The sequence below is a fragment of the Aethalodelphis obliquidens genome, unplaced genomic scaffold, assembly GCF_003676395.1.
Source record: "Aethalodelphis obliquidens isolate GAN/ISIS:26980383/991018 unplaced genomic scaffold, ASM367639v1 scaffold23, whole genome shotgun sequence".
NCBI classification, from domain to species: Eukaryota; Metazoa; Chordata; class Mammalia; order Artiodactyla; family Delphinidae; genus Aethalodelphis; species Aethalodelphis obliquidens.
The window spans coordinates 7036240-7180418 of NW_020837967.1; the positions used below are offsets into that span (position 1 = coordinate 7036240).

At 39.4% G+C, this 144179-nt stretch overlaps 2 protein-coding genes across 6 annotated transcripts in view; one reads left to right on the forward strand and one right to left on the reverse strand.

The window, feature by feature from the left end:
• Positions 1-12479: 12479 nt before the first annotated feature.
• UPF2 (UPF2 regulator of nonsense mediated mRNA decay) lies at positions 12480-111082 on the reverse strand. 3 transcript variants are annotated; one of them, XM_027121616.1, is made up of 22 exons: positions 111061-111082; positions 105626-106002; positions 102356-103135; positions 91749-91909; positions 81987-82184; positions 81351-81500; positions 79991-80094; positions 74868-74953; positions 63124-63232; positions 54715-54828; positions 52518-52634; positions 47947-48132; positions 45623-45826; positions 44633-44908; positions 42057-42240; positions 36660-36799; positions 30630-30734; positions 30222-30320; positions 24476-24643; positions 20444-20585; positions 18997-19117; positions 12480-13760 (listed from the first exon to the last, which is right to left on the reverse strand). In XM_027121616.1, the coding sequence occupies exons 2-22, from the start codon at positions 105982-105984 to the stop codon at positions 13751-13753; spliced, it is 3813 nt and encodes a 1270-aa protein (XP_026977417.1). In that variant the 5' UTR covers positions 105985-106002; positions 111061-111082; the 3' UTR covers positions 12480-13750. The 3 variants fall into 3 exon arrangements, with proteins under 3 accessions (XP_026977417.1, XP_026977416.1, XP_026977418.1); XM_027121615.1 differs by lacking the exon at positions 111061-111082 and adding an exon at positions 110902-111013; XM_027121617.1 differs by lacking the exon at positions 111061-111082 and adding an exon at positions 110671-110691.
• A 21296-nt stretch (positions 111083-132378) lies between these two features.
• The window catches only part of DHTKD1 (dehydrogenase E1 and transketolase domain containing 1), a 52634-nt gene continuing 40833 nt past the window's right edge, over positions 132379-144179 (forward strand). For 2 of the 3 annotated variants that reach the window (XM_027121618.1, XM_027121619.1), the window contains exon 1: positions 132380-132615. In XM_027121618.1, the coding sequence (XP_026977419.1) occupies positions 132459-132615 (157 nt within the window). In that variant the 5' untranslated portion in view covers positions 132380-132458. Of the gene's footprint in view, positions 132616-144179 lie in introns of all 3 variants that reach the window. The other variant, XM_027121620.1, reaches the window with a different exon arrangement.

A 144179-nucleotide genomic window follows, 5' to 3' on the forward strand; every position in this document is an offset into this window, starting at 1 on the left:
GGAGAGAGGCCTCACCAGGGCCCGGCCCCGCCAACATCTTGACCCTAGACTTCCAGCCTCCAGAACTGTGAGAAACAAATGTCTGTGGGACTTGTTTATGGCAGCCCAGGCAGACAGGCCCTTCCCCTCTGCCATCCTGGAGTCAGTAAGATGGCTGGAACCCCAGTGGGAAACTCAGCAACTCCCAGTCCCTGCCTCTGGGGGTTACGGGGGCTCTGTCTTTGATGTCATCTCTGGCAGTGAGTTTCTGCTTCCACAGCGTTCTTTCAGGAGTAGATCTTTGCCATCTTTCACCTGCCCCCAGACACCACCCCAATCTCTTTGCTAGTAAAGGCCTCCAGACCTCAGAGGGCTCCTCAGAGCCCATGAGGGGCTGAAGGGATGGGGTATCAGAGAGAGAGGGGGAGAGAGAGAGAGTGCGTGTGTGTGTGTGCGTGTCTGTGTAGGGGTGGTGACTTCATTTGGCAGTATCCTTCTCCTGGTGTCTTTTCTATCCCTCATCCCCACCTCCAGGTCACCTCTATGCCGAGCACTACTGCCATGTCTGTTTGGTGACCTCCTTCCCAACCTTGCTGGTTGCGTCTTTTGGCCCAAAGAGGCAACCAAGGCCTTTGGCTAACAGACACCCATCCTCTGGTTACGACCTTAAGTAACACTCCCTTGGTCCACAGCCGGCCACAGTGCTCTAAAGCCAGGCCTCTGGCTCCCGCAGCCCTGAGACCTCTCTGTGAAACTGAGCAGGACCCTGTAGAGCCCTCCTGGGTACAAAAACCCCTCCATGTCCCCGTTTCTTGTTTGTAGAAAAAGGCTTTAGTCTCCTAGGCCTTCCCTGAGTTCCAAAGAGCAAACTCAAGCAGTTACTAATTAGGGAAGTGAGGGAATGCAGAAACAAAGGAAAAGCAGATAAGCAAGAAAAGTAATGACAAGAGTTCAGCTATGAAACAGAGTCCTAGTTCCTCCTCAAGGGATACACATAACAATCTGATGCACATCTTCAAGTTGTTCTGCAGAAACTAAGACACACCCAGCCCCCGCCCCCAAACATGCAGACCCCATACTGGCTGGAACCAGAAGGTTGATGATTAAGATTCCTGAACCATCACTCTGTTACCCCACCACCAACCAATCAGAAGAAAGTCTACAAGCCGCAACCCTTACCCCAAACGTCACCTTTAAAACCCCTCCCCTGAGAGCCATCAGGGAGTTCAGGTCTTCTGAGCGTGAGCTGCCTGTTCTCCATGTTTGGAGTCTTGACATAAAGGCTGTACTTTCCTTCACCACAACCCAGTGGTGAAGACTGGCTCTGCTGCACCCCAGGCAAGTGGACTACAGTTCAGTTTGGTGCCATCTGGAGCACCTCTCGCACCCCTGGAGCCCGAGCAGCCACTGCAGCATCTCCCCGCCTCCTGCAGGCCCCATTTAGCACCCTCTCCTCCAGCCCGTCACAGCGACACCCCCAGCACCCCCTCTTCTGCCTCCTGGTGGAGGTCATGGTCAGCCCCCCACATCACCAGAGCCCCGGGTGGTCCCCACTGGGCTGGCCCTTCCATTTCCCTCTCCTGCTCAGTGGGTTACAGCTCTGGGCTCTGGAGAGCAGCCGACTTGGCTTCATCCAGGCCCCATTAGCTGGGTGACCTCAGGCAAGCCACCAACCTCTTCAAGCCTTGTTTCCTTGTCCTTACAGAGGGGACCCCTCCCAGGGCTACTGGCCTGTGTAAAGAAAGCTCTGAGCACGGTGCCTGGGCACATAAGCATCCACAGACTCCAGTCACGGTTACGGCCTCCGAGAGTGGGCCCTGTGCTGTGGCTGACCACACCCTACCCATTGGGAGACAATCCTCAGAGAGGTGGGGAGACACAGCCTGACCTTGGGTACCTGCCTAAGCTGGTTCTTCAACCTTCCGATCAGTTCTGAGAGCCATCTCAGAACTAGTCCCATCATAACCAAAGCTAGTCCCTATTATTTGGTGGCCAGGGACCCCACTGCACCTCTGGAGCCTCCGCCGGCTGAAACCACACCCCATCAGCTGCAGGCTCACAGCCGTGAAACACAAGCACCACATGCTGCCCGCCTCCGGCTTTTGCTTGAGTGGCTCCCTCTAACCGGGAGAGTCCAACTGGACTCCTCTTTATCCAAGTAACTCCCACTGCTCTTCACAAGCTCTCAAGGGTCCCCTCCTCATGAAGCCCCTCACCCACCCACTTCTTCTGTGCTCCCATAGCACCTGCACACATAACACAGGTTCATCAATCCCACTGGGCTCTGGGATCCCTGCAGGGGAAAACTGGGCCTTCTCCATCCTTCCCCAGGGTCTGGAGAATAATATGCGTCTAACAAATGTAAGCAGATGGCAGACAGATGTTGGGTAGATGCGTAGATGGGTGGGTAGATGGACGGGTGGGTGGGTGGATGGATACATGGGCGTATGACAAATCACTGTCCCTCTAGTTGCCCCCGCTCCATCTCTCCACTGAGTAATTTCCGGGCTAATCTTCCTAACAGCCAGCTTGGTTCATTTCATGACCCAAATACCTTCAGAGGTTGTGCACTGCCTGCCAAATACAGTTCAAACTCCTCAGCCTGGAATCTGGCCCCCACCTACTTTTCCAGTTCTGCTCTCCTTCCCTCCCACTGTTCTCCAGCCAAATCATATCAGACGTTCTCTACACTCTTGCGACTCAGGGTGACCCTCTGACCCGCGCATCAGCCTCACCTGAGAGCTTGTCAGAACTCTCAAGTCTTTTCCCAGACCCATGGAATCAGAATCGGAATTTTCACAAGCCCTCAGGCAAGTCATGCGCATATGAGAGTTTTCAGCTCTAGGGTGTCCCCAAAGCTGCTGCCAGTCATCTGTCAAAATCCTTTACATCATTTAGGGTTCAGCTTGCCTATGCCCCCCCCTACTGGTAACAACCCCCATCCCACTTGCCCTAACCACACCTCCCAACACACACACACACACACACACACACACACACACACACACACAGTTTCCTTTCTCCGAAAGACCATAGCACTTGTTTATGCCTCTCCCGTCCCAGGGATCACATTGTTTCTAAAGTATAAGCATTTGAGACTCATCCCTCTGTTGTAAATTATAAGTCTGGTGAATAAGGATCTTGTTAGTCTATTTCATCCCATGCCACGACTCAAAAGATGCCTTGCACCTAGCAGGTATCAGACAAATGCATTAAATAAGTGAATGGATTAATGAAGGTCAGGTTCCTAATAGGGGAAGAAGGTCCACAGGATCCCCACTGGGGCAAGAGTTTCAGGTGCCTGGTCCTACCTTTCTTCCCTGGAACATTTGGGAGCCTCTCAGTTTGCCTGCCCCTGCCCCCTGGAGTGACGGGGAGTGAGATGCAGCCTGTGAGGGCACAGGACCCTTAGAGGCCGTCTGGCTGTCTCATTCCCGGGCGTGGTGGGGAGGGAGAGGAGGTCGACCTTGTCAGGGAAGCATAGCTAAGCCTGCAACAGCATCAGCAGTGCTGAGTCCGTCCTCTTCAGCTGTCAGTTCCCGTACTGGAATGTCGGGACAAACTCAGACTTCCTGACCTCGGTGAGCTCATCTTCCTCCCAACCCGTCTCCTCGGGAAGCAGATGTCCTCACCCACCCCCCACCCCCCCTTCTCAGGACTCTGGTACTTGGCCAGTATGTGGTGCTCTCTGTATTATATTACACGGTTAAAAACAGAATGCTTTCTCCTAAGACGAGGCAAGGATGTTCGCTCCCACCACTTCTACTGGTTACTGTATCGGAGATTCTAGACAGTGCAATCAGGTAAGAAAAAGAAAACACATCCAGATTGGAAAGCAAGAAGTCAAACTGTATTTGCAGATGACATGATCCTGTATAAGGAAAATCCTAAGGAATCCACTAAACAACTACTAGAACTAATTGGGTCAAACAACATCACAGGATACCAGACCAGTGTAAAAAAAATAGACTGCATTTCTAGATATTAGCAATAAACAATCTGAAAACGGTATTACGAAAACAATTCTATTCACAGTAGCTCAAAAATAATAATGCCAATTCCTATGGAAATCCCAGCAAGATATTTTTGTAGACAGAGACAAGCTTATTCTAAAATTTATATGCAGAGGAACTAGATTAGCTAACAAGCTTGACAAAGAATAAAGTGGGTGGAAATCACTCTACCTGATATCAAGGCTTACCACAGAGCTCACCAAACAGTAATACAGTGTGGTATTAGTGAAGCGACAGACCCAGAGATCAATGGAACAGAAGAGAGAACCCAGAAATAGACCCACGCGGTAGGTTCTGTGGTTTTCTTGACAAAGGTGCAAAAGCTACCCAACAGAGAATGACAGCCTCTCCAACAAACGGCACTGGAGCAATTGATCATGCATAGGCTAAAAAAAATCCTAAACCTCACACCTTACACCAAAATTAACTCAAAATGGATCATGGACCTAATGTAAAGCATACAACAATTAAACTTTTAGGAAAGAAGGACAACATAAAATCTTTGATATCTAGGGCTAGACAAAGAGTAATCAGACATGATAACAAAAGAATCATTTATGGAAAAAAAAGATAAGTTGGACTTCATCAAAATTTGAAACTTTTGCTGAGCAAAAGACCCCTTTAAAAGGATGGAAGGCATGCTACAGATTGGGAAAAATTATTTGGAAACCACATATCTGACTTATATCTGGAATCTGTAAAAGAATTTAAAAAATTCTCAAAACTCGAAAACACAAATGCAATAAATACACAAACGTTTGGTCCTGCTTCTAATTAAATTAGAAAGGCAGAAGACATGAACAGACATTTCACCAAAGAGGATCTATGAATGGCAAACAAGCACATAAAAAGGTGCTTACCATCATTAACCATTAGGGAAACGCAAATCGTAACAAGGAGATACCAGTACACACAGATTATAGCAGGTAAAATAAAAAAAAAAAAAAACAGTGATAAGACCAAATGCTGGCAGCAGTGTGGAGCAACTGGATCTCCCCTACACTGCTGGTGGGAACAGACAATCGTATAGTCACTCCAGAAAATAGTTCGGCAGTTGTTTCTTAAAAAACTAAACATGCACTTACCACATGATCCAGCAATTATACTCTTAGGCATTTATCCCAGAGAAGTGAAAACTTACATCCATACAAAAACCTATACACATGCTAAATTATACACTTAAAAATGGTTACAGTGGTAAATTTTATGTGTATTTTACCAAAATTTTTTTAAAACTTGTACAGAAGTATTCGTAGAAGATTTATTCAGAATAGCCTCAAACTGGGAACAACCCAAATGTCCTTCAGTGGGTAAGTGGTTAAACTCTGGGACATCCATACACTGGGGTACCATTCATCAATAAGAAGGAACCACATGCACCGACTTGGATGGATCTCAAGGGCATCATAAATCCATCATCGATCCATACTGTGCAGTTTCATTTACATAACACTCTCAAAATGACAAAACTATACAGATGAAACCAGGTTAGTTATTTCCAGGTATGATGACTAATTTTATGTGTCAACTTGACTGGGCTACGGGATGCCCAGGTTGTTGGTGTGACATTATTTCTGGGTGTGTCTGTGAGGGTGTCTCCAGAAGAGATGAACATTTGAATCAGTGGACTGAGTAAAGATCCTCCTCACGCATGTGGGTGGGCATCTGCCAGTCCACTGAGGGCGTGAAGAGAACAGGGTGGATGAAGGGGCGCCTGCTCTCTCTGCTCGAGCTGGGACGTCCATCTTCTCTTGACCCCAGACATGGGTGCCCCTAGTTCTCGCCTTCTGACTCAAGAGTGAGTCTCAGGGCTTCAGACTTGGGATGAACTGAAGAACTGACTTTCCTGCTTCTCCAGTTTGCAGATGGCAGACCGTGAGCTATCTTGGCCTCCATAATTACATGAGCCTACTCCTATTATAAAATATCCCCATATTCATCTCTTTTTATCCTTTTGGTTCTGTTTCTCTGAAGAACACTAATACACCAGGGGTCAAGGAGTAGCACACAGGAAGGAGTTCCTTTGTGGTCCTGGAACATTTCTGTATCTTGATGGTGGTGGAGTTACACAAATCTACACATGGAATCCCATTCTGTAGAAACACACACACACACACGTGCATGTGTAAAAACTTGTGGAAACTGAATGAGGTCTATAGTCTAGTTACCAGTATTGAACCAATGTCGGTTTCCTGGTTTTGATATTGTACTATCATCATATAAGATGTCACCCCTGGGGGAAGCTGGACCCAGGGTTTGCAGGGCTCGACTATTTTTGCAACCTCTGGTGAGTCTGTAATTATTTCTAGATAAAAAGTTTTTAAAAAGTAAAATGGGATTAGGGATTCTGTAGTTATTTTAGAATTCCTCTCCCCGTAACACCCAGGGTGACCTGGCTTTCATGCACTGGCTCTCTGTGCTTGTTTGCAGGTTAGAGCAGCAGGCGCGGAACACCACGGGAGCTGGTGCAGAAACCCCAGTGGACCATGGAAGGGGCGGGACACCAAAGTCACACGTTGCTGGCTCTAGGGACCTAAATACACAGATCTTCTCTCCCACCCTCCGCTGCTCCCGAGGGAGTGACCAGATGGCTTCCTCCTGAGGGGGGCCGTGTGGGCCAATGGCGCCTCCCAGTTCCTACAGCAGGGGGCAGTAAAGAGGAGGGAAAGAGAGGCCCCGGGTGGGTGAGGTCGGCCTGGTGCTGAGGCTTCGGGAAGCTGGGGGTTTGCAGAAGGAGGCCCGGGCCTCTGGGAGGGCCAAGGGGAGGCTGCGGCCGGCCAGCCCCAGCCTGATCTGGGTGTGCAGCCACCAGCCCGGGTGCCTTGGGTCTCTCTCTAGAGTCTCTCAGAAACAATGCAAAGCAAACTAACAAAAGTCAGATTTAAAAAAAAAAAGGAAAGGAAAATCCAGGTCAGGCAGAACAGAGAGGCAACCATTTACAGTCGGCCCCGTCCCACCAGTGTGCACGGGGCCGGTGGGAGGGTCCCCTTGCTCCTCACCCGGCCCAGGCCCAGGGCCTGCGCTCCAAAAGCACAGCTGGACAGCACTCCTGGAAAAGAGGCCCCGGAGCCCCCCTCCACTTGCCCTGGGCAACGTCACGGTCTCAGCTCTCTGGCCGAGACCTTTGCCTGCCCACCTGCAGACGAGGAAGTCTCCAGAAACCAGGTGCATTTGGCAGTGGCCGTTTTCCCTGGCAGCCTGTGAAAACATCATGCAAACCCTCGAAGGGAGACGGGTGGGAGCCTGCCGGCAGCTCCGCTCCGTGAATGACAGCACCTGGGGACGGGCTGCACCCACTCCCTCCCTCCCTCCCTCCCAGGCCCCACCACCACAACCGTGCAGGCCAGGACATCCTACCCTCTCCCACATCTACCCATCATGCAGCCCTCTCCCCTCTACTTGGGAAATCTGCCCCCTCTTTCTGCCACCACCCCATCGTCTCTTGGCCAGGCCCTGGCCATACCCTGCTCCCAGGTCCCCCCAGTTCTACTTTAGCCCCTACAATCTGACCTCCACTCAGCAGCCAGATGATCCCCTACAGTCAGAGCAAATCAATCGTATCACACCCAGAAGAAAATCCACGTGTCCCTCTGGCTTACAAGTCCTCTCTGATACGGGCCCTGCCTTTCAAAGCTCTGCGTCCACCTCTCACTGGTTTTTCCTTCCGTTCCTCAAGCAGGCCATGCTCGTCCCTCCCTCTCTGACCTCTTGTCTGGAATGTGTATCTTCCAGGGGCTGATCCTTGCCATCTGGGGGGGTCAATCTCGAGGGGCCACCAGTCACGGCACCTCTCCCTGCACAGCACTTGGGCTGCAGTCAGGTCTCAGGAAAGCAGAGCCTGGGAAGGAGGTTAAAGCACGCGATGTTCATTAGGGAGCACGCTTGGGACCAACTGCCGTGGAGGGGAGCCGGCAAGACGGGCAGAGGGGCAAGGCGGCTGTGATGTGGGCTTAACGACAGCTGGACTGGCCCTTGGGTTGTCCTGACTTGGGCCGAGGATGCCAGGCCTTCCTGCTCCTGCTGCATCAGCCCTTTCACGTGGGCTTCCGCAGGCCCCCTCCTGCGCCTACAGCTAAGCCCATCCCAGAAAAGGGCCTTCGGCATTGCAGTATCCATCTCAGCTTCTCTCATTTTGATATTTTTCTTAATTTTTCATTCCTATGTGTCTCTCCCTCCAAGAACGGAAACTCCATAGAAGCAGGATTTGCCTTGTGTGTCACGGGGACGTCAGCCTAAGCACGTGGTAGGTGTTGAGTGAATGCTTTACATTCACGACCACCCTGGAAAATTCATCATTTGATTCTCATTGCACAAATGACATCAGTGAGGCTTCGGTTAAGAAACTTACCCAAGAAGTGGCAGGAGCAGAACCCCGGGTCGCTCTGTGTGGCTCCCCCGCCAGCGCCCCCCACCTCACCAGAATCAAGGCAGGGGCAGTGCCATGATGGCCCCGGGCCGACATGGGAGGCTGCACATTCTGTGCGTGGCTTAGAACAAGATTATAAATTACTGGGGGATTTGGGCCATTCCTTACAATCCTTCCTAGGCTCGGTGTTCAGTCAGTGGCCCCCATGTACACAGAAGTCATAGTGAACCAGCCCTAAGTGCCCTTCTGCTACACGCACAAGCAGGTGGTCCACCTGATTAAGCTGAGGACAACTCTGCTTTCTCTTTTCAAATCCGCTGCCTGTTCTGCTCTGTCTGCTTCTTCTCCATTGCCGATGCCCCCTCAGAGAAACCTGGCAAAAAATCCCACCTTCGAGCACGGAAGTCCTGTTGCAGACATGGCAGGGGAGGTGTTTGGGAACGTGGCCACACACACTTCCTGAGGTGGAGCAGATTCCCTGAGAATTCCCATAGTTCGGGGGAAGCACATGTTGAGCACCGCACAGGGTCCCCCAGTCCTAGCCTGGTACTCCTATCAAGGGGCTCTGCATGCCTCTTGCAGAACAGTCGCTGAGCACCACCCTCCAATTAACCTCATCCCCCTGCCAGGGGCAGGTGGGCAGGCAGAGGTCCCTTTGATGAAGCTCAAGGAAAGCATCTAAATTAAATCAGGGATGAGGGGACAGCAAGGTTTCCTAGAGGAGGCGAAGCTTGAACTACATCTTGGAAGGCCAGTAGCACAGCCAGGCAGTAAGGAGAGGACATTTCTGGCAAAGGAAACGGCATATGCAAAGGTGTCATAGTAACACTAGCCACCATCAGATGGACCCTTCCTATATGCCACGTGACGAGCTAAGCACTTTACAGATACCATCACTTAATTTCACGGAATTTTTCACATTTCTTGTCTGTCTCCTCTACTAGAACATCAGTCCCATGGGCGCAGTGATTCTTTCCCCACCTCTGTATCCCCAGTGCCTGGTATACAGAATGGGGTCAATCAATCTTTCCCTTCTCATGGTCACCAAGTATTCATCTAAATGTTTAAATCCATGAATCTAATCAGACTGACTATACAGTATCAATAGGAAACCAAAGACAGGGTAATAGCATGAGCACCTGTACACCATACACACACACACTCAGCAGAATTTGAAATGCTTTCCCCAATAACTATAAAACTAGAACCGCTTCCAAGGAAACAAACATTTGAGCAATAATCCAACAATTTCCAAAGTTACTCCTCCGGAAAGAAGAATTTCTACTGAGATAACAGAAGATGGCTGACTGTCCCTTGTACTTTGTCCAAAGGTTTAAAAAAAAAATTCCATTTAAATAAGAATGCCAAAAACATGATTTTACTTATATAGCATGCTAAATATTTTAAAATTGATTCCACCTCCATTCTGTTTTCATTCAAAGCAAGTCTAGGGAAGAGCACTAGACAGAGGTGGGGCAGCTATACCCTGGTGCCAGCCACACAGAGGGAATGAGATGTTTTAATGAGAGGTTGTACAGATAAAACATTTGGAGTTCTTTAAAATCCAAACTTTAGAAATAAATGTATAGCTATGTGGAAAACCTCATGTTTAAAATCTGAGAACCCCAATTATGGATAACTGAGTGTAGGAAGCGCCCGCCCCCCCCAGGTAATTCTTAAGGCTCCTGCTTGAGCGGCTATGGCTTCACAGAACCTGCCTCCTTGACCACAGATCCAAGGATGGACCAGCAGATCTGTGGGTATGCAGACTTGGCTGCACTGTCCATCAAGTTGTTTCTGTAGCTGCAAGATTTAAAACTCAGGAGCTGTTGGCAGCCAAGTTTACAATGAGTGTTATGGACTGAATATGTGCCCCCCCTCAAAATTCATAGGTTGAAGGCCCAAGCCCCCATGTAACTGTATTTGAAGATGGAGCCTTCAAGGAGGTAACTAAGGTTAAATGGGGTCAGAAGGGTGGGGCCCTAACCCAATAAGACTGGTGTCCTTATGAGGAAGAGACACCAGGGATGCAGAATAAAGGCCATGTGAGGGTGCCGGCTACAAGCCAAAGAACAGAATCCTCACCAGAAGCCGTGCTTGGGCTTCCAGCCTCCACAACTGTGAGGAATAAGTGTCTGCTGTTTAAGCTGCTGCTTTGTGGTATTCTGTTATGGCACACCTGAGCAGACTACAAGGAGCAGAAAGCACACACACTGGAGGATTCTGGTTGCATTTAGGTATCTTTAAAGCCCAACAATATTCTCATGTTGGTTTCAAACTTTAGGATCCTTACAATAATCTCCTGTGAGTTTAAGTGAATTCAAATTGGGTCTCTTTCATTTGCAACTAAATGAAAGAGCTTCTGAATAGCTGGAGGTTTACCCCCCACCCCGGTCCAAGCACACAAAATTTTAAAACCATTTTAGAAGGGAACCTGAGATACATTTCATCTCTGCCTTTTATAAGAAGATATTTTGTCTTAAAAAAAAATTATCCCAGGTTTTCCATTATGAGTATTCCAAAGATATTCTATGATATGGCTGGAGTTATTAGGAAATCTGAGGTCTACACCTCTCTTTGCTGTTGGCCTCACCACTCTGGGCCTATTTCCTTTCTACAACAAGTTATTTCTGCTAATCACAAAAATTCTGATACCGCCAATGACTGATCTCACTACGCTGAAAGTTAAGTCACCTCACTGCTCAGGATGACTCCCCATCTGCAAAATGAGTGTTTCTTCCAGGACTAACATTCTACGTGTTCCAGGATTACTACCTAACCAGGTCTCTCGGGGTCCTGTGCCATGCTCTCTCCCCTTTGGTATTGCCGTGTCCTGCTTATGTGGTTTGCCTTTTCTAGTCTGGCTCCTTGTTGGGCTCTTTCAGCTGCTGTGTGCTATCTGTCCAGCCCCCGAGTCTCACACAGGTCAGGTACTCTATGGGGTATGAGCTCACAGGGCCTGGGCAGCTCTCGTAGGCAAGTGCAGAGACTCACTGGGAGAGTGACCCTTGGGCTGCCCAGAGGCCTTCTCAGCTTATTTGTTCCCCCAAAAGGCATCAAAGGATCAAAGGGAGAAGTCTGACAGCAAACATCAGGTTTTTTCACATCTTTGCTTACCTTTGGTGGATCACAAGGTGGGGGAAAGAGGCCAAAAGACTGACCAGCTATGAGAATCAGTCTTCTCCAAAATCCAGCAGGCTTTCCCCCTTATTTATGTTTTTAAATATAAGCAAGCTCCTTGGTGGTTAAAACAGAACCTATCTTACGTGTCACTAATCTTTTGGTCACCAGTAACCGATCTCTGCTACAGAAATCTAACGGAATAAAGCGCAGTGCTGCACCCCATCTTATTTGGTCTACTTCCTTTATGGTTACACCTGCTAGTGACCTTGTTTATTCCAGATGAAAGATGAAAAGTGAATGAAGGTGAATTATCACAGCTGATTTTCAGATATTCTCTGCCTTGTGCATGATACACAACAGAATTACCCCTGGTTCCCTCTAACAATTTAAACTTGGAAACAATATAAACATGACAAAACTTGGAAACCATTCTCCTCAACACCGAATAGCAAGAAATAGGACACAGGTCAGCAAGGAAGATGGCGATGAGGGTTGGAAAATAGGGTTAAGAGAATTAAGTCGAGTTTTGAAACTTCCTTCATGCCTTCTGGATTTGTCTCAGCCAGCCTTGGAATAAACACCTGGAAAGAAATTGAAAACGACGGTTCTCGCAATTCCCTTCCGAACCACATGCCTTACAGAGGCATTTATCAGCCCTGCGGCACACACGTGGGTAAGATCATAAACACCACCCCAGGCTAGACTGCGCTGTACCAGCATTTTCCATCATAACCAGCTTCAAGCCTGTTCTAAAAATGTTTATTCTATTGGACTCCACTGGCTACTTTTTGTACTGACCCCAAAGGTAACTAACTCAGGAACCCAGGAAAACAATGCAAGTAACAGATGCTAAAGGGAGAGCAACAATACTAGTGAAATGCTAAAGAAATCGTCTCTGAGACTATTTTATAAAGAATAGTGATGACCGTGGAAGATACTGATTTACCCATTTAATAGGTTTCCAAAACCCAAACCAAATAAAACACAACCACACCAAATCTAAATTACAACACTTTATTGCAGCATCGGCAAAGGTCAGATTTCTGAAGCTGGTGAAGATCGGGCAGCATTTCCATGTGAAATGTTACAACTTTACAAGTTTTGTTTCTTATTTAATTCTACATGCAGAAACTGAAACATGGTAAAAGAAAAAATGCAAAATAGCTAGAAAAAAAGATGTAATCAAGTTGTAGCATACAGATGTGCTCTTCAACTAAATTTACTATGCCTATCGGAAAGCAAACGAAAGACAACTATCCTAATAAATTAACAGATTGCCAGAAACAGACTAAGAATGCTCATTTCTACTTAGTGGGGGGAAAACAAAACAAAACAAAAGAAAAACAAAAGCAAAATAAAAGCTCTACTGTTTCCATACTTTGTTTAGAGACAGAGGCTGTAAACCCATGAAGGTCAACAAAATCTCCGGATCCCCTTCTCGCTGTCCTTCGTCCATCTTCTGTGACATCTGCCTGGTACGCTGTCTGTTTTCAATGATACTTACAATGGGCTCAACTATCCCTGTTCTTAGGCTGGTGTCAGACTCCCCTAAGCCATCTGGGTACATGCTTTGTACACTAATCATCTTCACATTTTCTTTTTACCCTAGTAGGCAATGTTACATTACTGACTCTGATGGGTAAAACTGATTTTTCTCCCTCATCCCTTGTTCCTCTTGAAACAAATTCCTAAACAAAAGCCTTCCTGGTGGATTATCTGGTATTTGGATATCTTTCATCATTTTGTTGTCCTGCATGTAAGTTTTCACTAGAAGATTTTACTGCTTGCTCTATACTTTGCTACTATAGTCCTGGAGCCCCCAAATGTATCTTCTTCCAACTTGGGATGTTCAATTCAGAGACACTGTAACTCAAATCAAGTTTAAACTCAAGTTCATTTCCCCCATACCATTACCATTACAATCGTTTCTTCTTCGGCTCAATCATCTCACTGACGCTCTTCTTGGTGTAACTGCTCAGGAATCAAGTCAACCATCTCATTTCTTGACTGCATTCTCAAGAGAAGATGAACCCTCGCGTGATTTCCATTACAAAAGGCCTTTTCTGCCTTATCTGGAAGCGTCGGCTTGTTCCGGTGTTGGCAGAGGCTGCTGTTTCTGCCTCATGGCCCCAGCCTGTCCCAGGTTTAGATTCGCAACTCTCTAGACCGACATGCTGAGATGTGTCCACTGCTCTCATTCAATTGCTGGAGGACTCCACTATCCACAACATCAGATACAGGACCTAATGAAATGACACGTGCTGCTGGATCAACGTCTCCTAGAGGCACAAACAGGGCAATGTTAAAGAACCAGGACTGAGGACGACCCTCCAGCAAGAAAAGGCCCCTAAAAAAGGCCCCAGCCACTATTCTCTGATGTCTGCAGACAAGTCAGTGCTTTTTAAAGAGCACACAAACTCCTACTGAACTAAGAAACAACAGGGGGCGGAGGGGCAATAAAAAGAGCAATTCTGATGCTGATCAGAAGGGGGTGGTCCCAGTAGCTCTCCTGTTAACTACTTTCTAAGATGCTGAAAATTCATGGTTTGTGTCATGGCTGAACGGTGTACCCTCCAAATTCACATGTTGAAGTCTAACCGCAGTACCTCAGAATGTGACCTTATTTGAAGACAGGGTCACTGCAGATATAATTTGTTAAGATGAGGCCAGACTGGTGTAGGATGGGCCCCTGATCCAGTGTGACTGTGTCCTCGTAACAGGAGGAAACCCAGACACAAACACCCTGGGAGAACGCCACGTGACGATGAAGACATGGGTCAGACGGTGCTGTGGAAGCCAGGGGATGCCAAAGATTGCTGGCAAAGCACAGAAGCCAGGAGGGAGCCTGGAGCAGATTCTCCTCTCAGCCTCAGAAGGAACCAACCCGGCCCTGACCCTGGATTTCGGCCTCCAGAAGTGTGAGGCAAACCGTTCTGTTGTTTAAGTCACAAAGTTTATCATGCTTTCTTTTGGCAGCTCTAGCAAACTCATACAGGTTGTCTCTCACAAGGCAAGTTGCATTAGCAAGAAACTTTCAAAGAATAAAATGCAAATACGGAAAAGTCTATCTTCAGCTGGATACATCCGTTAAGTCGTGCAGAACTGAACTGAATGGGAAAAGGTCATTAGAAGTATTCTGAGAGAAAGAAACAGTCTCTCCCCTGATGTCAAGACAAAACAATGGTCTAAAACAGAATACTTTAGATAAACGCAATGAATGACAGGAAAAGCGTTCACAGTCTTTGATAAATAAGACACACTTATTATAACCCCTTGCTACTCAGAGTGTGGTCCACACTCCAGCAGCTTTGACATCGCCTGGGAGCTTGTTAGAAACTAATCAGAACCAGCAGTTTAACAAGAGTCAGGATGGTTAAAATAGGTATTTTAAAGTTTGAGGAGCGCTGGTATAATCCACACAAATTTATAGCATATAAACCATATTAGTATTAACACTTGCCAAAGATGCTGAGTTTCACAGTTTATTCAACACTCACAGGGTAGAAAGCAACCCTGTCCTGCACTACAGAACACCTTGGTAATTGTATTACTTAGAGTGCTACTGCCATTTTAACTCATTATAAGCAAATGCTTACTCCTTCTTAGAGCATTCCTGCCCAGGGAGAAGGACTGAAATTTTAACTTACAGCCCTATTTCAATCCTGATTATAAAATATAAAAATCATTATAATTAATGTCTGGGAGCCTTATCAAAATCTACAAGTAATAAAAACTTAAAACTGCTTTAATAACCAGTTTCCAAGTAAATTTCCCTTTATCTGACATATAATGTCAACAATTTAATAACTTTTTAAAAAAAGTACTAGCCAAGTTAAGAGTCAAATTGAAAACAGTTTCTCAGACCTCACTCACAGAACCCCCCTCTGCCTCTTCCTACAGGACTTCAGCACGCAGACACCCAAGGACCACGGCTCTAGACGCACAGGTTCCTATTGAGTCTGGCCCAGCGTTAAAAATAGAAGAAAATAAAGAGGAGCCAAACTACCAAAAGACACCACCCATCACCTAACGTTCTTCCACGTGACTACATTTCTTCACTTAAGTTTAAAAAATAGCAAAGAACATTTGGTACTTGAAAGGCTTCAAAAACTCACTTTTACACATTTGCTTGTTCCTCTACAATGTTCATCTGAACCTGCATTTTAAGAGCACTGGCTTTGAGAAGACTATAAAACCATAAGACTTTACAGAGGGCCATTTTCAAGAGTGTTGGACAAGTTAGGATTTCTTTTTCCCAAGTCATTATTTGAGGAAGAGATTTAAAATAGGTAAAGCCAAGTAGCTCAAGAGGTGGGAGTCTCACAAAATCAGGAAAACAAAAGGGAATGAGGGTGCTAGGGAGCATAACACAGGGAGAAAGTTTGTTAAATGACTAAGCATAGATTTTTTTGAAGTCCCTCTGTCCATTCAACAAATATTTACTGGGCATCTACTATGTGCCAGGCACCAAGAGATATAACGGAAAGCAAGACAAGGCTTCATGTCTGCCCTGAGTCTTCAATCTCCTGGGGGATGGAGACAAGCTAGCAGGTGACGAAGCACAACAAGGTCTGGGAAAGCACAGTGAGTCAAGGCAGCAAGGTCAGGCTCCCGAGTTTCAAGGGGAGACCTGACGGAGGAGCAGGAGTCATCCGGGGAAGAGCCCGAAAGGGTTCCAAACAGAGGGAGGCAAAAAAGGGCATAACTATTAGAGTTAAAAGGCCAGCTGGGTGGAAGTAGGGGAAAAAATAGCAAGAGGTAAAGCCAGTAAGGGGAGTGCACCCCCATCATGCAGGGTCGTGTTAACCAAGTGAGGAGCTGGGACTTTTATCCCACAAGCCACGAGGAGCCACTGAAGGGTTTAAGCACAAGAGCTCACTCCTGGTCAGACGGCAGGTTTGCACTTGAGAAAAAACACTGTGGGGAGAGCAGAGAGGATGCATTGGAAGGGGTTGAAATTGGAGACTGAGAAGCATATCTGGAGGCTGCAGGCAGTAATCCAGATGAGAGGTGACAGTAGCTTGATCTAGGATCTCCATGGCGGAGATGGAATAAACAGGGCCAGTGTGAGAAAGCCATTTACCAGTAAAATCAGGGTATTTGTTAATTAACTACACAGAGAGACTGATGCAGAGGAAGAGTCAAAAACAAAACCTCCTTTTCTAGTTTGGACAACTGCGAGGGCAGAGCTTCCGTTCACTGGGCTAGAGAACAGAGGAGGGGAGAGGATGGGGCGGGGATACGCTGAAGTTGAAGTTCCCGGGAGATGTCTAGGTGGTTGTTCAGAAGACAGCAGGTGCACGGTCAGAAACCAGAGTGGAGGCTTGGGCTGGAGACCTGGCTGGTAATGGAGCCACGAGAGGGGACACCTGCGAGAGCGCTCGGCGTAAGCGAGGAGGGGCCAAGGACCAGCCTGAGGGGCACGGGTGTTTCCAGGAGGAGGCAAGGCCACCCCGGAATCAGGAGACAAGCAGAGGAGGCAGACAGTGAAGAAGACCAGAAAGGGCAGCAGAGCCGCAGAGGTCACGGGAAGAGAGTGTGCTGACAGAAGAGGGGGGCCCATGTGCAGAGCGCTCCAAGACAGCCACCCAGATGGCTGAACGGAGCACTGAGGCGGCCGGGCCAAGGCCAAGGTGTCAGGGAAGGGGCAGGGAGGCAGATGCACAGTGAGTGCGAGGTGAGAGAGAGCCAGCGTGGCCAGTTCCAAGTCTGGCTGCCTGCAGGGCTGGAGGGAGGGAAGGAAATCAGAAAGGTAACAAAGAACTTTGAAAAACGACTGAGTAACTGGTAGCAAACTAAGAAAGGCACATCTCTGTGTTCATATACACAACTACAGCAGCATGTTTAAGCTGATACACCTGCTTTCCCATATTTTATTCCACACTCCTTGAGAAATGCTTGGTGCTTAGACTCTCCATCAATGATTTTTTAAATAAATACATGACTAGGGAAGAATTAACTGTCAAGTACCTGGACCTGGTTTCTCAACTGGACTATAAACCTTAGAGTAAAGGCTCTGTCTTCTACTTCTGAATTTTCCATAGTGCAGGACTGAACCCATGGAAGGTGCTGGATGAAATGTAAGCTGAGGGGAGCAAATCCTACTGCAAATAGTAATTATGTAGCAAATGTCACATTTATTGATTCTGTAAAGTCACCCAAACATTGAAAAATTAGGAAACGATGCTACTGTTACAATACCTAAACTGAGAAAGGATTAGGGATTAATAGAAACAATGCTGTTCAGAGATGTTAGGCTGCAATATGGCCGGTGAAGTTGATGAAAAATGTCAAGATAAGAAAGAGGAAGCAAACATTACCAAGAACACAATGGTATATATTTAAAGCTACTCTAAGAAAATGTAAAAGGAGAAAACTAAAATTTCCATGGCCTCTTTCTTAACTTAGCCGGTTCCACGTCTTAGCACAATAAAAGGTATTATTAAAGGACTTTAATGAAGGTTGGGTAATTTAAAATAACCTAATATCTTATGCCTATTTTACATCATTTGTAACGTACATTTCTAAAAAAAAAATTACACGCAATAGCTGTTAAAAAACAGATCCCTAAACTGTCAATGACAAACCAATTTCCTAAATTGCAATTTGATTAGAGTTGTCTGAACATATAGTTCAAAGAAAAATGTTACCAGGAACACGAATATACTTAGTGAGTGAAGACACAGGCTGGAACATCTGTGCTTTCTCCAATGCTACTACTCTCCTCAGTGGACCATTTCTCTACCCCAGCACTCTTTTCTACACCTGCTCGCCTGTCTCCAACAACAAGGTGACAACATTTGAGGGTTGCTGTAGAGCCTCAGTCTAAATACCCCAAGGAAGACCAGTAAGAGCACAAAGCCTATGTCACTTTTGATAATAACCCAAACACAAGACAGAAAACAAAGTTGATAGGTACGGGTCTTTAGATCAGATCCCAGCAAAACTTTCAACAACTTTAAAAACAAGATGAGTGAGGTCTTAGGCAATATCTTCTACATGAAATACCTTCCAGAGTTTTAATTATTTCACATTAAGCAACTCAAGTTTAAGAAGAACTGGCATAGATCCCAGCAGGATATTTTATAATTTAAAAACAAACAAACAAAATACCTCAAAACAAACTCAATCTGCATGACTGAAAGTCTAGTAACAGGTTTTGAGTTTTTGTAAACACTATGATTACATAACACTGGCTTGAGAGATTCTAACAAAAAGCCTGTGACTTCTCTCAAACTAATCTGTAACTAGTCCTCAAAAGAGGAAACTAAAAAATCCGAAGAAGCCCACTCAGAAAAAGTGAAAGCCAAGGTTGGTGTGGCTGAAATTAAGATTAAAAAACAAACAAACAATTTTATAAATAGGTTTTCTTTACTCAAATATCTACAACTCAAACACTTTTCTATTTTGCCAGTCATTGGGCCTTGATCATTAGGTATAATCCAGAACTATCTAATTTGCTCACATGGACACCATGAAAAATAGCTAAGGCAGAAATAAGAGAGACCGTCCTACCTCCCACCAGTCTTAAAGATTAGATCTGCATTAGGCGCTCCCTTTGGATGTTGGTAACGAGGCCGCCGCTCCCGATTGGTGTTTGCTGGAGCCGGCCGCTGGGCAAGAGACTGCAGCATTTCTGGAATTAGGAGCAAAACAGAAAAGGCATTTAACGTTGGTAAATGTACTCCCAAGAAGCAAATAAAACCCTACGGAGATCAAGTTTATTAGTCCTGTCAGGTAGCTGACTAAAGAAAAATAACCATTATATGGACTAAAATGATTAATAAGTACAAGAAGAGCAATCAAGAGAGGAGACATGCTCTTGAGTATCATTTAACATCCAACGCTCCCTTTACAGTCAATGTGGCCACGACGTTAAGTGTCCTGAGGCAGTGAAACAGCGTAAGAAGCAGTTTAGTACAACAGCTATCAGCACGGCGTTTGGAGCCAGATAATATTAGCTCAAATCCCAGCTCTGCCACATACTAGCTATGCGACTTTTGGTTCAGTTTCCCTAAATGTAAAATGGGAATAATAATAAGCACTTATCTCATAGAACTGTTGTGAGGATTAAGTGATTTGATAAAGTACATAAGTGTCCGGCCACAGTAAGCACTTACACTGAGTGTTACCTACCATTATTTATTATTAAGAACATTGGATATCAACTGAACTGGAAGAGAAGATTCTAGAAGTGGGATTTAAAGATAGAAACCTGGGACTTCCCTGGCGGTCCAGTGGTTAAGACTCCACGCTTCCACTGTAGGAGGCACGGGTTTGATCCCTGGTCGGGGAACTAAGACTCCACATGCCACGAAGCGTGGCCAAAAAAAAAAATTAATTGATAACAAAAAAAGATAGAAAACCAACTATTTATTTATACAACAATCTCTTGCACAAAAAGCAGTCAGTGAGTATAGCACTATACAGACAGCCATGTTATGGCTCTAAAATCTGGATGCCAGGGGAATGACAAAAGGCTGACTTATGAAGTGTCAGTGGACTCTATATGTAAAGTTCCAGTTAATCCAAGTGTGCTGGGTATGTCTCTATAAAACTGGAATCCTAACTTGATGCCCGCAAATCTGAAGGAATAGAGGGTCCTCGAGACCAGAATTCTCAAGTAGACAAAAGAAATGACATTTTTTGAATAATAATTTGCTCACAGTTGACTGGCAGCATGAGGCAATTAAAACTTGGTACTATATCACTTGCAAACATAGCTCTAATAGTATAGAACCTAACTGAATTATGGGGGAAGCAAAATATGACGAAAATTACATTAGTGTTACTTTACAAAATAAGTGAGAGAAAAATGAAGACAGAATGGAATATAAAAAACAATCAACTTCTCAGGCTAAATATATACAAACATGACATGAAAAGGTGCAGAATAAAAGCTTTGATGTTCTGTACTTTAAAAGCCCAAATTTCCACTTCCATCCTGAAAAAGATTTGATACCTTGATAATCTTCTTGTTCTTGCCGTTCATTGATATCTAGTGTGAGCTTTTTCATTCTCATCCTCTCTTCCTGTTCTGCCTGTTGCTGGTTCCAATGATTTGCAGCAAGTTGGGAAGACATGGGTACATTAAGGATCTTAAACTGAGAAAAAAAAATAATAAAGAAATCACAAATGGCTTGAGAAAATCAAAGAAAAAAAAGATTTCAAATAAATTAGTAAGTAGAATTAAATGAGTTTAGAAAAATAATAATGTTTCCTTCCTTAATAAGTCAATAAAGACAGCATCATCTAAGAACGTAAACAGACAACAGTGTTACTCTACTAGAAACAAACCCATTAGGGCTGGATGGAAAGTGGAAGGCCATCAAGTTCAACCTCCATCAAGTTCAACCTTTTCTGCACCCTGTTTGGGAGCACACATCTAAGCAACAGGGGATCATTTTCCACTGTACAGACCCTATTACATATGGCTAACTATCAGAAAGGGTTTTATACAGAAAGCTGTAATCTGCACCCTTTTCATTTCTACCCTCTGGAATCAGTTCTGCCCTCCTGAACTATACAGTCTAGTACGCGTTCAGGCTTAACAGACCTTCATATTCCAAAGATAGCTGTGACACCGGAAAAGAGAAAAAGTTAATCAACTGACCAATAAGATCTATTTCTCTATTATGGGGGAGAGTTCTTATCTACGGAATGGTTTGTTTTTAGCAGGATGTCCCTGTTTCAGGACTGTTAACAAGGACTAAACTATAATAAATATATTGTGCATTTGTTTAAAACAATCAAAAAGTTCTTTAAAACATTACATAATGGCTCTATTACATTAAAACTTTTGCTTTAATGATCAAAACATTTTATTTCATTATTCTAATTCACAGACATTTAGATATAGAAAGAAACTATCAACAGTATTATCCTTTCTTTTCAACTACTTACTTCATTGGTGCAAATTTTTCTTTTCCTACTGACTACAGAAGAAAGTTATTTCTGGGCACAAATCTGGTGCACAAAGAGATCTTTCACTTAAAAACTAAAGATTCCTATAAAGCTACACATTTCACATTTCTAAAAAAACCATTGCACCAGAAGGGCCAACACCCAAAAGTCAAATAAAGAAATAAAAATCAGAACAAAATATACTTTCTTTTTCAGACCACAAAATAACAGTGATGTTTCTTCAAATAATGTTCCTAAAATTGAACATTTTCCAAAATTCCAAATAATGTTTATGAGTTGAAAATTTACTTAATAACCAAGTACTCTGAGCTCTCATTTCATATTTGCTAACATTTTAAAAATAAAGTTCAATAAAAATGTTTCCTTAAACAAAATTTCACATTTTAAGAAATAAGGACTTCACTCCTCATTCTGAAGCTATATAGGTTACACACTATATAATCTATCCACTTTGAACCAAAAATATTTCTTCTAAAACACAGACATATGGTCCTATGTTGACCCATACAATTTAGAATTCAGGACAGCTGAAATGAATTTACCTTTCAAAGCTCCAAAGTTTCTGAAGGTAGGTTTTAATTTTATGCCTACACGTTCTGAAAAGATCAAATGGGGTGTGCAAATTCACAGGTATACTGAATTTTCATGTGTGCCTCAGAAAAGGGAGGGACGAATGAAGAAAACTGATTATTTACTGTTGTGTAATTTGATCTTCACAGAAAGATATTCCTAAGGCTCCTTTTAAATAAGAAAAATCAAGGCTCAAGAAGTGTGCCAATGTAGTACAAATGTTCAGGAGCTGTACGGGAATAGGAACCAAGGCCTACCGAACTGATGTTGCCACGTACTGCCCTTCACAATTTAAAAAAAAAAAAAACTTCCTTTTTGTGCCAAGAAATCTGGTGATGAGGGGAGAGCGAGGGAGTGGAAAGGGGAAGCTGAGAGGTTTTAAAGAAAAAGAATCAGACCTAAAATGTGATGACTGAAATAGAAAAGTCTACTCAGAGTACTAAGTCATTCCTAGAAAAGAAAAGAAAAGCAAAAACTCTGGGCTTTGAAAATCCTGGTAACCATGGTGAACTAGCAGTTCCAAGTGCTGAGAAGAGCAATTTTACAAAGATCTCACTCCAACACCAAGTTTAGGGTCTTGATCAAAAACAAACCCTTATTTTTCTAGGGACTGGGTGGAGGATGAGGGAAAGGGGAAATGTGAGGGCTCATCTCTGGCCTGAGGGTGAGAAAGGGGGGGAAATTTCCTAAAAACTTGATAACCCTAGAACCTGCGACGGAGGGAAGTCCTATTGACTAGAAAGGAATTAGGAAGACAGTGTCTGAAAAAGATACAGCAGTGCTCGGAATCGAAGTCAAAGTTAACTATTTAAACATGACTCATGATGGAACCCTGTTCCCAGCCCTCCATTCTGTGATCCTAACTGGTATTCAGTTTTCATATCTCAAGATTTATTTGCAGTATAGCAAAATAATGGTATACTGTACAACTTTGATCTTTTGAGTAACAAGAAATTACCTGACCAAAGCAGAGATAAAAAATTAAGGTAGGCATCATCTCCTGGAGGCTGTGCTGGGAGGGAGGAAACAGAACATCCCTGCCCTCACAGAGAACACCTCATTCCAGGTCTTCTCCGGTCACCCCCGCAGCAGCTGTCTCCCTCTCGTAGCCTCCTCCCCACCCGGTCTCTTCTATCCTCTTATCTTGCTTTATCTTCCAACACAGCACTGTCTCCAACCTGACATTACTTCTTTATTGCTGCCTCTCAATACTGGAATGAAAGCTCCCAAGAGAGGAGGGACTTGGTTGACTCCTGCATTTCTGCACATGGAACAGTACCTGGTATGTGGCAAGTCAACAATAAGTATCTGTTAAATTACTATTTAAATGAATGGGGGGGCCAGGTGCTGAACTTGTCTGTGATAAGCTGTGGCAGCCACTGTATTTCATAGACACTTCCATTAATTATAAGATGTACCATTATTTTACATACCACTAAAACAGAAAAAAATGCTGTCAATTACCCCAAGAGTGCACCAACTCTAAGAGGTGGCTTGCCTTCAGAAATATTAAAGTGTGGAATTTTTTTTTACAGAACTGGTAATATATGATGTATCCTAGAGTTGTGTCTGAGAGCCAGGCTCTATTTTCTTCAGGGCACTTTTCACTATCTGCAAATATATTATGCTGTCTCTCTCCCTCATCTGGGTTGTGCATTCACAAGGCCAAGGGCTGCATCTTGTTCATCACTGTAGCCTCACACTTAGGATGGTATTTGGCACATAGTAGACAATATTTGATGAGTGAATGTATGAATCAAAGTGATAGCTTAGTAGTTGGGGAAATGATTTTGAGGGCCATCTGTGAGATAAGGGAAAGAAGGAAGAGGTAATTTAAGGAGAATGGAGAAGGATTAGGGGTCAGAAAACAATGATTTTTGTTTTTTTCCCAAGAGAAATCTTGGCAAGTGAGCATTTTCTTGAGATTATCTGCCCTCACCCTCCTTTCCTTTCCCACCCTGAGCTTACACATGAAACCCTTCTACTAAAGGCAAGGTATTTATATCTTCTAACAAATACATATGATTTAAATTTTATTTTATTTATCTGGCTGCGTCGGGTCTTCGTTGCGGCATGCAGGATCTTCGTTGCGGCACACAGGCTTCTCTCTAGTCGTGGCATACGGATTTTTTCTCTTCTCTAGTTGTGGTGCACAGGCTCCAGGGCTCGTGGGCTCTGTAGTTGTGGCGTGAGGGCTCCAGAGCACATGGGCTCTGTAGTTTGCAGCACGCAGGCTCTCTAGTCGAGGCACTCGGGCTTAGTTGCTCCGCAGCATGTGGGATCTTAGTTCCCCGACCAGGGATCGAACACGCGTCCCCTGCACTGCAAGGCAGATTCTTTACCTCTGGACCACCAGGGAAGTCCCTATCACTGAATACTTTAAATGTTTCCAGTCTTTCCCCTTGTAAGCAAAAGATAATTTAGAACCTATAAAACAAAGTTACTGCTTACACTTGATAACTAACAACCAACTGTGAATACAGGGTGGACAGATTCTTACCTGCTGTTTATTGCCTTTTCTGGTTAACATGACAAATGGCATCGTATCTGCAGACTCTGTCTCTCCCTCCCCACCACCGAGTGGGGGCCCTTTCCTCAGCTGGCTTTTGAGATGCAAGGGAATGGCAACATCAAGTTGGTGCACTTTAACAGATTCGCCACTTCGTTGCTTAAAGACAGAAATGAAAAAATGTAAATAACCCAATACATTGCAAACAATTCCTTCAGTGCTATATTTCTTAGAGCAAACACTAGGGCCAAGTCGTCCTTCTGAAACCACAGAGCCATCCCCCACCTCCAAACCCTTACACACGCCTTGGAAGAACCATATGATTTGGCTCCTACTGATGGTTCCAGCCTCTCCCAAGCTCAAACAATGCTGTAGGTTCTACTGTTTCCCTGTTCCTTGAGTGCACTTGTCCTCTCATTCACACTCATGGCACACATGTTCCTCTGTAGTTATCATAGGCCATAACTGCCTGCTTATCCATGAGACGTCCCACCTGACTGATGGGGTTCATCACTGAACCCTTTCCCTGGCATTCTGTGGTGGTGCTTTACACACAGCAGGTGCCCAATTAATATTTAAGAGTGAATGGAATCAATTAATGTTCAGATTAACTTCTTGCTCATTAATATCAATTACTTTTAGCATTCACACTGGATTTATCAACCAATTATTTAAACAAACCTTCACCAATGACTTACATGTTAGGCTTGGAGATACTAATATTAAAAAGATAGTCTCTACCCTCAAAGAGCTCATAAACTTGTTAAGTAAGAGAGAGAAATAAATTAATTACGATTCATCTGGGTTGTATATAATGTGTGTTGGGGATGGAGTGACCACACAGGCCTAGCTGAGAGTGGGTGGGTGCTGAGATTTCACAAAAGGTCGAACGAAAATGGGACATTTGAGAACGTTAAGACTTCACATGACTTCTTCCAAGCAGATGGTAAAAGAGCAATTTGGGGGATATGGAGGGAATTTAGGCAGGGGAAGAATAGGTGCAAAAGCAAGGATGTGAAACAGCAGGTGCATTTAGGGAACTGCAAATAATTTTCTAAGTCTGATGAATGGAGCACAAATGAGAAAAGAGCGGAACATGACTCTTCAAAGCTAAGAAGGTAATGCCGAAAGGCCATGAAGGTGTTAAAACTGCTTAACTGCTATGTAAATAGTCTCTTGATATAGGTGCCATATATGCAAGAGACTTGCAAATCAAGCAAAATGGTAATAAAGGTGTAAGGTTTTATTGTTTTGTTTTGTTTTGTTTCTTTGCGGTACGCGGGCCTCTCACTGTTGCGGCCTCTCCCGTTGCGGAGCACAGGCTCCGGATGCGCAGGCTCAGCGGCCACGGCTCACGGACCTAGCCGCTCCGCGACATGTGGGATCTTCCCGGACCGGGGCACGAACCCGTGTCCCCTGCATCAGCAGGCGGACTCTCAACCACTGCGCCACCAGGGAAGCCTGGTTTTATTGTTTTGATTTCTAAGTTCCAATTTCTTAGAATTTGCTTAAAGTTCTCCCAGGTTCATAAGATTTATCAAGACTTTTTATCAATACTTAAAATTTGAAAGAATCATGTTAGATGAATCTTGATTTGTAAATTACCTTTCTTTCCTGATTACAAAATTAACATGCTCTTTTCATAAACTATTTCAATACAAAAACATATTACCGGGCTTCCCTGGTGGCGCAGTGGTTAAGAATCCACCTGCCAGGCAGGGAAAAATGGGTTCGAGCCCTGGTCTGGGAAGATCGCACATGCCGCAGAGCAAATAAGCCTGTGCACCACAACTACAGAGCCTGCGCTCTAGAGCCCGCAAGCCACAGCTACTGAGCCTGCGTGCCGAAACTACTGAAGCCCGCACGCCTACAGCCAGTGCTCCACAACGAGAAGCCACTGCAATGAGAAGCCCACGCACCGCAACGAAGAGTAGCCCCCGCTCACTGCAACTAAAGAAAGCCTGTGCACAGCAAAGACCTAACGCAGCGAAAACTAAATTAATTAATTAAAAAAATATATATATATATTACCAAGTACGTCTATACCAATCCCTCCAGTTACCTCCCTCAGCCCGACTCCTATTAACAATGGGTCATGTCCTTCCAGATTTTTTTCTTGCATATATATACATATATAAACATATACTACATACACATATAAACAGGAGCAACCATGATGCATATTATTCTATACTAAACATACATGTTTTTCTTCTTTTTGATTCAATATCTTGGGCATCTAGTTGAATATATACAGAGCTAATTATAGGGGTGTGTCTTATTTATTTTATTGGTCCTCTATTGATAGACAGCTTAGACTTTTTTTTCTATTACAATGTCACATCTTTGTGACATTATATTTAACTTCATGCACTTGAGAGACTATTATTAAGGGTACATTTTTAGATCAAATGGCATGCCCATCTGACAGGTTTACCAAATTTTCTCTAAAAAACAATGGACTCATTTACCCTTACCACATATAGATGTTTGCCCACACTTAACCACAATAGATACGGTCACTTTTTAAATCTTAATATCTGATGATCTGATAAAAAGGCCCTTCTTAGTTTGCTTATCTTTTGATTGTCAGTGAGCTTTAGCACGATTTTGCATATTCTTTTCAACAACAACAAAATGAGTCATTCATCTTTTCTCATTAGTTTGTACGATCTCTTTGGTATAGTAGAGATACTGACTTGTGTTGTGTCGGCTATAGACTCCCCCCCCCCCACCCCCGCCCCGGTTTGTTATTTCTTAAAGGTTTTTATGGCATTCTGTGCTGGAAAGTAATGCAACAAATGGTTGATAAGAGACTACACCACTCACTACCCTTTCACCTTAAGCAAGTTTTTTTGTCTTTCCAAGCCTATTTCTTTAAGTGAAACATGGGAATATGAACAGCATCAACAGCACTGTATGAAGAATAAATGTAAAGTCTTAATGCAGTGCTCAACAGTCTTCACAATGATTAAGATTTTTTGAGAGATTTGCAATTAATTCCGGTGTGGAAATAAAACAGAAATCCAGCTTTATCTTTATTGACCATTTGTTGAATACACCATTTTCCCTCAACTGATGTGAAATGTTAACTTCATCATGATTAAACTGCCATGTTCTGAGGTCTATTCTGGACTCTCCTCTGTTTGATTAATCTATCTATTCCTGCAACAACCTATAACTGTATGTATATCTTGTATCTCAACTCACCCTTCATTTTCTACAAGTCTCCTAGCTTTTCTGTTTGTTCTTACAGATGCTTTTAGGAATAATTTTGTTAAGTTCACGCTGCATTCATGTCCCTGTTCTTCTCTCCCCCAACCCCTACCCCATCCCCAAATGCCCCCCGTGGGACAGAATTAGGACTGCATGAAATTTAAGGATCTGATTCATGAAGAGTCAATGTCTTCACGATACTGCATCTTCCTATGATTTTTAGCAAAAGGAAGACATCTGTATAACTGTTTGTTTGGGGTATTTGATAATGATTTAAAATCAGTGCCTAACAGAGGATGAAGTTTTCTCCAGTACATAAACACAAATGCAAAAATGTGAATTCAAAGTTTCCTCCTCTCTGATCACATCCTCACATCCTTCCAGATCACTTCTTCAAGAGTGCTCAATAAGCAACGATCACTGGACCACATCAAAAGCTCCCATTCCTCTGACTTCCTCAGCTTTTCTACCTTATTTCTAAATGTTGGGCTCCTCAGGGAGGAGGAGGGAGCTGAACCTGAACCTGCTCCTCTTCTGTCTCCACACTCTACATCTGGGTGAGTCAGTTATTGCCATGGCTTTAAATATGCTCTAACAACCGCTCCGTTTGTGTTTCTCTTCTGATTTCCAGACATTCCCACCGACACCTCACAGGCTCCTCAAACTTAACAAGTGGAACTTGGGCTCACTCTCCCGTTTCCTGTCAGAGACCAGCCAGTGGCCTCAAAGCTAAAAGACTTGAGTGTCGTCTTTGACTCCTTGGGCCCCACACACCGCTTATCTAATCAAGCACCAAATAAATCCAGTTCATTCTACCTCCTAAACAGCTTTCAAATCCAGACTTCTGTCCGTGTGCCCTGCCACTCCCCTAGACAGATGGCCATCATCTCTCACCTGGGTTACCACCACAGCCTTCTAACCACCCCCCTGGTTAGTCTCCCTGCTTTCAGTCCTATTCCAGTCTGAACCAGCTCCTTAAAGGACCAGGCCACTCCCAATTACCTGTTCTCATGCTGTGATCCACCCACAGACCGTGTTCTATTAATACTGGCCTTTTTTAAGTTTTTCAAACACAAGTTCTTTTCTGCTTCAGGACCTCTGACACACTGTTTTCACGTTACCCTAATTTTTCACCCAGATGACTCCTCTGTACCTGTCTTGTCTAAAAGTCATGCTCTCAGAGACGCTTTCTCTGATCATCTTATCTAAAGAAGGCCCTTCCTTTACTCTCTACCAAAGCGTCCTTTTAGTTCCTTAGCACTTATAATTTGAAATTACATATTTGTGGTTAAGTATCTACCTCCCCCATAAAAGTACATTCCCTGAGAGCAGGAACCAGGTCTGTTTTTATTTACTACTTTATACTAAGCCTGAACAGTGCTAGTCACACAGTAGGCCCAATAAATACTTGCTAGACGAATGAATGAGTAAATCGCTACTGACTCATGTAAGATAGGAAAAACTTCTTTAAGAAGTAAACTGTTTACTACCTCGTCAAAGGGATTGTAATGATTATGTTTTATTTGATGATATGTGCTCCTAAATGACATGAATATGAGGTTTGTTTCATAAAGTAAGAGTTTTCTAGATGTATGAAGAAATCTTAATATACGTAGGAAGAAGCAAATTGGCCTGTACTGCTAATTTATACATTATCATAGCTTCTGACCTTACTATCATCAATGAAAGTAAAATCCAGTATTTCTTCTCTAAAGGATTATTCCATCGGCATCTACTCCATAACATCCTCTATCTTAAAAATAACCCTCCTCTTTTAACTCTGACCTTCTCTAGCTACATCCCCATTTCTTTTCCCTTTCTAGAAAACGTCTCAAGTCAGCTCTACCTGTATCCAGTATTTTCACTTCCTCCTTTTCCGTTTCCCACTGAGCCCACACTCCATGGGGCTTTCACCTACCATTCCAACAAAAGCCCTCTTCTTAAGTCACCAAAGGTTGAAACAATAGCTATATATAGGGCTGAAGTAAACAGTCCATGGGATTTTCCCTCTAACTACAGAAAAACATAATTACCTAAATCACTGGGAAGATGGAGCTTTTTATAAAATCTAGTATCTTAATATCATGAATACATTAAATAATGAACATTTCTTTAAATATCAAATGACCAATTTCCTCTAGATATTTATATACAAGTTATTCAAATTATAAATCAAAGTTAAGAATTTACTAAATTAAATTTCCCCAAATATTTATCTTCTGCAGTTTGACTCCTAAACAAACTGCAAGTGAAGTGTTTTAGAAATAGAGATATGACTTCAGAGAGAAAAGGCAGAGGGTGATACAATGAAGTCACTCTGTTCCAAGTATTATTACATTTTTTCCATCTATTTTCAAAGAAATGTGGCAAATCAGGATGTGGGATGCCAGAAGTATTGGCAGCTTCAAACTGTCTAACTTAGAAAGAGCTGCTGCAGAAGTAAATGTTTAGGTAGGAAACACAATCAAATGTGCTGCAGTATTTTGTACTGAATACTTTGGATAAGAGCAACAGTTAATACCTGAAGATTTTCTAGCATCATTTTATCCAGAGCTTGAATGAAGTCCTCATCTTCTACACAAGGTACATGTTTGAGTCCACCTCCTTTAATCATTACCTCCTTATAAAAACAGAATAGAAGCAAGAATTCAGATCAGAAATTCTAACTGTAATGTTTTGTATGGCAGAACCTTTTGTATTGATAACTTTTTCAACATAACTCAAGGAATGAGTGAGCAATATAACATTATTATATATTCAAAGAACTTGTTAATAAAGAAAAGTATTTAGATAGGAAAACAACTTAAAAATAAATTTCCAAAGAAACATTATCTCAATTATCACAAAAAACTAAAACTTCAGTGGCTAAAATTGAAATACTATGAAAATAATGCACAATTTCAAAAAGTGAATTTTCAGCCATACGTACAGTATTTTCTTCATCAGTTTCATTCTCCTTATTTGAATCCGTGAGGTAATCTGTATTCTCTTCTTCTTCTTCCTCCCCTTCATCGTCATCATTATCAGAACCCTCCTGAAATTAACATTTGTAGAAGATTAAACATTTTGAAAAACATTACTACTTTTACATGCCTTAAAAAGATGTTAAAATTTCTGTATAATTGTTTATTATTCTCTGGTTTCAGTCTTTTATGCAGTCTGCCTAGAATGGTAGGGCGAAGTCAGCTGGCAACATGTACTACATACCAGTAGCTGAAAACCCATTTCACATTTTCCACTGATCTAGTAATACAAAGATCCTTTGTAGAAACTCTTCCTTGAATTCCACAAGGAACGAGTTTCCTGAACCTTTTGTTATTTTTCTCCTCCCTAACTTGAGACTGATTTTCTCATAGTAGTTCTTTAATACCCATCTAACTCTGCAATGAAAACTGACAATTCAAATTTAACATTGTTACCATTTGAAAGCAATGACACTACATTTTATAAAGCACCTCACTGTATAAAGCACCTCAGTTTAGAAAGTGCTCTCACAGCATTTTGTTTGCTCTACCTAATTCTGAAGAAGAATGGATAAGCTTTATGGTCCTCATTTTTATATGTGAAAAAACTAAGGCTCAGAAAAGTTAAGTGGCTTGCCCAAGGACACGTGCTTTATTAAGCAGAGGAGATAGACATTCTGACTCCCCTTGCTGGTGGCTTTCAAGTACTACATCTCTCCATCCTCTCCTGTCAGTCCCCCCAGCATCCTTTTCTCTCAGCCAAAATTCCTTTCAAACGGAAGACTGGGCAGAACTCCAGTGAATTTTCAAAGAGGCACAAAAAAACCAAAACTATAACCATAACCAAAACCAAAAAAACCCCAACCACACAGGGGCAGCATTCCATCTGAGTATCCTTCCAACACAATTCACTCCCACTCTGTTCCATAAAAGTTTTTTTTAAAAGACTACACTAAACCCAGCTGCTTCTCGTTGTGCCAAGAGAAATAAAGTGAATGAGAAATAATTCCTAAGAGAAAACAAATGATTTAAATTTGTTATAACACTTCTAGTATACACAGAAATTGATTTTAAAAATCCAAACAGTGCATTATTACTTATATAGAAACATTTGAAAACTTTTAGAATTTCTGAAGTGCAAATAGTTGAGGAAAATACAGAAAGGCATTAACTTTTTTTTCAAATGCATTAACCTTTTTTGACATAATTCTATAATTCAAATTTAAATTTGCAATAGAAATGCTCTTAAATTGGCCCTTGGAAAAAATTAATCATTTCTTAACACTTGAAAGATGCTTCCTATTCAAAAACTAAGCTAAAACGCATTAACTCTTTTCTTTCACCATTTTTTATATTGCTCAGGCAAAATAAAACCGATTAACTTTTGAAATTAAAATGCTGAACAAGAAATCTCCCTGTCCTAATCCCATGGTCATAATAATCTGTGAGGTGAGGAAGTCAACAGATCACATGAGCTGGTAAGGAAAGCAGGTGGTCAGCACAGCACAAGTCAAACTGTCCAAGTTCAAATGCTGGCTTGCTAGGACCTGGGGCAAATAATAAACGTATCTGTGCCTTATTTATCACCTAATTCATAGGGTGCCAAGAGAAATGGTAATATGAACACAATGACCATGCTCAATAAATATTATTGCTATTACAATAATAAATCTTGTACTTTCTCTAAAATGCTGCAGAAAATTAGAATTTTAGCAGCAGAACATTTACTTCATCTTTAAAGTTACTTTTAATTTACCCAGCTGATACTGAGAAGAAAATATTCTGGTTGTTACGTGCTAAGAATAACTTCAAAAGGCCATATGGAGCTTGGAAGAGTTGTGGACCAAGATGGAAAGGAAGAGTACAACTTTCCTGAAGAGTTCCACTCCAGCCCTGTTCTTTCTCAGTCGAGGCAAATATTTACAGAATATCCTACATTGTTCTTACTACTTTATAATCGACCCATCTTCTCTCTTTAAAAATGTGGGCTTCCCTGGTGGCGCAGTGGTTGAGAGTCCGCCTGCCGATGCAGGGGACACGGGTTTGTGTCCCGGTCCAGGAAGATCCCACATGCCGCGGAGCGGCTGGGCCCATGAGCCATGGCCGCTGAGCCTGCGCGTCCGGAGCCTGTGCTCCGCAACGGGAGAGGCCACAACAGTGAGAGGCCCGCATACCACAAAAAAAAAAAAAAAAATGTTCTCCTCCCTATGTTTGGAGGGTACTGGTGGGAAAGGATGGTCTCGGGTGGGAGAGCAAACAATTCCAACTCCATTTCCTTAAAGTAAACCAACCATTTCTTTCAATTCTCCTCCCAGACAAGGCTCATGAGTCATCCTATTGAACATTTTGTTTTTCCACTTAGGAAACACACATATATTATGTATAATATCCACTTTGCAACTGGAAAAGAAATAGTTAAAATGATACAATTTTAAAAATTATAAAGTTCACTCCTGAAAAGGAGAAAATGCGTTTAGAGGAGAAAATATAATACAACTATTCAAATGAGAAATTTATAGGAAAATGAGTCACTCTTCAATGTCATATTTACTGAGGATGTTTAATTTATTAGATTCTTTATCTGATTAGTGCAGTAGCAAAATGCAAAGACAGCCATAAGATTAGTCTAAAAACACAAAATGGAAATACTCTCTCATTTCCTTTTGTTGTTATAAAGTACTTAATAAGCCAATTTAAATTATATAATTGAATGTTTCTACAACAAACTCATTTTTTAAAAAAGCAATATAGGGACTTCCCTGGTGGTGCAGTGGTTAAGAATCTGCCTGCCAGCGCAGGGACACGGGTTCGAGCCCTGGTCCGGGAAGATCCCACGTGCCGCAGAGCAACTAAGCCCATGTGTCACAACTACTGAGCCCGTGTGCCACAACTACTGAAGCCCACATGCCTACAGCCCATGCTCCACAAGAGAAGCCACTGTAATGAGAAGCCCACACACCGCAACAAAGAGTAGCCCTCGCTCGCCACAACTAGAGAAAGCCTGCATGTAGCAACGAAGATGCAACAAGGCCAAGAATTAATTAATTAATTATTTTTCTTTTTTTAAAAAAAGGAATATAGCAATGTCCATCTCTTACACAGAAATCAATTATAGAAACATATTCCAGTTCTAAATTTTTATCAATTTATTTATATCTGCTTTAGGGGAGTGGTCAGGTTGGAAAGAGAAAGTGCTGGCAATACTGTATTGTATATTTGAAATTTGCTAAGAGTAAATCTTAAAAGTTCTCATCACACACACAAAAGAAACATTTATAACTATGTGAGGTGATGGATGTTAACTAAGCTTATTATGGTAATCATTTCTCTCTCTCTCTCTCTCTCTATATATATATATATCAAATCATTATGTTATATGTACACCTTAAACTAATACAATGTTATATCAATTATATCTCAATAAAACTGGGGGAAAAAGTGGTAGCAAAATAACAACACAAAGGTGTATTTCTACTGCCTATAAATGCTGACCAATTATAAAAACCATACATTATTATTTATGCTGCCTTTTACACAATAATTCATTTTTAACTAACAGCAAAGCTACTTGCTATGCAGTCAAATCATATGAAATGTTCATTAATAGTTACAGACCTTCAGGGCTAAAAAAAAAAAAAAAAAGACAGGGATTTCTACTTCTAACTATAGAAAATCTTAATTACCTTAAATTATTGGTCATTTTTCAAAATTAATTAATTTATTTATTTTTGGCTGTGTTGGGGCTTCATTGCTGCACGTGGACTTTCACTAGTTGCAGTGAGCGTTATGGTGCACAGGCTTCTCATTGCAGTAGCGTCTCTTGTTGCAGAGCACAGGCTCTAGGCACATGGGCTTCAGTAGTTGTGGCATGCGGCTCAGCAGTTCTGGCTCGCGGGCTCTAGAGCACGGGCTCAGCAGTTCCGGCTCGTGGGCTCTAGAGCACAGGCTCAGTAGTTGGGGCGCGTGGGCTTAGCTGCTCCTCGGCATGTGGGATCTTCCCGGACCAGGGCTCAAACCCATGTCCCCTGCACTGGCATGCGGATTCTTAACCACTGCGCCACTAGGGAAGTCCCTATGGGTCATTTTTCTTTCACACTAAATGAAGCTTTTTAAAAATCCAGTTTATGAATCTCTCTTATGAATGCCTTAAATAATTTACATTCCTTTATACATTAAACAACCCATATCCTCTAAACATTTGTATTCTATTTACTCAAGTAAATAAAAACTTAAAAATTTAATAAATCCAATTTCCACAAAACATTTAAATATTGATTATAAATTTAAACTTTTAAAATATTTAATTAAAATCACACTTCTAAATTATCACACTCTCCTAAATGCTTTTAGAACCCAAGAGTCACAAAGAAACCATACACATGATATCATAATTATAAGCTTACAAAGTGAAAAAGTGCTAATTCCATGGTTTAAATTTTATATTCATCAGTATTTTATTGTTATTCTTATTCATCCTGCTTTTCATTTTCTTAACTTTCTAATTTAAATATATATTAAGGTAGACAGAATAGCATAAGGAACCCTTACCCATTACACAACTGAACAATTATTAACTAATGGTCAGGTTATAGCTTCTTGTATATCCCTAACTCATTGCCCAGTCTACTTCCAGGTTATGAAGCAAACCCCAGATACTCTATTGTTTTAGGTGGAATTTTTAAAACTTAAGCAGCTTTAGAAGAAAAAAGGAACGAATTAAGACTATTAGGTTGAATCATATGCGAAAATGACATTTTGGTAGGTCCGAAATGGTAGAACAGTCATTTCATATGGTTTGGCCTAACAGAGTTGTAAAAACAAAAGGGCACGCTGATGATTATGGTACATGATGATTTTCAGATTTCCTATACTATCAGATCTGGGAAAAAGCAAGGTTATTAACATCTAGTCCATAATTTTTTCATAAAATCTATAGGTTAAAAAGTCCACACTCAAAAGTGAGATTAAGGGTACTTCCTGGTGACCCAGTGGTTAAGACTCTGTGCTCCCACCACAGGGGGCACAGGTTCAATCCCTGGTTGGGGAATTTAGATCTCACGTGCTGCACGGTGTGGCCAAAAAAACAAAAGTGAGATTAAGATGCATAGCAGATCGGGACTTTCCCAGTGGCGCAGTGGTTAAGAATCTGTCTGCCAATGCAGGGGACACAGGTTCGAGCCCTGGTCCAGGAAGATCCCACATGCCACGGAGCAACTAAGCCCGTGCGCCACAACTACTGGGCCTGCGCCCTAGAGTCCGCAAGCCACAACTACTGAAGCCCGTGTGCCTAGAGCCCATGCTCCACAACAAGAGAAGCCACCGCAACGAGAAGCCCGCGCACCGCAACAAAGAGTAGCCCCCGCTCGCTGCAACTAGAGAAAACCTGCGCACAGCAACAAAGACCCAATGCAGCCATAATTAAATAAATAAAATTTTTTAAAAAGAAAAAAGATACATAGCAGATCAAACAATTTTTTGTCTTCAAATTGCTTATTAAATAAAAATCCTAACCATAATGATGGATACATGTCATTATACTTTTACCTAAACCCATACAAAGTACAACACCAAGAGTCAACTGTAATGTAAATAATGGACTTAGGGTGATCACGATGTGTTGCTATAAGGTTCATCAGTTGTAACAAATGTACCACTTTGGTGGGGGATGTTGACAATGGGGGAAGGTTGTGTGAGTAGGTACGAGCAGGTGACATATGGGAAATCTCTGTATCTTCCCCTTAATTTTGCTGTGAACCTAAAACTGCTCTAAAAAAATGGTAATTTTTTAAAATCCTATGATCAGTATTTTCTTACTTGTAAAAAAAAAAACCTCTTAATTAATCCAGCAGTTTTATAATAGACATATACTACTAGTTACATGTACTCTAATAAAACTAAAGAGGAGATCTTATTTTATACATTAAAGAAAATATTGGCTCATATAATCAAAATACTCTTACAAATGTACCTATTTTGCTATAAATAAAAGTCATCACCTCTTCCTCTGGCTCATTCACTTCACTTTCATTTCCAGATTGTTCCTCTGTTTCAGCTCCTCCTTCTTCTTCTTCTTCATCCTCTTCAAGATTTTCTCCTTCTGTCATAGAATCTTTTGAGTCTTTGTCATTTACTAGGCCTTGAAGTGAGGAGAAAGTAGAAAAAGACATAAAAAAAAAAAAGATAAAGGCAAGTTTTCGACAGTGAGTATTACACCACTTAAAGTATGTATTAAGATAATTCAATAGCCATGTTCTCAGAATAAAATAAGAACAGAATTTAAAACTATTTTGAGAACCATTTAAAAAACTTAATTAGATCTTTATTTCAACAAAGGAGCACTGATACATTTCTTAACCACTAGCCAAAAAAAAAAATTTTTTTTTCCCTTTCTCAGAGCTTCAAACTGTTTATCTCAGTCTCAGATGAACAAAGGCAAACAGTAGCAGCACATAAGGTGCAGCTTCAGCCACATACAATGCAACCTTGGTCACACTTTTTATCAAATGATATTTCAAGAATCTCTAAAAACTCAATGATATAATAAAATTACATCGCTTTAATGGAGAAGTCACATTTGACTATCAATTTGAATGTCTGCAAATTAAGACTGAGGGAAAGAGGCAAAGCTGTATGGTGACACATCTAACAGCTGTGTCACCAAAGAGCTTGTTTTTTCCTTCAGTAACAGCGTGTTCCTCCAAAGGGAATTCCCTGGCTTGAATCTCCTTCCTCCTCCTCATGTTCATCCACATTTTGCTGCCTAGTCAATTCTTTTTTGTTGTCATTTGAGTTCCAAACTACTCTCTACTTTCAAGATGCACATACCATGGTCTCATCTGATCCGACTTTTCCCCACGCTCCCTAGTCCTAAACAAGCCTTTTCCTGTAGCTGGGGTAGACTCTTCCATGTCACAAAGTACACTACCTTGCGTTCGTGATCATCAAATTGCTTCTCCATAGAGAATATCGTTCAATATGCACTTTCAAATCCTATACATTCTTCAAATTCAGTCTAAGTTTCACTTCCTGCATAAACTCACTGAGTACTACTTTTCCTCCTACTTACTCTAAAGCACTTGGAGAATTGATCACAGCACTTTACATTTAAAGATACACCATGAAATGGTTTTTCTAATGATTTCAATACATGTTACATCAGATTATAAGAGCCTTGAGAACAAAAAACTTTTTTTATATATTCAAAACTCATTAGAGGCCATATATTGATAAATACACAGTAGGTGTTTAGTAAATACTTGTTTATTCACAGAATCTTAGACAATTAGAGCAGACAGAAACTTTAGTGACGATGTGATTTAACCCTTTCATTTTATGAGGTATACTGAAGCCCAGAAAGTTTGAATAACTAACACAACCAACAAAAACAAAAAATTACTCCAGTGTCTTAAGTCTAACCAATTAAGAACTGACAAAAACACAGATGTACAGAGTGATGAAAGTAGGTACATTCAAGTTTGGAAATTAAAAAAAAAAAAAATTGAGAAAAGATGGATAAAGCTCAGAGAGATCTGTTTTAAAAGAAAAATAATACTGAGGGAAAAACTGCTATCTCAGATTGAGATACCATTAACTTACTATTTTATTTATTTATTTATTTGGAATTTCAGAAGCAATATATTGGGCTTTTATGTTATCAAACGCAAAAAATTAAAAGTCAGGACTATATAAATCTAAGCACTCTCAATAAAAATATCACAGTGCTGATAAACTCACATGGCCTAATATACCATTATACCTTTTTTATAGCCACTTTAAAATACGTGTCATGGGAAGAACTCTAATGGATAAGTAGCTTTGTTTTGATAGCCGTACATCTAATTTGTAAGGAAAATCCTACTATTTCTAACATATTTTCATTTGCATTGCAAGTTAGTTTCAAAAGCAGTTTATAAATATATTTTGCATTTGCTAAGCTGTATAATAAACCGTTCAGTTGCTGACCTCTAGGACACTGTCAATCTAAAATAAACAATGCAGATAAAAATGTACAAAGGACATACGGTTAATAAAATGTAAAATCTAGACAGTAAAATATTTAAAATGTGGGTCAGAATTAAGTGTACTTGGGGACCAAAATCAAATACTGTTCTCTTGAATTTGAGCTGCTTGGTGCCTCAGTTTTCCTGCTCATAACAGACAGAGTAATAATTGTGATACTCCCTTTCAAATGGTTTTCATTTGTATTTCTCTGCTCACTAGACATGCTGAGCATTTTCCCCACATACTTAATATGTCAGAAAGAGCAGTCTTTGAATTCTGGCTCGATTGTTAACCTAGTATTTTGATTTGGGCTTTACATAACTCACTTGTCAAATATGAACAACATTACCTTCCACTTTAATTTTGGCAAACTGGAAGTACTCAATAAAAATACCAACTCTTCCCTACCCTCCCTCATTTGATTATGTTATGTTCATCTATCTGTTGTGTATCAATTTGCCTGTGTTCTTTATGTAAGTGATAATAACCTGGCACAGAAACTATTTTCACTTCAATCTTAGTTATTTCTTTCATCGCACAAAAGTTTTAAACACCCAAATCTGCCAACATATGTGTGCTTTCTTGCATCATTTTAAAATTTAGGAAAATTACCACCTCTCCAAATATCTGATGATCAGATCTATTTTTAACTTTTAGAAAATAAATATTTAACTCCTCAATCCATCTGGAGTTTGATGACATAAGATGTGGCTTTATATCAATTTTCCCCCTAAATGCTCACCTGTTGTTCTTATCCTATTTTTAAGATTCCTATTTCGTCATACACTAAATTGTTTTGTATTTAATTGGGGCAACTTCTGGGCTTTTATTTTATTCTACTGATTTTATTTTTAATTTATGAAATACACTCTTCTGTTTTATAAGTAATTTATTCATATGACTTTTCTTTTTTCACTTTTATTCTTCCCATTTCTGTTCCTTTTATAGTATTATAATATAATCTAGAACTTCCAAACCAGAATTAAATTACATTGCCTATTACCATTTTGGTTTTGTTCTCAAAGTGTGTCTTACTAGAGAATGGACTTGAGGAAATGGGGAGGGGGAAGGGTAAGCTATGACAAAGTGAGAGAGTGGCATGGACATATATACACTACCAAACGTAAAATAGATAGCTAGTGGGAAGCAGCCACATAGCACAGGGAGATCAGCTCCGTGCTTTGTGACCACCGAGAGGGGTGGGATAGGGAGGGTGGGAGGGAGGGAGATGCAAGAGGGAAGAGATATGGGAACATATGTATATGTATAACTGATTCACTTTGTTATAAAGCAGAAACTAACACACCATTGTAAAGCAATTATACTCCAATGAAGATGTTTAAAAAAAAAAAAGTGTGTCTTAGAGCCAATAATTCTCTCTATCCTGAGAAAACCAAGATACACACAAAAGTAACATAATAATGTTATTTACAGGGGTGCAAGATTAGAAATAATGTGTCAAACAACAGAATTAACATATTCATACAAAGGAAAATAGCCAGTTTTGTAAAAAATTAAATATTTAGAAAAGTATTTCATGTCAGGAAGAAATTTCATAATATATTAGAAAAAAATTTCAGTTATAAAACTGCAAACACGTGAATAAATATTTTTTAAATAGAAGAACATATATTAAGATGTTAACACATGATTCTCCGTGCATATGAAATATCAGTGATTTCTGTCTTCTTGGCATTTTTCAAAATTTCTGCCATGAACACTTCATTACTTTTAATAATATTAAAATGGTTTTTAAAATATAAGAAAATGCTAACTATTAAGTTAGCATTGGGTAGCTATAAGATTGAAATGATAATGAATTTGCAAGTGCTTGAAAACAAAAAACTACCAAAAGCAAGATGCTATATTATCTTATGGTTTACCAACAAGAAACAGATTTAATATAGATTTATTCATGTATATCTTCTCTATGATATTTAGACTCTAAAACAGAAGGAAAATGGGATGACTTGGGAGCATATTGATTCTAGTTGCCACCATCCTTAGAGTTGCACTGGCAAATGGTGACCTATTTTTTTCCTTTCCGTATTCTAAACAAGGACAGACTCCTCAAAAGAAGCCCGAAGTCCTTTAATTTAACTCTTTGCTCGATAAAGGATAAAGCATACTGCTTTCTTTACTGCTACCAAACTGGGTATCCAACTAGTATTTCCTCATGCCCACTATACAGAGAGAGCCATTCATGAAAGTCTTTGGGAAACAAGGCTAAGACGATTTCAAAGCATATAAAATAAATGAAATAAGTACGTAGATAAATAAACACTCTACTTGAAACGATCATTTTATACAATTAGAAATCTGAAAAGGAAAAGAAAGTAGATAACTTGGGACAAAGTTCAAAGAACAAAAAGAATCACATACGCCTTTATGGGTTGAGAATTAGGAAAAGTGAATAGTTGCATAATCAGTAGCACCTTTCAAATAATGCTCAAATAGATAACAGCAATCAAATTCTCCAAAACAGGATTTACCTTGGAGAAAGAAACCCTATTAATATGCTGGATGTAATATGAAAAAATAGTCTTAAAGGAAAAGGATCACCAATGCCTTTGCCATGAAAAGTGGTTTTTCAGATATGCAACATAGTAAATGTATACAATTAGTATAACTGGTCAAGGTAAGGGTCTCCTAATAAATAATCTCCTAATAAAATACTAGCTTCATAGGCTGAAACTATATGTCACTTTGAAATGACTACAATACAACATGCTAAGAACTATCAGCAAGCATACCAGACTGGTAAGGCCCCACCCTGTTCCAGTTATTTCCACTGGCAAGGCTGGTCGGCTCCTACAGTCCTTTAGGGGAGCCATTCAAATGCTACCTCTTCTTCCAGAACAATCGCAGAAGAATACTGAGAAAGTAAAGTGACCAATCCTCCTGTAGCACGTTTCTCACATGTTCTCTAGTCTTTAGAAACAGAGACAACTCCCCCAGTGACTAGGATCTAAAATTTGGTAGGATAGTTTCAAACTTCTAACTGGCACTCCCCTTATATAGTGTCAAGCCTGCACTGTCTTAGGAAATAGTGTTATTGAAAATATATACTGTATATGAGATGCTTTAATCAAAAGTAGGTTTTAAATTAGCAACCAAAAATTCTAAAATTAAGAGAGGCTGACAGGATTATATTTTTTCCATCATTATTATTTGCTTCAAGTTTTACATGACTGTTTTCCTCCAATTTGGGAATATTTAATGAAATCAAGAAATAAGTCAGCCAGGTCTTACCTAACACTATTATGTAACACTCAACATCAAAAAACAGAAAGTATACAAAAGTAAACGCTAACTGAAAACATTATAAAGCAAATTCTAGAAACGATCTGCCAAATACCATCTTTATTTTCTCTCTGTAATTAATTGCTTACCTAGTTTTATTAAGAATTCTCGTTCCAAGTCGTGTACCTGCCTGATGGATTCTTCCAGAGAATTACAGAGTTTGATCTTTGGTCTTAGCAGTTCTAGTGTGTCACTGATCATGTAATCTATGTCAATGGGAAATGGATGGTCTTTTGTCCAAACCTCCAAACTTTTCTTCCACCAAACATAACGCTGATAACAAATGAAAAATAAATTTAGCTATAAGAAATTAATAACAAAATATTTAAAATAATCTGTATCGTGACATCACCTAGTTATAACAACTAAAGAGTTGTACAAGACACCTACCATTTTTATTAATGGTCAACAGCAATGATCCTAGCACATTTATTTCCCTCCATGTATATAGTTCCTAAGCCATCTGGTGACTTTAATTTAAATATATTTTTTATTGTAACTGTCATAATCTTTTTTTAAAGGCAAGGAAAAATTATAAATAAATAAAACAGCAAATAAATTTTCAGGTACTGAAACCAGGCAGAAACTCCACTCCCAAATCCCAAATAGGGCTTAAATATTTAATTTTACAAAAACAACCAAATTCAAGGCAACGGTTTTGATAAATTATAATTATTTTCTCTATACTACCTGCTTTGATTTTTTTTAAAGAGTCAAAGTATCTGAAGATAGGGTTTTTGAATATATAAAAATCAGTAATCAACAAGCATTTATTGAACATCTACTGTGTATATGGCACCATTTAGATATTTTCCCTCGTCTCCTGGCTTGGCTCCTTCATTCTATTTTGTACTTGTAATTCTCAAGTTTAACTAAAAAGCACAACCCATGAATTTACTTGTATATAAACAGGTGTTCCTCTGGGTGTTTAATCTTCCTGTCCAGTTTCTTCTAGGTCTTCGCTACTCAAAGTGTGGGAACTCAGAGCTTATTAGACATACAGAATCTGAGACGTCCCCTACCCTAGGCCAACTGAATCACAGTGTGCATCTTAACAATATAGCCAGGTGATGTGTGTACACACTGAAGTTTAGAAGCACTGCTGCAAGTGAGCCTTTCTATCTGCCTTCCAATATGTAACTGGACACTGTGTTACAGGCAGCACACACTGGCTGCATCTCCCAGGCCTCACTCACTTCTTACTCCCGTGCCCTAAGTATATCCCTGCTACACATTCCTGCTATTAATCAATGTGGAAAATACTTTTGTCTCTTTCTACTCCTGAATATTTCTGAGTGGCTCTTTTCTCTCTGCCAGTGATGTTAGAGTGAGTGCAAATAATAACACTCTTCTGAAAGGGATCCTGCTTTGGACACTGATAGTGATCACTGATATTCTGCAGCAAAACTTTGGTTTTAAATACAGGCAGTCTCCAACTTAAGGCATTTCTTACATGGAACAGAGAATCTGAGTCTCAAATCTTCAACACACCTTCCCCATTTTTGGCTCATCAATTCAGAAAACAAGAGAGTAACAAGTTACCCTCTAATGCAAAGATAAAGTAATAGGAGAAAGTTACAAACAGCTCTTCCCCAAGAGTAGTTACCCCCACTTAACATCAGCTACTATGTGGATGTATTTTTGACACCTCAAATTTGTAGTTTTAAATTTATTTTCTTTGTCAATGGGTAAACAAAAACAACATAACAGATTAGATAGAAAGGAATGATCAAATAGAACTGAATGGTACCATTGGTACTTTATTTCAGTAACGTCTGGAGAATTCGATAGTGAGCTATTCCCCCTAATCAGTACTTATAACATTGTATTTGATGGGAAATAATGATTAGGTTCCAGACAACCAAGCTACAGCTAACTTCTGGAACATGAACTGTATAGAAGCTGCAGAACTGTCTCTGTATTTGTATCTGAATTTAATTTATACTGTACTTGCTCTAAATCACCAGTTTACATAAGTAACTTAAGATATGGAAAGCACAACCCAAGAGTTTAGCAATGAATGAACAAATATTTCTTTCAATGTTAATGATGGGTTTTTTTTTAAATTTAGAAACAAGAATTTTAGATATAAAACCAGAACACAGATGAGTGAGAATATTATCAAATGCATAAATATTACAAGTAATTTGATTCATGAATTACGTACCAAATACAAAATAAACCATACTACACCAAATTTATAAACTTATTAAACTTACTAAACCAAACTTATTAAACTTACTAAACCAAATTTATAAAAGCACCAAAATAATTCCCAAAATTAATGATCAATCATCAATTATAAAACTTAAAATGTAATCAGAATATTTATGATAGAATTCATCATATATATATTTTTAAAATTTTTCTTTCTTTTTTTTGGCCATGCCGTGTGGCATGCAGGATCTTAGTTCCCTGACCAGGGATCGAACCTGTGCCCTCTGCAGGAAGCACAGAGTCTTAACCACTGGACCGCCAGGGAACTCCCCATCATGTTATTTTAAAACGTCTAAAGCTAAGCATACTTGCAAGAAGAATAAATCTCACCTAACTATGAATATATCTTATACATCATATATGAATGCTACAGGGTTTCTTCTCTAATATTTTTATAACACAAGCAATGCATTAAATGATGCCAAACTGCTTATTTCAATTTATGTACCTGAAAATACACAAGGAAGCAATCGAGTTTTCGTTTACTAGAACCTCTGTCAAAGTACTGGCCACAGGTATCCAAAATAGTGCACACTAGTCTAATCCTGAAAAGGTGCTCGGGAGGGTCCAGTGAACTTGGAGAGCCATCAGGGTTAACACCAAATGAAGTAAAAGAATAAAGAGTTCTAAAAATAACAGCGGATTCCACCATTCGGTAATTATAAAGTTCCCCTAAGAACTTGGCACTGCTGATACGTCTCTGATTAAATTTAGGTTGATTAACCTAAAGGGGGAAGAAAAAAAAAAGCAGATTTCCATTAAAGAATAGCAATGTGTTTGAGAAGAGGTAAAATTCCCCTATGTCACTTGACAACATCACTCACTGAACAGAGAATAAATAATGGGTTCTTTTCTAATCGGTAGTCACTTCTGGGCGTCCTTTATCTCTCTCTAAGAAATGTCTACCTTTAAAATGTTTTAATAAAAAGAACATGTTAAGTATTAAATTTAATATTAAGCTATTGTTAAATGAATTAATAGTTTATGAAACAGTTAAAATGTAATTCTCCCTATCAGCCCTCTGTGACTTATTTTCTCTGAAATCGTGAATTAAGGAAACAACAAGCATATAGAAAGAGGGAAATTCTTACAGAAATTCTTATCAAATGATTACCAGTTCTCCTAATTAATAAATTTATGAATTCCTATAACGTGAATGCCAATAGTAACCAGGAAATAATAAAAATTTACTATACTCTTCTAAAATAAGCTTAACTGGACTTGAAGAAAAGGCAAAAAATACTTCAGCATTAGCCTGAGAGAAGACTAGGAAATCTAACACAACAGGGTTTATTAAGAAATCATTATCTTCAAAAAAGTAATAGTAAATGACACCATATGGGGAAAAGAGGGTTTTCAAATCCTTATTTTTCAATAATAGGACTTAAAGGCTGTCTAAATTGTCCACAGATTCCAATTTGCTGCAGGTCTTTGTTACCTCCATTCCTAATCGAATATCTTCTAAAACTCCATCCACAACATGGATTCCAACATCCTCCTGGTAGAGCACTAGTCCTGCTAAGAGGTTGGCTACACAATGAATGCTGTTATATTTCACATTCCAGATGTTTATCATACAACAAATCACATAGTCTTTCACTTCTTGGTCCTGCCAAGGCAACTTTCGCATCTGTCTCAAAACCTAAATGAAGAGAATTTTGTTTAAATTACTAAGATAAGCACTAAGTAGTCCAAAATACCCTATAATACAAATATTTTATTATGATTGTACAGTCACAGAACTTTTGAAACGGAAAATACTCTAGAGATTCTCTACCAGCCTCTTCAACTTTAGAGATAGGAAAAATAAGATTTTTCTAATTATTGGTAAAATTTATTCACATTTTCCCTTTATCTTTCCATAACGCCCTTAAATTTCCTAGAGTTTCCAGGACTTCAATCAAGCTAACAGTATACACTCATACTCAGGTCACTGAAAGAAATACCCAAGATTTAACAAAAATAATGTTTTCTTTTGTGCATCATTTGATGTAAATAACCTCAGACACTTCTTTTTATAAATGAAAAATTTCCAATAAGGAAATAAACCCAAGGTCAACTGGTTAAAAGATCCCTTAAGATGGAGGACACAGGACTTCCCTGGTGGTCCAGTGGTTAAGACTCTGCCTTCCAGTGCATGGGGTACAGGTTCGATCACTGGACAGGGAGCTAAGATCCCACATGCCTCGAGGCCAAAAAACCAAAACATAAAACAGAAGCAATACTGTAACAAATTCAATAAAGACTTAAAAAAAAAAATGGTCCACATCAAAAAAATCTTAAAAAAAAAAAAAGATGGAGGACACAACATCAAGACTGACATCACACAGTTTCCTTGCATGTGAAGGGGGGATGATAGGCACTTACTCCATAAGTCTGGTCTAAGGGTTAGACAAGTTAAAGTGCGTGAAGTACGTAGGAATGTGTCTGGCGCATTACAAGCACCCCATAAAAGTTAGCTATTGCTTTCAAAATCTCTACTGGTAATGAGATAATCAGCAGAGCTCTAGTCATCATCAAGTTCTTTCCATTTTTATTCTGAAAGAAAATGGATACTGTAGGCAGAATGTAAAGTAGTCCTTTCATCTCTACTCTATATCCACAATCCACCTTTCAAGCACTAAATATGTTCTCATATCAGCTTCAATGGAAATGTTAATGTCATCTCAAATGCATAAGCATTCCATACTTTACAAACTTTTAGCCAATTCTAAAACAGCTTTCAAATCCTGTTGTCTTAAACAACTACTGTCTCTGGATCCCTGAAGGTGGCTTCAATTTTCAAAGTTGCGCTCATTCGTCATCACCTTCTACCCTGCCCACCCATGACACATGTATTATTCCATGCCTCTTATCCTCCCCATAGGTTTCCTCTGTCCAGAAGTTAATTTGCTTCAATTTTTTTTCCTGAAAAGAAAAAAGTTCCATACCATGTTGTTTCAACTTGTAGAGTTGACCAAAAAATGTTTACTCAACATGTCTCACTTAAAAGTGACGGTTCTAACAAGGTAACTACAATAATTAAGGTAACAGGTCGGTGGTTCTTAACCTTTTCTGGAAATTGACCCCTACTGAGAATCTAAAGAAAGCTACAGACCCTCTTCCGGAAAAATACAGACAGGCCCAAAGATTCAATATCATTAAGTTCCAGAGGATCATGGGCCTCTTAAAGCCTACCTAAGGTTAAGAACCCCTGTACTGAAAGCAAAATATTTAAAGGCAAATTCATTACAGAACATCAGAGACAAAGTAATAGTTTCAAATATACACACAGCATCAACATCAAATTTAGAAGAATTACCATTTTAATTAGAATAAGAAGTTACTAACATAAAAGGAAAATAAAACATATGTCCCATACATTATGTATCATCGTATGAATTCCTTATTATGATGACTTGTATGGAATCAATCATAATGGAACTTGGGATTTAATCCTACCTCTCCTAAACTCCACTGCTGGGACTTTAACAATTCTGCTTCAATTTCTCCATTTACAAAATGTGAATAATGCAAACTACTTACATTTCCTATCTATACTTTGTGGGGCACTGAAGCAATTGATAAACAAGCTGATCTAGGAAAACTGAAATATATGTCCCTGACCTAAAACAACTTGGTGCAGGGCTAGAAGGAAAGTGCACTGCAATCAGTACTATTATCATCAGGACGAAAAAGAATTAATTTGGTTGAATGTTATATAAGCTTAGCACTACCACAAATCTCAATTGACTACTGTTCTATGATTTCATTAAGATTTACCTTCTCAGTGGTAACCTTGGAGAGATCCTTGTACAAAAGTTTCCGGACATATTCCTGGAGAGGAGGACGTTTCTTTTTCACTGTTTTTTCAGCTGGAGGTGGGTTGCAGTAGTAATATGCATTCTCCACCATTGTGACATATCTTGCATCGAGATGCATCGCTTGTTTCTTTCTCATCATTTGTTCCTAAAATAAAAAGTCTAGTCAAAATACTTTCATTCTAAGGTTTCTTTCTTCCCAACTAAAGTTCTACTCTCAGTGATAAGATTTCAAGATAAAGGGCTAGAAAAGGGAAAAAACAATTACTAGGTATTTCTAAGAGCATGCAAGCATACTAATTGTTATATCACTAATCATGTTTTTAGAACAAATTAGTCCATAACTGCTTGGTCTTATGCCTTGTCCAATAAAATACTCAAGAGAACTCTGCTACAAATATAACTTGACTTATAACTCTGCCAAACTATATGAACTCTACAAGGCTTATATACAAGTGACTGAAATTAAGGACCAACAATATAAATAAAGGGGTGAATGCCTCTGGCTGTTCCACACACAACAGCTGAGAATAACCTTATTCTGAGAGCTTGTGCCATCCAATGTTGTACTAGGTAAATCTGACATGTCTCTACAGACAAGGAAACGAAAAGCCCCCAGTTTCACAACTTGTTCAGAGCCCTCAGCATCAGCTCCAGGAGGTGATTAAAAGCAGTCAATCATCATCTCTTCAGGATCCTCAACCTCAGCACTACGGACGTTTTGGACTGGATAGTCTTTGTCTGGGTGTGTGGGGGGAGGGTGTTCTGTGCAGCAACCTTCACCTCTACCCACCAGATGCCAGTTGAGAACCAAAGACTGATCAGCTGAAGATCTTCAAACAGTACTCCTAGTTCTAAAAACAGCACCACACTAAGTATTAAGATTACTGAATTTATTCAGCCATTTAACATTTTACTTGGCACTTACTATGTGCCAGGCACTACGCTAGGTACTGAAGTCACCAGTGAACAAGACGGACATGGCTCCTACCTTCATGAAGCCTAAGAGTTGGCATAGGAAGACAGAATAAACAAGCCAACAAATAAACTAGCAACCTTTTAAATACTAACTGTGAATAGTGTTATGAAGGAAAATAACAAGGCCCTAAGATGGAGAGTAATGAGAGCCCACTTTAGTCAGGGTGGGCTAGGGATGGCCTCTCTGCAAAAGTGACATTTGAGTTGTGCTCTGAAGGACGACAAAAGGTTGAGAAGAGACACAGAGAGAGCACCTGAGGCAGACGCAACAGCAAGACGAGAGGCAATGAGGAGAGAAGGATCAGTTACAGGAACTACATGAAGGCCAGCGTGGCGCCAGCATGGAATGGCGTGAGATCAGTTCTAAGGAGTGAGGAGAGGCTCGGTGAGACCATATTCTGCAGACCGACCATAGTAACAATGCTGGATTTGAAGCCTGTAGAGGGAAAGCACTGAAGAGCTTCAAGCAGGTGTCTGGACTGGGGTGGCAGGTGGTGGCGGGTGGAGGCAAGACTTCAGGCTTTGGAAAGAAGGCTGTGTCTGCAAGCTCAGGGAGGGCAGGGGCTGCAGCATGTTCACTGATGTAAACCCAGCATCTAAAACAGTGCCTGGCCTAGCACATGGGAGGCTTGCAATTAATGTTTACTAATATACAAAGTAATGAATGAATTTTTTAAAACACATTCAAATCTTTCCCATGGTCTGCCTTTCTATACATGTAAAACCATTGTGTATACTGGGGGAAATTCTGCTCTTTCATAAGTTCAATTATGGGTATACCAAGTTTCACAATTGTTTCTCTTGTCTATGAATCTGCTAAAGTATACACGTTGTAGCCTAGCTCCTCTCCTGACATCTATTTTATAATTTGTAAATGCTTATTAAATGTTGACTCTTCCAGACAGAGAGAACAGTTCCATGTTTAACAGAGCTAGAGATAATGACCTCACCCTGTAAGTTCTTTGAACAAAACATAACGCAACACTTAACTTTTCATTTGTACATACATAACAGTTTTAAATCAAGACTAGTTTCAACCTGTTATGTAGACCACTTTAGAACCTTCTCCCCCAACACACATACCAAACTACTTTCTTTTTTCTTTTTTGATGTGGACCAATTTTAAAGTCTTTATTGAATTTGTTACAATGTTGCTTCTGTTTTATGTTTTGGTTGTTTTTGGCCTCCAGGCATGTGGGATCTTAGCTCCCCCACCAGGGATGGAACCCACACCCCCTGCATAGGAAGGAGAAGTCTCAAGCACTGGACCACCCGGGGAAGTCCCCACACCAAACTACTTTTAACATCAGCCAAGAATAATTTTAAATGCAAACCAGTTAAAAGGTTATGTGTGTTCCCAAACAAATACGGGTACATTTTAGATCATCCCGCAAGCATTTGCACTTCAAACCAAACCCTCCTCCTCCTCCCTCCTCCTCCTCCCTCATCTCTGTGACTGGCACCATCACCCGCTCAGATGCTCATGCTGGAATACGGGGTCTTATCTGAGGGCGCTTTCCCTTCCTCGTCCCTAGTATCTCACCATCACATCTCATCAGTTCTGCTTCCTAAAATTCTTCATACAGCCAATTATTATTCCCCACTCCCCCATCCTTACCATTTCTTCATTGTTTTCCCCGTAGGTTTTGAAAACAGCCGTTTCACTGTTCTGTCTACCTCTGGCCTCAGCCACCTCAGTTATCTCCTCCACACCGACCTTCCTAAAACCATAAATCTGATCATACCTATCCTCCCTGCTTAACATCCTTCAATAGCTACTCTCTACCACAGGGGGAAAACCCTCGTTCCTTAGCACAGTGCTCATACTCGGGGCTGTGCCTACGTCTCCAGTCTTACCTGCAGCCTCTTGACTCAGTGTATCTCTCTTCTCTGCCTTTGAGACTCAGGTGAGTCTCTAAAATAAACACCACTTTTTCCAGGAAACCTTTCCTGACATACCAAGACTAGATTAAGCGCCTCTTCTATCTATACACATAATACCCTATGCTAACCCACAGTATTATATTGCATCCCCCTCCCTGTGTTCCAACCGTCCATCTGTCTGGGTTATTAGACTACAAATTCCATGAGGGCAGGAACCATCTTTTTCACTTTTATATCCCAAGGGTCTGACAGAAGAGTCAGACTCAATAAACACTGGGAAGCTGTTAGGGAAGATGTCTCCTGACTCATTCAGTCTGGTTTAAGTACTCCCTCCATGAGCCCATAAAATCCTCTGCATACCTCTCTCTGTTAAAGCACTTAAAATGCTACACTGGAATTAGCACTAGATATGGACCACTTTGAGGATGGCAACTATGTTTCATTTCTTTGTACTAACCACCCCCAACCAGCCATAACATCCCTGCAGAACTGAGTTCAGTGCCTAACACATAGGAGGAGCCCCAAAAGCATTATATGATAAACAAGGCTCCTATCCAGAAAGCAAGACAATCAATGATAAAGGCTAGCTGCTTTCGCTACAAGAGGGAGAAAGATCCGCTGAGCGAAGAAAACCAGTCGGGCAGGAAGAACTCTGGTTTCCATCAATGGCATAAGTATCCACACCAGCACAACTAGTAAACTTTCCCTAGCAAAAAGTAAACATAGAGGGTTCAATATTACAAATAAAATATAGACATTTTTAAAACCTAAGCTTTCTTGGCATCTCTATTACATTTTCATATGCAGGTCTCATTTAACCTTACCAGCTTGAGCCAAAGAGGAGGAAGATTTTTTTCTGTGTTACAATAAAAATTTGAACTTGGAATGACTATTATATGAATAAGCCTAGAGAGAATGTGGAAATAAACTCCAGGTGATGGCCTTCACATTAGTATTTTTGTTCACTAGAAATAAATTCCCATGTTTTTTTCATTTTAAATATTGCCAGAGAAATATTCAAGCTTACAACTAGATTCTAAAAAAATAACACACCTAGAGAAAAAGACACAATCAACACGTCCCTAAAAGCAACACTGATGTAATGACAGTCTATTCCTGGGGAGTCCTAAACCAGGGCTAACACTGACACCCTCCCCCACCACACTCTCTCCCTTGCAAAGGCTGCAGTCGAATGCATGGGTATTACCAATAAGCATACTAACTTAATTGCTTAATAAACTTGATGGCCATGCTGGCATCCTAATTAACTTAAGAAATATCTTCTCCCCCCATGTTAATTTTTCAAGCTTATGTTTTATGTTTTCCAATTTAAAAAATTTAAGCTTTATAATTTATGTGCTTATGGCACAGTAAAGATGTATCAAGAACATCCACAAAGAGGGCTCTAACACAATAGTATTTAGAGTACCTGCTCCTCTGCATCACTTGTAAAAAGTTATCTGGGGCTGAATTTAATCCCCCTTTACAATAGTGTGAACTCACTGGCAGTCAAATGAGAAAAATTCCTACAGCTCTCCAGGAACGGCTGGAGTTCTAGTTTAGGTAGAAGTGTTTAAATGGCAGAGCAAGATAAAAGGCACTGGTCAAAATTTTTAACTCCTGGAGTAAATCAAGAACCTCAACCTCTTGCTAGGATCCTCAAGCCCTTACCAAAAGTACACTGGTCCTCAGGTGAGATTCTGGAGATCTGAAAAGAAATCTTCCACATGTTTCTAGTAGGGTACATGCCATTTCAATATGGTGATGGGAAAAGTCTGATAGAAGCATCTGTAAAAATAATAATGATGAAAAACCACAAAGACAACAATTCAATCCTATTAGAGAAAGAAAACATTATACACCTAATGTGTGCAACAAGTTTTAAAATGTCACTGTAAAAAGAAGAAAAGCTAAACACAATATTGTAAATCAACTAAAAAAAAAAAACCTAGTCTACTTTAGATACCAAGCTTCATCACTGGGTATCTTTGTGTTAGGCCATAAAATTTTATCTAAAAACTTCAGGATATTTAATGTCATTCCTTCTAGATAGATATATGAAAACTAATCTATCAAAGCCCATTTTATATTTATCAGGAGATGCTATATATTTAAGCAAATGCCACATACATAGCTAATATTTTCTAAATAGCTTTTTGATTTTGGTTTATATGACATTTACCTTTAAACTTCTTACAACAAAAGCCTTACCGTATGAAATTTACAAACACATTACCACATTTTACTATTTATCCCCCCAATATTTTTCTGTGCATATTTTCTAAGCCAAAAAAGATTTACACATATCATTTAATAATTTGGTTTTTTTGGGCTAACATGAGTATTTTTCCACGTCTTTATTATCCTTCTATGGCATGATTTAAAGGGTGCATAATACTTATAATATGAACTATACTAAAACTTAACTGATTCTTATTTATGGGACATCCAAATTGTTTACAATTTTTTGCTACTATAAACAATGGTGTGACAAACATTCTTGCAGATAAATTTGCGCACGTTTATGATTATTTCCTTAAAACAAACGTACAGAAATGAACCTGTGTCAAATAAATGTATATTCTTCCTATATACATCAGTAATTAATACAAAGAAATATACTAATATGTCTAAGTTGTTCATGGCATGATTCCTTTCAATGACAGCATTGAAAAAACTTTCAAACCTCTCTTAAAATGCTGTCCAAAGTTCCCCAAATGTACTTTGTAGTCTCCTGAAATGCTCCAAGTAGGTTTAGGAGACTTAACCCCTTGAATATTTACAATGATTATTAATATTTTAAATACTCTTAAGAAATCATGCAGTAAAGAAACGTGTTTAACTCAGGGTTTTCCAAATGTATTTGAACCCATGAGACCCATTTTGTGTGACATACCTAGTGATATGTCAAAGAAATTAACTTGATTAAAAATTTGTTATTGTTAGTAATGACCAATTCCAAATGTAGAAGAATTATTTCATCTATGCTGCATCAGCTTTACCACACATAACTAGTTAGTTACTAATGAATTTCTACCTTAATTCTATTGTGGACAAAAAAACATAATCTGAATAATTTCAATTTTTTTGAACTTGCTGAGACTTTCTTTTTGGTTGATTTTGGTGAATCATCCATGTGCATTTGAAGAGATTATAAATTCTGATCCTGTTGGGTATAGTGTCAATTAGATTAAGGTTGTTCAATCCTGAATATACTTACTAATGTTGTCTGCCTATGCTTTCAGCTACTAAAAGGTGTTTTCAAGTCTCTCACTGTAATTATGGATTTATTTCTCTTTCCTTGTCGATTTTTTGCTTTATGTATTCTAAAAATACAGTACTGGATGCATACTGATTCAGGAAGGTAACACACTTTCCTATTAAAAGGACCTCATCATCATTATGAACTATGCTTCTTTATTTCTAATAATGCTTCATGCCTTAAAGCCTACTTTGTCTGATAATAATAAAACCAGGTGCTTTTATTTATTTATTTTTAGTGCTTCCATGGTATATTTCCCCCATCTTTTTATTTTAGGCTTCCTGGTGTTAATATTTAAGGGTATCTTCCTTGCAGTCAGCATATAATGTTGTTTTAATCAAGTCTTATATTCTTAAGGCTTTTACTTAATGTACTTTGTCCTTCTACATTTCATGTAATTACTGTTATAGTTCTATTTGTGTCTACCATCTTATTATTTGTTCTCTATTTTGCTCATCTGTTTATTGTTCCTTTTTACTCCTCTTTTGTCTTCCTATAGATTAATCAAATATTTCTTAATTACATCATTTCCCAGCACTTACAAACTGAAGCATTAAAACTTTAGATGTGTCTATTAAAAAATATTTCAAATGATTCACTACTAACCTTCAAACAATGCAGTGTATCATTTTTTGTGAACATCTTAAACTTAGTGAGTTCTCCAATAAAACGAACAGTTTTGTTCTTTGTTTCAATATTGATCTGGTCCTTTTTTCGTACCTACAAATTAAGAGAAGAGACATTGCTTAAATAATTAACACTTTGAAATCTGTGATAAGAATTGTTATTTTAATAAGACTGAATTCACTCTAGATATTTTAAATAAATTTGGGTATAATTTCTTGCTATATTCAAATTATCTTAAGTTAAAGCAAAATAAGCTCAGTGGAACACCAGTGCCAGGACATGTTTTGCAAAACTGTTTCAAACAATTTGGGGAAACAATGCATTTCACCAGCCTTAAGAGGTTCTCATATAAAGAAACCTGTTTAACTTAATTCAATGTTTCTCAAATTTATTTGGCAACATAAACCCCTCTTTTGAAATGGTAACAACGACTAGTTTGTTAAATTAATATTATAAGGAATACACTTTAGGAAATGCTGCTTTAAAAATAATAAACACCAAGAGCTCACTTAAGCAAAAATATTAAGGCTCAGTTAGTATATTATAATTATGAACTATATACATTTTTTATTGTAAATTCATTAGTACAATGAAATTTCCAATACAATCACTATTTTTTATCAACAGTCACAGTCGCATATCAAAGTTCAAATCCTTTGCAAATATAAGCCCTCTACTTAGGCACACATTTCAAGCAATATTGAACATAACAAAATCCTATTACAACAGTACCATGTGAACAGACACGTCACGATAAATGTAATTGGATTTAACCTCAGAATTACAATTTCACCAGAAAACCAAACCTGTAGTCTAGAAGCCTTTTCTATGAACAACAATAACAATAATATGGTAGTGCTTTGAACTAGTTTAGTGTTCCTTATTTTTTCAGAGTACTATCCTATCTTATTTGTTCCACATAACAACACTCTGAGAAAGGAGCAAAAGCTGTATAATTCTGATTTAATAGTTAAAACAACAACAGTAGAAGAACGCAAAGCTGTCAAATGACCTGACCAAGGATCAGTACCAAAACCCCAGACTCTAAACTCATACTTGAGAATTCCACTGCTCTATCAGGTGCTGGGATTCAAAGTAAGTCCAAACCTCACCCGCATCTGGACAATTAGTAACAATCTTTTACGTAAGTATTAAACTTCTACATAGACAGCCTACACTTAATGGAATTTATCATCTTCCTTTTTAAGGACCTACTTTCTATAGCAAACAAAGGTAGGTGCTCACTTTTTAGATCTTCAGTAATAATTTTTGAACAAAACCATGTTTACTCACTTAAAAAATCAGAGGAAATTAGAAACTCACTCTAACTATATTTAATCTAAGGCATCAATAAAACTGCAACTAAAAATAAAATCACAAAAACTCAACTTACAGAACTTTAATCACGTCATTCAAGCATACAAAATAGCTTTGAGATTAGAGACAAATAGAAAAAAACTAGAACTAGATTCTAGTTTAATTAGTCTATTAAACAAACTAATATTGAATAAATTTGACTATTTATTCTAGCCTTGTAATTTAGCCTTCATAAAGGTGTTTTCACAAATAGGTGTTTGATAAGTACTGCATACTGAAAGCTCCTCTTGGAACGTCCCTGGTGGCGCAGTGGTTAAGAATCCGCCTGCTAGGGCTTCCCTGGTGGCGCAGTGGTTGAGAGTCCGCCTGTCGATGCAGGGGACATGGGTTCGTGCTCCGGTCCGGGAAGATCCCACATGCCACGGAGCGGCTGGGCCCGTGAGCCATGGCCACTGAGCTTGTGCGTCCGGAGACTGTGCTCCGCAACGGGAGAGGCCGCAACAGTGAGAGGCCCGTGTACCGCAAAAAAAAAAAAAAGAATCCGCCTGCCAATGTAGGGGCCACGGGTTCGCGCCCTGGTCAGTGAAGATCCCATATGCTGCAGAACAACTAAGACCATGCGCCACAACTACTGAAGCCCGCACGCCTACAGCCTGTGCTCCACAACAAAAGAAGCCACCGCGATGAGAAGCCCGCGCACCACAATGAAGAGTAGACCCCGCTTGCTGCAACTAGAGAAAGCCTGCGTGCAGCAACGAAGATCCAAGGCAGCCAAAAATAAATAAATAAATTTATATATTTAAAAAAAAGCTCCTCTTATTAATTTATCTTATTTTGTGAACTCTGAGGCAAGTTTAATCTACACTCTAGATTAAGAGGGTAGACTCTGGACCAGATCTGCTAGGTTTAATTCCCAGCTTTATCACTTACTGTTACTTAAACTCTGTGCCTCAATTTCCTCATCTATAAAATGGAACTAATGAAAGTAACCTATATCATACGGTTGTGAGTCTGCATTAAGTGAACTGATACAAAGCACAATCAATAGTAACTGGGACCACGAAGAGTTCACTAAGTATTAGCCATTATTAATATTATCCACATTTGTACATTGTATCACTAATACATTGACACAAAATCAATATTCACTGAGTGAACAAATTAATGAAAATGCTTAATGTTTATATACATATTGTAGTGACGTGAAAGAGTAAAAGGTCTACAGTCACAACACCTGAGATCCTGTGGTCATTTCATGCCATTTGGGGTGGGGGTAGGGGTATATAATCTTGGACAATTCATATAAAACTCCCTGAACCTACTGGCTCACTTGGTAAAATAAGGATAAAAATAAGGATGATGATGATGGGGCAGTAATGATGATAACTATACTTCACTTGATACTAAGCAATTAATGTCTAGGACAAAAGAGTATACAAACTTTAAAATGATGCTTGAGAAGTGTTTTAAATGATGCTGTAAAATACTTCTGAGTGAGAAATAAAAGTGGGAAATTGTACATAAAATATAAAAGCATCCATAAAAAAACTACAGAAGAAAAAAAGTAAAGAAAATATACTAAAATATTAACAAGGTTTGCTTTAAGTGATGAAATTATGAGGTTCCCCCTCCTTTCTTTCTTCTTTATATATTTTCTAAATCACCCACAATGAGCATGTGTTTCTTTTACAGTTAAAGAAATGTAGAAGTAGAAAAAGGATAAAGAAGCATTTCAAAAATGATATACTGAAGCTGAATCTTTAGAGGGAGTAGGGCTGGGAAATACACATACATGTTTTTAACAGTCTCCCTGGGTGATTCTGGATGCACAAGCTCTTAACAACTGTGCTGTGGAGATCATACAATTTAAGTATTACTGAGCATCACAATTTACAAAAACACATAACATAGTGTATCGTTCACAATTATTCCTAAATATTATTGAGGTTAAGGAGGTACAATCTAACTAACATGACAAGATTGTAGAATTTTTAAATGAAGTATTAGAAATCAATTATCTCACTCCCTCATTTTCAGATGAAAAAACTGAAGGCTTTTCAAAAGACTGTGACATAAAAAACAGACTAACTTATTCTGACTCCTCATTTAATATTTTCCAATCTCATGTGTTGACTCTTTATGATCAAATGGTATGTCAAACACTTCTGCAAAAGTAAATACAGATGAATTAACAATGTAAAATTTTCTATATATTTTTAGTTCAATAATGTCTCAGATTTTACTTACATAATCAAATTTAGCAAAAATGCTGCTTACAACTCATTTATTAATAACAGCTGGAATTGAGATTACTCAAATAACTAAATTCATATACATTAATAAAAACTCTTCAAATATGTCAAGATACAAAAGTAAGAATTTCCAAGGCCTCTCATTCATTATTCCCCTGGAGGAAGAACCCTTTGTCCCAAACCAGCCCCTCTATAACTTCACCCAAATATTATATTTTCTGTCCTCCATAATTTGCTCATTTTGTTTTACATAAACATTCAATCATTCAACTAATTTTTTGGAAAATCCACTATACTCTAAACACTAAGTAGGCACTGGGTTTATAAATAAGTAAATTTGCCTTCAAAGAAACTTATTTATTTTATTCTAGGGACTACTGATCTTCAAAGTAGGGAGGGCAAGACTCTTCATCTACTGGGGTGTGGGGAAAAAGAAATGTTGAAACATCTGTTTTTGTTTTTTATCTCATACTTTTAAGGTTATTTTTGTATGTTTTATGATATACATGAAATATCTGGTAGAATTACAAATGCATATAATTTATAAATAAATATGCCTATACTGGGATATGTGGTCAACTTATTTTACCAACAGAGAGGCTTGATCAAAAAAGTTAGAAGACCACTGATTTCAAAAATGTCAATCAGTGAGGGTGATATGGCTACATTTAAATAAAAGTTGTCTTCTCCATTATTAAAGAAGTAGGCCTTGCTAAAAATGTGGAGGACACAGAAAACTAGAAAGGAAAAAAATTTCGTATAACCCCACTATCCAAAGACAGCCACTGGTAGCATACTGATATACAATTTTTTCTAGTCTTTACTTGCCAAGAATTTTAACATAACTATAAATTTATTATGTGTAAGATTTTACAGCTTGCTTTTTTTCCCCTTAAAAAAAGCACTTTCGTAGAGAATGGACTTGAGGACACGGGGAGGGGGAAGGGTAAGCTGGGACGAAGTGAGACAGTGGCATGGACATATACACACTACCAAATGTAAAACAGATAGCTAGTGGGAAGCAGCTGCATAGCACAGGGAGAGCAGCTCGGTGCTTTCTGACCACCTAGAGGGGTGGGATAGAAAGGATAGGGGGGAGATGCAAGAGGGAGGAGATATGGGGTTTTATGTGTATGTGTAGCTGATTCTCTTTGTTATAAAGCAGAAAGTAACACACCATTGTAAAGCAATTATACTCCAATAAAAATGTTTAAAAAAAAGCACTTTATGATTTGAAAACTTTTTGGTAAATAAGACTTTCTAATGGTTCTATATCATTTCAGCATTGTGATTATATGACCATTTTCTTAATCCATTTTTGGACTTCTAGATTATTTTCCCTTTTTTCCCTATTACAATTCATGATGTGAATAAAGCTTTTGGGGGTACTTAGGATTGTTTACTTGGGACAGATTCCCAGAGTTGTCCACTATATGAATGCCTCTAAGGATCTTGAAACATACTGCCAAATTCCTTCTCCAAATTCCAATCTCAAGTATATGTGATGGTTTCTCATTGTTATTACCTTCACTAACCTGTTAGTCAAATTAGCAAATCCGTTGCTTTAACTAGAATTTCTTTGACTACCAGGTGAGATTTCATACTGTTTTGCTAACCAGCGTTATTTCTCAGGTGAGGTTCTTAAGCACGGGACAAATAGGATCAATTGTGACAATATGTTGGAGCGGGATAGAAGCCAGAGATGGGAAACCTGGTGAAACAGCTATTCTCCTAATTCACGCTACAGAGACTGAAAGACAGCGGCACTGGGAATGAAGGAGAGACGCTAGCCTTGAGGAGGTGTTTTAGCAGATATATCAATAGAATTGACAAATTTGGCTCCCGAATGTCAGAGGGGCGAAAGTAGATGTAGTTCCCTCAGTGAGTAGATAAAATATATTGCAAATTTATAGGGAGAATATAGAATCCGGTATAAGAAAGTGAAGGATAAAGGCATTTTTGAGAAGAAAATGAGTTTTATGGATGTATTTAGCTAAAAGTACATGAGAACTTATTAAGCACCAGGAGAGAGGTTCTGGCAAGAGATATATACGTGAGGCTGCTGGGAAACAGATGCCACCTGAACCCCAGGTAAACTGTGTTCCATCATAAAGGAGGGTGAAGGAAGTAAGTCTGGGGAAGGAACACCAACATATAAACTCAGCTGGAAAACAGAGCAAAGGATATTGAGGAGAGTAGTCATAAGCGAGAAGCAGGAGAGAGTGGTGGTAGAGAAGAGGTAATTATTATTATAATGACATCTGTGTGATAAGCTTTATATGAATTATCTCGTTTAATCAGTAAGAACAATCTCATTTAAAAAGATACAAATTGGGACTTCCCTGGTGGTGCAGTGAAGAAGAAGAATCCGCCTGCCAATGCAGGGGACACAGGTTCAAGCCCTGATCCAGGAAGATCCCACATGCCACACAGCAACTAAGCTCATGTGCCACAACTACTGAGCCTGCACTCTAGAGCCTGCGAGCCACAACTACTGAGCCCACGTGCCACAACTACTGAAGCCCTCACGCCTAGAGCCCGTGCTCTGCAACGAGAAGCCAATGCAATGAGAAGCCCACGCACCGCAACGAAGAGTAGCCCTTGCTTGCCGTAACTAGAGAAAGCCCACGCGCAGCAACGAAGACCCAACGCAGCCAAAAATAAATAAATAAATAAATTTATTAAAATACAAATTATCCCACTTAACAAGCAAGGAAATCGAGGCATGGAGCACTTAAGTAACTTGGCCAAAGTTACAATGCTAGTATGTGGTAGAGTCAGAATGAGTTTCCTAAAAGGCAGGAGAGTCCAGCAATTCAGAATCTGCAGGGACATCAACTAGGATGAGGCGATTAGGAGGACACTGGTGGTTTCTGCCAGGGCGCTATGATGGTAAAACAAAGGGTAAACGTCAGAAGTGCAAGAGACACGTATACTCTACAACATCAAACAAGAAGGAAATGAAAGAGGACGGGGGGAGAGGTGCAGTTGAGGAAAGTTTTCCTGTTTTTATTTTAAGGATGGGAGAGTGCTGAGCACACTTTTTGCCTGATAAAAAGTCAATGGCAAAGTCTGCAGATTTGAGGGTGGGAAAGGCTAGACCCTGGAGGAAGCAGAGGTGATCGATGACATCAAGTGCCCTCTCTTCTCTCCCCTGAGAATAGCAGTTCCCAAATATACTCTGGAATCCTGATACTCTTCTAGTTGTAATGAAACCTTACAACAATAACAAAAATGCCAATTCCCTCAACTCTCACCCCAATTTTCAAAGACGGGATGGGAAGTACACATGAACAGAATTTTCTTAATTTTAGGTTTCTCACCAAAAGCACTAATTATGCTTGGTCCAGCAACTCATGGTTTGTTTGACTGTGGTTTGGTGGAGGGGTGTACGCATGTAACTCATACAATGCAGTCATACTGCCTGCTAGTAAAACAGTGTCTTGTCTGTATCTGTATGATGGGATTAAAATACCAACAATATGACTTCAGACGCATCTGCCCCCGAACTAGCAGCATGTAAACACTGTGTCTTTTGAGTGACTGTATATTCAGCCCCTTCCAGGAGGCTCACAGTGCTCATTACCCTATTAAAGCTTTGAGAATTCTTACCATAAAACAAAAGCAAAACGGTTTAACTTTCTGGATTTCAGTGTTTCCAAACTTCTCTAGACATAGAAACCTGTCCTTGATTAATATTATCTATGAAAGTCTGAAACACACTTCAGCAAAAAAGCTGGCCCAGAAAAATCTTACCCACAAATCTCATACTAACAAATTAACACCCATGGCAAGAAGCCTTTAGAGACCATTCCACCCCTCACACAGACTTTTGCTTCCTCTGGACTCAAGGCACTGACTCTCCAACAATTCATTTGGCAATTAAACATGCACTTCCTTATAATATCAAATTTATTTAGGGTTTAAATTTTTATTTCACTCTTGCTTTTATCAGCATTTAGGCCTTATCTTCCCAATTACATCATGAGATTCCTGACCTCAGGAATTATGTCTGTTCTGGTGCTCAGCCATACTACCGATTTGTGTATAGCCAGTGCAATGAAATGCAAATTGAGCAGAGCAAACATTTATCTGCATTCCAAGCAACTTGCTATATAAAGCTAAATTTTACAAACACAATTTTTCCATGGGCATACATGAACACTTGCATTTCATGTCTTTTCAAATTCTACCAATGTTCACTTTCAGTCACCGCTAAGGTATCCTTTTACTCCTTTCAAGCCTGTATCCACAAGATGGTGGGGTAACATGGGTTTGGGAGAACCACTCATAGGCACTCTATTAAGAATCTTTCTTCAAGCTAAGGATTCTTAAGGCAAGAATCAATAAAAACATGGTCTATGACAGCATTCACTGAGATCAGAGCATTTACGCAACTTCGTGTGCCCCAAACGTTGGACCCCCAACACCTGAACAGGCATCCTACAGGCACTGTGTGCCCTGACTTGTCATGGCCAATCTTATGTTTCTTCGGGGAACACCAATGAGGCCTGCTGGCTCTCTTGACCTTGGAGAATGTTTTTACTTTACAAAAGCAAGAAGTGCAGACCCTACAATGGGAAAACAAGGTAGCAGCAACAGCTCATCTCCAAACTGGAATAGCATTTACCAATTTCAAGCTTTGCTGAGTAGATTTACATTTAAAAAATTTAGAAGTCCATACATTCTGAACTGTTATACCACTATCAAGTTTCAAAATGTGCTTACCAATAAAATAATCATATTTTTAAACTAAAGAATCCTCACTCATAAGTGTGTGTATATATATATATAACAAAATAAATGCTTAAATACATACATGAAATCTGAAATCCCCCCTCAGCATGGAACAAAGATCCTCTGCTACATCAGACATGCAGGGATGCAATGTAGCAACCAATCTTGCATAAAATGGTAGCAAATCCAACCTGCAAAAGTTACATGTGATATGTGTAAAAGGAAAGGCACACCAGAAATAACTCATTTTAAAATTTAAACTTTCTCAGATATATTCACACATTAAATGATTATAAAAACTAATAATAATCATACAGACATGCCTATGTATTGCCATTATAATGAAGTATTTGGAAATTCAATTTGCCTTGTGAAAGTTTATTAATAATATGGTATTTTCCATTCAGTACATTTACTGCACATTTGCAATTTCCATCGAGTACTCAATTTTGATAAAATATGAAATACCAAGCAAAGAAAACATGGCTTAAAGTTTTAATCACATAATTACTGAGTAAATAAACAAAGATAACAAACAGTATAAAACAATCCTTTTAAACAATTTCCTTCATTTATCCATGGATAAGTTATTTCAAAGCTTCAATGTAAAGTAAAAGGGTAACCAATAACCAAAAGGGTATCTAAGAAGTCAAAAAAAATAATAATCACAAAACCCACACACTAACTTATTCTACCCATTATAGAACCCACTCAGATTCTCCCACGGGGCTTCTCGACTCTTACTCAGGACAATAAACACAAATCTGCATTTCCTCATGCTGCTGTCCCCTTTCATCATCAGAGCACTTTCTCATCAAATTTGGATGCAACTCCAGATTCCAGGACTCCAGGCAGCCACTACTAATCAGAATCAACACACAAGCTAAAAATTTATTTTCCATTCCTGCCACAGACATTATTTTATAAAACTTGATTATCCAATGATTCAACACTCAGCAGACCAGACTCTGAAGATGAGAAGCTGTGAGGAACTAATAAAAGCAGCTGCACTGACAGCAGCAAGTAATGGGAGCTGACAGGGAGGAAGGAAGCAAAAAACTAGAAAAATTCAAAGCAAGAGCTCAAAAACTACAACAACCCGCAGCCATTTAGAACAGACAAATAATTCTACAAGTCTTACATATCCCTGAATATATCATTATACTACAGAACATGAAAATGGTGTGATCATCAGAGAAAACTCTGCCTACCATGAAAGGCTGAGAATTAGACCTGGAAAATTCAGAAGGGACATAGTGAAGGAAGGAAGAATGGACAGAAATTTGAAAGGTGGAGTCAAGGAGAGGAAAGTGCTCAAATTCATGCCTAAGAGCCTCAAAAATTTTGTATTCCTCTTTGACCATTATAATTTCCTTTAAAACTTATCACGTATTTTTCTTCCCAAGGTGCCAGGCCCTGTCCTAGGCATCCAATCTCCATTATTTATCTTGTTGATACTGATAACCACCCCATCAGGTAGACATTATAATCACCATTTCAGAAATAAGACTACAGAGGTTGAGAGAAGTCAAGAATGTGGTGGCTCTGTAAAAGTACCTCAAAAAATTTTAAATGCATTATACCCTTCTTTAAAGAAATGAGAAGTACAGTCCGTTATGTAAAGAGCTGAATCAAAACATTTAGTGTTAAGCCTTATTTTAAATGTTTCTTTAAATTATTTTAAAAGTTTTATCAATTGAAGGTTAAGTTCCTGTCACACAGAAAATGCACACATGTGGGTCACATTACTCCTTGTTGATGTTACAAAAAAGAGGTATCCTGTAAGACACTCTCACAAATATGTAATAATTTTCTTAACGTCTGCTAGTGTGGGGAAAAAAAAAGCCTAGGGCAACTGCACATGTAATTTTCATGCATAATAGATGGATTCATACTAATACCAAATTTACTTTCTAAACTTTCAAACTTTAGTTAGAATATTATATTTTAATATATTATTATATTTTAGATGGAACGTTAGCTTTTTCATATCCACTTTAGCAAAAAATACTTTTTTTCTCAGTTCATGATCAATTACAAATATAGGACTTTAAACCTATGCCCCAGGTTCTACCCCTCCCAACTGCCACAACTACAGGTCAGAAAAATAAGACTCAAGAGTTGAGGTCATGGGATAACAAAGAGTAATGCACTGGGAGTTGAGAGGCTCAGGCTCTAATTCTCTCAAACAGCACTTCTGTGACCTCATGAATTGACCTGACCTCATCTCCTACTATCCTGTCCAGTCTCACCGGACCCCCAGTAATCCTCAGAGCCTCAGCACTGGCTCTTCTCAGTAGCTGGAGTCTGCTTTCCCCAAATATCTCTGCCACTTACTCCCTCACAAAGGTCAAGTCTTAGTTCCAATGACATCCCCTCCATGAGACCCATTCTGAATACACCATTGAAACTGCAAATCCATCCCACCCCCCAGCCCCTTACCCTGCACTATTATTTTTTAAATAGAGTTTATCACCTTCTAACGTATATAATTTACTTACTTGTTCATAGGTGCTTGATAGATATTTCTTACTGTCAGCTTTTATTCTAAACTATTCTTCATATTAATGAAATATCATCCAATTTTTATAAGAATAATATTAAATTTGATCAACTTTTATATTTTATCAAACAAGCACTAGTTTATCAAATATCTTTTTTTAAATTTATTTATTTATTTATTTTTGGCCGAGTTGGGTCTTTGTTTCTGCGTGCGGACTTCCCCTAGTTGCAGTGAATGGGGGCTACTCTTTGTTGTGGTGCATGGGCTCTAGGCACGCAGGCTTCAGTAGTTGTGGCACGTGGGCTCAGTAGTTGTGGCTGGCGGGCTCTAGAGTGCAGGCTCAGTAGTTGTGGCACACGGGCTTAGCTGCTGCTCAGCATGTGGGATCTTCCAGGACCAGGGCTCGAATCTGTGTCCCCTGCATTGGCAGGCAGATTCTTAACCACTGCACCACCAGGGAAGCCCTATCAAATATCTTTTATGCAGTCAATGGGATAATCATATAGTTTATTTTCCCTACTGGTGTTACATATATTAGTAAGTTTCCTGGGCTTCCCTGGTGGCACAGTTGTTGGGAGTCCACCTGCCGATGCAGGGAACACGGGTTCGTGCCCCGGTCCGGGAAGATCCCACATGCTGCAGAGCGGCTGGGCCCGTGAGCCATGGCCTCTGAGCCTGCGTGTCTGGAGCCTGTGCTCCGCAACAGGAGAGGCCACAACAGTGAGAGGCCCGCGTACCGCAAAAAAATAAAAATAAAAAATAAATTTCCTGTTTAAAGTAGCTTTTCATTCCTAAGATCAATCCTCTTTGATCATGCTGGATGTTTGTTTTTAATATACTATTAAATATAATTTGTTAGTATTTTACTTAGAATTTTTATATCGACATTAAAAAGTGAGACCGGTCCACACTTTTAACATCCTCACTCTTTTTTTTGTTAAGATTTTGCCTATTTCTTCATATTATGAAATGGGAAGTTCTCCTTCCTATGCTCTGGAAAAAACGATACAGCAAAGAAATTACTCTGATAATTTTTTCCATTTTCTTCCATAATCACTGGTCTATTTAATTTTGTCTTGATTGAATCAAGTTTGAAAATGTGTATTTTTTCCAAAAAAATTACTTGTTTCACTGAGGTTTTCAAGTGGTTTTTTTAAACTTCTAGTATATCATCTGGCTTATTCTTAAACTTTTTAATGTTTTCTTTATATTTTCTAAATGGTTCTCTACCTGGATTTTTTTTTTTAAGAATTAGCTTCTGAGTTTACAAAATTAATATTAATCTTGATTGTCTTTTTCAATGTATTTTTCAACAAAATTTGAGATTATAGGGCTTCCCTGGTGGCGCACTGGTTGAGAGTCTGCCTGCCGATGCAGGGGACACGGGTTTGTGCCCCGGTCAGGGAAGATCCCACATGCCACAGAGCGGCTGGGCCCGTGAGCCATGGCCGCTGAGCCTGTGTGCCCGGAGACTGTGCTCCGCAGCGGGAGAGGCCACAGCAATAAGAGGTCCGCGTACCGCAAAAAAAAAAAAAAAAAATTGAGATTATAACACGTAGAAGCAAAAAATTTTAATCAAACTATGTCATTTCCTTTTTTCTTCTTTTCCTGGTCAAGTCACCTATACTTCGCTTCATTTTTTTTATTCTTCCAATTGGCTCAATCTATTGATACTTCAAAGCTTTTTCCCAGCCCCCAAAGAAAGGTGGATAGAGCCACCCATTTTAAAGTAAAGCAGCCTGTGTTATCCATGCAGAGTAACATCAGTAAACTAAGAACACAGGTCAGCACTTTCAGCTTCAACAGGAATTTAAAAATTAGGTTAAGGATCCCCTAGAAGATCTTAACTCTTTTAATTAAGCCTTTCTAAGTAGTTAGTAATCCTAGTTTTTGTTTCTTTCAGAATTGGTCATATGGAAGTAAAGCCAGATATTCTGTTTTCCCAGAATCCTCTACTAATAAACTCACCAAATCCTTCTCAAACTAAGAAATTCCTAAAATTCCTTTTTCCACTATACTTTTTACAATTAAATGGATCGTTGATAGTAAACGTCATCCTGCCCCACTTAAATCTTCCAAGTTCTGTGAATGTTAATTCCTTACTTCACAAAGTAATATCCCCTATGATGCAAATAATATAAGAAATTACATATTTTTTCAATGTTAGTCCTATTTAAGTATGTTTTTCTGTCTTTTCCACCTTCCTACAAATGCAAGCCCAAATGGAATGGAGTGCTAAATGCTATATCAATCACATGAAAGTTATAAAACACTTTAATCAACATAAAAAGCAAATTTCTGTGTTAAATTTTAAGCTAGATATATATTTTATTTTATTTGACTTTTCTAAAAGTGAACTAGAAAATAAACTTAGACTCTTCCTCTGAAAACTGAATTTTATAATCTTCTGAGAGTGATAATTATTTTTACCAACAATTAATGAGTGAACCATTTAAAAAGAGTGTTTTTTTTCTTAAATAATAATAAAACCTTGCTTATACTTTCAAGGTCTCCTAAATCACACATTTAAGTATCCTACAAGCAGTTAATGATCATCAACTAAGTAAACATCCAGTTACTAACTACAAGTAAGAACAGGAAAGCAGGATAGCATACTTTTGTTCCTGAGGGGGAAAAAAAAGGAATCTTAAAGGCTTTTATTTCGTAATCAATCAGCTTTCAAAAAAAAGTCCAGCTTTTTTCTGTCTCTTTAAAATCTAAAGAATTTAACTGTTGAAAGCTATTAATTATATCTGTGCTCAAAAATGTCTAGAAAAAAATTAATGTGAAAGAACACTGTTACTGTTCAATTAAAGAATACAAAGGTTTTTCTTCATAGGAAACACCAAAGCAGATGACGATTCAAAAAAGAGAAAATATAATAAACAAAAGACTGGGATCATTTACTCTGAAACTGACAACCAAATGCTCCCATGACTTTTTCCACAACATTCACATTCCCAATTCAACAGTGCCATCAAGTGGTGCAACATGCTAACAGATTTCCCAAAACTCAGTTTCTCATTTTTTAGCAAGGGGAGGTCAAATTATAAAGACTCTCACAAAAACTCCAGCAAATGCTCCTAAAAGCTGGATCAGGAAAAGCTGCCCAAGACTTAAGTGAAGCACTTTACCTCTGAAGAATATTCTGTTTATATTAATGTAAAGAGATTCTGAACATACATCCATCTGCTAAAACACGGCAAAATCCATATGGCTTCAAAGTCACTAAAACCAATACCAGGTCCATCTATATTCAAAACAAGGAACTAAGAGATGCTTAGGTACGCTCCCTGATTCTGGCTGACTTTACACCTGAAAGTTTGCTTAGGTGAGGGAACCTCTGGAGGGGCTAGGAATGTTCTCTATCTTGATCTAGGTGTGGATATACACATATACTTAAGATGTAAGCACTTTATGTCATATGATCCAGCAATCCCACTGCCGGGCATACACCCAGACAAAACTATAATTTGAAAAGATACATGCATCCCTATGTTCATAGCAGCTTGTACAATAGCCAAGACATGGAAGCAACCTAAATGTCCATGGACAGATGAATGGATAAAGAAGATGTGGTACATATATACAGTGGAATACTACTCGGCCATCTGTAGCAACATGGATGGACCTAGAGATTATCATACTAAGCGAAGTAAGTCAGACAGAGAAAGACAAATACCATATGGTATAATATGTGGAATCTAAACTACAACACAAATGAATACATCTATGAAACAAAACATAAACAGGCTCACAGACGTAGAGAACAGACCTGTGGTTGCCAAAGGTGAGGTCAGGTTGGGGAGGGAAGGGTTGGGCACTTGGGATTAGCAGATGCAAACTAGTATATATGGGATGGATAAACAACAAGGCCCTACTGTATAGTACAGGGAAATATCAATATCCTGTGATAAACCAGAATGGAAAATATGAAAAAGAATATATACATGTATAACTGAGTCACTTGGCTGTACAGCAGAAATTAACATTGTAAATCAACTATACTTCAATAAAATTTTTTTTAAAAGATGTAAGCACTTTATGTGAAATTTCATGTGTGGACAGTTATACTACAAATTAACTGTAGGATGATATATAAATATATAATTAAGGAGGTTTCTAGTAGATTTCATTTCTGTGGATTCCTTCAAATTAACAGGCTAAGAGATATAATGCCAGCCTTTTGAGATTTTTTTTTAACCACTGTTTATTTAATGAAGGAAGAACACAACTGAAAGTTAAAACAGTGCTCCACATCAGACATTTAAGAACTGTAAAGATGGAATAAATCAATTTTTAAAACTTTTGTGCTGCAAATGATACCAAGAAAGTGAAAGACAACTCACAGAATGAAAGAAACCATCTGCAAATTATATCTGATAAGAGACGTGCACAAAGTATATATAAAGAACTCATACAACAATAATAAAAAGACAAATAATACAACTTAAAAGGAGGTAAAGGATTTGAACAGAACATTTTCCAAAGACATACAAATGGCCAATGAGCACATGAAAAAATGCTCAAAATAATTAGCCATTAGAGAAATGCAAATCAAAACCACAATGAGATAAGATTCCACTACACACTAAGATGGCTATAATCAAAACGGGGACAACAACAACTGTTGGTAAGGATATGGAAAAACTGGAACCTTCACACATTGCTGTTGGGAATGTAAAATGCAGCCACTGCGAAAAATAGTTTAGTGGTTACTAAAAATGTTAAACATAGTTACCCTAAAACACAGCAATTCCACTCATAGGTATATACTCAAGAGAACTGAAAACAAAGACCACACAAAAACTTGTACACAAAGAGTCCCAACGGCATATTCATAATAGCTAAAAAGTGGAAACAACTCAAATGTCCGTCAACTGACAAATGGGTAAACAAAATGTGGTATATATCTATACAATGAAATATTATTCAGCCTTTAAAAAGAAGGAAATTTTAATACATGCTATGATATGGATCAATCTTGAAAACCTACTAAGCGAAAGAAGTCAGGCACAAAAGGTCACATATTTTATGATTTCATTTACAGGAAATACCCAGAATAGGTAACTCCATAGAGACTGAAAGTAGATTAGTGGTTTCTTAGGACAGGAGAGAGAGTGGGCAGGGAGGGAATGGAACTGCCTGCTAATAGATATAAGGTTTCTTTTAGGGGGACAAAAATGTTTTCAAATTTTATTGTTGTGATAGTTGAATATATTTAAAACACTGAACTGTATACTTCAAATGGGGGAACTGTACGGTTATGTGAATTATATTCCAATAAACCCTGTTTTTTTTGTTTTTGCTTTTTTTAAAGAAAAGAACTGTAAAAACCTTAAAGAGTTATCTAGTTTAGTGCTTCCTAAACCAAACTATACAAACTAGGTAAGACAGCTTAAATTCTCTACCACATATACACACATATAAAACCTTCGGGTCCTCACAGTCATAGGCACTCAAGTAACTATAAAATGATTCATTCTGGTTTTTATAGTCGCCTCAGGCTGGAGGGGCTAAATGGATAAAGGAGGGAATCCTGGCCATAGAGAAGAATAAAGACATTCACTAGGATCCATGTCCTTTGGGAGGAGGGGAGGGAGATGCCACACAAAGAGAGAGGCGCCCCTTTTTCCAAAAATGTTTGTGGAATGTTCATGAAAACTGACTACATAATAGGACACAAGAAAATTTTTAAAAATTCCATAAAGCACAAGTAACACAGTATTCTCTAATCACAGTGCAATAAAAATATGATTAACCAGAAAACAAAACAAAAAAGTCCCACTACCTGGAAATTTCAAAACTCTCTCAAATATCTCCTTAGGTAACAATGTAAAAACAAACTGAAATTGGAGAATTTCCAGAAAACATAAAAATAGAAATCACCACATGTCAGAACTAAGAGATACAGCTAAAACCAGGGTCAGAGGACAGCAATATATAATATAAATGCCAAAAAAGGAACAAAATGAATTAAAGAAACCAAAAAAGAAGAAAATAAAGATAAAATCCAAAAATAATGAGTAAGAAAACAGTAAAACAGTAGAATAAATACATAGATAATCTAGAGGCTGGGTTTTATGTGTGTGTGTGTGTGTGTGTGTATGTGTGTGAAAAAAACTAAAATGAATAAACCACTAGCTAATATAATGAAGAGGAGGAAGAAGAAAGGAAAGGTATTATACAAATACAGGGCTTTGTAATGGCAAAGACTGGAAGTCCAAAGTGGTTAAATACAGTACATTCATAAAAAGAAACACTGCAGCTTTAAAAAGAACAATATAAATCTTTATGTATAGACCTGAAAAGATTTCCAAGATATACTGTTAAGTGAAAACAGTAAAGTTCAGAACAATAGGTATAAGAAGTTGCCCTTGTGTAAAAAAGCAGGAAATATAAGAATGTTCGCATGTTCTTGCACATGCAAAAGAAACTTTGGAAGGATGCAAGAATCAAGACAGCGGTTTCCTACTGGGAGGAGTAGGAATTGGGTAGATGGGGAGACAAGGATAGGAAAGATAATTTTCAGCACAATGTTCTATATACTTCAGTGTTCTGAGTCCTGTGAGTGCATTACTTATTTTTTAAATAAAATTTTAAATTTGCATATGACCAATATTAATTCACCAAATATTTTCAAGCCCTTACTGTGTATCAAACACTACAGCTGATGTTGCAGATGTTCAAAATGAAAAGATCTAGTCCTCTTTTAAAGGGCCCATATTTTTACAGTTTCATAGGGGTACAGGCGCAAACCAACACTGACCCAATATGCCTAATGTAACGTGCCGAATTCTTTGTATGTATGAAGACATGAAGTCGAAAGTCTATTAAAGAGCACCTATATATACGTTAGGGAAATAAAGATGGTTGTTCAGAGACGATAACTCTTACGCTAAGAGTTCAAGACTGGAGATTTTTTGGTGGAAAAATACAGGATATCCCAGATAGAGTAGAAAGCAGAGGCTTGGAAGCAGAGAACAAAGGGTATTCAAGAAATCGTTACAGATCAGGATTTTCCAAGAGTGGCTAGAATGACGACTGAAGAAGCTGAAAAGGGGCTAGATGAGTAAGGGCATTGTAAATACCAGGTTACATAAGTTTATCACCTTCTGTCTGTGCGGCATTGTGCTCAGTGCTGAGGATAAAGAAGTAAACATGGCCTCCCTCCTGCAGCTTAGTCTAGACAACAATGTCCAGGGAAACCAAGAAACAGGTTTTTTCAGTAGTTCTGATGCGTGACCTTTCCTGTCTCTGGTTCTGTTGCCTCTATCAGAAATGCTTTCTACGTTCCCTCTCCTCATCCATCCCTCACCTAGCTCATTCCTTTCTCAGGTCTTGGATTAAATGACCCTTGTTCCAGGCAGCCTTCTCTTACTGCCGAGACTAAGTCAATCAGTTCCCCGTGTTACGTACTTCAAAACATGCTGGGATTCTTCCTGTCAACTGCACTTAGAATTCTCTTTCTTCCTCTCGAAACTGTAAGCTGCATGAATACGAGTTGAATCTGTCTTGTTCACCACTGTATCTCCAGCACTAATCACAGTATAGAGTAGACCCTTAGTTAATGAATAAATTTTAGAACATAATTTAACCTTTCCTGATCACTCAGGCTGAATATAAGAAACCTAAATTATTATATTTATATATTTCAGGTATATAAGACTATGTGGTCTCTTCCTCATAGCTCCAAAAGGATATACATTTTAAGCACTTGTATCTTTATTTTTTTCTCTCCTCTCAAACCATAATTGTCACTTCCTAGTACTTTCAAGTCTGTTTCTAGCAGATTCCAACTACTTCTAATTTGCAGCCAACTGCTGAGCTAAGCAGATAAATCCAGTTATAAAGGATGTAACTGGCATAAAACCAAGTAATAGTATATAGTTTTTCAGGAGTTTTCTCTAGGGTGAGGGAGTGGGAAGGAATGGGGATAAAGGGAGACAAGATGCTCTCTTATAAGTAAACTATTTAATATTACTGCATAATTTCTTTTGTTAACAAAGCCTTTTATTTTTGCTAAATTTGGTTCATTCTATGCTAGAAGTCCAGATAATTGTTACTACGTTTCTTCATTCAAATAAACAGTTGAAAAGAAAACTATGAAAGTAAACACTCCACTGTATAGGTAAAGAAAAGAATCACTTTAAAAAACTGGTCCAAAATATTAAGGAAAAAAATTTTGGAGTTTGAAATTTTGAGTTTGAAAGTAAAATGTGTCTCACAATCAAAGGCTTAAAAGTAACTGGCAATATTCTTTTCTTTCTTAGTTGTACATGAAATAATGATGCACCTCATAACTGACGGCACCTCAGATTTGATGAAATGCAGAATATAATTTTACATAATAAAAATAATTCATCTATGATTTTCTCAATTAGATAATTCTGAATTATCTACTCACTATATTAGCACATTCCATCTCCCTTGTCCCACTAAAATGAAAAAACAAATGCTCATTAATGCTGCTGACAAGGAGATAAAAACCAATATAAAGGAAAAAAGTAGTGATCTGGTTTCACTGCGAAATGTTACCATTTAAGAGACCAATGAATGAACCAAATTAAAATTTTGCTTAAGAAATCTTTAGTGAAATCCCTCAGAATCCGTATCTTCTGGGGAAAGTATATATCTTAGCTATGATGTATGTAATCATGATAATAGCTAACAAAATCCTTTAATTATTCACTGTTGAATAAACAGAAATGGATCTCCTCCAGGTTCCTAAGGTCAACAATCTATGACCTGTTGTGGTCCTAAAATATGCGGGTGAAGTAGGGGTTTTAATTTAGTGTAAGTTAGAGCATTAGAATTGTCTACCAGCATTATTCATAATTTCTTGAATTACCAGCAACATAATCATTAATGTGACTTCCAAGTCCAAACCAGCATAATTACAAAAAAAAACTTGAAATTTTTCATTTAAACACAACTCTTAAAAATTAGATACAATCAATTTAGTCTGATCTTTCTATAAAATAAAAACTCTCCAAAAAAAGATATACCATTTATTATTTTTTCTCCTTAGAGGCAAAAGTGTAAACAAGTTGCTTCTAGCAATGATTAAGTTACTTAAGTTCCTATAATTCTTAAATTTTTTCTCTCAAAATAACAAGAAAGCATCAGAAGAAATATTCCCACTAGAGCTCATGAACAAAAATCAATGAGAAATAAGTTCTAGAAAATATGCTAACAACAATGATAGTAAGTTCTGTTGACAAGGGATATTTTCTAAGAGATAAATAAACAAGAACGTAGACCTTACAATCATCATGCAGGGTAAAAACACTAAGAAATTACTTTTTTTTTTTTTTACCTACCTTTGTCTGGGAACTATAAAGAGCGCCCGGACCAGCTTCTTCCTATTTGCTTTTGTGTTCATGTTCATGCAAAAATCCATTGCTGCCTATAGGAGAAAAAGCAAACTTTTTTCTTAAAAAAATCTCCATTTAGCTACTGAAAGCAGAAACTCTGCATGCTACAATGATTTCTAATAGTTCCTAAACAGTTCACAAAGGTTTTAAGACACTAGTATTATAAGCATATCCCAAACTTTAAAGATCACTAAGCTTAAACTCCTCTCTCCTTATATATCTCAAAATATATGTTTCATAAACTTTTTAATTGCAACCTAGTGTTAGAAACAGAACTTCAAGTGAGTAGATTGAAGACCCACCATGACATGTTTGGCAAATAACTATATGAAATGTACAATCCAAATAACTATATGAAATGTACAATCCATGCTTTTGATCTCATAAATCAATGTTAATACCAGGAAAGTTTTCTGGTAAAATGTACAAAGTAACAAGAAGCCAGGAACCAAGAAAATTACTAATGCTAATAAGGATAACCAAAAAAGAATAAAGACCAACTACGTATGAGACATAGACACAGATTATCCCTAGAAACGTGTCAGAGTAAGTGCTTCAACACTAAGTAAAAATGTCAACAGTCAGATCTGGTAACAAACTAAAGAAACCACATCATAGGACTACAATAAATACCCATAATTATTATTTAGTATAGCAATCCACTATTCTATATTTTAATAACGAAAATGTGTTCATTATTTCATCAATATGTCTAACATCTAATATAAGTGTAGAAGAAAAGCTACAAGAAGTGTATGTTCCGGGAAGCCATTAGAAAACAAAACTATGAGTAGTTGGTATTTTTTAAATATAGGTATATATATTTTTTAAACATTATCAAAGATTTTCAATATATATGGTTTAAGAAAATAACAAGTTTAAGTTATACTTTAAAAAGAAAAAAACTATTATCAAATATCCTTTTGGGTACCTCAAGTATTTTCCTTCCATAGGTTCGCATGATTATTTTATCATTAATCCCAATCTTTAGGTAGATTTGAGGATCAGGTAACAAAGATCCTCAGACTTCCCTACAAAGGGGTTCAACTCTTCAACAATACACTCACTGAAACACCTCCCATTTGATTAAAACTTTTGCTGAAAAAAATGACACAACTAATGGTGATTAGATTCAAACCCAGGAAACTAACTCACATTGAAAGTATTCACCAAGATTGAAACTGTCACTATTAGTCAAAAGTAAAACCAATGTAAATTTTTCCTTCTGCTTCTGTAAAGGGAGTATAATATATTTTATTAAAGTTTTCATTGTATAACATTAAAGCTTCTTACAGCTAATTAGAATAACAAAGAGAAAAGCTGAAAATATACTAAAGTTCCTTCAAGTAATTCACCCATATGAAACACTGAAAAATTCTGGACTAGTATAATAAAAATCCCAAAGGTCATGTACTCAGAAAAGAAAACTGGTTAACACTGGAAAACTTCACACACACACACACACACACACACACACACACCCCTCAAATCAACATTTTTTGAAAAATATACAGAAAAAATTTTAATGGCTAATAATGGCCTATGTTTCAACATAAATTAGGAAACAAAAAAATAAGATGTACTTCAATAACTATTTTAGAACATTATCCTTTAACAGGCAATGAATGCTTTTCCTACCACAATAATCAAAGGCCAGTTAGATGGAAAAAAACTACAATGCTCAAAACTCTGCAAAGATTAGGAGTTCGTAAACATGTAAATGCCTGGTACACATAGTGGTGGCTCAATAAATACGTAGAATAAATGAATAAAAGACTACATGAAAACTGCCAGAATTAATAAATTTGAGGAAATTAAAAAGAAAAAAAAAGCTTCACATGTATATTAATTCTTAGATTTAACCAGCCCTGCCCTTTGGGGAGAAATGAAAGCAAAGGAATCACTGGTGTGGTGTCTGTCTGCCCGGGTTACAAGTGCTGCCTGACAACTCAACAAGCAGTTTTTGAAAACTTGTTTCAAAACGTTGTAAGTAAATGAAAGACAGTTCAACAATCATTTTTTATTTTTTTAAGTAAAAATAAACTCTTCTGATCATCAAATGCATGCAGAAATAAGCATCACAATGAATGACATTACCTGCAGAAGTCACCTAAAAGAAATCTTCACTTCAGGTCATATATTGTTACATAAGTATTGAATTCAAAAGAATTCTTAGATTTTTCTATTTTCCAACTACTTTTCCCTCTTAAGCCATTTGGAACTCTGCCAATATAGATGGAAAAAATTCCTTTCATGAGGAAGCTGACTCCCAGGAGGAACCTACTGGGGTCCAACAGGGCAGGGTAACCTCCTATTTTCCATCTGAACCTCCAAGAGCTAACCCAGAAGTTAACATATGGTCATTACTGAGCTGGGCACTGCAGGATACTTTCCAATACAGATTCACATGAGATCTTCCCACTCAACTTTCAGGATAGCACTCAAAACGGCTGCAAGGGTGTGGCAGGCATGTCAAGGTATCTCTCATCCTGCTGATATCCAGTGAATATATGAAAATTTAGCTGGGGAAAAATTCAATCATATCCCAACCTTAGGAAAATAAGCAGTTGTTTAAAAGGTAGTCTCTGCTATATTCTACAGATGAAAGAAAAAAGAGACTATCTCTTCAGAAAACAGAAATAAATGTTGTAATTACTAAGTTTTTGAAAACTGTACATTGACCTAATTACTCCAAGAGGTGATTAGCCAATTTTGAATTTTTTTCAAGCCTATTTGATTATATGAATAGTTACTGAAACACATCTAAATTATTTGTAGAAGAGCTAAACAAGCTGAAAGTCAAAAAACAACTTGATGTCTGTAGTACTCTATAGGGAACCCTCAATACATTATGGGGAGAAAAAAGGATAAAAGATTACATTACACCTTGACTTAAAAATGATTTAAAGCAATGATTTTCAAACTTTGGGTCTCAAGAGTGTTCTACACTCTTAAAAATTATTAAGGACCTGAAAGAACTTTGTTTTTGTGGGTTAATATGTTTATCAGCAGTTACTGTTTTTAGAAGTTAAAACTGAGAAATTTTCAAAATATTAATTCACATAAAAATACCAATAAATCTATTAGTTGTTAACATTTTTTGGAAATTTTTTTTTAATGAAAAAAAAATTTAGTGACAGAAGAGTGGTATTCTTCTAGAAGATACCTTAGATTCTCATATCTATAGATTCTCGTATCTATTTCTGCACTCAATCTGTTGTGACATGTTGTTTTGGATGAAGTATATGAAGAAACTCCAGGGACTTCTCTGGTGGTGCAGTGGTTAAGAATCCACTTGCCAATGCAGGGGACACGGGTTCGAGCCCTGGTCCAGGAGGATCCCACATGTGGTGGAGCAGCTAAGCCCGTGCACCACAACTACTGAGCCCACATGCTGCAACTACTGAAGCCCGAGCACCTGGAGCCCGTGCTCTGCAACAAGCCCACGTGCCACAACTAGAGAAAGCCTGTACGCAGCAACAGAGACCCAATGCAGCCAAAAATAAATAAATAAGTTTATTAAAAAAAAAAAAAGAAACTCCAGTTTCACACATATATGTAGCTGGAAAGGGAGGCATATTTTAATATTGTTTTCAGTAATTATAGATATTCTTTGATACTTCACCAAAACTTGACAAGTGGTAGTTTCTTAAACATCAGTTGCAATGTGAAATCTGAAACTGTATCAATCAACTTCTCATGCTCTGCTAGATTAAAATCCATTGGTCTATCTTGCACTGAGTGAATTTTTAATATCCAATCAAGATTTTGTTGACCTTATGTACTGGTAATTCAGAACAATGGTTCACTGAGCTATGCAGATCTTCCAAACACTTACACAGTATTTTTAAATTACATTATTTGACATCACCACTCATCTTATCAGAAAAGTCTCACCAATAAAGCCTCTTCAGAAAAGAACTGGGAAGATGTCAAGCTTATGGTGGTGAACAGAAGTTTTCCAAAATTCTAATTTTTGCTGGAAAGTCAAATTTATCCACTGGCAATAAATACTTTTAGTTGTTTCCCTTGAAGTGAGAGGCTCACCTGTTCATGTTAGAAAAATGTCTGCTAAACACCCACGTCTGAATAACCACAGTTTGTCCATCAGTTCTTTCAAGTAAAAACAGTATTCTATGTAAAAAGCAACTAGTTTAGCTTGCAACTCAATCACACAAATGATTGAGGCAACCTTTCCTCGAGGCAACTTAGAGATAGTATATGTGCTTTACATGTCCTTCTTATTTTATCAAGTTAAAAGGAAGTGTACTTGGGCTTCCCTGGTGGCGCAGTGATTCAGAGTCCGCCTGCCGATGCAGGGAACACGGGTTCGTGCCCCGGTCCGGGAAGATCCCACATGCCGCGGAGCGGCTAGGCCCGTGAGCCATGGCCGCTAAGCCTGTGCGTCCGGAGCCTGTGCTCCGCAGCGGGAGAGGCCACAATGGTGAGAGGCCCGCGTACCGCACAAAAAAAAAAAAAAAAAAGGAAGTGTACTCGAAGACTGAAATGAAACAAAATTACTCCAATTTTAATGGATTCATCTAAGTGAAAGTAGCATTGTTCTTTTAATTGCAAATGCACGGCAGTGGCTACTAGTACAGTCTGCTACCCATGCAGCTTGATTCGTGTTAAAATGCCAGCAGCTTTACCCATCACCACTTTTGCAAATGTCAAAAACAGTGAAAAAGTGGGGAAAAAAAATCCTAGTATTAGTATGGAAAGAGTTTTGACCTTACAGACCCCTGAAAGTGCCTCAGAAGACACCAGGAATCTACAGAGCATACTTTAAGAACTTCTGGTCTAACACAGTATTTCCCACACTGAGGAATCCCTATGTGAAGGGGAGAGGTGTCAAGCTAACAGGATTCTAGAGACAGTTCCACCCCCAAACACAACATCTACAAATTGGCTACCACTGTATGTGTTTATTTTGAATTCCCATATTAGATTCCATTTGAAGAAATGGTTCATTCTACAGCCACAACAGTCCAAAAACCATAGACGTTCCTAATTCAAGCTATCCTACAAGGTCTACATGCTTGAGTAAAGTCACACAGAGGCAATCATACCTTGTCTATCAGATCACGGTTGACACAGTTGGGCAATTGCTGGAGAAAAGCATCTACTATGAGCTTGAGATGAGATCCAGTGCTGGCTTCTTCATCCTCTTGTTCTAACATGAAATTCGTTTTTAAACAGGTTTAAAAATATATATACATAGACAATATAAGAATAAAAACATCCAGTAAGAAGTTATCTGGGGCATAGATAATCTAGAGCACTTTTCTTACTCATGAAAAAATGAAGCATTTTTTGAGATATTACCCTAGAAAGTGTGGGTATCTTTAGAATCATAACCCTAAATCACTACTGTCTTTCAGATATCAACTATAAAAAGGCAAACTTTTACATGATAAGTCATAAGTTGCATGTAGTTTTATAGTAGATCTGCTATTTTCATCTGTCATGCATCCCTTCTCCCATGTCTTCAATTAACAGTACGATCATCGCTTGCCCTCGAAGGCAATCCATGGGATTCTGATGGGGAAGGGTGCTGCCCAAGCACAGACACCACCACTCCTCTCGGCCACAGGCAAGCATGACACAGGACTAGCCAAGTCCTTCCATGAGGCTTATACACAGACAGTGAGAGACAAGCCCCTTTTCTTCTGATGTCACTAACTGGTTTGAGCCAAGGGTAGCCTCCAGCCATGCCTCACTCCCTTCATGACATGGATAAACAGAATCTGCAGTAGGACACAATGAAGCTCATAGAGAGACAGGCAATACTGACAGAAGGTATCTTTCTAATAAAAAATCCTAACTAATAAAGAAACTTGATGGGAAGTATTCAGGAAATAATTAACAATGTGATAATTTTATTACTAAATATAAAACATTACTCAATTATAAAGATAAAATTACCACAGATGAACTGATATACTAATTGTCTTTTTAACTCTCAACTTTCAAATACACTTATGTTAAGACTGTAAACATTATATCAGCATTAGAATACATTAAGGACAATGCTAGCAAGTAGAGAAGTGTAAGAAATATATATTAACATTCAGATTATCACTAAAGTTTGTAGTCACATAATATAGGACATGTAGTATTTCTGTTCCAAATCAAATTCCAAAAAAGTGATAGCCTAGAAACAACAGGAAAACAAGGAATAAAAGAGTAAAGACCCGTATTCTCAGGCGAGGGCTTTGTGTAGAAACACTAATCAAAACTTGGGAATTCCCCAGCAGTCCAGCATTTAGGACTCCGTGCTCTCACTGCCGAGGGACCATGTTCAATCGCTGGTCAGGGAACTAACATCCCACAAGTTGCAGAGCGTGGCCAAAAATAAATAAAATAAAACAGACGTTTAAAAAAAAAAACAACTAGTCAAAAATTAAAATTTTTGGCAAAAGTGTTTACCTTGCTCATCAAGAAGTTTCTTTGTAAGATCTTCACCTTCATCTCCACCCTCTAGCTCCAAAGTGTCATCATTAATCTCTAGGTTCTCCAACTCAAGCTCCAAATCGTCAGGACTTGATACCTCCTTATTATCCTTAGGTTCCTTTGCCTCTGTTTGAAATCAAAGAATCAGTACCTCTGAATTAAAAGTCATAGTGAAATCCTGCTGCAAAAACTACAAAGACTCACAAAATCTGCATCGTTTGTCTTAGAATCTACATTTATACCTGGCAAGAAATTTGACATATTCAGATTTTTTAAAATACATTATGTTCACTGAGAACAAAGACCATAACTTCTTTGATTCTGTATGCCATCTGTTCACTGAAGAAATGAACAGATGGATGGATTGATGAATTGATGAATGGAGACATACATGGCATGAGGATCTGTGGTAAAGATGAGGGGAAGATAAAGCTGATTAGATAAAGTGAACTCAAATTAATTAAGATGTCCATATTATTCTGTCATTCATTTAATCTAGTGACTCAATGTTCGTATTACAAAACTAGTAAATAAAAAAAAATTTACAAATATTATTTTGAAACTAATCTTTATAGCACTTCAATATAAAAAAATTTGTCCTCCAGCACTTACCTTTGTAATCATCCTTGTTGGACTCTTTACTCTGACAACTTTTTTCATTATCTTTAAACAAGATGGCTGGAACAAAAGCTTTCAAATCAATGAGGTTCTCATAAAAATTCCGAGCATCTTCATCCTCCCATATACCACCTTCCAAGTCATATTCTCCAGGTTTACCAGGTGTAAATATATCAATTCCAGGCCCATGCTCTACAATAAAGTAAATCACAAGGAATTAAAACCAATAAACCTTGAATGCTTTGATTAACAGATGCTTCTTCAATCCACAAGCAATCTGAACTGTTCATGTAACAATCTTTACCAGAAAATCACAAACTGTGTTTTAAGTAAAGCTCTAAACCAGGACAGACAAGAGTAAAGCATAGGATAAAGATGCTTTTCTCTTAAATGTTTTAAGCAACTGATATGAGATTAAGTAGCTATTTGATATATTACGCCCACCTTCATAAAACTTAAAACCAATATAAGAAATATATAAGCCTGGTCATTCCTAAACATCCAGCTTAAAGTCCCACCTCCCCTATGAAGCATTGTTTTAAGACTTGCAACCCTCTGTACAATTTATATCATAATTATCATCACAAGTTTATGGTTTATCTTACCATAAACCCTTAAGAAGTAACACTCCTTTTGGTATCTTACCATAAACCCTTAAGAAGCAACCCTCCTTTTGGTATTTACTTGGTATAAGACAGATTGCCATAAATGGTCAATTGATAAATAACTGGAAAGGAAGGGAAGGAATGATGAGGAAATATATAGATATTTCAGTAGAGAGTGGAAAACCATGTATAACACACACACACACACACACACACACACACACACACACACAGAGTCTACCTTACATACAACTATACTTTCTTAAACTCAGAACATTAAAAGTAACTAATTTCCTACTTCATGATCATGAGACCATTCATGATTTTATCTATCCTCACTGTACATCTCTCCAAACTAGAGAATGATCCTGCAGATTAAAATTCACCCTGAGGGGTTCCTTGGTGGTGCAGGGGTTAAGAATCCTCCTGCCAATGCAGGAGACAAGGGTTCGAGCCCTGGTCCAGGAAGATCCCACATGCCGCAGAGCAACTAAGTCTGTGCGCCACAACTACTGAGCCTGCGCTCTAAAGCCCACGTGCCACAACTACTGAAACCCGTGCACCTAGAGCCCATGCTCCGCAACAAGAGAAGCCACCGCAATGAGAAGCCCGTGCACCGCAAGGAAGAGTAGTCCCCGCTCGCTGCAACTAGAGAAAAGCCCACGAGCAGCAACGAACACCCAATGCAGCCCAAAATTAAGCAATTAATTAATTATTTTTTTAAAAAAGAATCTAACAGAGCAGAAACCAGAATTAAAAACAAAAACAAAACAAAACAAAAAAATCCTGAGAGGGACTTCCCTGGTGGCGCAGTGGTTAAGAATCTGCCTGCCGAATTCCCTGGTGGTCCAGTGGTTAAGACTCTGTGCTCTCAATGCAGAGGGCAGGGGTTTGATCCCTGGCTGGGGAACTAAAATCCTGCATGATGCAGAGCATGACCCCTCAAAAATAAAAAAATAAAAAAAAAAACTAAAAGGATGTTTTGGGGCTTCCCTGGTGGCACAGTGGTTGAGAGTCCGCCTGCCGATGCAGGGGACACGGGTTCGTGCCCCGGTCTGGGAAGATCCCACATGCCACGGAGCAGCTGGGCCCGGGGGCCACGGCCGCTGAGCCTGCGCGTCCAGAGCCTGCGCATCCGGAGCCTGTGCTCTGCAACGGGAGAGGCCACAACAGTGAGAGGCCCGAGTACCGCAAAAAAAAAAAGAATCCGCCTGCCAATGCAGGAGACACGGGTTCGAGCCCTGGTCCGGGAAGATCCCACGTGCTGCGGAGCAACTAAGCCTGTGCACCACAACTACTAAGCCTGCGCTCTGGAGCCTGCGAGCCACAACTACTGAGCCCACGTGCCACAACTACTGAAGCCCACATGCCTAGAGCCCATGCTCCGCAACAAGAGAAGCCACCACAACGAGAAGCCCCTGCACCGCAACTAAGAGTAGCTCCCGCTCCCCACAACCAGAAAGCCCACGTGTAGCAACAAAGACCCAACGCAGCCAAAAATAAATAAATAAATAAATTTATTTATTTTAAATAAAAAATTAAAATGATGGCAGAACTTTGTCAACTTTGTTACATAGTATTTACATTTACATTGTATTAGGTATTATATGTAATCTACATGATGATTTAAAGTATATGGGAGGACGTGTGCAGATTATATGCAAATACTAAGCCATTTTATATGAGGGACTTGAGCATCATTGGAGGTCCTGGAACCAATCCCCTGCAGATACCAAGGAAGGACCATAAATGTATTCACAGTATACAACGGGTATTTTCTTATTGAGGATGTAAAATACAAAACACCTTCTTGTATTATAAAAGGACACTTTACAAATATTTCACTCTTAGATTTTTAAGTAAATAGGATTTTCAGATAGTTTTAAGATTAATAATGTATTAACATTTATCTACCGAAAGTAATTTTTCAAGTAGTTTTTGTGATATGTTAGAATAGTATATTAGCAGCCTTAACAAAAAGGAAGTCTAAAACACCTTAGAAATAATATGGAAAGTAACTCATCTTACAAAATGATAAACAATTTACTTTATAAACTGCAAAGTAGGCTTTAGTTCTGAGTAACAATTTAATATAATATACCATGCAAAACAACTAAATTACCTTGGTTGTTTGGCCTGAGGCAACCCAACACTGGAGCCTACCTGGGCTCTTTGGTGGGGCTAATGGCAGACTCTGGGATGGCTCACACCAACGAGTACCTCCCAGAACTTCTGCTGCCAGTGTCCTAGTCCCCACAGTGAGCCACAGCCACCCCCCACCTCTGCAAGAGACCCTCCAACACTAGCAGGCGTGTGGATGAAACGCTCTTGGTGCTGCAACCAGGAGTCAGTGCTGTGCCTCTGACGTGGGAGAGCCAACTTCAGGACACTGGTCCACAAGAGACCTCTCAGCGCCACGTAATATCAAACGGTGAAAATCTCCCAGAGATCTCCATCTCAACACCAACACCCAGCTTCACTCAACGACCAGGAAGCTACAGTGCTGGACACCCTATGCCAAACAACTAGCAAGACAGGAACACAACCCCACCCACTAGCAGAGAGGCTGCCTAAAATCATAAGGCCACAGACACCCCAAAACACACCACCAGACGTAGACCTGCCCAACAGAAAGACAAGATCCAGCCTCATCCACCAGAACACAGGCACTAGTCCCCTCCACCAGGAAGCTTACACAACCCACTGAACCAACCTTAGCGACTGGGGTCAGACACCAAAAACAACGGGAACTATGAACCTGCAGCCTGCAAAAAGGAGACCCCAAACACAGTAAGATAAGCAAAATGAGAAGACAGAAAAACACACAGCAGATGAAGGAGCAAGATAAAAACCCACCAGACCTAACAAATGAAGAGGAAATAGGCAGTCTACCTGAAAAAGAATTCAGAATAATGATAGTAAAGATGATCCAAACTCTTGGAAATAGAATAGAGAAAATGCAAGAAACATTTAACAAGGACCTAGAAGTACTAAAGAGGAAACAAGCAACGATAAGCACTACAATAAATAAAATTAAAAATATTCTAAAAGGGATCAATAGCAGAATAACTGAGGCAGAAGAACGGATAAGTGACCTGGAAGATAAAATAGTGGAAATAACTACTGCAGAGCAGAATAAAGAAAAAAGAATGAAAAGAACTGAGGACAGTCTCAGAGACATCTGGGACAACATTAAACGCACCAATATTTGAATTATAGGTGTCCCAGAAGAAGAAGAGAAAAAAAAAGGGACTGAGAAAATATTTGAAGAGATTATAGTTGAAAACTTCCCTAATATGGGAAAGGAAATAGTTAATCAAGTCCAGGAAGCACAGAGAGTCCCATACAAGATAAATCCAAGGAGAAACACACCAAGACACATATTAGTCACTCAAAAATTAAATACAAAGAAAACATATTATAAGCAGCAAGGGAAAAATACCACACAAGGGAATCCCCATAAGGTTAACAGCTGATCTTTCAGCAGAAATTCTGCAAGCCAGAAGGGACTGGCAAGACATATTTAAAGTGATGAGGAGAAAAACCTACAACCAAGATTACTCTACCCAGCAAGGATCTCATTCAGATTTGATGGAGAAATTAAAACCTTTACAGACAAGCAAAAGCTGAGAGAGTTCAGCACCACCAAACCAGCTTTACAACAAATGTTAAAGGAACTTCTCTAGGCAAGAAACACAAAAGAAGGAAAAGACCTACAATAACAAACCCAAAACAATTAAGAAAATGGGAACAGGAACATACATATCGATAATTATCTTAAATGTAAATGGATTAAATGCTCCCACCAAAAGACATACACTGGGTGAACGGATACAAAAACAAGACCCATATATATGCTATCTACAAGAGACCCACTTCAGACCTAGGGACACATACAGACTGAAAGTGAGGGGACGGAAAAAGATATTCCATGCAAATGGAAATCAAAAGAAAGCTGGAGTAGCAATTCTCATATTAGACAAAATAGACTTTAAAATAAAGACTATTACAAGAGACAAAGAAGGACACTACATAATGATTAAGGGATCAATCCAAGAAGAAGATATAACAATTGTAAATATTTACGCAACCAACATAGAAGCACCTCAATACATAAGGCAAACACTAATAGCCGTAACAGGGGAAATCGACAGTAACACAATCATAGTAGGGGACATTAACACCCCACTTTCACCAATGGACAGATCATCCAAAATGAAAATAAATAAGGAAACACAAGCTTTAAATGATACATTAGACAAGATGCACTTAATTGATATTTACAGGACATTCCATCCAAAAACAACAGAATACACATTTTTCTCAAGTGCTCATGGAACATTCTCCAGGATAGATCATACCTTGGGTCACAAATCAAGCCTTGGAAAATTTAAGAAAATTGAAATTGTATCAAGTATCTTTTCCGACCACAACACTATGAGACTAGATATCAATTACAGGAAAAGATCTGTAAAAAATACAAACACATGGAGGCTAAACAATGCACTACTTAATAACGAAGTGATCACTGAAGAAATCAAAGAGGAAATCAAAAAATACCTAGAAACAAATGACAATTGAGACACAACGACCCAAAACCTATGGGATGCAGCAAAAGAATTCAAAGAGGGAAGTTTATAGCAATACAATCCTACCTTAAGAAACAGGAAACATCTCAAATAAACAACCTAACCTTGCACCTAAAGCAATTAGAGAAAGAAGAACCAAAAAACCCCACAGTTAGCAGAAGGAAAGAAATCATAAAGATCAGATCAGAAATAAATGAAAAATAAATGAAGGAAACGATAGCAAAGATCAATAAAACTAAAAGCTGGTTCTTTGAGAAGATAAACAAAATTGATAAACCATTAGCCAGACTCATCAAGAAAAAAAGGGAGAAGACTCAAATCAATAGAATTAGAAATGAAAAAGGAGAAGTAACAACTGACACTGCAGAAATACAAAAGATCATGAGAGATTACTACAAGCAACTCTATGCCAACAAAATGGACAATCTGGAAGAAATGGACAAATTCTTAGAAAAGCACAACCTGCCAAGACTGAATCAGGAAGAAACAGAAAATATGAACAGACCAATCACAAGCACTGAAATTGAAACTGTGATTAAAAATCTTCCAACAAACAAAAGCCCAGGACCAGATGGCTTCACAGGCGAATTCTATCAAACATTTAGAGAAGAGCTAACACCTATCCTTCTCAAACTCTTCCAAAATATAGCAGAGGGAGGAACACTCCCAAACTCATTCTACGAGGCCACCATCACCCTGATACCAAAACCAGACAAAGATGTCACAAAGAAAGAAAACTACAGGCCAATATCACTGATGAACATAGATGCAAAAATGCTCAACAAAATACTAGCAAAGAGAATCCAACAGCACATTAAAAGGATCATACACCATGATCAAGTGGGGTTTATTCCAGGAACGCAAGGATTCTTCAATATACGCAAATCAATCAACGTGATAAACCATATTAACAAAGTGAAGGAGAAAAACCATATGATCATCTCAATAGATGCAGAGAAAGCTTTCGACAAAATTCAGCACCGATTTATGATAAAAACTCTGCAGAAAGTAGGCATAGAGGGAACTTTCCTCAACATAATAAAGGCCATATATGACAAACCCACAGCCAACATCATCCTCAATGGTGAAAAACTGAAACCACTTCCACTAAGATCAGGAACAAGACAAGGTTGCCCACTCCCAGCACTCTTCTTTTTTTTTTTTTTTTTTTTTTGCGGTACGCAGGCCTCTCACTGTTGCGGCCTCTCCCATTGCAGAGCACAGGCTCCAAACGCGCAGGCTCAGCAGCCATGGCTCACGGGCCCAGCTGCTCATCGCCACGTGGGATCTTCCCAGACCGGGACACGAAACTGTGTCCCCTGCATCGGCAGGCGGACTCTCAACCACTGCGCCACCAGGGAAGCCACTCTTATTCAACATAGTTTTGGAAGTTTTAGCCACAGCAATCAGAGAAGAAAAGGAAAAAAAAGGAATCCAAATCGGAAAAGAAGAAGTAAAGCTGTCACTGTTTGCAGATGACACGATAGTATACATAGAGAATCCTAAAGATGCTACCAGAAAACTACTAGAGCTAATCAATGAATTTGGTAAAGTAGCAGGATACAAAATTAATGCACAGAAATCTCTGGCATTCCTATACACTAATGATGAAAAATCTGAAAGTGAAATTAAGAAAACACTCCCATTTACCATTGCAACAAAAAGAATAAAATATCTAGCAATAAACCTACCTAAGGAGACAAAAGACCTGTATGCAGAAAATTATAAGACACTGATGAAAGAAATTAAAGGCGATACAAATAGATGGAGAGATATACCATGTTCTTGGATTGGAAGAATCAACATTGTGAAAATGACTCTACTACCCAAAGCAATCTACAGATTCAATGCAATCCCTATCAAACTACCACTCGCATTTTTCACAGAACTAGAACAAAAAGTTTCACAATTTGTATGGAAACACAAAAGACCCCGAATAGCCAAAGCAATCTTGAGAATGAAAAACGGAGCTGGAGGAATCAGGCTCCCTGACTTCAGACTATACTACAAAGCTACAGTAATCAAGACAGTATGGTACTGGCACATAAACAGAAATATAGATCAATGGAACATGACAGAAAGGCCAGAGATAAACCCACACACATATGGTCACCTTATCTTTGATAAAGGAGGCAGGAATGTACAGTGGAGAAAGGACAGCCTCTTCAATAAGTGATTAAGATCACTTATAAGAGATTAGATCACTCCCTAACACCATACACAAAAATAAGCTCAAAATGGATCAAAGACCTAAATGTAAGGCCAGAAACTATAAAACTCTTAGAGGAAAACATAGGCAGAACACTCTATGACATAAATCACAGCAAGATCCTTTTTGACCCACCTCCTAGAGAAATGGAAATTAAAAACAAAAATAAACAAATGGGACCTAATGAAATTTCAAAGCTTTTGCACAGCAAAGGAAACCATAAACAAGACCATAAGACAACCCTCAGAATGGGAGACAATATTTGCAAATGAAGCAACTGACAAAGGATTAATCTCCAAAATTTACAAGCAGCTCATGCAGCTCAATAACAAAAAAACAAACAACCCAATCCAAAAATGGGCAGAAGACCTAAATAGACATTTCTCCAAAGAAGATATACAGAGTGCCAACAAACACATGAAAGAATGCTCAACATCATTAATCATTAGAGAAATGCAAATCAAAACTACAATGAGATTATCATCTCACACCAGTCAGAATGGCCATCATCAAAAAATCTAGAAACAATAAATGCTGGAGAGGGTGTGGAGAAAAGGGAACACTCTTGCACTGCTGGTGGGAATGTGAATTGGTACAGCCACTATGGAGAACAGTATGGAGGTTCCTTAGAAAACTACAAATAGAACTACCATATGACCCAGCCATCCCACTACTGGGCATATACCCTGAGAAAACCATAATTCAAAAAGAGTCATGTACCAAAATGTTCATTGCAGCTCTATTTACAATAGCCAGGAGATGGAAGCCACCTAAGTGTGCATCATCGGATGAATGGATAAAGAAGATGTTGCACATATATACAATAGAATATTACTCAGCCATAAAAAGAAACGAAATTGAGCTATTCGTAGTGAGGTGGATGGACCTAGAGTCTGTCATACAGAGTGAAGTAAGTCAGAAAGAGAAAGACAAATACCGTATACTAACACATATATATGGAATCTAAGGAAAAAAAAAATGTCATGAAGAACCTAGGGGTAAGATGGGAATAAAGACACAGACCTACTAGAGAATGGACTTGAAGATATGGGGAGGGGGAAGGGTAAGCTGTGACAAAGTGAGAGAGTGGCATGGACATATATACACTACCAAACGTAAAATAGATAGCTAGTGGGAAGCAGCTGCATAGCACAGGGAGATCAGCGCGGTGCTTTGTGACCACCTAGAGGGGGGGGAGGGGGAGGGGGGGAGGGACGGAGACACAAGAGGGAAGAGATATGGGAACATATGTATAACTGATTCACTTTGTTATAAAGCAGAAACTAACACACCATTGTAAAGCAATTATACTCAAATAAAGATGTTAAAAATAAGTAAAATAAAGTAGAATCTCAGCCTTAAAAAAAAAAAAAAACTAAATTACAAATAAAAATAAGCACAGAAATATGAGTATCGCAAATGTCCAATTCACTTTATTACCTATCCAAGAAATAAAGTAAATCTTTCCAAGTATGGTTTAAGACAGGCCCCTGTTAGACACAATCTAAGGATATCTATTACAAAAGAACCTGAAGGGACTTCCCTGGTGGGGCAGTGGTTAAGAATCCCCCTGCCAATGCAGGGGACTCAGGTTCGAGACCTAGTCCGGGAAGATCCCACATGCCACGGAGCAACTAAGCTCGTGCACCACAACTACTGAGCCTGTGCTCTAGGGTCTGTGAGCCACAACTACTTAGCGCATGCGCTGCAACTACTGAAGGCTGCGCACCTAGAGCCCGTGCTCCACAACAAGAGAAGCCAACGCGATGAGAAGCCTACGCACCACAATGAAGAGTAGCCTCTGCTCACTGCAACTAGAGAAAGCCCATGCACAGCAACGAAGACCCAACACAGCCAAAAATTAAATAAGTAAATTTATTATTAAAAAAGAAAAGAGGGCTTCCCTGGTGGTGCAGTGGTTGAGAGTCCGCCTGCCAATGCAGGGGACACGGGTCCACGCCCCGGTCCGGGAAGATCCCACATGCTGCGGAGCGGCTAGGCCAGTGAGCCGTGGCCGCTGAGCCTGCGTGTCCAGAGCCTGTGCCCCACAACGGGAGAGGCCACAACAGTGAGAGGCCCGCATACCGCAAAAAAGAAAAGAACCTGAAGAAATTTATTGTACCATATGAATTAATTATTATTCTCTAAGTGCAAAGCCTTTTCCATTCAGAGAAGCATTTCAAGTGGATTTTCAATGTTCTTATTAGGTCTTAATACTACTTCTTCATTTAAAAAATTTTAAAGACTTTTCAAAACATCCATTTTAAATATTACACATCTGAGAAGACTAAAGATATAAGTGATTATTGTCTACTAAAAAAAATCACAATGTTTGTTTTTAAGGATATCTTACCTTCTGGTGTTGGTTTGTCTTGAGGAAGATCTGGCATATTTTCATCCAAAAGGTCTGCTAAGGATTGAGAATTTGCCAGCAGCTTCTGATAAGACATAGCAAATTCCTCATACTGTTTATGTCTATCTTCGCTCAGCTCCCCTTTAGAATGTAGAATACGCCTATAAACAAATGATGAAATAATCTGATAATCTTATCAAAATAGATGGGATCATGTATTATTACATTGGGAATGTTCCATAAAATTTGACTTTATCACACAAGCCTATTAACACAATCTTCTTTAACAACTTATTTTTAAAACTTAACTTTCATGACGTATCTGAAATTAAAACTTGTACAGCAAATTCACCTAAACAATTAAAGTTTTTTAAACAATTAAATCTTCACATTGGTTCTTCAGAAAACATGAAGTGTGATTAACAATTATGCTTGCAGAAGTATAAAATTCAACAGTATACCACTAATTTTTAGTATTTTGTTACAGCCATATTCCCATCAGACATACAAGTTGGTTTTCAAAAACAGCATGTTATAGAAAGAATCAGTATCTTTATCTTGAAAAAGCCTACATCTTCCTTGTAGTCAATTCTTAAGCTACTGTGCAAGCACTCGTTATTTATCCATTTAACAAATATTAACTGAGCAAACCCACTTAATCAAGGCCAGGCCGCCCTGAGGAGCAGAGGACACAAGTACTCCTACATTCTGCAAACAGTTCACTAATAAGCCACCCATAATTAGAAATGTAAAACTAACGAAAATTTTCAAATTGTATAAAGTAAAAATTTTACTGTAGTTGTTTCGATGGGTGAAATGTCTATAGCTGGACCCAATTTTTCTACAACTAAATATTTATGTAGTAGTGTAACATCTGAAATTTATAAACCTTAATACAAATACAATATGGATTTCAAAAATCAATTATAAATTGTAAATTAAGTCATTTTCAAAAGTAATATTTAAAAGTATTTTTTATTCCTTGTTTTGAGTTTCCTTATGAACAGTGAAGAAAATGAGAGAGTTCTGTGTGTGTTATCTCCTTAAAGTTATAGAAAATGAAGTAGAAAATCCATCCCTACACTTATTTATCCCTGCTTATTTGAAACAATTTCCAAAGTTTCCCATCTTATCCCATTCTTATCCACAGAAACTTTTGTTTAAATGCTACCATATTCCAAGTATCAACATTTTCTATTTTTAGGAATAGTAGTTCCCATTTACAAGCACAAGATAGATCAATACAAAGATCAATTATTATTCATTAAATCTAATTCTTTCTTTCCCCAAATCTGGCCTATTAGGATCGAAAGTGAGAATTTTTCACTCATTTTCTTGTGATTTAAATACACATCAGACAATATCGTTCTACAAATAGATAAGTAAAATGCCAAGATAGTTTAACCATAATAATCCAGGCTAAAAAGTATTCCTCTAACAACACTGTCATTAAGGAAGTTTCTTTCTCTCTTCAAACATATATTTCAGACTAACTTTACAGGCAAAAACAAAGTTTCTTTCAGTAAGTTTTATGAATGAATTTTTTTAAAGCAAAAACCCAGGCATTTAAAAATATTCAAGCCATGAAAGAAATGACTGACAATACTTTAAATGAGCTTGTTAGAACTTTTAATTAGAAGTCATGTCATTTTTGAAGTTAAAAAAGCCATTAAAATTAAATAATTTGAATAAATAATACTCAAAGGCAGGCTACTCTAAAATGTTCTACAATTATTAGGAAAAATGTTAATTAATAAAAACTTGAGTTTATTCAGAAACAAATTATGTTAAAAGGGATAATAGTTCCAAGGGATTTCAAAACCTCTAATGACAACTAAGATGCAAAATTATTTCAGCTTGAAACGAAATTGGAAAATATCTCAAAATACCATGAACCTGGAACTTTATTTCTCTAACAAGCTGACATTCTGGTCATCTGAAGAACATACACCCAGCTTAGGTTATACAATATTCACTAAGGATTTATGACATACAAGCTGTAGCAAGGTGGTGACTATTTTATCAGAACAGAAAATGAATTCTTTTTTCCAGTATCAACTTCACTTTCAAAGTTTTGCCTGGGACTTTGCATGGGTAAATTAAAAATGACTGAATTCTATGAGGGGTCCCTTTGTATGCATTCAGTTCCTTTCCATTTCTCCTGGAACCAGTTAAAACTTTGAAGCTTCAAAGATATTCCTCGTCCTCCCAAAACCTCAATTCCACAATTAAACTTTTAACAGTACTAATTTACCTAACTATGTAATTAATACGTGTTTAGGTTATTGTCTAATGAGAATAGTGGGGAGGGTGGTTAGATTTTGGTTGACTGGTTTTCTAATCGAATCTTATACTACGCACTCAGAAAGCAGTACAGGATACCAATGAAATGGCATTAGAAGAGTTCTGTTATACACAAAACTTATATAGTCATATGTATTTTTTCCTTGACCATTTATTTAATATACATTTCCTAAACATCTGACAAATCCTATAGCATGTAATAAGACTACAGACTTCAAACAAGAAAGAACTCATCGCAGGTACCTGAAAATTCAAAATCCCTAGTCATTTAGAGGTTCTAATGAAATTTAAATGAAACAGTTTCTAGTTAATGTACTACATAAGTCAGTTTTTATAAGTTTATGAAGTCCATATGGAAGTTTTTCAGTCTGATTAAATTTTAGACCTGTATGAGGGAACTAAATATACACAGCACCTTTGACCAGAGTACCTTTTCTGTACATCAGTATAAATCTCACCAAAATTTCTTATGTAAATTCCATGGGAGTATATCACTAAGCAAAATCAAGCTAAAGATATGATTCATAACATATCACTTTAATTACAATCTCTTCAGAAACACATCTATTACACAAAGCTGCTTTGAAGCCATTATTCTGAGACTGTCATAAACCAGAGGTCAGCAAACTTTTACTGCAAAGCGCCAGATAATAATTATTTTAAGCTTTGCAGACCATATGGTCTTTGTTGCGACTACTCAACTCTGCTGATACAGCACAAAAGCAGCCACAGACAATATGTAAACAAACGAGTGTGACTATGTTCCAATAAAACTTTATTAATGGACACTGAAGTCTGAACATCACATAGTTTTACTATTTCACAAAATGTTCTTCTTTTGATTTTTTTGAACCATGTAAAAAAGTAAAGACCATTCTTAGCTGACCGGCTGTACAAAAACGAGTGGTGGGCCTAATCTGGCCTGCAGGCCATAGTTTGCCAATCCCTGTCATAACTGGAGATAACTAAGTATCACTGTTAAATATATTATAAACAAGTTCATTCTCTCTCCTGGTATCACGGAACAATAGGGAGGAAATAGTACCATAAAGATATGAAAAGTAAGCAATGAAAACAAAACTAATTCCAAGTCTTATTCACTGTAATAAAAAAAATAAGAAAGTAGACCTCCTTCACCCAAAATATGAGATATCACTATCTGGGAGGACCCCCTAAGGTATATCAATCCTTGATTTCTGGAGTGTTTTTTATATTATATTTAATATTAATTTAACTTAATATTGTAAAACTGACAGAAAATTTCAAATAGTCCATTCTGGAATCTAGCATTATATCTCATAAATAAGAAAAGCCACAGATGCCTCAAAAAATTCTAGTATTGAGACATTCGGTTTTCTTTTTTTCCATTTTTTTCATTTTTATTGTTACTGCCTGACTTTCTTGCTATTTCTTTTATTTTGTACAGTGTTTATTCTGTTGTTTTGTATTGTTTTTAAAAATGAATTTTTAAAATAACCCATGAAAGTTTAAGAAGTTTAACATACAAATTTTCAAAATCATAAAAAGGCACAAAGAGAAATTCTCATTCAAAAACCTTTCTGAAGGATTGAGCAGGCAATATACTATTAATGGTGAACTAACATTTATTGAATACTTACAATGTGCCAGATACTGTTTTTAAATGCTTTTACACATATGAGTTCACTGCATTGCTCACATGTACCTCAGAGGTAGAGTACTATTGTTATCCCATTTTACAGAAGAGAAAACCAAAGCACAGAGATGTGAGGTAACTTGCCCAAAGTTACAGAATGAGTAAATGACATCTAAAACTTGAACCCAAGCAGTCTGGCTCCAAAGTCCATTCTCATAACTACTGGATTATACTGCCTCTCAAATAAAATTTAAATTATCCACTTGGTACCTTATTTTGAATTAGGATGTCTCTCAAATGCATATCAAAGGCAAGCCTTCCCACATTGAGGTTCTTGTTTTATATTCTCTTTTGGGTCCTTCTTTTGTTTGGATTTGACTTTGTTAAGTCCTGAGTAGCTAATGAGTTTACTAGACACCTTAGGACTTCCCTGGTGGCGCAGTGGTTAAGAATCTGCCTGCCAATGCAAGGGACACAGGTTCAAGCCCTGGTCTGGGAAGATTCCACATGCCACAGAGCAACTAAGTCCATGCGCCACAACTACTGAGACTGAGCTCTAGAGCCCACAAGCCACAACTACTGGGCCACGGGCCACAACTACTGAAGCCTGCACACCTAGAGCTTGTGCTCCGCAACAAGAGAAGCCACCATAATGAGAGGCCCGCGCACCACAACCAAGAGTAGCCCCCGCTCACCGCAACTAAAGAAAGCCCGCGCACAGCAACAAAGACCCAACACAGCCAAAAACAGAAAAACAAAAAAAACAAAAAAGAGTAGCCCCTGCTCGCCACGACTAGAGAAAGTCCACGCACAGCAACAAAGACCCAAATGCAGACAAAAATAAATAATTAATTTTAAAAATATATAACATTAAAAATAATAATAAAAAAATAAGTACTAAATGCAGATGAAAATGAGTACTATGGAAGATGTGAAAAATACAGAGTGAAAAGGTAGGGAAGAACCTGATTCTATCATTTGCTATCCAAGTCACATTGGGCAAGCTCTTTAATCCCTAAATCGGATCTATCAACTTCAAAATACAGGTATTTCTTTCAAGGGTACTGTGAGGATCAATTGAAATCATACATCTGATGCACTATATCAATGTAAAACAGTATTTTCATGAAAAAAAAAAAAATGCCAGAGCTCACTGCAGAAAAAGCAAGAACTTCAAGGCCAAGTATTATCTTGATCTTCTATTAGCCAAGTTAAAAAAGAAAAAAATCTTGAAAAGACCACAGAAAATCCATTTTAGCTTTGTTCTTATGCAGTCATGCAAAACAACATAGAACACATGGCCAAATCTTGAAAAAATAACCATGAAGCAGACCCATGAAAAACTACTAGGTTTCACTTTTCATCTCCTTTAGCGCTCTATCAAATTCTCATGAGAACTTAAATTTTCTTGTGGTTTCATTTTAGAATTTGGTTACAGATGTTGTACAATCTTATATGAAAAGAGACTAGAGCAATAGTTAAGCATAACTGTACCCAAAGATTTATTAACCAACTATGTCAAAGTCTTTGACTCAGAATTAGAAATTATCTGGAAGGAGGTAATAATTTTGAAGCATTTATAAAATTGTTAAAGCCTCTGTAAGTCTAAAGCACAGTGATATAACATTTTAGTAGTGCTTAAACATTACTACACAATTTATTAAACAATCTCCCTGTAAAGGCAAGGTACAACTTATCTGGAAAGAATGTGAAAGGTAAAAGCAACACTATTTAAATTCAGGTTGATGTGTTTTCAGATTTCAACACTGTTAAAGTAATGCCTCATGAATTTGCAATAATAAAAGAAACCTCTGGCGAGGGCAGGTGATAAATTGGGAGACTGGGATTGACATATATACATTAATATGTATAAAATGGATAACTAATAAGAACCTGCTGTATAAAAAAGTAAAATAAAATGCAAAAAAAAAAAAAGAAACCTCCCTGGTTTTATTAACACGGGAAAAGCCTACATTCTACCTACATTTTTCTTCCTTACTAAACTTTAAATCATTTACTGCTGTTGGACTGAGCATGCAATCATGAAGGTCATAATTCACCAGTACTGAAAAGAGAAACATACCCCCACTCCCACCAATTAATAAGGAAAAAAAAAGAAATTAAGACACTTGAGAATTATTCAAGCAAGAATTCTGACTTAATATCTGAATTCATGATTTCACTATACTGCTAGAAATGAACTGTTACACAATTAACATCAAGTTACATCTAATAAAATTAAATCATTTATTTACCCGATTTTTATTAAATGCCAAAAAAATACTAGATTATGTTACCTTAATGAGAATAATATCTCAAAGTACAAAGCATTTCAAGTATAAAGAGCACTGAACATAAAAAAAAAAACTTAGCAAGAAGTAAAGCTATTAATTCTAAATTGGCAAATATTACTAAATGATCTTTTAAATGTGTAAATATTAATTCCCCAGATCAATCACTTAACCAAATGCATTTTAAAAATAAGATTTGTACTTAAAGTATGAAAAGCTTATAAATTCAAATTTATTAGAATTCACCCAACGCTAGGGTCAATTGTATTGCTAGCTGACAACTGTAAATCCCTCAGGGGGCTAGAAACAGAAGTAGCTATCTAAAATCTATCAGCCGAGATAACAGCTGAGATTCGATAGGTCTTATTCAGTCACCGTCTTCATTCATTCATTACAGTGTTTTTAAGAAAACACCAGAGATTTTATTACTCCATTTTTTTTAATTGGTTAAATCAATTTTTAAGTAAAGACTTTAATGAGTACAGACTAACACTTCACAACCCCTAAGCACAGTGCCATCTCCCAAGTTAATTAAAATGACCAAGAGCATTTATAATCCATAGACTGAAAATATAGTCACTTTTTTAAAACCATCATTATGAATTATTGAATAAAGGCTTAAAGTATTTCAACTATGTACGAGCATTAAATACTCACTAGCTTGGCACTTAGATTTCTAGCATTATCATGCCTAAGAGAAACCTTACTGGGAAAAAACGATTGCCTATGATTTATTCCTATGATACAGAAAAACTTCAAAACACCTACTGGACAATGATTGGGAGCGAGAAGCTTTTGGAAACTGGTCATTTTAACTGTAACGTACCCTCTTAGAAGTAAGGAGACTAACATTAGGCCAAGTAGGGACTCTGCACTAACCAATTCCTCATGTCTTCTTTGCTCAGTCAGGCATTTAAATCCTCACTACAGAGGCTGCTCAAGTTGAAGCTATCCTAAGGCATGAGTGACTTATTAAGCTATATGCCAATTATTTTCTACATTGTGATTAAGATTCTCACATTCCCCCAAATTACTGCATCTAATTGGACAGTCCCTGTGATAAAATAACTGGTACCATGCTAAGGTCAATTTACACTTAGTAAATAACCTCCTCTAATAACCAACCATAGTTAATAGTTCTGTATTAAAATGAGTAAGTTTCTAGGAAAAGGCCATAAAGCTGTGCTCTCAACACAAGATCCTGTTCAAAGTTTTCTTGCGTGACTTTAATAAAAAAAAAAAAAAGGTCTCGGCTTCCCTGGTGGCGCAGTGGTTGGGAGTCCGCCTGCCGATGCAGGGGACACGGGTTCGTGCCCCGGTCCGGGAAGATCCCACATGCCACAGAGCGGCTGGGCCCGTGAGCCATGGCCGCTGAGCCTGCGCGTCCGGAGCCTGTGCTCCGCAACGGGAGGGACCACGACGGTGAGAGGCCCGCGTACCGCAAAAAAAAAAAACAAAAAGGTCTCCTTATCTAATCTAAATGTGACCAATGCATAAGTACAATTAATAATATACACATCATTGGGACTTCCCTGGAGATCCAGTGGTTAGAACTCAGTGCTTTCACTGCCGTGGCCTGGGTTCAATTCCTTGTTGGGGAACTAAGATCCCACAAGCTGCGCAGTGCTGCAAACACACACACACACACATCATCATCATCGATTATCATTAGGCTAACATAATATGCCAAAAGTATCTAAATAAAGTTTCAAAGAGGTAAGTCTGTATTAGGTATAAAAAAATTATTTCACTAGTTCGAGGTGAAGAACTGGCTGGGCAGCAGTTCCTCTGAGAAATTAGTCTTTAGGTGTAACAAAAAGTCAAGACTGACAAGGCAGCTATAAAAACTAATGGAATTGTAGGTCACAAGCAGATAAGAAGGCATCCAAAACAAACGTCCTAAGGATAGTGAAGTGTCTGGAAATCATGTAGCATACTAAGGGAACCAGAGGTATTTAGCCTGGAGAAGATGAAAGGGAAACATCTTGGCAGTCTGCAAATATTTGAGACATCCTGGTGTAAAAGAAGAGACATGTCACATGCCAGTGCTTCTCAAACTATCTGCCATAAAGGAATAATTTTCTTTCCAATCACAGCACAGCTATAAAACACAGTGACAATATCATGGCAATGGAGAATTGCTATCAAAATGTCTAAATGGTTAGTCTCAGTTTCTCAGCTTAATTCATTGTGAACAGGTAAACAGTTCATGGACCCCCACTTGGAGTAGCTTTATTCCATCTGTATCAGAAAAAAGAAGTAAATCAAAGGGAACCATTACATGGGGCGTTAAACATCAGCTTGAATTCCTAGCAAATAGGTATGTCCAACAGTGGAATGGCTCAGAGCACTGAGCTCGAGAAGTTTTCAGAAGGATAATTTATGTCAGATAATCTATAAAATGGATTCCATTTTGCATTGGAAGGATGACCAGATTAAATCATTACAGACTCTCTACCCTATAAGCTTCTGTGAGGCCAATCAAAAACACACACACAAAACCCTTAAAGTAGCCAATAAAAAGTAATCAAAACATACTTTCAAAATCAGCTGTGATGTATTAGGTAGGACACACGAGAAATGGAAAAAGAGTAGAAAACTTGGGGAAAAAAAGAAAAAAAAACAAAAAACTTTGGGGCTTCCCTGGTGGCGCTGTGGTTCAAATCCGCCTGCCAATGCAGGGGACAAAGGTTCGATCCCGGGTCCAAGAAGATCCCATATGCCGCGGTGCAACTAAGCCCACGCTCCACAACTACTGAACCTGCACTCTAGAGCCCGCGTGCCACAACTACTGAGCCCATGTGCCACAACTACTGAAGCCCACGTGCCTAAAGCCTGTGCTCCACAACAAGAGAAGCCATGGCAATGAGAAGACCGCGCACTGCAACTAAGAGTAGCCCCCACTCGCCGCAACTAGAAAAAGCCGCAGCCAAAAATAAAATAAATAAATTTTAAAAAAGAAACGGGGCTTCCCTGGTGGCGCAGTGGTTGAGAGTCCGCCTGCCGATGCAAGGGACACGGATTCGTGCCCCCGTCCGGGAAGATCCCACATGCCGCGGAGCGGCTGGGCCCGTGAGCCATGGCCGCTGAGCCTGCGCATCCGGAGCCTGTGCTCCGCAACGGGGGAGGCCACAACAGTGAGAGGCCCAAGAACCGCAAAAAAAAAAAAAAAAAAAAAAGAGAAGTCACCACAATGAGAAGCCCGTGCACCGCAACAAAGAGTAGCCCCTGCTCACCGCAATTAGAGAAAGCCCGTGCGCAGCAACGAAGACCCAACACAGCCATAAATTAATTAATTAATTAATTATTTTAAAAAACCTGCCCTTGCTATTCAAAAGCAAAAAAACGAGGATGCTTTTTTTTAAGAAACATTAAGGAGCACCGCTGCCATCTTAAATTCTCACCTCTTAGTGATCTTCAGCCACCAAGGATTTTTCCATATAGTCTCTGCACCTATCTTACCCCTGACCTAACTGAACTACCGGCATACACTATTGCAGTCTTTTCTGGTTGAGTCAATCACCTTCTAGTGGTAACTACTTAAACCAGTCAGTCCTCTCCAACTACAGGCTTATAGGAATAAGTGTTCTCCCCGCGACACGCACTTTAAATAGTTATAGAGTATCCAACCAAAGGCTACTGCTGTTGCCTCCTTTCTGTACCCCTTCAGCCCTCCTCCAAATCCAACCCTCCATAAAGTTGACCTAATACCCACCAACTGCACCTACTTCTAGCTTGTTGATGCCTTCTAGGTACAGATGCTACACAGTAGTCTACAGTATCTTGTAACTGTCAAAGGTGGCCTAAATCAGGCACACACATTCCTTTAGAATTTTGAATGGATGTCCCCAGGAGAAAGACTCCCATAAATGCATAGTTGCACTTGAAGAATTTTTTCACAGCTACTTTGGTACACTATTTTCCAAATTTCTAATCTAAAGTATCACTGATAATGAATGACTTGTTTTCTTAAAAAGCGAGTATCAACAGTGACATCAATAAACTTAAAATACAAAACAATGAAAGCAAACCTGTTATAGAGAGGGAACAGCGAAACACACAGAAAAATAGCAGATAAGTTAAAGTGACAGAAAAAGAAAACTTATCCCTCAACATTACGGAGTTTTTTAAATCACAGGAAGAAAACAGATCCACAAAGTAAAAATCACCACATACTTGCCGGATTTCTTTCAAAATCAGAAACAAGAATCTATCGAAGACTCACATTTAAACATGAGTACTTAGATTGTTACACTGTGAAATTTTCCTGGAATGTTAAGAAATCACCTGCAATGAGCCCTTTTCCAAAAGTTCTTTCAGTGGCATGAAGACTTTAAAATTTTTTAAGTATGAGCTCCAAAATAAATTCTCATTTCTGAGAAACATTTGAAAATCACCTGTTTTGTCTCTCAGTATTCTGTAGCTCCCTGTGGTCCCTTTTCAGGTGTTTGGTCAAAGACGTAAAGTATTCTTTTAAAAGATTCTGGAAAGGTTGCTGTTTCTCTGGACTAATTATCTCACTAGGAGGAAAACTCAAATTAAACTTCTCTGCAGCACTCTTTACTTTCCTTGGTACAAGTCCAGCAATATCATCTCCACAATGTCGACAAAAACTAATCACCACAGAAACATGGGTATGGGATTCCCGATCAGCATTAATAATATTTTTTAGCTGTTCATAGATTACGGAAAGACCTTCCTTGTCAGTGAAAATCCCAACTATTGTCAATTCTGCAATGAAACGCAAATCAGTTCTTAACTTGGTAATGTTAGGTGTTTTCTCTTCTTTCCTTGCTTCAAAATGTTTTTTCCAAACCTGAAGAAGTGATGGGGCAAAGTCGGCGTAACGCTGGTGAAAGAGAGAGCATAAGTGCACAGCACAATTCACATCAGATATTTTTAGCTTTGCTTCCACAATAGAAGCTACAGCCTCTGCAATGTACTTGCTTAAATTTAGGCCATTAAAATCATGGGACAAGGAGTCTCTCTGTTGTTCCGTAATAGTTTTTAGTTTCTTGACAAAAGCGGTATTTTTCTTCAAACTTGAGTCTAGTCGGCTAAAGAAATTTTCCTCTGGTCGGTTGTCTGGAGCATTTTGGTTTCTGCTGCGAAGTTCCTTCCTTAACTGATGTCGTTCCCAAGCCTCCTGATGAAGCTGAAGGGATTCCTCTTTCTCTCTATATAAAAAAACAAACAAACACGTAAGTAAGATACCCTGTATATTTTGAAGCATCACTGATGAATCCTATAAGAGTGAAAGCCAATGAAAAGGTGATCAGAAAAGCAACAGAATCCAAGAGGAACAAAAGATGCAAGAGGCCCTTTCACTACTAAAGACATCTGATTAATGACTTAAGATAATGAGAACCCATTCTACTGATAACACCAAAAGTGGCAGAGCGGAGGATTCTGACTAACTAGATTAAAAATCATTCTGCCAACTGGCAAGCTAAATGGATAAAACACTTTTGTTTGTCAACTCTAACTCAATAAAGCTGAAAAAAAAATAAATGGATAAAACACATGATGCTTAATATGAAAAAACAAAGTAATACGTTTGAGAAAGATAACCTAAAACAACTAAAAGCATTGGGAAAACAGAAAAACAAAAAATGTCCACAAAGAATATTTTAATTAAAGAATAAACATTATAAAAGAATGCATTAAAATGTTTTGAAATGTTACGTACCATTTCTCCATACTTCAACATTAAACAAACCTTTATTAATAAAAGTACTTGCTAGGTTTAGGTCTTAAAATTCAAGTGTAATTAAGAAAGTTTGTATAGGAACCAGGACTATAGGATAAAAGCACTTTAATAAAAGGTTAACAGACTCAGTGTATCCTGAAAAGAATAATTAAAAACAAATCTACCTATGTTTCCACTAAAAAGATGGGACATGTTTAAACTGTAGAAGCAGTAAAATAACTTGGGCAGGAGTAGGAGAGTGGAGACAATCTGACTTTGAGGTTTCTGAGATACCAAAATATGTAGCTTTAAAATATAAATTTCTAATAAAATAGATTTTCATCTTTCTGAGATAACCATCCCTGAGCTACCCTATAATTCTATGATTTTTCCACTAACAGCCACAATATGTTAACAGAGAGTTGCATCTACCAGTGGGAACAGGGACATGTGAGTATCTCTTGGAAGCCTCCCAGCCACACAGAAACGCAAGATTAGCAGTGAGAGTACACGTTAAGAAAGCATAACTCATTACGTGTATGCACTCAAGAACTCCATTACCATCTTTATTAGAAACACTTTGATATATAATTAATATATATACATACATACACACACACACACACACACACACACACACACACACACACACTTACTTAAGGTATTTATTTATATTTATAAATTTACAGGTGAAATAATGTGATGCTTTAAAATACTCTAAAGGAAAAAAATGTGAATTGTTGATGCTGCGTAGATGGGGAGGGGTGGTAGATCATTTCATTCTACTTTTTGCACCCTTGAATTTTTCCCAGTAAGAAGTTGGGGTTTTGGTTGCTGTTGTTTTTTTAAGCTCTTTGTATAGGAGGGGTGAGAGAACAAAACTTACAGTGAAATTAAATATCCTTGTGAATTGTTTTTTTAAAACTAAAATAGAAAATAAGCAAGAAACTCTCAAGAATCATGGTTCTGAATATTCCAAAACAGGTCACTACTACTGCTTTTCAGACCCAAGGCTCCAGTTCCTCATTAAAAACAGAGGTACAAAAGAGCTTTGGTAAGAAAGTAGGTAGCTGAGCTGTTCTAGAGATTCATGAAAATTCATGTTTGCAAACAGCTTTTTAAATTATATATATGAAGGGAGGAGCTCATGCACCATTCAACAACTGTCATTTCTGCTTCATCCTGGTAGTCTTCCCATGAGGACTACCTCGTTTTTCACCAGTTCATTATATCACTTGCACAGATTTACATGGTTAAAAATAGATTTAGATAAAGATAAGAATGGGAGGCATTATGGAATTGTACTTAAGGACAAAAGTTTTAAAGTCAGCCCAGCATAGGTTCAAATCCCAGCTGTTCTACTACTTACTGTGACCTTAGGCAAGTCATTTAACCTCTTGAAGCTTCATTTTATTAATCCGTAAAACGAGGATCACAGAGCTTACTTCATTAGACTGCCCTGAAGACATGTACTGATACAATCGTAGTGCCTGGCATATAATAAGAACTCAACAAATAGCAGTCATTTAGAACTAAAAATTTTCGGGAATTCCCTGGCAACCCAGTGGTTAGGCCTTGGCACTGTCACTGCCAGGAGCCGGGCTGGATCCCTGGTCAGGGAACTAAGATCCTGCAAGCCGCATGGCACGGCCAAAAAGAAAAAAACAAACTAAAGATTTTCAACTTAGAAAGATGGCATAAGGTACCATGAAAAAAAGCTTTTTTAAAAAACAAAAACAGCCCAGATTGCCCCACACCTCAAAAAACACTTATTAAAGATCACTATTATTTAATTTAAAGAATGAAAGCACTGTAAGCATGCCGCTCGTCAGTAAAACTAACAGAACAAGTAAATTAAGATACTCCCAACTCTCAAGAAACTGCACCCTGGAAGTTTTATTTCAAATAATCACTGTTTTTCCAAAACATTCCAATCTTCCCATTCCTGCACATCAATAGTCAGAATAAACGTTCTTACTTCAACTGGGCAGCCTCTTCTTCCTGCTGACGTTTTGCCTGCTCTTCTTGCTTCTTTCTCTCTTCTTCATGTTTCTTTTTTTCTTCTTCCTCTTTTTTCTTTAATTCTTCCTCTGCCTTCACCTTTTCTTCTTCTTTTTTCTTGCGTTCCTTGTCTTCTTTTTTTCTCTTATCTTCTTCCAGTTTCTTCTTCTTATCTTCAGGGACCTTAATAACCTCCTTCTTGGCGGTAAGCTTGATCTCCTCTTTTGGTTTCTCCCTGCTGCTCACTGGCCGCCTTTCACTGCAGTCTTTTTCCTTGCTGTTTAGTAAAGATTCTTTTTCTTCCATACTTGCTGGCTTTTTACGCTCAGCTGGCATTATGTTACCCAGGACAATCTGTAAGAGTAAAAGAATGTCAGCATTGTAGACGCAGTGACGTTTTTTAGTGACGTGACACTATTTTGTTAAGCAGAACATATTAATGCAACTTGGCAATTGTGAGAGATTAAATAAAATGCATGCAAAACGAATACTATTTCAGTGATAAAATTCCATATTCTATGATTATTAGTTATGCCTATGTCTAAGTATTTTTTTCTTTTTACTTTTTATTAAGGAAATAAACACAAACAGAAGTGGAGAGCACAACATAAGGAACTCCATGTAACCATTCCCTAGATTCAACCACTGTCAACTTCAAAACAACATATTTAATAATAAATACTTCAGTATGTAACTGAGAACATTCTGAATCAGTTTTACACCCCCCATTTCACAGCCATTAAGAAATGCTGGTGACACTACTTCATACAATATTCAATACAAGTATCTAAGTGGGAGCATAAATGAGCTCTTGCCTCCTATGAAGACTCATAAATTTCACCTCATTGCTCTAACCTTATCGAACTTTCAAATACAAAAACTGTTAACTATCCCAAACTGGACTAGACCTTTCATCTCTTTATTAGTATTAGTCAAAATTAGTTTATAAATAAACATAATAATGATTATAAAAAAACTGTATATTCTCTTCTACATTGGCCAATACAAGGGCCACCAGCCCAGGGTTTCTCAGCCTCAGGACATCTTGGGCAAGACAATTCTCTGGATTGGAGGAGGGAGACGCTGTTCTGTGCACTGCACAAAGTTTAAACGCAGCATCCCTGCCTTCTATCCAGTAGATGCCAGTAGTATCTCCCCAGTTTTAAAAACCAAAAATTACTCTGGACATCACCAAATGTCCCCTGGGAGGAAAATCACCACCAGTTGAAAACCACTGCACTAGCCACATGTGGCTACTTACATTGTAAATTAATTAAAATTAAACAGAATTTGAAATTCAGTTCTCCAGTCACTATCCATATATCAAGTGCTCAACTCTACATGTGGCTAGTGGGTACGGACAGTGCAGATACAGAACATTTTCATCATCACAGAAGATTCTTTTGGAGAGCACTGGTCTATAGTACAGGTTCCATACAGTTAACTGTAAATAAACTCTGGAACAAAAAATGTATTCCCCAGCAAAATTCATGATTTTCTTTTCTAAAAATACATCTCTACTTAGAACTTAATGTCCTCATATAATTTCTTTTATGGACAGTACTTCATGTTTTAATTCCTAAATCATCTGAAAGTTGTACCCAAGATAATCAAAATACTTTCCATTTAAGAAGTATAGAATGACTTTACCTAGTTTTTTTTTTTTACAAGCTAAAGACAAACACAGTACTCTTTAAGTATTTTCAAATATAGGTTTTAAATTACATCAATAAAAACTAGGTTAGCAAAGAAAACATTTGCAATAATATTTTATAGACACAAAGCATTTATTTCAGCCCTCTAATAAAATATTACCACAGAAAGACAATCTAAGCCGACAGAAGCACTTTCAGTAATTTTTGGAGGCACATGCCATAGTCTGTACCTTCTCTCAGCCACCTCTTCCTTTCCCTTGTTCTGTTTTTACTCTTATTCTCCTCCACTTCCATGTTCTATGCATTTTTTTGGACAATGACACCCAAAGGCTTTAGTTAACACCATTGGTAGAACTTGAACAAAAAAAGGCTGTTAATCCTGTTCAAACAATCATTAAAATATATAAGAGCATAACTACATATTTATGTGGTAAGATACTGTTAGTATTTATATTATCTGGGAAGTGTAGTTATCAATTTCTCATGCAGCTTCAATTAAATAACCACCTTTGCCGCAAAGCAAGCAAACTTTCAAAAGATTGAATACTAATAGCTACTACTCACTGGTACCAGAGTAAACATCTTACATACATTATCTCATTTGATACTAAAATCTTTATGAGGTGGGTATTACTTTCCCTATTTTATAAATGAGTAAATGGAGACCTGACCAGGTAACCTGACCAAGGCCGCCACAGCTAGTGACAGAACTGGAATCTGAACTCATACTCTTAACTCAAGTTATGAAGAACCTTTAGAATATGAAACTGTCAGCTGGAAAACTTGACAACAGATACTGACTACAACAAATCAGAATTACGTATCTCAGAGTAGAAAGAGTCCCTGATAATGGCTATGCAGTTTTCACATGATGTTTCAACTTCTGGCATATTCTCTGCTAAAATATATGGGGACAGGTAATTCCTAGGTAACAAGATAATCTTACTTAGGAATATTTGTAATTCTATGCAAAAAATAATAATAATGATTATACAGAATTTGTATTTTGTTGTGAAGCAGCAACAAGCAACATTTCAGCTGATACGAGGAAGTGTAGTTCTCAGGATATAAAAAAGAATGGCATCAAATTTTATAATTAATATCTCATCTATGAAGATGAAATTAGATATTAAGTTCTGTTAAAACATTAAGAAATTCACTCGGAATCTGACAAATTTATAAAGGATCATCATTTATTAGCACAAGAGTCTCCCAGACTTTTGTGACTCTCCACAGTACTCAATTATTCAATAGATTTTTAAGTGCCTTCTACATCAAACTGTAGTAGTCATTCATGAATAAAATTCTGCTCTAAAGCATGGCAAAACAGATTCTCAGTAAGACCCTTAAGTCTTGGGAGTGGTATCTCCTTTGAATCATTTCATCCCTGTATCACAAACATATACCCAAAGTACACTTGGAACTAAATTTCAGTGAACAAAAAATACGATGGAAACCTAAAGGTTTATGTAAAGGCAGCAATGCAATATGTGAAAGTAATATGAGCTTTAAAGTCAGTCAGACTTTTAAGTTTGCGTCCCAACTCTGCAAACTGCTAGCTATGGCAACTGGGCAATGTAACTTCTCTGAGTCTACTCATCAATAAAATGGAACTATTGCTACCTCTCTGGAATTACAAACTTCTTAAATTTCTAAACCAGTAGCAGCATGAGGGAGGCATTCAACAAATGTTTATTCTCTTTCACAGAGAACACTGAAAAGTTCATCCTAAAATGAGAGATTTTTCAAGTTAGGAGTACTAGATTTTACCTCCTCCAATTCTCAATCTTTACGTTGAGTGACCTGCCTTAGATTACACAACTAGTTTAGTGGCTGGGTTGAAACTCTGTGTCCAGTGCTCTTTTCCACTATATGCCCTGACTCTAAGATTTAGAAAGACAAATAAAAGATACGAACAACATGATTCAGATCAGTATGCATTTGTACCACATCAAGTTTCAAAAACTGAACTGTGTTAAATTATATTTAATGAAACGCTCGAATTTCTTTAAATTATTTTAATAAACTCATGCTTTAATAAACACCTATTTTACCTAAAATGTTTCACAAATTTTTCAAATAAAAACTAAAACTTTTAAATAGATTCTATCTCAAAATAAGGTAAAAATTAGTGACCTTTTAATTGGATATGATTAGCTCTTACAAGCTATTTTACTGAGTATAATTACATTCACACAGTCCTTAAAAGGAAGCCATGCTTTAAAACCACCTTCCTAGCTCCCAAAATAGTGTCTTGGCCTTTGGGCTGTATATTTTGCTTGGTTTTCTAAATATACTCTGAACTTCCAGAAGAAAGTAAAAACTACTTTACTGGCAAAACAGGTATTAGCAATGGCGTGTACGGGGAGAGTGCAGAGAAAGGGGGGTGTTTCCCTTTCAAAGATATTCCTTCGCAAACTACCATATGGACGATGTATGAAATCACAGAGACTGCTCTGAAAATACTCCAGAGTAAAAGAATGCTGTTTTTTCTTTTCATTCTCGGTTATTCATTCAAAATGTTCTAAGGGCAGAACCGCACAGGGGCATTACCTCCCAGTCTTCGACTTTAAAGAACGTCCTCAGCATAAAGGACTCTTTCAAAGCTTTTACAAATTTCACCAGAGTTCAAAAACGATTTTCTCGAGGAGTTGTACAGTCCTCATGAACAACGCAACAACTCTGCTAAAGGAGCAAAGCGAGTAATAGTTTTCCTCAGGTCTGAGGCATCACTGCGTACAAGCCCCAAGGGAGCAACAGAACTGACGGTTCGGTCCAGAGTGTCCCCTCAAGCCTGAAAGCTGGCTCTGCTTGGCCAACCTGGAGACCAAATACCCCACGATCGTCCGGTTACTTCAACAGGGCCAACAAGAGAAGACCAGGAGGCCCGGCATGAAGGCAAAGTGAGGAATCACCAGCCCACGGGACTAAAAAACAAAGTACACCCACTAATGCCTGCCCCAATACACCCAAACCCCTTCCCCTACACCCTCGTCTCCCACAACCCCCTGCTCTTGCTCCACACGCCTCTGCCCGACACGCTTCCCCACCACAGCTCCCCTTCCCACGCGGGTCCACGGTCACCTTAGCGCACCATCCCTGCCCCAACCCGAACTTCGCACCCCACACTCCCTCACCGACGGAGCCCGACACGCTCCGGCCGGTCTCCCCGCTCCACATCCTCCCACACACGCACCCTCCCCACTTCCTCGCCCTCGCTTCCCTCCCGGCTCCCCGAGCGCTTTCCCCAACCTCCCCTCGCTCTCCTCCACACCCCCAAACGGCTGCAGCCCGTCACGGCGGGCTCCCCGCCTCCGGCCCCGAGGCCCGGCCCGGGCATGTGGGGCAGGCACCCCCTCAACCGCACCTCCTGCCTGCCCCGGGCCAGGGGCTTCCGCGTTGATGGGAGCCTCCGGAGGAGAGGGGTGTGAGGACGACGCCGGACCCGCGGTCCGGCTCCTGCTCGCCACCCCCGGAGCGCTGGGGTGCGGAGGCGCCTCTTGGGTCCCCCAGGGAGTACGAGTCCAGGCCGGTGCCCCCCAGCCCCGCTTCCTCCCGATCGTTGGAGCGGAGGGGAAGGAGGTTCCCCGGGACTCACCTCGAGCCTGTTGTCAACATTAGCCCCGGGTTTCCCAGCACCAACTCCAGCGCTCGGGCTCTCCCCTCCCCTCCCCCAACCTAGCTCGCAGCCGAGGGCCCGCCTTCCCTCAGCTCCCCCTCCTCCCTCCGCCCGCCGGCCCTCCCGCCCGCCACTCACCAGCGCGGCCGGGCTGCGAGTGGGGGCGGGGCGGAGGGAGGTGGAAAGGAAGCAGCTTTCCGTGCGATTGCCAGATCGAAAACAGCCCGGTGCTTCCTTCCGCCGGCATCCCCACGCGCTTAGCTTAGCTCCGGGGTGGAGGATCGCGAGTAAATACTCAGAAAGGTGCCACACACATAGCGACTGCTTCAAATTGCCCTCTCAATGACAGGAGCGAATTTTTCAGACAGGCAGTCCCCAGGGCAGCCACAACCAGCACCTCTGGCCAGGACCTCAAGGGAGGGGAGGAATGTTCCGAGGACCGGAGGCAGGAAGTGGATTGGTCGCCAGGAAAGGGAAAGCGCCTGAATTGGAGGTGCGCAAGCGCAGGCACTGAGGTTGGGGGGGTGGGGAAGGGGAGGAAAGCGAGAAGGGGGCGGGGCGGAGCTAACAGGAGGTGAGGAAGGGTGGTGGCACAGTAAGCGAGTTACGGAGCGCCATTAAGGACAAATTTAGCCACGTGATTCTCATGGGAGTTTCCTGGAGCTAACGTAAGGAAGAGGTCTAAGAAGGGAAAGTTTGATTGGACTAATTCCTGGGGTGAAGTTAAAGATTTAGGAAGTTGAAAACTGGAGAGACTAAAGAATATGGCTGGTGAGGAAGGTACAAAGTGGTAAGGAACGGGTCTAGATTTAAGAAAGTCCCGTGGGGGAATTTCCAGAAGCAGTTTTAGGTGTTCGACCTAAAAGTACCCCAGAGTGAAGAAGAACCAGAGCTTTTTTCATACAGATCTTAGAAAGTACCCTGTTCTAGCAAGCAACTTCTTAAAATTACAGTGGAATGACCTCCTGGAATTATTGAATGAGATCACCAGCTTAAAAAATTGGCCAGTGTTGCCATTTCTTCTGAAATGTGAGACCAAGTCAACTTTAAAAAATGGCTCAGCTTATCTAAACAACTTATTATCTAAACAACTTATTTTCTTTTAAATTGATGAACTCGTGCATCTGGCCTCCGATTTTTATCAAAACGGTGCTAGGGTTTGCCAACAGAATCTGACTGGGTGTTAAGTACAGGCCGGCTTTGACTGGTCAGGAGCCAAAGGAACAAAGGTGCAGAACTGGTCTTGATTCTTGCTTGATGTGCGGCGCCCCGCCCACAAAATAAGCTACCAGCAACCTCAAATCCTTGACGCAGGTCTAGGTTCACGTGTGTTCAGCTTTTGCCCTTTGCCTCTATTTACTGTTTTTTACTTACCATTTATTCTTTTTTTTTTAATTGTTGAGGTATAATTGATTTACAATGTTATATAAGATTCGGGTGTACAACATAGTGATTCAAAATTTTTAAAGATTGTATTCTATTAATAATTATTACAAAATGTTGGCCGTATTCCCTGTACTGTACAATATATCCTTGTAACTTATTTATTGTACATAGAATTTATACCTCTTAATCCTTTACCCCTACCTTGCCCCTCCCCCTGGCCCCCCTTGCCCTACTGGTAACCACTAGTTTGTTCTCTGTATCTGTGAGTCTGTTTCTCTTTTGTTGTATTCACTAGTTTGTTTTCTTTTTTAGATTCCACATACAAGTGATAACCTACAGTATTTGTCCTTCTCTGTCTGACTTATTTCACTAAGCATAAAGCCCTCCAAGTCCATTGTGTTTTTGCAAATGGCAAAATTTCGTTCTTTTTTTATGGCTGAGTAGTATTCCATTGTATGTATATACCACATCTTTCTCCATTCATCTGTTGGTGGCAACCAGTTAGGTTGCTTCCACTTACCATTTATTCTTAGCACACAAGTTGTGCTTCCAAACTGACTGTTGATGCGTCCTGTACTTAGAAAAAAAAAACTACCAACAGGCCCATCATTTAAAGGGTAGTGAAAGAGAAAGACAACTACTGCTATTTTGTACCATTGATAAACAACTATGAGAGAAGTATCCGAAAACACCATACTAGCAATAGCCACCAAGTTCTCATCAAAATTTTCTTTTTCTCATTTTGTCTGATTACCTTAAGAAGATTCACCTATGCTGCTGATAAATAAATTCTTCTTCTCAATCCTTGGCCTTTCATTAGGTGTTAAAAAGAAATCAGGGGCTTCCCTGGTGGCGCAGTGGTTGGGAGTCCGCCTGCCAATGCAGGAGACGCGGGTTCGTGCCCCGGTCCGGGAAGATCCCACATGCCGCGGAGTGGCTGGGCCCGTGAACCATGGCCTCTGAGCCTGTGCGTCCGGAGCCTGTGCTCTGCAACGGGAAAGGCCACGACAGTGAGAGGCCCGCGTACCGCAAAAAAAAAAAAAAAAAAAAGAAATCAGGTGTTAAAAAGAAATCATGTGAATACAGGGATCAAAAAAGGAGAGCATTTTATCAAGCATTTGCTATTTTACATTTGTTATTTTAATAATCACAATAATCCTGTAGGTAAGTGTAGAAACTGAGTCACAGAAATATTAAGTAATTTATTCAAGATCACAAAGCTAGTAAATATATTATCTACTATCATACTGAACACTAACGCCACTAGAGAAAGCCCACATGCAGCAGTGAGGACCCAATGCAGCCAAAAGTAAATAAAATAAATAAATTTATTTTAAAAAATAAACCGAAGTGTATTTAAGCAAGTGTAAGTATAAAGTATATGGAACATGATACTAGTTAGCAAACCATATTGAAATTTCTCATGAAACTGTAAGGTTGAAAATCAGTTTACTAACACTGGCTTCTATTTCACCAAAATAAAAGTGAAGCAATGTGAGGTTACTCTTTTTTTCTTTTAGCTTTTGATAAACATGGTCAGTCAAAAAAGCAAATTAGATCTTATAAAGGGCTTAAAATACTGCATAGCAAATAGTGAAAGTCAAATAAATGAAGTTATAATCAAATGCACAAGATAGACAGTAAACAAAAAACTTAAATAGAATAAATGCTACAAAGGAAATAACAGGGAAAGGACTTCCCTGGTGGTCCAGTGGGTAAGACTCCGTGTTCCCAGTGCAGGGGACCTCGGTTCAATCCCTGGTCAGGGAACTAGATCATGCATGCAGGCCGCAACTAAGAAGCCCATATGCCACAACTAAAAATCCCATGTGCTTCAACTAAGACCTGGCATGGCAAAAATAAATAAATCAATAAATATTAAAAAAAATAATAGAAATATAATGGTGAGGAACTGGAGAGAGAGAATAAGGTGGCTTCTGTTACAGTGGTCAGGAAAGGCTTCTTTAATGATGCAAAGTTCAGGCTAAAACCTGAAGAATTAGATGATCTGAGTTATCCAAATACGGATATCAATGGGCAGTTGGAGCTCAGAGAAGTGTACTGGCACAGAGATGATAATTTGAGCACCATCAACATAGCTAATATTTAAAGTCATAAGAAAGGGGGAATCCCCTGGTGGTCCAGTGGTTAGGACTCCATGCCTCCACTGCAGGGGGCACAGGTTTCATCCTTGGTCAGGGAACTAAGATCCGGCATGCCATGTGGTGTGGCCAGTAAATAAATAAAGTCATAAGAAAGAACGAGATCAAAGAAAATGTAATAAGAGCAGAAGGTCCAGGACAAAGCCCTGAAAAACTTCCAAATATAGAGGTTAGGTCCCTAAAAAGGTGACTGGGTGAGGAGAGAGGAAAGCTGGAGGGTATAGTGTTGTAAAAGCCAAAAAAAGAGATGCTCCAGGAAAGGAAAAGTGGTTAACTGTCTCAAGTGTTACTGAGAGAACAGGTAACATCAAGACAGAAAAGAGCTCACTGGATTGACACCATGGGGCTCAATATTGACTTTGTCGGAGGCAGTTCAGTGAAGTAGGGGGGACGGATTGGAATAGTTCAAGACTAAGCTGGAGATGGAAAAAGTGAAGACAGGTATTTGAGACATTTTATTGTGAAGAGCGATAGAAAACTATAACTGGGAGAATGTGAAGTCAGGGAGGATTTTGTTTTTGTATCTTTTATATTGTTTTTGTATTTTTTAACGTAAGGTATAGGGAATGTATACTAATGGGAATGATCCAACAGGGAGGGAAATATTGGGGATGCAAGAGAGAGGAAAAAAAGATAACAAAGGAGCGAAATCTTTGTGATGGAAAGGAATGGTATCCAAAGTACAAGTGGAGGGACTTCCCTGGTGGTCCAGTGGTTAAGATTCCGCACTTCCACTTCCAGGTTTGATCCCAGGTCGGGGAACTAAGGTGTCACGTGGTGAGGCCAGAAATTGTTTTAAAAATAAAGTACAAGTGGAAAGAGTGCCTTTGATAGAAGTAGGGGCATTTCTGCATGATACTAAGAGAAGACAAAGACGATGGATACATGTACAGATAGGCTTGTAGGTTTAGGGGGTGGTCCATGAAGGACTTCCTTGACCATCCCATTTTCTCAATGAAATTTGAGGCAGGCTCATCAGCTAAGAGTAGGTTGAGGGAGACATTGTGGGAGGTTTAAAAAGAGGAGAAAATAGTGTTTCAGACCCAAGTTCGTGTGCCTGACACACAGTGAGACCAAACAGAAACGTCAAGTTTGGAGCAGAGAAAGTTTTATCGCAAGGGCTGAGCAAGGAGAACAGGATGCTCCTGCTAAAAAAGTTCAAACTCCCCAATGGTGTTTGGCATAGAGTTTGTTTGTTTTCTTTTTTTGGCCGCACAGAGCAGCTTGCAAGATTTTAGTTCCCTGACCAGCGATGGAAGCCGGGCCCCCAGCAGTGGAAACACGGAGTCCTAACCACTGGACCACCAGGGAATTCCGTCAGGGAAGAGTTTTTATAGGCAAAATTTGGGGGGAGGGCTGCAGGGTGTGTGGCAATCCTCTGACTTGGTGGTGGTGAGGTAACAGGGTGGTGTTCCAGGAATCTGCCTTCTGGTTCCAACCAGCCCTGTTTACACTCAGCCTGAAGTTACCATCCTCCAGCTGGGTGGGGGCCTTAGTTCCTGTAGAAGAACTCAGGTATTTATATCAGGTTGTTGTGTATATCCCTTGAGAAGAAACCAGGCCCCTGCCCCTGTGGCTGCACTATCGTTTCTTTCCTGCCTTTCCTTTGTTTCTGCATTCCCTTACTCCCTGAATTAGTAACTGTTTAAATCTGCCCTTTGGGACTCGGGGGAAGGTCTAAAAGTCTTTTGTACCTGGGAGGGCCCTACAAAGTGTGAAAGCAATGGAGATTGCCTGCAGAGCCAGTTGAGGTTTGTGGTCGTGAATTTAAAGTAAAACCATCCAGCCTACGTATGCCAATTTCTCCAGAAGAGATGGACAATTAGATTTAATCAGGGTTGTGGCTTTTTTTTTTCCCCATGAGAGTAATGAAAGAGAAAGAGACAGCTACTGGAATTTGGGTGTTTGCAAAAGAATGATTATAAAGAGGGATCTTGGGATCTAAGCTGGGTGCAGAGGGAGGTTAAGGGAGAGGAGGTATGTGCGTCACTGTGGATGAGGTTAACGGATTGACAGGAGTACAGGTTGCAAAGAAAACAGTAACAAAAGAGCTTGGCTTCGGTGAATTAATGGGGACAGACAAGGACATAAGAAAGTGGTTCAGAAGAATTGCGGTAGCAGGAGGCGTAGACAGAAGAAGCAAGCCCAAAGGGGCCAAGGCTCTTGAAAGAACGGAAGAGAACTGGTTTGGAAGCCACAAAGGGAAGCAAGAAACGTGCATCTCTGAAGCCAGACGACATGAGTCCAAATTCTAGGCCCAACATTTACTAGCTATTTGAAATTCACAGCTTTTTATTCTTGAAAATTGTGATAGCGGTACTTTTTTCTAGGGTTTTGTGAACAGTTATTGAGGTGATTTAAATAAAAGCACTTAACACAGTGTTCATAGTTTATGCTCTATAAGTGTTAGCTATTACTAAATCATTTTGGAAACAATAAACACTATCATCTAAATGGCTTTGCAATTTGAGTAAATAGTGCTTCAGTGGCCCTTTCTTTGCCCTCCCACTGGTGTGAAACCAGTGCACCTGGGAGTTTTTACTCCAGCATTACTTATCCTGCTAAGACAGTGAACTCTAAAATGAAGATTTAAAAGAAAGGGGAAAAGTCAAATCACCACGCTGCACATTTTACTTTTCTTACAATTTTGTCAATTATACCTCAGTAAAACTGAGAAAAAACAAAAAAGAGAAAAAAGGAATTGTGTTCTCAGCTATCATAATGAATAATGACAGAGGTTTGTAAATATCACCTCTAATTCTGGTTTCACTTCTATTTGTCCAGCAGAATAACCATTTTCAGTATTCTTTAGGAGAACTAATGGGTAAGTGGTGAGAAAGCTAACCCTTTGTCATCTACTTGATCTCAGTTCTTTAATTCCTTATATTTCTAAGTCTTTGCAGTGGGATAACTGTGATGAAATATACCACGTATACTTCAAAACTAAAATGTCCAAAACTGAACTTAATATTGGCCTCCAATCCCATCTACTTCTTTTTCTATTTTTATTCTTTCAGCTAGTGGTGCTAAAGAGGATCAGACAGGCCACCCCCAAAATGTGTCTTCATCATAAGGATTATTTTGAGCGGAAGGCAATTGAGAATCAACAGATGCAGGAAGAGTTCTCTAGGACTCTCCTTATCTGCCTAAATGCAAGACATGGATTTCCCTTTGTGAAAGTGTCTACCCCCAACCTCAACCCCAGCATCAAGAAGAAAATGACTCTTATCACCGGAAATGTAGAGACAACATCCAGATGGGTTTGCATAAACAGATCTTACTGAAATAATCCTTATCTTCCATTAGTTCCCCATATATTTCCTGGTGATGTCCCACAATTTGTCATCCCTTGAAACCCAAGTCCCCTTTCCTTTGTTAGGATGGTACCTAAGCCCCGAGTCTAACTGCTTCTTTGTGTTTCACTTCTTTTCTGCGAACTCTTATGCACATAAATATAAGTGAAAATTGTATGCCTTTTCTCCTGTTAATCAGTCTTTCCTTAGTTTAATCTGCACACTCCCAATTAAAGAACATAAGAGGATAGAGGAAAAGTTATTCCTCCCCAATCGTTTTTTTTTTTAATTTTTTTTGATGTGGATCATTTTTTTTGTCTTTATTGAATTTGTTACAATATTGCTTCTGTTTTATGTTTTGTTTTTTTGGCCGTGAGGCATGTGGGATCTTAGCTCCTCGACCAGGGATCAAACCTGCACCCCCTGCACTGGAAGGCAAAGTCTTAACAACTGGACCGCCAGGGAAGTCCCCGCAATAGTTTCTTAGTCCCAACTCACCGTCTCTTATCCAAATGCAATCAGTATGTCTTAAAAAGATCTTGCCTGGGTCCTCCTCTGTATCCCCACTGACATAGCCTTAGTTCAGGCCCACAGCAACTCAAACCCACACCATTGGCAACCATCTCTTCTTCTCCCTAATTGCTTCCAATCTTGCCCCCTCCTGACCTTAGAGAGCATTGTTTCAATCACAAATCTAATTGTTTAACTCCCGTGCAAAACACCTTTTAATGGCAATAATCTCCGAACTTCTTTGGTCATACAACCCTATGGGGAGGGGAGGAGGGCATATACTCCCAACCCATGTCTATTTACTTAGATATAAACTGTGTATATATGTAATACTACACAAATTTATACATTATACTACATACCCCAAAGTAGAAGAAATTTAAAAAAACAAGTTCTAATATTTTGGCCTCGATGGATCATCTTGCACAGCCCCTAGTGCCAAGCCACCTTAGAAGCCACTCGCTTACAAGGTGAAATTCAGTCTTAAGCAGGAGCCTTTAATACAATGGCTCTTGCCTGTATATCTAGTCTCATTTCCTGCTGATCCCCCACAGGTCTGAGTTCTAGCCATAGTTAATAACCTGCATGTACTGGACGCCCTCTTCCCTTGGTGCACGTATTATGACTTTGCCTAGAATGCTTTTTCTCCCATGACTGTTTTCAGACTGGTCGCTCAAGCATTATTTCCTCAGGGAAGCCATTTCTTATCACCACCCCCCCACATATATCAGATTACGTCTCTCTCCCTACCTGGGTTCCCATAGCAGCCTCTGAACAACTCAATTGCAACACTCACGATATTATATTGAAGTAATTTGTTTATATTTGTTTTCCTATTAAGACTGTGAGCTCCTTGAGGCTACGATTGGTAGCTTATTAGTCTTTGTGTCCTGGGACCACAACCACATTTTTTTTTTTCACAGTCACATTTTGATAGAAGAATTAAAAGTGATGAATATGAAAGGGATTAGAGTATACCACCTCAAAATATGCCACTTTGGCATATGGATTATTTTGAGCTGAAGTCCATTGGGAATCAACAGATGCAGAAAGAAAACTTCTTGGAGCTCTTTATCCGACTAAAAGCAGAAACTTCTGAGGAATGAGGACTGCCATAAATACCCTCCCTGGGAGATTTATGGACCTGAAGAAGATGGAAAGCCAACACCAAGATGAGTCTGCATAAACAAACTTTATTCAAATAACCCTTATATAGGTTATTTATATAGGTAATATGTCTTAAAGGGGTTCCATTGGTTATCCCATATATTTGCCTTCCAACAATTTTCTGCCCCTAGAAGTCCACACACACACCCCTTTTTTTGTCTAGTCACCCTTTGTTAAAATGGTATATAAGCTTCTGAGTCTAACTGTTTCATTAGATTTTCACTTCTTTTCTGTGTAGCCCCATGCATGCAAAATTAAAAACATCAATTAAATGTATATACCTTTTCCCCCTGTTCATCTGTCTGTTGTCAGTTTAATTCACACACCCCAGGTATTAAATCTAAAAGGGTAGAGGGGAAAAATTTTCCTTTCTTACAAACACTTTCTTGGAAGAGAGTGAAAAACCTGTGTACTTATGCAGGAATGTGTAGGATTAAACTAAAGTGAAAGAACAGACTATTTTAAAGACTGGAATTTCATTTTTATTTACCAAGCAATATACCAACTCTTAACAGTCCAAATATAGGATTACATGTCCCTTTTTGTGATTTCCATTAAAGGTAATTCAAGTTTTTAACACTGGGTGATTGAATGGATGAATGGAGAGAAATAAACAGATAACTCTTTCTTAATGTGTATTAGGCATTAATCCATCCAATGATTCTTTTTGAGAGACACTGTTTTTCTTGTTTTTATAAATGGGGAAACTAGGGCTTAACATAGTTTAATAATGTGCCCAGGATGACAGAGCTACTAAATAGAACCTCAATTCTGGACTATCTGATCCCAAAGTTCACAGTCTTATGTAATATTTCCTCTTATTCTAGGGTGCTTTCTCCACCTTATACAATTGAATACCATACACATGTTCATACAAATGTCCCTTTTTACACAATCAGAATATAGAATAAGAAAATACATAATTTTATAATCTAGTCCTAACAAGACCGACCAATACATATAATGATATAAAAAAAAAAATCTCTGCCTGTGTCAGACATACCAATGAAAGTGCAAAGGGAAGAGAACTGGGTCTGGTTTTACAGCCCCACTAATGTCCATGGAATGCAGTGAACTAGGGCAAGTGGTTTGTAACCTGTGACTCAGATGCTTCACTTAAAAAATGAGTACATTAGAACTTATGATCCCTAACTTCATTATTTTAATTTAATTTTGGCATCACACTTCGTCATGGCTTCCAAGTGTTTAAGTATTCAGAAGAAAAGTGGTTGCCTTCATAACCCAGGACAATATTGTCACATTGAGAAATATAGCTGGAGAGAATAAAGGTATTACTCAGAGAGTCCTCTGGCATCACCTCACTCCTTGTGTCAGTTGCTAAGGGAAAGTAAAGCAGTGAGCGTCATTTCTAGCTTATTTGTCTTCTGGAATGTTCTACACTGCAGACATGATACTATATACTTTATACTTCCCTACCTTTTCCCCATGGAAGCTGTAGAAACAGCCATTCCATTGTGTTTTACCCTTTTTCATCCAACTTAAGGAAAGACTCATTTAAACAGGGATGTCGGGGGTGGGGGGGGGGATAAATTGGGAGATTGGGATTGACATATCCACACTACTGTATATAAAAATAGATACCTAATAAGAACCTACTGTAGAGCACAGGGAACTCTACTCAATATTCTATAATGACCTATATGGGAATAGAATATAAAAAAGAGTGGATTTATGTGTATGTATAAACTGACTCACTTTGCTGTACAGCAGAAACTAACACATCATTATAAATCATCTATACTCCAATAAAAAATTAATTAAAAAAATAAAATAAACAGAGATGTCATGGGAATTCCCTGGCAGTCCAGTGGTTAGGACTCTGTGCTTCCACTGCAGAGGGCACAGGTTCGATCCCTGGTCAGAGAACTAAGATCCTGCAAGCCATGCGTGGAACGGCCAAAAAAAAAAAAAACTTAAAAAAAAATAAAATAAAATAAACAGGATGTCACTTTGTATTAATGGTCTCATACCCAACATTTAATATCAATTTAAGAAGAAGAATAAGCTAATAACCATAGTTGTAATCCTTTGGGCAGAGTGTCATAGCATCCCATGGAAGAGTTACATGAGAGTTCATGATTGATAGGCCAAGAGGATGAACACTGCATATACTTCAGTCAAACCTTTCTAGAAATGGTCATGTGGGTATGGTAGGTGACCTCTAAAATGGTCCTCAAGGGCTTCCCTGGTGGCGCAGTGGTTAAAAATCCGCCTGCTAATGCGGGAGACACAGGTTCGAGCCCTGGTCCGGGAAGATCGCACATACCGCAGAGCAACTAAGTCTGTGTGCCACAAGTACTGAGTCTGTGCTCTAGAGCCCGTGAGCCACAACTACTGAGCCTGCGTGCTGCAACTACTGAAGCCCACTTGCCTAGAGCCCATGCTCCACAAGAGAAGCCACTGCAATGAGAAGCCCGTACACTGCAACAAAGAGTAGGCCCCGCTCTCCACAACTAGAGAAAAGCCTGTGCACAGCAATGAAGACCCAATGCAGCCAAAAATAAAATAAATAAAAATTTGAAAAAAAAAGAATTTCCTTCCTTAAAAAAATTAAATAAGTAAATAAATAAATAAATAAAATGGTCCTCAGGGATCCTTTCCTCCTGGTATTTACGCCCTTGTGTAAAGCTCTCCTCTTGAGTGTAGGCTGGATTTAGTGACTAACTTCTAGTGAATATAATACAGCAGAGGTGATGGGGTGTTAATACCAATATTAGTTTACAGAAATGCTGTGGTTCATCTCCCCATACCTCTCCCTGAGGACAATTGACTGCCATGTTGTAAGCTACGCTTTGAGAGGCCCACAGGGCAGAGAATTGAGGGAGGCTTCTGGCCAATGGCCAGTGAGGAACTCAGTCCTGCCAACAAACAAATGAATGGAATGAAAGATGATTCTCCCCTGCTTGAGCTTTCACATGAGATCATAATCTCAGCCTGCAGCCTGACTGCAACCTTGTGAGATGCCTTGAGCCTGAGGCCCTGAGCTAAGCTGTGTTTGGATTACTGACCTACAAAAACTATGAGGTAATATGTTTGTCACTTCAAGCCATTAAGTTGTGAGGTAATGTGTTATACAACAATAGATAACTAGTAGATGATAATCATTATTATAACATTACGTGTTGTTTTTGGTTTTTTTTTTTTTTTGGCTGTACAGCATGTGGGATCTTAGTTCCCTGACCAGGGACCAAACCCATGCCCCCTGCAGTGGAAGCGCAGAGTCCTAACCACTGCACGGCCAGGGAATTCCCTACATTACATGCTTTATACATATAGTTAAACAAACATATTTTATAAGTATGACATATTTCAGACTTTAAATCTGGCCTATAGTCTTCTTCTTCATAAACACTTTTTTTTTAACCCCATTTGACTTCAACAGATTCCTGAATTAACCACACAGTTTGTTTTCATTCATTCATTCATCCATGCATACACCTATTTTTTAAAAAATATTTATTTATTTGGCTGCACCTGGTCTCAGTTGTGGCACGTGGGGTCTTTAGCTGTGGCATGCGGGATCTAGTTCCCTGACCAAGGATCGAACCTGGGCCCCCTGCATTGGGATCGCGGAGGCTTACCACTGGACCACTAAGGAAGGTCCACATCTAATATTTTTGAGACTTTATTTTTTAGAGCAGTTTTAACTTCACAGCAAATTGAGAAGATAAAAACTTTTCTCATATACTGCCTTCTTCCCACATATGCACAACCTCCCCCATTATCAACATCCCCACCAGGGTGGTGCATTTGTTATAGTTGATTAACCTATGTTGATATGCCATCATCACCCACAGTCCATGGTTTACTTTAGGGTTCACTCTGGGTTCTGTACTCTCACACGTAACCATCTTTGTAGTATATCATACAGAGTACTTTCCCTGCCTTAAAAATCCTCTGTGCTCTGCCTCTTCATCCCTCCCTCCCCTCAACCCCTGGCAACCACTGATCTTTTATTGTCTCCAGTTTGCCTTTGCCAGAATGCCATATAGTTGGAATCATACATTATGTGACCCTTTCAGACTGGCTTCTTCCACTTTGCAATATGCATTTATGTTTTCTCCATGGCTTTTCATGGCTTGATAACTCACTCGTTTTAGTGCTGAATAATATTCCATTGTCTGGATGTACCACAGTTTATTTATCCATTCATCTACTGAAGGACATCTGGATTGTGTACAAGTTTAGCAGTTATGAACAAAGCTGCTATAAACATCCATGTGCTGGTGTTTGAGTAGGCCTAAAGTTTCAACTCATTTGGAAAAATACCAAGGTGTGTGATTTCTGGATCATATCTAAGAGTATCTTTAGTTTTGTAAGAAACTTCCAAACTGACTTTCAAAGTGGTTGTACCATCTTGCGTCCCCACCAACAATGTATGAGAGTTCCTGATGCTCCAAATCCTTGTCAGCATTTGGTATTGTCAGTATTTTACGTTTTGGCCATTCTTATAGGTGTGTAGTGGTGTCTCATTTTTTTTTCTTACTATATCACTGGTTTGTTATAAAAGGATATAACTCAGGAACAGCCAGATGGAAGAGATGCCTAGGGCAGGGTACCGTAAAGGACCAGGAGCTTCCGTGATCTCCATCTTCCCCCACATCTCCATGTGGTCACCAACCTCTCATTGTTGTTTTGATTTGTATTTCTCAAATGACATATGATATGGAGTATTTTTTCATGTGTTTATTTGCCATCTGTATATCTTCTTTGGTGAGGTATCTGTTAGGGTCTTTGGCCCATTTTACAAATCAGGTTGTTTGTTTTCTTATTGTTAAGTTTAAGAGTTCTTTGTATATTTTGGATACCAATCCTTTATCAGATACATCTCTTTTTTTGAAAGACAAATGCCATATGATATCACTTATATGTGGAATCTAAAATATGACACAAATGAATTTATCTACAAAACAGAAAAAGACAGACAAAGAGAACAGACTTGTGGTTGCCAAGGGGGAGGGGGGGGGGAGGGATGGATTGGGAGTTTGAGATTAGCAGATGCAAACTATTATATACAGAATGGGTAAACAACAACGTCCTACTGTCCAGCACAGGGAATTATATTCAATATCTTGTGATAAACTATAATGGAAAAGAATGTGAAAAAGAGTATATATATATATGTATAACTGAATCACTTTGCTGTATGGTAGAAATTAACACAACATTGTAAATCAACTATACTCCAATAAAATAAATTTAAAAAAAGGTATGTCTCTTTTTTAAGACTTTATATTTTTAGAGCAGTTTAAGGTTCACAGCAAAATTGAGGGGAAGGTACAGGATTTCCTAATGTACTCCGTGGCCCTACACATGCACAGCAGCCTCCCCCATTATCAACATCCCCCACCTGAGTTAGACATTTGCTATGGCTGATGAGCCTACATTGACACATCATAATCACCCAAAGTCCATAGTTTACATTAAAGCTAACCTGTGGTGCTGTACATTCTGTGGGTTTGAACAGATGTATAATGACATTTATCCATCATTATGGTCAGATACATCTTTTGCAAATATTTCCTTCTTTCTGTGTCTTGTCTTCTCATTCTCTGGACAGTGTAATGCATCCAATTTTGGAAGTGTTACTATGTATCAATCACTGTTTTGGAAATAAAGTAGAAAAATGAATAAAGCACTATTTCTGGCCTCAAGAAAGACAGGCAGAAACTGATAATGACAAAATTGCATGAAAGCCCCACTATTATTCTAGGCCATTTCATTGTCCATGTAGAAGACTCTATCCTGTATCCTAACCTCATTGGACCTTAACTTTAGCTCTGACAATTTTAACTTCCACCTCACTTCAGCATTATATATAACTCTATCTTCTCAATCACTTTCTTACTCTAATAATAATAATAATAATAGTGGTAGCTACCACTTATTGATCATCTACTATGTTCTAGTCATGGACTTTATGTGTTTTACACAAATACTTAAATATTTTACAGGTAAGTATATGGATTAAGAGTTAAAGGAATCTGCCTAAGGCTTATGTAGTAAAGGGGATCAGGGCATGCCACCCCAAATATGCCACTTTGGCATATTAATTATTTTAAGCTGAAGGGAATTGAGAAACAAATTTCCCTTTGTAAAGATGACATAGAGTCCCATTTGTAAAGATGACATAAACTTCCCGACTCCCATACCAGTAAGAGGAGAATGATTCTTACCACCAGAGAGGAATTGAATCTGCATAACAAACCATGCCAAATATCCCTTATCTACCACACTTTTCATAGTCACCCTTCACAACGTACCATTCCTAGGAGCACAAATCCCTTTTCCTTTGCCTAGTCACTTCTCCATAATATATCACTCTTTGTTAAAACGGTATATGAGGCCCCAAGTCTAGTCACTCCTCTGGGTTTTCATTCTTTTCTGTGAAGCCCCCATGTACAAAAAGTATTAACACCAATAAGGAAATATATGCCTTTTCTCATGTTATTATATCTTTTCTCAGTTTAATTCACAGTCCCCCAGAAGCAGATCATGAGTAGATGGAGAATAAGTTTTCTCCTCTCCTACAGTAGTAAGTGGCAGGGCCTGGATTCAAATCCAGATCTCTCTGGCCCAGAGCTCGTATTTTTTTCTGCTAGGCCACGCTGTTCTTTATCCTTTGACAAGACATTCTGGCAGGAAAGCATTATACAATTTTATACTGGCACCCAAGCCTAAGGGTGAGTTATTGTCCGCAGTTTAAGAAGCGATGAGTAGAAATTGAAGATTGTAATTTAAAATATGTTATTTTAGGGGCTTCCCTGGTGGAGCAGTGGTTAAGAATCCGCCTGCCAATGCAGGGGACGCGGGTTCGAGCCCTGGTCCGGGAAGATCCCACATGCCGTGGAGCAACTAAGCCCGTGTGCCACAACTACTGAGCCTGCTCTCTAGAGCCCACGAACCACAACTACTAAGCCTGCGTGCCACAACTACTGAGCCCACGCTCCTAGAACCCGTGCTCCGCAACAGAGAAGCCACCGCAATGAGAATCCCGCGCACCGCAACTAGAGAAAGCCCGTGAGCAGCAACTAAGACCCAACGCAGCCAAAAATAAATAAATAAATATTTAAAAATAAATAAAATAAAATGTTATTTTATTATAAGCTCTGTTAAGAATGAATATTTTAGAAGGACAGATCTCTAAAATGAATAGTGTTCTTTATAATACAACAAGTGTCATAGCAATAAGGAAGAGAATGGATAGTATTAAACCTTAGGCCTGAAAAATTGGTTAGTATTAATCTCAGGCCTAACAAACAGGATTTAGGTCCTATCTCTGCTGCTTATTAGTTGTGTGTGCCTGGGGTCTGTCTGACCTCAACTCTGCAAAATAAAGATACTATCCACTTTAAAGAGTTTTCGGAGTTCTAGACACATGTGTTTAATTATGTGCCAGATACCTGTACTCAGGAGTCTCATAAACATCCAATGTCCAAAACGGAATTAATCCTGCCTCACAGGCTTCTGCTTGTCCAGTGCACCTTTATCCGTTAGTGGCACCACCAACCATAGAGTGGCTCAACTCAGAAGCCAGGAGGTCTTCATCTCCCCACCTCCCCTTAGTTTTCATATCCAATCCCTTTATCCTATATTCTTCTTCTTTCATTAATTCATGTACTCAACATTTTTTACTCAGTACCTACTATTAAATTACTGGGTGTTCAACAGTAAATTAGGTGCTGGGGATAGAACAACGCTGTAGACAGACATAATCCCACACTCTAGTCATTTACAATTTAGTGGGAGGGCCACCCACAAAGGAGTCATATCATACGTTTAAGTTACACAAATTTAATCAATTATTTAATTATGTTTGAGAGGGTAGAGAAAGAGTCATTGAAATATGCTAAGTGGGCAAAAATTTAGATAACTATAATTATGACATATCTGGTACTCAGGAAACACTTAACAAAATTGTACTAATATAATAAGGAAATTTGTGGAGTACTATGAGGGCATAGAGTAGAACTAAATAAGCCAAGGAGGCCAGGAACACTTTCTTTTTTTTTTCAGGAAGTAATTCCAAGCCCAGTGGAGAAGGAGGGTAGGAATCATCCAGGTATATGTGTTGTTGTGGGACGGGAGGAAGAAGAGCCTTCCTGGAAGAGAGCATAGCTTGTGTGAAAATCCTCAAGTAGGAAAAGTATGGATGTTTGAGGAACTGAAAATAGTATCGCTGGTGCACATCGAGAACCACAGGAAGTGTGGATCTAATTAAGGGTGGAAGAAGAGGCAGGCAGACACACCATAGCAGACTAAGGGTTGCAAACACAAGTGGCTATAGGTCCCAGCAAGCAGACCACATAAAGGTAAGAGTGATGGTGTCTGAAAACTGGCACCCATACGCCCCATCTAGAGAGGCCAGCCACCGCTCAGCTCATGCTGATCCCTATGGAGGACAGTGGGTGCAGTGTGGCCAAATCTTTCAGCTTTCTAAGAAAAACCACGAATCTGGACTTGAATATGCCATCTTCCACGTTTTTAATAAAAGCATCCAATTAAAAAAAATTAAGACACTCTGATGGCAAACAAAGCATATATCAGCCGTTTAATTATTTTATTTTTGGCGGTGCCACACAGCTTGTGTGATCTTATTTCCCCAACCAGGGACTGAACCCGCTCCCTCGGCGGTGAAAGCACCAAGTCCTGACCATTGCACCGACAAGGAATTCCCCATATCATCAGTTTAGATGGGATTTGTGGGTCACCAGTTTGCAAAATGATCATATTTTAATATATCATGGAGTTTAGTATATCATGAGTTCATAATGACACACAAGAGGGAAAATGTCGGGTAAGCAGTATTCCACATATGTGGATCCTGGGTCCAGAAGAGAGATTATGATGGTGATTTGTATTTGGTGTCATTTCTTTTTTATTGCTAATTAAAGTCCTGAGTATGAATGAGATTACAAAGGAAAAAGGGTTTGTGTGTGAAAGTCTGGCACATTGAAGTTTCTGGCTGGAAAATGGGAAGATGAGAGTTTTAAAAAATGAGTCTAGGGATTTCTCTGGTGGTCCAGTGGGTAAGACTCCATGCTCCCAATGCAGGGGGCCCAGGTTCGATCCCTGGTCCGGGGAACTAGATACCACATGCCGTTATAACTAAAAGATCCTGCAGGCCGCAACTAAGACCCAGCGCAGCCAAAATATGTACATAAATATTTCTAAAATAAATAAATGAATAAAAAATGAGTCAAGGTTTGTGATCTATAAAGAACTCTTTAGTCGTAATAAGACATTCAGACTTTATCCAAAGAAGAACAGAGGACTTCTCTGGTGGCACAGTGGTTAAGAATCCACCTGCCAATGCAGGGAACAAGGGTTCAATCCCTGGTCTGGGAAGATCTCACATGCCGTGGAGCAACTAAGCTCCTGAGCCACAACTACTGAGCCTGTGCTCTAGAGCCCATGAGCCACAATTACTGAGCCCATGCTCCACAACAAGAGAAGCCACCACAATGAGAAGCCCACACAACAACAACAAAGAGTAGCCCCTGCTCGCGGCAACTAGAGAAAGTCCACGCACAGCAACAAAGACCCAACACAGCCAAAAATAAATAAATAAATATATTAAAAAAAAAAAAGAAACAGAGAAGAACAGAGAGTCATGAAAAGGTTTCAGGCAATAGTGATGTGAATCTGTTATTAATTTATAAAAATAACTCTGACTCAGTGTGAGAGGAGCACAGCAAAGCAAGGAAAGACCCAAGACAAGAAGACAATTTAGGAAGCTACTGTGGAACTCCTGCAGAGGGGTGCTGATGGCCCAGACAGGCAATAGGTGGAGAGTGAACATATTTGAGAACGATTTTGCATGTATTTAAGATCCAGAGCTGGAATCTGTATCATCTTTATTCCCAGTTGCTTCCAACTTTTGTGCAAATTTCCCTGCTGATTTGAATCCATGCATTAGGGATGTGCCACACCTTCTGCCCCTTCTCTGCATCATCTGTCAACTTCCTAGTCACTTCTTTTAATTCACTGAAAACTTTAACCTACGACTAGGAGTCTTCCTCTACTCCGAGTCCTGCCATTTCCAAGGAGATATTAATGTCCTTATGGCAACTCGTCTAAAAACCTGTTGTCCCAGTTCCTTGATCTTCTCACCTCTGATGACACTCTTCCCCACCTCCACTTTAGCCAACAAGCTGGTCATTATCAAAATTTACATCACTGCTACAATGATCACTTCAAACATTCTGTTTTCTGTCTACAACCTTCTGTTCCAGATGTGATTCTCAAGCACCCCCAGTTTACCTAGTCTTCAACCTCATTGGAACTGCCAACCCACTGGCACCTTTCTTTTGTCAACAGCCCATTCTTATACTTGATAGCATTTTAAAAATGGTAGCCTAGAGCCCATGTTTTATTATTTCAATCGTCCACTAACCAATATCTTAAATGTCTTTGCCTCTTGACCTTTCTATCACATCTGCCTGGAAAAACTTCAGCCCTGAATGAATCCAGTTATCATCCTTTTGAATTTCTCGGTACCAAGGCAGGAGAAAAATTACAAAACAGCAGAAATTGGTATCTCTGTATATTCATGGCCACCAACCTCAACCGGGTGAACTTCAAAACTTTAAAGATACGGGCTTCCCTCGTGGCGCAGTGGTTGAGAGTCTGCCGGTGCAGGGGACGTGGGTTCGTGTCCCGGTCCGGGAAGATCCCACATGCCGGGAAGCAGGCTGGACCCGTGAGCCATGGCCGCTGAGCCTGCACGTCCGGAGCCTATGCTCCGCAACGGGATAGGCCCCAGCAGTGAGAGGCCCATGTACCGCAAAAAAAAAAAAAAAAAAAAAAAAAAGAAAAAAAATATATATATCTTAGGAATTGTTCCAATTCAAGGCATAATGAGCTGCTTCATTCTTTTTTATGACTCTATAGTAGTCTGTTGTAAGGAAGTAGTATAACTTATTTAATCTCTTATTTTTTGATATTTAGGATACTCACAATCTTTTAAAATTTAAGTTATAGACAATACAACAGTGAATATTCTTGTACACATATAATTGTGTTCGAGTGTGTGTATGAAAGTCTATCTTAGACTTTCAAATTCCTAGAAGCGGAATCACTGGGTTAAATGAAATGTGCATTTCTAATTTTGTAAGATATTGACAGTTTTCCCTCTATAGAGTTTGTACCATTTTACATTTCCACTAGCAATGTATAAGAGTGCCTATTTCTCATATATTTACCAAAACAGAAAACTTTTGAAACATTATGAACTTTGCCAATCCACATCGAGAATTCTTATCCAAGGTCCACAGGCCTCAAGAAATTTATTCCAGAGACTTCCCTGGCAGTCCAGTGGTTAGGACTCTGTGCTTCCACTGCAGGGGGCACGGGTTGGATCCCTGGTAGGGGAACTAAGATCCTGCATGTCGTGCAGCCAAAAAAAAGAAAGAAAGAAAAGAAAAGAAATTGATTCCAATTTTTGCCTTCCACTCAAAGTCCCAACTTCAAATGTCAGTCAGTGAGACCACCAGTTCACCTACATGAGAATCCCCACTCCAACTATGCACGCTTTTACCCCTGGTACATTCAGTCCCCTGATCCAAACAATTTTTCAACATAAGCCTCCCTTCAACTTCTCCAGCCTGGACTGCATGGCTCAGTGCTATGAATTCTCCCTTGCCCCATCTCTCCATCATACCTGCCTGGCAAAAATCCATCCTTAGTTAAATACAACTCCTGCCTACCCTGCACCTGCAAAAGGAGCTGAACATATCTGGAGAAAAACTCACAATCACTCTGTCTTGTCTGAGTCAAGTCCGTAACCACAAGCCTCAGTGGGCTCTTGGCAACCCCCAAATCATGACATTTCTGGGTCTGTTCACTTTCCCATCCCACTGCTTCATACCTTTTTACCCCTTTCAGACGTCCTCCCATGTCTTTTCACTCCCACTTTCTGCTGTTCATCTTGCTTAATATTTCACCAAAAAAAGTTGAAGCAGAAAAGAACTTCATCATCGTTCCATGATTAAATCTATCAGCCTACCGAAACAGATAACGCTTATGCTCTGCCTTTCCTCCCTTTTATATTCTATGAAGTGCCCTTGCTCCTGTCCAAGGCTAACCTTGTCACTGTGGGAGATTGGAGATTCCCTTCTCTGGGATATAAAGGGACACTGATCTCGTAATTACTTCCTTCTTTTTTTATTGAAAGCTCTTTTAATCACGCAGTTATCCTGTATCTACCTTTCCACTCCCATCTCTCAATACACACCCAATTCGCCGGCCTCTTGGAATCACTTGCAGTGCCTTGCAGCCTCTCCCAGGCTTCTTTCTGTGCTCATGCTTGCCCCTCCCTTGCACATTTACCTTACTCCACATGAAATCTTCCACGTCCACTTTCTCTTCACTCCTATTCTATCGCTTTCGTACAGTCTCCTTCTCCCCTATTTTATTCTTTCTCCCCCAATGTTTCTTACAAAAATGCAAATGGAGGGGGGATGTTGATTTTCTGGTTACTTCCTGTGACCTTTCCTTCAAACCAAGTCCCTTGGTTTGAGTCCCAGCCACTTTTCATGCACCCTGTCGCTAATTTTTCCTTTCTGTAGGAGACTGCATCGTGTGTGTGAGGATGTGCTCTGGGGCTTCCAGGAGAGGGGTGGTGGGTGATCACTCCTGGTGGGAGACCGCAGCATATATAGGGATATCAAGGTTTATACCAGAAAGCCGGTAACGCTCTACTCAACACTCCCCATTTTCCCAAATCCAGGGCTACCCTCAGCCTCTAGGACCGCGCGAGTCCCAGCGGATCCCGGGGCGTGGCTTCGCTTTGAAGGCCGCTGATCTAGATTGGCTCCGAGGGCCGGTCCTGGCCAATCAGGACTGGGGGCGTTGTCTCGAAGGCGGGGCTTCCCCTCGCCTACCCCCCTCCCTCCTCTCGCCTCCCACGCGGTGGGTTCCAGGAGCTACCTCCCTGTGGACGCGACCCCTAGATCTCCAGCAGAAGTCTCTGGGCCCGGGGTGGGCCTGGCGGGACATGGCCTTGGCCACTGTGGCAGCAACAAGACTGGGCCTCGGCCGGGCCCCTCCGCTCCTCCTCCGGCGCGGCTACCAGACAGAGAGGGGTGTCTACGGCTACCCGCCGAGGAAGCCCGAGAGCCGGGAGCCCCAGGGCGGCCTGGCGCGCCCCCCAGGTCAGGGGTTGGGCCCGGGCGGTGGGCGTGGGGCCTGGGGAGGCAGGGGGCCTTCCTGCCTGGACTGGGGTGTGGTGCTTTTGATAGTTGGGGCTTCTAGGGGCCTCAGTGTGCGAGTAGGAGGGTGGGGAGGAACGTGAGGCGAGGGAGCAGAGGCGGACAGGCGTGCATACAGTCAGGGTCGGGGGTCACAGAATGGTTTTGTGAGCTCTTGTCTTTTCCATTCCTTGGTCGTAAAACGTATAAGAACTTAGCTCTTTGCGGAGTCGGGGCTGCAGGAAAAGAAAAGTTCTAAGATATCCCAGCTCCTGGAGATCACCCAAGGATACATTTCCAGATCCGTCTCCAAAGCTGGTGTGAGCCGGGATGTGTGGGGATCGCGACTGTGGCAGGGTGAAGAGGGCAGTTAGTAGATGGTCTTGGACCACAGCATGGTATTTATTGTCCATTTGTCTCCTCTGTGTAGCCTCTTTAATTTCAGAGTTTAGAACTCTTTGCTGAATTTAGAAACGTGTTACTCAGGTTTTAATGTATTACAAGACATGAATATCAGTTTTTGGAAGCTCTGTTGCATCCTCATATGCTAGAAACTAATTTTGAGCATTTGGTTTATGCTCCAAAGTTATTGTATCTTTATTCATCTTCACAGAATAGAAGATGAACACAGATCGCTTATTCGAGGAAGGTCATTTGGCATCTTTGATCCAGTTATTGGATAAACAATTAGGAGCCTCTTCATCGTCTAAGCACCTGACCTTTGAGCAGTACGTCACACACTGGAACCTCAATATTTTGCTTTTGATCCCAGGGGACATTTAGAATAAAACTGATTCTCCTTCTTGAGTCTAGCGGGTTTCTTTAGGGACAGGATTTTGGCCAGCTAGATTGCTAATCCCTTGAGAGTAAGACTATAGGTATCTTATTTCACTTGGCAAATTGAATGCCCAGAATTTTACATGCCAACTGTCCTCAAACTGAAGCGCGCATTCAGATCACTCTGCATGATGTTAAAATGCTAGCTTCCAGGCCAGCCTCCCTCTCCCCTCCCCCAAACCCCACCCTAGTTCTCATTCAGTGGCCTGAGATGAGGTTCAGGAATTTGTATTTTTATGTCACTCTAGGTGATTCTCTAGCAGGACGTCCGTGGCCACCGTGGCCAAACACTGTTATAGTCATAAGGGATGTATGTGTAAGATGTATTTGACAATCTCTTCTTCAATTAAGAACTTACTAGTGTGTGCTCAGTGTGCAATTATTGTGATCTTATTTGAGGTTTTCCCTCACTGCTGGGTCTCTGTTTGATTCCTATTAACAGCCTGGCAGTCGAGAATTAATCTTTGCTGGGAAAAGTCTGGGCTGGTGGTTCTCAATGGCAAGACTGTATCCAAATCATCCAGGGAGCTTTGGGCTGGTGTGGTTTGAAAAAATATCTCTGGAGTTGATTTTATCTGTATATAATCTTCTCTCTTCCTTCATCACCAACTTGTGCCTCCCCACCCCTCCTAGCAATGAACTTGCTGTATTGTGGGATCCTTGGTGAACTTTGAAAGTTCAGTATTGAGTTAGAACTGCAGGCTAAGGGTACAATATCGTGTTGTACTGAGAGGATAGAGTAAAATCAATACTGAGAAATAGTCGTTTGTTGCAGTTATGGGATCTGACTTAAGGAATTTTTTTCCTTATATCTTTTTTTAATACTCTGAATAAAACTTAAAGGCAAGTGGGCCGTTTTGTATCTTTCTCCAAAATTATCATTCCATGTAGATCTGTGACAGTTCTTTCTGTTTAAGAACTTATCACATCATTTTGTAAAAACTCTTTTTATAGATACTACTCCTACTAGGCTGTGTGGGAGAATGGGGAAGGAGATTACATATAGCTCACGTCCAAAGAGCTTGGTCACATACATACCTGCAAGGGAGACTGGAAACCATAGTCTTTACTCAGGGTGGCTACCTTCCAATTAAAAATTATTTTGAGAGAGAAGAGGAAAATAGATGTTGGAAAATAATTAGTAATCACCACGCTCGGCCCCTTTGGCCATTCAAATATCCTAAGCTTTTCTTCCCACACATAGAATGTACTCACTTCCTCCCTCCTCCATTAAATTCCTTAATCCAGCTCAAAGTCCACTTTCTCTGGAGAATGTGCAGTCCTCTCCAGCAGGTGTGGCTGTGGCTCCTTGGAGTCTGGAATTTTATGAACTGCCATGCATCCTGAATATATACACATTCGATGTACAAAGGAAACTCCCATCCACAAAAGGAAAGAATGAGGAATTTATAGCAGCCACTGGTTCAGACCAGTTATCAAGTCCTGTTGGGTAGGAATGATAAAGCCCCTTTATGTGGCTTAGTGGTAAATTCACTAGATTATCTGGCCCCTCAACTCTGCCCCTGTCCCTTCCCCTGGTCTTGCCTTATGGGTTCTTCTTCTTCTTCTTTTTTTTTTTTAAATTTGCCCATTTTAAGGATGTAGTTTTTTTGTTTTTTTTGTTTTAGATGTTGGGGGTAGGAGTTTATTTATTTATTTTTTGGCTGTGTTGGGTCTTCGTTTCTGTGCAAGGGCTTTCTCTAGTTGCAGCAAGCGGGGGCCACTCCTCATCGCGGTGCGCGGGCCTCCCACCATCACGGCCCCTCCCGTCGCGGAGCACAGGCTCCAGACGCGCAGGCTCAGCAGTTGTGGCTCACGGGCCCAGCCACTCCACGGCATGTGGGATCCTCCCAGACCAGGGCCCGAACCCGTTTCCCCTGCATTAGCAGGCAGACTCTCAACCACTGTGCCACCAGGGAAGCCCATGGGTTCTTCTTTAAACTGTATCTTCTGAGGGCATTGGGGAGTGTGCCCTCCTTGGGGGCTGCACACCTTTCATGGTCCACTTTATTTTGATAAAGTTAGGAGCCTGAGAGTTACTTTAGGTAGTCATCAATTACAGATTTTTTTTTTCTGGCCAGAGTTGGGATTTCTTTGGCAGTTCAGTTTTTTATTTTATTTATTTTTATTTCTTATTTTTTAAATTAGTTTTTATTGGAGTGTAGTTGATTTACAATGTTGTGTTACTTTCTGCTATACAGCAAAGTGAATCAGTTATACATATACATATATCCACTCTTTTTTAGATTCTTTTCCCATATAGGTCACTACAGAGTATTGAGTAGAGTTCCCTGTGCTGTACAGCAGGTTCTTATTAGTTATCTATTTTATATATAGTAGTGTATATATGTCAATCCCAATCTCCCAATTTATCCTCCCCTGCCCCATTTCCCCCTTGGTAACCCTAGGTTTGTTTTCTACATCTGTGACTCTATTTCTGTTTTGTAAGTAACCTCATTTGTACCATTTTTTGAGATTTGGAGTTGGGATTTCTTTGGCAGTTCAGGTTTTTAAAAAATTTATTTATTTATTTTTGGTTGCATTGGGTCTTCATTGCTGCGCGCGGACTTTCTCTAGTTGCGGTGAGCGGGGGCTACCCTTCGTTGTGGTACGTGGTCTTCTCATTGCGGTGGCTTCTCTTGTTGTGGAACACGGGCTATAGGTGCACGGGCTTCAGTAGTTGTGGCTCATGGGCTCTAGAGCGCAGGCTCAGTAGTTGTGGCGCACGGGCTTAGTTGCTCCATGGCATGTGGGATCTTCCTGGACCAGGGCTCGAACCAGTGTCCCCTGCATTGGCAGGCGGATTCTTAACCACTGCGCCACCAGGGAAACCCGGCAGTTCAGCTTCTTAAATAAAATTCCTAGGACTGCAGTCTTTTTGCTTTTTGGCTTTTTGCTTCTAGTCATTCCATGAGCAAGTTGCCCACAGTCAAAGAGCTCATCCGGGCCTAGTTTTTAAGCCTGCAAACCCTGGTCTTTTATTTACTGCTTCTACCCACTCGACTCCCTAAATTTAATGGTGTTTATTTTGAGACCATCTCAACTAATATGCTGTAGTGGGAAGGCAAAACCCTTTGTGTGATATTGAAGGCTCAGCTGACTTTCATCATCTAACAGATAATGCTTACTAGAAGGTACTTAAAAAGGGGTTTCATCTTTTCTCCTATATCCGGCCAAGACAGCCTCTTCAGAACTACCTTAACTAATTGCTTCTACTCTTCCAACCTTGGCTGGGTCTGCCCTCTAGGTACTGAGGCCACAGATGGAGAAAACCTCCCAGTAGTGGAGTGAATTTCCCTCCATCTCTTCTTAATGATGAACTAGCTCCTCCTTGACCTCACCTTTCTTCTGGGGCTTTCCTGAAGATGACAAGAAACGATGAACACAGACTACTGAGCTACAGGCTCCATGGGCACGCAGCCTGCCTTTCAAGATATCGCAAGTGACAGTTTTACCGAATGTCAGATAACATAACACTGCTTCAGCTTCCTAGTCTGAAATACCTGGGTCCTCAGTACCCACCACCTGACTGCTAAGCCAGTGTCATATACATTTTAGGTTCTGTTATGGCAGCAACCCACCTCCAGTAGCAAATTCAGTATTGGATAGGATGTGTTCAGGGGCTGTGCCAGAGACCTGGAATAACAGTGGGTTGAATAAAGTAAGTAGAAGTCTGAGCTGGTATGACAGCTCTGCTCTGCAAAGCTGTAGGGGTTCAAGTTTCTTCTATGTTGTTTCTTTGCCACCCTGTGGGTGTTGCTTTCAACTCTGGTCAAGGATAGTTCACCACTATAGCCACATACTGGCCAGCAAGAGGGAGGAAAAGGGGGAGGGGAAGAGAACACCATCTCTTTAAGGGTAAGACCCAGAAGTTGAAACATCACTTCTACTATCCTCTCATTGGCCAGAACATAGTCATATGGCCACCCTGGCTGCAGGGAAGGCTGGAAAGGGTATCCTTATTCTGGGTGGTCATATACTCAACTATCTGTTACCATAAAGGAGAAGGGAAAATGGATGTTGGGAGTTATAATAGTCTCTGCTACAGATGTACTTTAAAAATCTGGGGCAAGCAACTTTTTCACCTTGTACTTCCTGTCACATTTTGAGCACTCTGTTTCTCAAAGCCTTGCTTTCTTCATATTTTCACTAACTAGGATCCTAGTCTAGGTGTTTAATTCTGGCCTGCTACCAAAAAAAAAAAAGTTGAATTCAAGGGTTCTTAACCTGGGCCCATGGACCCCTATGAGAAGGTTTCAGGGGGTCTGTGTACTTTGCACAACTCTGTGTGTGTGTCTGTTTGTAGGCCGAGGGCCCATAGCTTTCATCACATTCTCAAAGAGATCCATGACTTCAAAGAGGTAAAACTGCTAGCCTAGCTGGTATTATAATTTATAGCCTAGTTCCCTTCCAGCTTAGTCCAGTCTTTCTAAAACGTTGGTTTAACTGAGTCACTTTCTTACTCAGGTCTCCAAAGGCTCTACTTTGCCTCTCAAAATAAAATGCAGGTTCTTTAGGTTGCTACTCAATGCCCTTCATGTTTCTTGACCTGTTCTAATTCTTTCTTACCTCTTTCCACATAAATTCCCTCACTTTCCAAATCTCTTCTTCACTTTGTGCCTTTCCACTTCTTACTCTCCACAGTCCAGCTCCATTCCCAAGTTCTCCGTGACATCTTTCCAGACAACTCCAGGCTATCCTAATCTGAATTCCCTTAACTCTCAGTATGGGGCCCAACCCCTTGGACTGTATTAAACTTTTTCTAATTGTGTGCAGTTTTGTGCGGGGATCATCTTCTCATTTACATTGTAAGATCCTGCCTAGTAAAGACCTTGTCTTATATTCCTTTCAGCTCTACACTTAACTAAATACTTATTAAATGATTGATTCCTACTAAGAAGTGGAAATAGGGTTCTGTATATGCAATTTCTTTGTGACATTTAATACATTTGAATTTTGCACGTACAACCGTAACACCAAGAACTAAGAAACACTTTATATATAGGGTAATATACTGTATTACCATGTTCTAGAAGAAGGAATAACTTTTTTTTTGCTGATGAAGACAATTAAGATTCATTGGGTTTTTCCTTAAATTCTGTTTAACTTGTGCTTATGGTCTGTTCTATTAATTATAGGAGGCTGATGAGGCGAAGGACACAGTTTAATTGGCTTTAGTCTTTCTTTTTTTCGGCCTTGCTGTGCAGCATGCAGGATCTTAGTTCCCCGACCAAGGATCAAACCCATGCCCCCTGCATTGGGAGGTGCCCCCTGCATTGGGAGCACAGAGTCTGAAGCACTGGACTGCCAGCTAAGTCCCAGCTTTAGTCTTTTTCATAATGCCTACCAGTTGTCCTAAAAGGTACCATCTTTGTTGAGAGGAATGACTGAGTTAGTGGAATGGATCATGTACATTAACTTTTGGTACTGGCAAAATGAATCAAAGGACAAACCCTACTGAAAATGGACACAAGGCATCCTCCCACATCCAAGGTGACACAGAGAAATGGGAGGAGGTATGGTCAAAGTTATGGTGCCTCCCTCCTCCTCTTTGACCTTCATCAGCCTTCTTTCTTAATATGTTTACTTGGCCAAATATCAATGCCTGCATAGGATGACTACTTCATTTATTAAGATTTTCACTGTAGTAAGGCTTTGGAGAGAGATTGGATTTGCCTGTAGTAACCTTTTTGCGTGGCAGTGGTTTCACTAGTTAAAATTTGACCTGTGATGAGTGTCCTTTGTAGCTGGCTATTAGTAAAACAGCTTGTACTTTAACCTCTGTATACCTCAACTTCCAAGTAAACTTGAATTTATTTATCAACAATCCTAATTTAAAATGGAGGTGGGTTTCCATATACATTTTAGAAGTATTTGTTCTAGTTCTGTGAAAAAAGCCATTGGTATTTTGATAGGAATTGCACTGAATCTGTAGATTGTCTTGGGAAGTATGGTCATTTTAACAATATTAATTCTTCCAGTCCAAGGCCATGGTATATCTTTCCATCTGTTTGTGTCATCTTCCATTTCTTTCATCAGTGTCTTATACTTTTCCGAGTATATGTCTTTTACCTCCTTAGGTAGATTTATTCCTAGGTATTTTATTCTTTTTGGTATGACACTAAATGGGGTTGTTTCCTTAATTGCTCTTTCTGATAGTTCGTTGTTAGTATATAGAAGGGCAACAGCTTAGGACCAGTGATTCATAGGCATAAATTTCATTATGAAGGATTTGGGTTATTAAAAAATGGCAGAATTTAGAGACCATTAGGAGATGGGAGCTGTAAGATTCCAAACAGCGTTTAGTGGTTACTGATCTTGGAGATCAGCTTTAGTAGTTGAAGTGAGGTTGCAGGTATGTTGCATATTAGAAATAATAGGAGCCTTGGGAATTCCCTGGCAGTCCAGTTGTTAGGACTCGGCACTTTCACTGCTGGGGCCTGGGTTTTGTCCCGGGTCGGGGAACTAAGATCTCACAAGCAGCGTGACGCGGACCAAAAAAAAAAAAAAAGAAGAGAAAAGAAATAATAGGAGCCTTTACTGGAGGTATAGGAAAAACAGTTGGGGAAAATCTTATTGCATTAGAGAATTTCAAAAATATTTAGATGATTTTTTAAATGTTTCAATGACTTCTAGTTATCTCATCCTGTTGGCTGTAGGCCCTGGACTTTCCTTTTCACTTTTTGTTATGGTATAGTAGGTAAAACACTGGATTAAAATCAAGCACACCTGAGTACAAATAGTTCAAATTCCAGCTTCTTCATTACCAGTGTCACCTTCTGCAAGTCACTTAACGTGTTTGGGCCTCAGTTAACTCTTCTGCAGATAAGGGTGCCTATTTCAGGGCTGTTACAGGATTAGATAAAATGACGTATCTGAAAAATGTAACACAATGTGTAGCACAAGTTAGTACTCAATAAATGGTCACTATCATTTATTATCAATCTGTGACTGTTGCTTACCTATTTCGGCAATGATTTAAGAAAGGAATCTCAAAAAAAAAGGAAAGGACCAGAACAAGGTTTCTATTTAAAGTTTGGTTTTTTGCAAGAAAGAACTATCTGGCAAAATAAATTTAGCTTATAAAGATATCATGTTTGAGATGGGAAGAGAAGATGATTGGATGTAAAATGAATTCAGCTGCACAGCCTAGGTATGAGTTTGTTGTACAGAATTCATAATAATAGTATTCTGGTACCAAGTCTTGCCTTTTGATATGGTTATCTATGAAGTTCCTAAGTTGAAGCTGGTAGCAGCTGTCTCATCTCTTTTTTTCTATAAATTTCTGTTGTTTATTTATTTATTTATGTATTTGGCTGCATTGGGTCTTCGTTGCTGTGCGCGGGCTTTCTCTAGTTGCGGTGTGTGGGCTTCTCATTGCAGTGGTTTCTCTTGTTGCGGAGCACAGGCTCTAGGGCGTGCGGGCTTCAGTAGCTGTGGTGTGCAGGCTCAGTAGTTGTGGCTCGTGGGCTCTAGAGCGCAGGCGCAGTAATTGGGGAGCACAGGCTTAGTTGTTCCTCGGCATGTGGGATCTTCCAGGACCAGGGATCGAACCCATGTCCCCTGCATTGGCAGGCGGATACTTAACCACTGTGCCACCAGGGAAGTCCCCGTCTCATTTTAATAGGGCCTAAGAGGGGACTTCCCTGGCGGTCCAGTGGTTAAGACTCTGTGCTTACAATGCAGGGGGTGCGGGTTCAATCCCTGGTCAGGGAACTAAGATCCCACATGCCGCAAGGTGTGGCCAAAAAAAAAAAAAAAAAAAAATAGGGCCTATGGGACTCCAATTATGGAGTTCTCTTTCTTGGAGTCTTCAGTATTTTTATAGATAGCCAATGTTCCCGCTTGCTCTAAGCATATGCTGACTTGAATGCCAAGAGACTGTGGATTGGATCTAGATATTTTGGGGGGAGGCTGTTTATGACCAGATGATGAAAGAGAACTGTATTGACTTCCAGTTGAAGTACTAAGTTTAGTTTAGGTTATCTGTCAGTGTACTTTATGTTGGTTAATATGAACACATTTCTTTCTGAAAATAAAATGCTCTTCGACACTATCCAGTGCCCCCACTGTGTTTGCTTACAGCAGAGAATAAAGTGAAGTAGATATCCCTATCATAATGTTTTTTATTTGTTTGTTTGTTTTGGGTGCACGGCACGTGGGATCTTAGTTCCCTGACCAGGGATTGAACCCGCACCCCCTGCATTGTAAGCACAGAGTCTTAACCACTGGACCGCCAGGGAAGTCCCTCATAATGTTTTTTTACTCTTGTTTTAGCTAAGGTTCTTTTGGTCACAAGCAGCAGAAACCAACTCTGGCTATCTTAAGCAAAGAGGGGACTTTATTTGAAGGGTACAAGGGTATCTTCTAGAGCTGAAAAACGTTTCAAGTAATCAAGAAGGGAGTGAACCAAAGCTAACTCTGGGAATATTAGCAGAGGCTGTGTGTGGCCCGATAAGGCACAGCTGTTAAGGTACTTAGCTCCTGTGTCACCCATAATGTGTGTTGGGGGTTCACAAGACCACCCCACATTTAGAGATTCTCCAGAAGGGACTCATGGCACTCAGTCTATAGTTGTACTCATGGCTAAGGTTTATGGCAGTGATGTGATAAGGACACACAGCTGGACCATAATGGAAAAGGCACAGGAAGAGTCTGGAGTACCTTTGTGCAGGCTTCCTTCTGCGTTCTCCCATGAGGCATCACACGGAATGCACTCCTCTTCAAGAAACACAGCAACATGTGTGCAATGTTCCTGCGCAGGGAATCCTATTAGAGTCTCAGCATCCAGGGTTTTGTTTTCTTTTTTTTTTTTTTAACATCTTTGTTGGGGTATAATTGCTTTACAATGGTGTGTTAGTTTCTGCTTTATAACAAAGTGAATCAGTTATACATATGTTCCCATATCTCCTCCCTCTTGCGTCTCCTTCCCTCCCACCCTCCCTATCCCACCCCTCCAGGCAGTCACAAAGCACCGAGCCGATATCCCTGCAGGGTTTTTATTGGGAGAGGTTCGTATAAGCACCCTCTGCATGTGTCAAAATCCCAGACTCCCAGAAGGAAAGCAGGTGTTCAGCCTAAACTACCTTGTTCTCCCAAACAGTCGAGGCACAGTGGATCACCCTTACCAATTAGGGACAGGTGAGGCCATTCCTGAACTTCAAATTCCCAGGCAGCAACCAAGAGCATAAACCTTGCAAGCAGGCTTTTCTAAGGATAGCAGTCTCACGCTCAGTCTTCTCATATCTCTTAATTCCAAGTCTCAAATTCTGGGAAGATTGAATCTGACCCACCTTGACTCAGGTGTCTTTGGAATCCATTGACTCTTCGGGAGGCAAAGTGGAGCAATAGAGACATGGCCCTTGAACCCACCCTCTGGGATGGGAGGGTACGGTTCTCAGAAGAGAAGGACCCAAAGTGATCAGGAGGGATCCACTGCAGCCCTCATACGGCATGTTTGAGGGCTCTGGAAACCTTTGATCGGGAGGGTTCTGTGATGCCATTACAATACAGTGAATTTCAGGACTTCATTCATTCAAGTAATAACAAATATCTCTTGAGCATCTACTATGTGCCATTCTCCTGAGCCAGAAGCACGCCTCCAGTATTTTCCATTTTATTTGGAAGAAGAGCGTATATATCTGCTACTGTGGTTTGCCCTATTCTCTCTGGCTTCTTAGGAATTTAAACATCCAATTAAATTCCTCTGAACTTTCACAGATATCGTGAGCACTGAGTCATTTGGTCAGTATTATGCCTCAGGTGAAGGAATTCATTTTTCTCTTACAGTAATCCTTTGATTTATACAGAAACAGGGAGTTTTTTTGTGAAGAAGATATGTATTCTATTGCTGTGATCCAATAATCCATTTAAATCTTTTAATTTCATTATTTGCTACCAAAGTAATCCAGCTGAAGCAATTTTATCCAATGCATTTGACACTGAAACTTGGTCAGTTAATTTAACAAAAAATCATTAAATCAAGGATTATCATAATGAAATGAGAGACGCTTTACGTATTTTAACTCAAGTATGTTTATTTTTGGTTTTGTATATGCAAATCTTTAAAGTGAAGAGCACTTATGAAAGCAATCTGAGTGCGGAATCTCCTAGATTTTTATAATGTCTCCCCTAATGTTTACTTTTCCCCATAGCAACAGCCTTAGGAACAAATATAATTTACTCTTACAAGCATATAGTCAACTGGTGAGGGCAGTGGAGAGAATCTGATCATCAGAAGCTTTCAGGGTGTATTTAAGTCAGTTAAATGGATACAATTTAAAGAGCTCTGGGAATTTCCTGGAGGTCCAGAGATTAGGACTCGGTGCTTTCACTGCCTTGGGCCTGGGTTTGATTCCTGGTCGGGGAACTAAGATCCCATAAGCCTCATGGTGTGGCCAAAATAAATAAATAAATAAAGAGCTCTACTGGACATGTTCATTACAGAAAACTTAGAAACTATGGTAAGCAAGAACTTTTTTTTTTTTTTTTTTTTGGCTGCGTTGGGTCTTCATTGCTGTGCGTGGGCTTTCTCTCTAGCTGCGGCGAGCCGGGGCTACTCTTTGTTGTGGTGCACGGGCTTCTCCTTGTGGTGGCTTCTCTTGCTGCGGAGTTTGGGCTCTAGGCTCAAGGGCTTCAGTAGTTGTGGCTCGAGGGCTCTAGAGCACAGGCTCAGTAGTTGTGGTGCACGG

Bases quoted from the DNA above. Each gene is read 5' to 3' on its own strand.
- UPF2 (XM_027121616.1), bottom strand. From the start codon at position 105,984: ATGCCAGCTGAGCGTAAAAAGCCAGCAAGTATGGAAGAAAAAGAATCT. The intron at 80,095-81,350 runs GTAAACACTTTT...ATTTCATGTTAG, and splicing joins GAAACTTCTTGATGAGCAAG to AACAAGAGGATGAAGAAGCC. The intron at 20,586-24,475 runs GTAAGAATCTGT...TTTTTTTCTCAG, and splicing joins GAAAAGGCAATAAACAGCAG to TTTAAGATCCTTAATGTACC.